Below are 143,046 nucleotides of genomic sequence, written 5' to 3'. Positions count from 1 at the left end.
GGTCTTGAGCCTTTATCCCCTTCTTCTATAACCTTTAGCCTAACCACATTACAACCCTTAAAAGACCTTTTTGAGGTATACACACTTGTGCGAGGTTCGGCTAGAGCTACGTTCGGCCTGATTCCTAACGGATACGTAGGCAACCCCACATCGAGGTGCGGCCGTAATAAACATGCATTCATATTCACATTCACACACTTGCACCATGATCATATTTAGGGATCTCCAATGTTCATCCCTACACTTAGAGCTAGACTTGGGGGCTTGGTCCCTACATCATTAGCTTACCTAGCCTAAGAGTCACCACCATTTGACTCTTTTAAATAATATTTTTTTCACACACTTAGCTCTTGTGGCCTAGCTTTAGTGTCACTATCACACACTGCACAGATACATGACCAAATATACTTCCCTTAGGAACCCTTTGTCATGAAATCTTAATACAACGCTGAAGCATGCCTTGTCATATCAACATCACTCATCATTGCATCACGAAGCATGAAGTACTTAGCCTCCGTGCCTAAATTACCCAAATGCTTTCATCATTGAGTCAACAGTTAAGATAGCCTAGGATGGGTTAATCCTTGCACTTTGAGAGATAGTATCAAATGAAATTTGACTAAGCTCAATCAACATGCACATTCACACTTTGATTCCTTTTTCGCGTCTTTCTTTTTCGGGAGAAAGTCGGTACCCTCCACAAAAATGACGGAAATTTTTGCTTTTTGCATTTTTGAGTCGCACGATCACATTACAATGTACACACGAGTCATGTACACATAAAGTCATGTCGTGTCATATCACTTTGATTTGAGTCTAACACATGCGTCATTACATTTCGAGTCGAGTCAACCTCGAGTCAGTCAAACATATCGAGTCAAGTTTATACCTTGAGTCGTGTCAAGTCGATGAGTCAAGCTACATTAAGCATTAGGTCAACCCTAAGATAATTAAAGAAATTGGCAAAGTTCTATAGTCAAAATAAATAGAGGTGCAGCAGAACAGGGAAGACCCTATCACAGCGTTCGGCGACAGAGTCAATCCTTGGCGCCAGAGATATTTCAGCAGCGATAGAGCTCGAAGCCTCTCCAAAAGGTGATTTCGACCTCATGCAGCAATTTCGGGTTCCTTGCTTGAAGCGCCTAAGAATTGGCTCATCACGGAAACACCGGCATACTGGTTTTAGCGAAAGCAAAGTTTAGGCGAGCTTTAGAGATCGATAAACGTTGGTCTTCGGAAATTTTTCTTCAGAACATTATCGCAACAAACATTCAAGCACAGAAGCTCTATTATTCAGAGACGCGTGAACATTTCCATCAAAAGCTCTTTTTCTCCAGAGACGCATGAGCATATCAACCAAAGCTCTTTTGTTCAGAGACGCGTGGACATTTCATTCGTCAAGCTCTTTTGCTCCAGAGACGCGTGGGCATATCATCAAAGCTCTTTTGTTCAGAGACGCTTGAACATTTCTTTCAAGCTCTATTGTTCAGAGACGCGTGGACATATCATCAAAGCTCTTTGCTTCAGAGACGCGTGGGCATATTTTTCAAGCTCTTTTGTTCAGAGACGCGTGGACAATCCTATTTTCAATATCTTTTGCTCAGAGACGCGTAGGGCATCCTATTATCAAGATCTTCGTTCATAGACGCGTGGACACATCATTCAGAAAATCATATAAAAAGAAGCTCTTTGTTCAGAGGCGCGTGAACATGTCAAAAAGAAGCTCTTTGTTCAGAGACGAGTGAACATCGAAACAGCCGTTCCCCAGATTGTGGAGAGTTGTCACAAATAACTGAGGATTGTTTCAAGAGAAGCAATCTTCGATAGTATTCCTTTGGACGTAGAATACTATCATTGCAGAAAGGATAGTTTCAGGCGAAGCAATCTTCCAAAATTGGAAGCAGTTACGGGCGTAGCGGTTTTCAAGCGGGATGGCATTCTCTAGCTTGCAGGAGGTCATCAAAACAAATCGGATACTTTAAGAGACGTGTGCTCGACGGTGCAAGATACGTGTTTCTTAACTCTTTTATCTGTTTAACTAACTCTAGTTTTACAGGTATCGACGTTACAAGATTGATTTAGGATCGCAGAACGTTCTGAATCATTCTCCATCCCTATCGATACTTTGACTTTTGTTTTCGAAACTTGCGTTTCTCCAAACTCAGTCAAAGTGGGGGCTTCTGTAGACACCCATTTGTGTCTCCCCAAAACCAAACCCAGTGATGAGTACCTTTCACGTCGAATCATAATCGAATGAAACGAAAGTGTGGAAAGGTTTAGTGTTGCGGAAAGTTTTTATTTCTTTTCTCTTCTTTCTGTTTTTGAAAACATAATTTTAAGAAAACAGTCAATCCAGTTTGGTTTGTTCATGATATGGGTCCAATAGTAGTGTAGTTGGATGGGGCTTGCAAAGACCTTTCCAACGATATATTATAAGCCCAATTCCGATGAATATTGAGGAAGTTATGGCCAATTTACTAAACTGGGCCCGGATTGAGCTTTATGTACGGCCCAATGATCTAGGGGAGGGCCTAATATGATTTATCATTCCTAATGCAATTAGGAATGGTTTTAGTCTTCTAGAATCTTCTAGAAAATTCTTTTCATTCCTAATTCAATTAGCATTGATAAGTTGACTTTGTTGACTTTTCGGAGGTTTAATCAAAATCAAATAGCATTTTCGAAGGAATTATATTATTTTATCCTCCAGTACGGTAAACTTATCGGATTTTCGAAAACGCGTTAGAATCAAGACTGGCGTCCAACCCCAGGCCTTGGCGACTAGAACCAGGCTTGGCGCCAGACGCTAGCCATTGGCGCCTGACGCTAGCCACTGGAGCCTGGCGCCAGCTAGCCAGGGTTGGCGCCAACCTTGTTTTGCGTGCGTCAGACTATGTTTTGTTAAATTATCTTTTTTGGCTGATTTTCTCTATAAATATCGTATCAAAAACTCTGTTTTCATTCACCAATTCTATTCATTTGCAAGTTATCATCAACAATCATTAATTCTTTAGCATTATTTCATTCAATTCTTTCTTACTTTGTTTTGCATACAAAATTCCGCATTCACAAGATCTAGAAACACCTAGCAGTATCCGAAGTTTCTTTCGCCTTACACGTGAAAGGTTTTAATTTCTGAGGGTTTGCCCCCAAATCTCTATTTCAATTATTTAATATAATTGTTGTTTATTATTTTCCTTGAAGTTACTAACGTGTGTATTTTTTTATTAGAAAGAGGCACGAGGCATCAAAGTAAGTACTTTATTGATTTATTAATGTTATGATGTAGAGGTCATGTTTATATTGTTATTATGATATTCCTAGTATCATGTCTAGGGTAATTTTAACATTTAATATGATTGTTGTGATGCTTCCTATTCTCTTCCTAATATTTATGATTGTTAGTATCATGTTAGGGTTAAGGATTTGATTTTTAATGCTTAGTGACATGCTAGGGTTTGTTATTAATCTTGTTAGTATCATGCCTAGGATCTTGCTATGTTTATTAAGCTTTAATATTAACATGAACGTGATTATGATTATAATTATTGTTATGGTTATTTATTATGTCGCTTGATTTATTCTTTATTGCTTGATCACACCTTTTATTGCATGTTTAAAGGGAATTTTGTACTTGTAATCCTGCTTAATAAGATATTTAATAATCTTGTTAGGGTTAATATGATTATAATTCAAGTGATCGCCAATAATAGATTTGTTTGCGCATTAATATTCAACCAACATAGATTAAACAGGTTTAGGGTTAATCCTATTGATTGCATGTTAGTCGGAAATCGCACATGAATACGATCAGAATAAAGTAGAGGCCTATTATTAGGTCAGATTCAATCTCTTTAGGTTGGATTTGTACCTTCATCCCCGAACCCTTATTTGGTTCATGACCTTATGGAGTTGACGATCTCTTGGATCGTTAAGGGGTGTAACCTTCATCCTATGAACGGTTTACAAGTTCCTTAAAAACTTGTTGGCGACTCTTTTGCTCTATCTTCTTCCCTTTTGGACGCCACCGTACTTTAGTGTATGATCATAGTGGGGTTCAAGCTAGTGGGATTTAAAGGCTTGAAATTATTCCCTACACCTACAACGAACATTTATAACAACATATAATGATCATATATGGTTCCAAACGACATTATATGATCCCGAGATGTATCTCCTAAAATCTCGGCCTTGAAACCTCCAAAATTTCTCAAAAAGCATGGATATTAGCCTTCAATTTTGGAATTTTTTGACTTTTTTTCGCCTGCAAAAAAAATCTGCCGAAATGTTTACCATGATCCCTAATACCCTCCACGAGTCCAATTGGGTGGGTGGAAGCATCCAATTTGCCGTTAAACGTCCAATTTACCGGTTTACAACTTGCACCGATTTCATTAACTCAAGTCCACCACGAACATTTATGACAACATATAATGATCATATATGGTTCCAAACGGTATTATATGACCCCGAGATGTATCTCCTAAACTCTCAAGTCTTTTCGACACCAGGCCCCGAAACCTCCAAAATTTCTCAAAATGTCTTCAATTTTGGAGTTTTTTTTACTTTTTTCGCCCATAAATAAAAAAAATTGCCGAAATTTTTACCATGGTCTCTAATACCCTCCGAGAGTCCATCTGGGTGGGTGGAACCATCCAATTTGCCTTTAAACGGTCAATTTACCGATTTACAACTTGCATCGATTTCATTAACTCAAGCCTACCACGAACATTTATGACAACATATAATGATCATTTATTATTCCAAACGGAATTACATGACCCCGAGATGTATCCCCTAAAATTTCATTTTTTTCGACACTCGGCCCCGAAACCTTCGAAATTTCTAAAAAAAGCATGGATAGCCTTCAATTTTGGAATTTTTTGACTTTTTTTCACTCGAAAATAAAAATTGCCGAAATTTTTACCGTACCATGGTCCCTAATACCCCCCGGGAGTCCAAATGGGTGAGTGGAACCATCCAATTTGCTTTTAAACGACCAATTTACCGTTTTACAACTTGCACCGATTTCATTAATTCAAGCCTACCACGAACATTTATGACAACAAAAAATGATCATATATGGTTCCAAACGACATTATATGACACCGAGACGTATTCCCTTGAATTTGAAGACTTTTAGACACCGGGCCCCAAAAAATCCGAATTTCTCAAAAAAGTGGATATTCGCCTTCAATTTTTGTATTTTTTTACTATTGTTCTCCAGGAAATAAAAATTGCCGAAATGTTTACCATGGTTCATAATACCCTCCCAGAGTCCAATTAGATAGGTGGAATTATCCATTTTGCCTTTAAACGACCAATTTACCGATTTACAACTTGCACCGATTTCATTAATTTAAGGCTACCACGAACATTTATGACAACATATAATGATCATATATGGTTTCTAACGGCATCATATGACCCCGATATGTATCTCCTAAAATATTAAGGCTTTTTAATTAACAACGGGCCCCGAAACTTCCAAAATTTCTCAAAAAGCGTGAATATTAGCCTTCAATTTTGGAAATTTTTTACTTTTTTCGTCCGGAAATAAAAATTGACGAAATATTTACCATGGTTCCAAATACCCTCTGGGAATCCTATTGGGTTGGGGGAAACATCCAATTTGCCTTTAAACGGCAAATTTACCGATTTAAAACTCGCACTGATTTCATTAACTCAAGCCTACCACGAACATTTCTGACAACATATAATAATCATATATGGTTCCATACGACATTATATGACTCCCCAGATGTATTCCCTAAATTCTCAAGACTTTGCGACATCGGGCCCCGAAACCTCCAAAAATTTTCAAAAAGCATGGACATTAACCTTTTTTGGAAATTTTTGACTTTTTTCGCCTGAAAATAAAAATTGCCGAAATGTTTACCATGTTCCTGAATACTCTCCATTAGTCCAATTGGGTGGGTTGAACCATCCAATTTGCCTTTAAAAGGCCAATTTATCAGTTTACAACTTGCACCGACTTCATTAACTTAAGCCTACAACAAACATTTATGACAACATATGATGATCATATTTGGTTCCAAATGGCATTACATGACCCTACGATGTATCTCTTAAAATCACAAGCCTTTTCGACACTTGGCCCCGAAACCTCAAAAATTTCTCAAAAAGCTTGGATATTAGCCTTCAATTTTGGAATTTTTTGAATTTTTTCGCCTGTGAATAAAAATTGCCGAAATGTTTACCATGGTCCCTAATACCCTCTGAGAGTCCAATTGCGGGGGTGAACCATCCTTTTAACTTTAAACAGCCAATTTACCGGTTTACAACTTGCACCGATTTTATTAATTCAAGCATATCACAAACATTTATGACATCATATAATGATCATATATGGTTCCAAACGGCATTATATGACCCCGAGATGTATTTTCTAAAATCTCAAGCCTTTTCGAGACCTGGCTTTGAAACCTCCTAAGTTTCTCAAAAGCTGTGGATATTAGCCTTCAATTTTGGAATTTTTTTACTTTATTTCGCCCGTAAATAAAAATTACTGAAATGTTTACAATGGTCCTTGATACCCTCTGAGAGTCCATTTTGGTGGGTAGAACCATCCAGTTTGCCTTTAAACGGCCAATTTAACGGTTTACATCTTGCACCGATTTTATTAAATCAAGTCTACCATGAACATTTATGACAACATATAATTAGGGATGGAAACAGGTCGAACTCGGAGCGGATTATGCTAAATCCGACTTTGACCTGACAGGAAGTCGGAGGTTAAACCCGACATCCGACTCCGACTCCGACTTCGATATCCGACCTCCGACTCCGACTCCGATCCGACCCGACTCCGAGTTTTTTTTTCATTATTCAATATACTTTGAGATGTTGGGCTATTTGGGATTTTACAACCCACACCCAATGCCACCATGACCCACTATCTATTTGAGTCGGAGTCGGATAATCCGTTAAAGTCGGACATTTGTCGGAGTCGGATTTTTTTCTCGGATTTTTTGTAGGATCCGACTCCGACCCTCCTTCGACTCGGAGTCGGATTATTTTAACGGAGTCGAACTCGGATTACTTTTTTCTCGGACTCGGAGCGGGTATTTTACCTCGTATCGGGGCGGAGTAGGGTCGGATCCGGACTAGATTGCCATCCCTACATATAATGATCATATGGTTCCAAATGGCACTATATAACCTCGAGATGTATCCCGTAAAATCTTATTTCTTTTCGACACCGGGCCAAAACCTTCGAAATTTCTATAAAAACATGGTTATTAGCCTTCAAATTTGGAATTTTTTAACTTTTTTCCGCACGGGAAAAAAAATTTCCGAATTTTTTTACCCCGGGAGTCCAATTGGGTGGGTGGAACCACCAATTTGCCTCTAAACGATCAATATACTGGTTTACAACTTGCACCGATTTCATTGATTGACTAGAGCCTACTACGAATATTTATGACAACAAATAATGATCATAAATGGTTCCAAAGGACATTATATGAACCCGAGATATATTCTCTAAAATCTCAAGTACTTTCGACACCGGGTCTCGAAACCTCCAATATTTCTCAAAAAAGTGGATATTAGCCTGCAATTTTGGAATTTTTTTGACCTTTTTTTGCCCGGAAATAAAAATTGTAAAATGTTTACCATGGTCCCTAATACTCTCTGGGAGTCCAATTGGTTGGGTGGAACCTTCCATTTTGCCTTTAAACGGCCTATTTATTGATTTACAACTTGCACCGATTTTATTTACTCAAGTCTACCACGAACATTTATGACAACATATAATGATCATATATGGTTCCAAACGGCATTATATGAACCCGAGATATATTCTCTAAAATCTCAAGCCTTTTCGACACCGGGCCCTAAAACCTCCAAATTTTCTCAAAAAGCATGGATATTAACCTTCAATTTTGGATTTTTTTGACTTTTTTCGCTTGAAAATAAAAATTTCCGAAATGTTTACCATGGTCCCTAACACCCTTTGGGAGTCAAATTGGGTGGGTGGAACCGTGGAACCATCCAATTTGCCTTTAAATGGTCAATTTACTGATTTACAACTTGCACCAATTTCATTAATTCAAGCCTACTACGAACATTTATGACAACATATAATGATCATATATGGTTCAAAACGACATTATATGACCCTGAGATGTATGTCCTAAAATTTCAATCATTTTCGATGCCTGACCCCGAAACCTCCAAAATTTCTCAAAAAGCGTGGATAATAGACTTCAATTTTGGATTTTTTTTGACTTTTTTTTTGCCCGTAAATAAAATTTGCTGAAATATTTACCATGGTCCCTAATACCCTATAAGATTCCAATTGTGTGAGTAGAACCATCCAATTTGCCTTTAAAAGGCCTATTTACCGGTTAACAACTCGCACCGATTTTATTAACTCAAGCTTACAACGAACATTTATGACAACATATAATGATCATATAATGTTCCAAATGACATTTATGTGACCCCGAGATGTATCCCCTAATTCTGAAAGCTTTTCGACATCGGGCCCCGAAACCTCCAAAATTACTAAAAAAGCGTGGATATTAGCCTTTAATTTTGGAATTTTTTGACTTATTTTTGCCCGAAAATAAAAAAAATGTCTGAAATGTTTACCATGGTCCCTAATACCTTCCATGCTTCCAATTGGGTGGGTGGAACTATCCAATTTGTCTTTAAACGGCTAATATATCGGTTAACAATTTGCACTGATTTAATTGATTCAAGCCTACCATGAACATTTATGACAACTTATATTGTTCATAAATGGTTCTTAATGGTATTATATAACCCCGAGATGTATTTCCTAGCATTTTAATACTTTTCGACATCGGGCCTCAAAACCTCTTAAATTTCTCAAAAAGCGTGGATATTAGCCTTCAATTTTGGAATTTTTTGACTTTTTTTCGCCCGCAAATAAAATTTGTCGAAATGTTTACCATGGACCCTAGTACCTTCCGAGATTCCAATTGGGTGTGTGGAACCATTCAATTTGCATATAAACGGCTAATTTACCGGTTTACAACTTGCACCGATTTCATTAACTCAAGCCTACCATGAACATTTATGACAACAAATAATGATCATATATGGTTCCAAACAACATTATATGATCCTGAGATGTATCTCCTAAAATATTAATACTTTTCTACTCCGGGCCTCGAAAGCTCCAATATTTCTCAAAAAGTGTGGATATTAGCCTTTAATTTTGGAATTTTTTGATTTATTTTTTCCCGGAAATAAAAATTGCCGAAATGTTTACCATGGTTCCTAATCTCCTTCGGGAGTCCAATTGGGTGGGTGAAACCATCCAATTTGCCTTTAAACGACCAATCTACCGGTTTACAACTTGCGTCGATTTCATGAATTCAAGCCTACCACGTATGACAACAAATAATGATCATATATGGTTTCAAACGACATTATATGACCCCGAGATGTATCACATAGAATTTCAAGACTTTTCGACACTGGGCCCCAAATATCCAAAATTTCTCAAAAGCGTGGATATTAGCCTTCAATTTTGGAATTTTTTTTACTTTTTTTTCGCCAGAAAATAAAAATTGCCGAAATTTTTACCGTGGTCCCTAATACCCTCCGAGAGTCCAATTGGGTGTGTGGAACCATTCAATTTGCTTATAAACGACCAATTTACCGGTTTACAACTTTCACCGATTTACCGGTTCACAGTGGCCAATTTAATTAACTTGCACTAAACCCGACTTGAACCGAAATTGACCCAAACCCGTTTTAACCTGTCAAAACCCGAATTTAACTCGACTTGTTACTAACCTGACCCTGAATTCAACCTAACCCGAATTTAATCCAACCTGTTACAAACTCGATCCGAAATCAACCCTTCTTGTTATTGACCTGACCCAAATTCAACCTGACTTGTTATTGACCCAACCCGAATTCTACCAGACCTATTACTAACCCGGCCCAAAAATTCAACCCGGTCTGTTATTAACCCGACTCGAAATCAACACGACTTGTTATTGACCCGACCTAAATTCAACCTAAATTGTTCCTGACCCGATTTCAAATCATCTTAAATGAAATTTAGACCACATTATTATTGTTAATCAAAGCATTTTGTCTTGGGAGACTAAGGCCAGCAAAAGAAAAGAGCATCATCCTCAAATTTAAGAGTTAAATATAATATATATTTGTTATATGGTCAAAGGATATAATTATCTTCCTAAATTATAGACTATAGTTCCCTAGTATATTGTCATATATATTATAGTCAAAGGAAATAATTAGCTTGATAAAAATGATAATTATCTATATTATAGTTAGTTGAACCTGAATATGACCTGATTTGGAAATGACCCGACCTGATTGTAACCTGCAAATTATTGGCTTGAACATAACCCGACTTGAATCCGATAATGACCCGACTTGGAAATGACCCAACCTGATTATAACCCGCAAATTATTGACTTGAACCGAACCCGACTTAAACCCGAGAACGACCCGACTTGATTATAATCCGCAAATTATTGAATTGAACCGAACCTGACTCAAACCCGAAAATGACCCTACCTGATTCCAACCCGCAAATTATTGTCTTGAACCGAGTCCGACTCGAAAAATTATCCTAACCCGTTTTAACCCATGAAAACCCAATTAAACCCGACCTATTGTTCACCCGACCCGAATGTAACCCGACCTGTTATTAACCCGACCTAAACCCGATAAGAAGTATGACCCGACTCAAGCATTACCCAACCCAAACCTGACCCGCATAGGTTATGGAATTCATCTGAATTGACCCAACCCGAGTTAACTCGACCCACTCTTACCCGACCCAAGCCCGACCGGTTTACACGAATTGACAGTTCTACTAAAAGCATAGTTAGTGTATGAGTATCTTTTATCTTGTTAATATCGTCTAGATACTTAGCTATTACGCTTAAGGCTCTCTAAATCTCGATGGAAATCATTAAGCTTCCTAATTCTACATGGTATCAAGAGGTAGTGTAACATAAAGATCATGAGTTCGAATCTCATCCACCCCTCCTTTCAAAGTGGAATATTAAACGCAAGTATTACGTCTATGGTATATATAGTGTTTGCAATACTACAAAAAAAAAATTCCTTTCAAAAATATTGTTACTACCTATGTTATGTTTCTACTTTCGTAAAAAAAAAAAAAAAAAAAAAAAGAAAAAACCTTATGTTTCTACTTTTATTTGTCGCCAATTCCTAGTCTAACCATGATACTTTCTACATTTGGTTGATCAATCACTCAAAGTTTAATTAAATTAATTTAATTTCCTACACTTTTGATAAATAAATTCTAAAGCAAGAATATAATAGAGAGGTAATTATGACAGAATGGGCTTAGCTAGATACTTTTACATTTTTTGAGACCTACTTTTTTTTTATTATTAAATTGTCCAAATGGGCTTATAATATAATAATGAAAGAAATGCAGTTTATATAAGTTAATAGTTTTAGTTATTGTTTTATAGGACAACTTATATTATATAAACAAATCCGATGTCGTCCAGCGGTTAGGATATCTGGCTTTCACCCAGGAGACCCGGGTTCGATTCCCGGCATCGGAACTTTTTTGCTTATCCCTTGACAAGTGCTTAAAAGTCTGTACTTTACACAAAATAACATTTGTTTTTGTGGGAACAATTGTAAGGTTTAGTGGCTAATTATGTAATTTCCCCTCATATAATTAACTTTTGATGATATATTTAGTCTCTATTTTTATGTGAGTTTGAGAATTTATTTTTATTTTTAATCAAATGATTGTAATCAAATGATTTTATTTTTATTTTTATTTTTATTTTTATTTTATTATTATTTTTTTTTTGTTTGTTTTGATGCAAAATGAAGTTATAATACTAATTACACTTATTTGCCTGTAATTTTGTTATAAGTTTTTACAAAAATATTAAATGCTTATAAGTAACCTAAAGACTACATATATCATTACCGGCTTTTAAAATCATTTGGATTATTGTAACTAAAGATGTTTATACCTACTCATCAAAATAAAAAATTGATGTTTATACCTTAATCAATTATTAAAATATAAGCTTTTAGTAAAGAGTATATTGGGGTTTTGTACGAAATAATAATTCAGATTTTCTTTTGTTTAGAGATGATTATTATTCATGTTATTGAAGAAGTATATTACGTTGTATGTTACATGTCTTATGGCTATGTTACAACAATAATTTTCTTAATCAAAAAATTAATGTGCAGTAATCATCCCAACTAATAACAAATCAAAGTGTTTAGTTGACTTGATCTTGAAGCTGCTAATTAGTAATTAAAACCAAATTAACACTAATAAACAATAGTTTAATTACGAGATTCGGTGGTTAGCCATCTAATTAATTAATAATGCTTGAGTTACAAGTTGCATGACATTGAGCACAACGTCTGCAGCTCATAAGCTGAGAAATACAGATATGATAACTAGGCCATGTGATGCTCCAGTTATGGCACACACGCATAATGTTTACTGTTTAACTTTATATTATATTATATTTATACTCCCTAATCTAGTTATAATTAAACTAGGAGAAAGGAAATATATAATATGATATTGATTAATATTATACTTTTATTATTATGAAAGATGTAAATATAAATAATTGTTGTAGTACATCCTGTGCAACACATGCTTTACAACTTTTAGCAGTGGACTGAATTTATGGTCAATAAGAATTAAGAAGAAAATTGTGTAAGGTCTTAGCTTTATCAAGCTAAGGAACTTTGCTTGGACTAGGGATGGTAATGGGGCCGCGGACCAGCACTTAGGAGTCCCATCCGTGATCCGTAGGCTAAATTCCGTGATAAAGTAGGAGTTTAGGGAATTTGCAAAGACTAACATGACACGACTTAATTAGGTACAATAGACACTTGTGACATGTTTTAAAACACAAAAGACGACTACTAGGTTGTGTTGTGCCTTAGATAGGCAGCACGACACCATGGGAGCCCATTGCCAGCAAACCATTATCTAATTAGAAATGTTGTAAACGTATCAATGTGATAACAAATTAATTAAAAAAAATCTTCGTTATCTGTTGATATAGAAAGAAATAGACGTTTATGGAAAAGATCATATCTATAGTGCACTTATTAGGAAAAGTTCTATCTTTACCAAAATATGTTAATTATCATGGTAATTAATTAAAAAAAAAAAAAAAAAAGGTAAAAATTATATAATATTTTTTCTTTTGTTGTTTGCTGAATATAAATAATCTGACACTGGTTAATGTTCATATAAGAAGTTAAGAAAATCAATATTAATTAAATCAACGGTCTTGTAATTGTTCGAACCATGTCACATGCATCAAAATATATTTTTGGAAGAATACATTAAGAAGATTCCAAGAATAAGGTTGGCGCTTATACATGAAAATTATTTAATTAAATTAGATTAAGACGTTATATCAGTTTAGTTAAGGTTTAAAAAATAACAGAGTAATTAACAATATAGATTCTTCTTGGAATAAATCATGAAAATTTTGTATTATCTGATCGAATATGTACAAAAACATTATACAACTAGTACGAAATCAAACAGTTTACAGATAGTATGAAGCTTCGAATAATCAAGACCGAAAAATGAAAGAGAAAATCGAAATTAGGATAATTCTCTGTATAATTATAAAGATGTGAATGTATATCATTAATCCTGAAACATCCAAGGGAAAAAAAGAATCTAAAAAAATGTGTAACAAATGGAATTATTACAACTAATTTGACTGTAAGATCGAAAAATGTCAAATTTGCGAGCATTGATCAAATCTCATGAACTATAAACTTGGTTACAAATGATGCAATAAGTTGAGATAATTTTCCCAATAGCACCATCTTTTTCGATCTTCAAATTTCGAGTCATTTTATTCCAAAGATGAACACCATAAGACTCCCTAATAATCTTGTTGTACGTGTTTGTAACCCATTCTGAATCACGTTTACCAGTGGAGTTTCGAAACAACTTGTAAATCTTGTACCAATCAACAGGATAAAATGCCATAGGAGACATCATATTGAACTGATACCGCGAATCATCTACTGTGCTTTTTATAACTCGTGTAGCCATGTATGGTCCATTATGGCCCCATAAACTCCCGTCAAAAGTCGAGTTGAACTCTTCCAAGAACCTTAGCAACAAAGGATGTTGCTTATCAAAGATCAATACCGCGTTGTTTACTGAAACCCACACCTTCTTTTTCTCATCTAATTCTTGTACTCCAATAGTATTCCTTAAGCCTGAAACATCCTTTAGTATTATCATATCGGTGTCAAGATACACCCCTCCGTACTTGTACAAGATTACGAGCCTTAAAAGATTTGACAAATTTTGAGCAATAGGGATCTTCCCTGGGTCCATCTTGCCATCCTTGAGCCTTCGGAGCCAATCATTAGCCGGTGTTCCACTAAACAGAAGGTTAAAATCCGGGGCTATTGGCAGGATTAAGTGCCCGCGCTCTATCAATGGTTGAATCATTTCTCTACCTGGTTTCGAGGCCATTATCCTGGAGACTATGAAGACACAACCTCCAGGGTGTGCCTTAACAACACTCTCTAAGGAAAACATTTCGCGCTTGCCAAAAAACTTGGCTGACGATATCCATGTCATAAAGATATTCACCCTGCATCTTTTTTCACTGATGTAATGCTGTAACTTTTCCTCAAACATTCGCGTCTTTGGTGTTGACTCGAGTACTTTAGAACCTGGAAGCCTTAACTTGATCCACTGCATCCTTTCCTCGGATGAATTACTGTAAGGAGGATTTGAAAGATGATCATATTGGTCAATTGACGCGACAATTGATTCGTCGTCCTCATCTTCTTCTGCCTCTTCCTGTTTTTTCTCTGTCTGAATGACGGCTTCAGGTGGAGATGCAGACTGCGTTTGATCATTTTTTTCGATTTTTGCTTCCTCGACGACTGATGCTTCTGGTGACACTGATGAATTGACAGGAGCATCATTCAAAGGTGAATCAACAACTGGAGTTTCTGAAATCTTTTCGATTTTTTTCTCTTCCTGCACTTCCTCTGCTGTCAAATTCTGAGACGGAATTTCGACTACAGGAGATGGTGAAATCTGTTCATCTTTCTTATCCTGCACTACTTCTGGTGTCGGATTTAGAGAGGACGGAATCTCAACAATAGTTGGTGGTTGAACCTGATCATCCTTCTCTTCCTGCCCAAATGTCGAATTTGGAGCCGGATTTTCGACAACAGAATCCGGTGGAAATTGGGAATCCGACAGCAACGGCGCAGTTGCTGGATTTGATTCTGGGTTGACAACAATCTCCTCCTTCAGTAAACTAACAGAAGGGGTTGTGAAATCGTTGACCGACAACGGAGTTGTTGCTTCTTTCGTCGTTGGAGTAAGGTTAACAATCCTAAGGTATTCAAAATGATTAATATATTGTTGAGGGTACTTTAGATAAAGCAGAGACAAAAAGGAGATTGTAAAGAAAGCAGTAATCATGTAAATTGATACAAATGATGAAGGTATGAAGGAGAAACATTTTCGATTCGAATTCGACATTTTTATGTTCAGAGAACAGGAAGATGAAGAAGAAGGAAAAAAAAACAGGGGAAATTTCTAAGGTTCAGTCAAGAAATCTGCATTATGTTTCTTGCAAGAAGATTATGAGCATTAATTTTTTGTTTTGTAATGCTAATTGATTTTTATAAGTAATATTGCTCATTGGTTGTGACAGAGTGTAGAGGAATATGGAAGAAAAAATAAATTGATTGAATGAAAAGAATAATATTAATTTTGTAAAATGTCCTTTGAAGATTATCCAAGCATGATATACATTTGACTTGTGAGATTTAAGCAAAGTTGTAAGCTTTTAATTAATTTTTCTACCTTATATTAAAAATTTAATTATAATAATTGGGATATAATATATGTTACATGAAAAGAGGTGGAGTGAATGTTTCTATCAAATTCGTTGACTTGATTTTTATAGAAGTTGTGGGTTAATTTTATATTATTATTACAAATGATTTCGACATCTCACAAAATTAATTAAAATTAATTTATAATAGATTAATTAATTTCATGGGTAATTTATTTAATTGGATATATTATTATGAGTTGGTAAGATCAAGAAAGTTGTGCATAGGATGTCATTGTACTTATAATTGTATAACAGCAGTGAAGACTATTAGTTTGTCATCATTCTCGAACAAAAGTGATTGAAAGTGTTACGGCGGCGATTAAGAATAATAGTTGTTAAAATGTAAGTTGTATAAAAAGTTTGGATGATAAAGAACATAATGATAGTAGTGAAATATGCCAAATAGCTAGTTTTTAGGTTGGATGGTGTTTATATAAGGTAGCAAAAGTTGTTTCCGTGATAGTGTTTTGAGTTTCGGATTATGTTTCTTTATATAATAATCTATTTGGTGCAATTTTCAACAATTAGTTTAGCTGATATTTGAACAAGATTATGACATACAATGTGATGCAACTACTCTTTGACATTGAATAGGTCATCATTAACGGTTTGTAAATCAAGTTGATTAGTAATAACATGTAAGAACAATTAAAATTTTCTAGTACAAAGTAGATGTAATTTAAATAACAAAAATATACCACAATGAATTTTATGGAGAATTTTTTTTTTTTATAGGAGCTAATCCTGATACCCTTTTTATTATCACTGTATCACGGATTCACGGTAAAATAGTTTTAAAATTGAAATATATGGGTGAAAAAAAAAAAAAAAAAAAAGTCAATCAAAAAGTCAATAACTCAACATGATTGTACTTTTTTTTTTTTTTTGAAGGACAATATGATTGTACTTATTAACTATTGTTATGAAGGCTTTTCCATTTTTAGGGGATTTGTTATTAATTGTGTAGATAGAAATAATGAATTTTGATTATAATTTCCATCTCTGAACGATTTTTCCTTTTTCAATTATCTTGATTGAACATTTATTGCAATTTTAGAAGGAATGATGAGATTTACTTAAGCAAAATGTGATCAAAATTGATATGGAGTTTTATTTTATTAATAATAATTGAATATTATTATGCAAACAATTTTAGTAGAAAATTAGATTTGATCGATTTGTTGTGAATTGTGATGTGATCAGTTTGATTTGGAGTCATGATTTTACAAATTTCTTTCCATTAATGATTACTATGATGACTATGAAACAATTGGCATAGCTTTTCGTGGCACTTCGTAAGCTATATAGTACAGTTTTATTGAACTGGATTGCATTTGGTTGACTAAGGACATGTTCACGTTTATTGAATTGAGCTGAACTAAATTGAACTGAATAATTTATGAGAGAAAGGAGTTGAACTGAACTGAACTGAACTGATTGGAGCTGAACTGAATGAAGTAAAGTGAACTGAATTGAAATTAATCTGATGTGAACAGGCCTTAAGACTGGTGAAACTAATCAAAATTGATTTTTGTGAATTTACAACAATTTTTTATTACTAAAACATATTGTTATTACCAAAAGGAAAATTTGTCAGAAACAACCTTTTAAAAGTGTCCACTTTATTTAAAACAACCTTTTAAATTTTTTTTTGCAATTTCAGACCACATTATAAATTTTTTTTATCAAAGACAACCAAATGCTACTTTCCGGCATTTGACTCTATTTGTCCCGATGTTAACTACTAGTGTGCAACGCACATGAACTCGTATATTGCTTAATACACCAATTTTCACTCTAATTCACTCGTACTAAAAGAGGGATGAAAGAGAAGTAGAGGTTTTAATAGGAGTTAATTGGAGGAAAAAGGGGTCTATTAAGCAATGTAGGAGGTCACGTGACTCGCACACTCGTGGTCAACACCCGGCAAAAATTGAGTCAACGGCGGAAAGTAACATTTGGTTGTCTTTGATAAAAAAAATTTATAATGTGGTCTTAAATTGCAAAAAAAAATAATTAAAAGGTTGTTTTAAATAAAGTGGACACTTTAAAAGGTTGTTTTTGACAAATTTTCCTTACCAAAATGAAGGTTCGACTTAAGTGAGATCGCATGAAAATCAAAGATTCACTTAATATCTAGCCAAAATTACTCTATAAATATTATTGAATTCTTATTTGATACCAAAAAAAAAAAGTATTAATAGTGATGTCATAAACTATACGAGCATTTTCTATTATTTATTCAGTCAATTTTAATAGACGTAGTAGTAGATTAGTAGTGGCTTGTTTGCGTGAGTAATGTTCCTTGTGGATATTCTAATTCATAAAATATTTTTAATAATTGTCCATTTGTCCTTGCATTAATGATGTTCTTGCTTGTACTTGTTCAAGGCTTACAATACTTGTTCTACAATTCACAAAGCGTTAGTAAAGCTGAAATTATTCGTTCTAAATTAGAATGTCAAGGATAATATCCTTGATTAACAATCAAAGGCAATTTAAGTACAATTTTAATTAATTTATGTTCACAAATTACGAAGCAAATATTGCAGACGAATCACAAACACAGCACCTTTAAAGGAATTAGTTGCAGTTCCTACTGGTAGAATAAACTACGCTAAGTTTTATTATATTTTAAATTTTTTTTGGTGAAACCATTTGACGTTATAGTACTATATAATGTTTACTGTCTATTTTTTGTTTTTTAATTGCCAATATTTCAGTTATTAGTAGTTTACAGGAAATTCCAAAAACTTCATTATTTTTATATTGAAAGTTTTACTCCTAAAATTAACATGTGAGGGCATGATGCGGATGCATTCAACGTTTCCTTTCTTGGTCCGTTTCTTTAATGTTTCTTAGATTAGATTTTGGCTTACAAGTTTTTACCTTTCACTTGAAAGGGTTTTTCTTGTTTTAAGCGTTAGGATTTTTATTTTGATTAGGAATTGTTTTGGTCTAGTGAGTTCCTATTTGAATTAGGACTTGTCTTTAGCAAAAGAGATTCCTAATTGGATTAGGACTTGTCTTTAGCAAAAGAGATTCCTAATTGGATTAGGACTTGTTTTTAGCAAAGTAAATTCCTAAGTGGATTAGGACTTGACTTTGGTTTTTAGGCGTGTCTAGGTGTTTTAGGAGGATTGAATAACCTAATCTAAGTTGAATTAAACTTAGTTAGTTTAGTCATATCCGAATTAGGAACTTGGGGATCAAGTTTCGGTTTTCTTAGGTTTTCTAGGTCAAATGGGATTCTAATTCAATTAGGATTAGTTTTCTAATTTGATTAGGTTTAGAATTAGTTTTGAGTCTATAAATAAAGGTTGTAAACTTTGAATTAAAGAAGAAGTTTTGTTTTGTTGATTAAAGCTTTATTGCTTGTTAATTTGGAACGTTTCTTTCCAAGTTTTCTTTGTGTTTGACGAGTGAAGTTAAACATAAAAACCCTTAGATTAGGCGAGTGAAACCTGATTTAAGAGAGGTTAGATTAATTAGTGAGTGAAGCTAATTCAAACTATCCTCAAAAAACCCCTAAATCACGAGATTAAGGTGAGTGAAGCCTTGAAATCAGATTTAGAACCCTTAGGCGAAAACAAACGAGTGAAGCTTGTTTAAACCTAAGACCAAACGAATCAAGAAACGCATCAAATGGTATCAGAGCTGTTGGTGTGATTATTGAGTCGTTATATCCTTGTTCTTGAGCAATCAAGAATCAATTCGTGCTAGTTTCTTGGTTCTTGTTCTTCTCGGCGCAGATCTGGACCAGTTGGAAGTTTTAGGTTACTGCAAACTATCTACTTGGTATTTTTTGGTGATTTATTTTGGGTTGGATTCCTATTGGACTAAAATTATAGACTGTAAAATTTCGTGGTCATTGGATAAGTGACGCAAAATCTACAGCAACAAACTTTCGAGGGAAAATTACTGATTGTGCGCAAACATGGAGAATAAATCAACGATCACTCACTTGCTTGAACAGATGACTGTTTTGATGGAACGACACATTACGTTCATGCATCATAGGAAGAGTCTTGAAGAGGAGATCAAGTGTTTCAAGTGTCAAGGTAGAGGTCACTACAAGTCCGAGTGTCCTAATAGAAGGGTCATGACATTAACAAGATACCAAGCCTTAGAAGAGGAGGATGCTAAACTTGCTTTACTTCTAAAAGAGCAACGTGAAGGAGAGGAGAATGAATATGACTTTGAAGAAGAGTGTGAAGAGCAACCATTGTGTGAGGCAGCCCCGGATCACAACACACTTGTTTTGAGAAAGCTTCTCCATGCTCAATCTACTCCTTTGACTGATATGGCACAAAGGGAAAACTTGTTTCACACTAGATGCTTAGTGAATGGGCGTAGTTGTTCAGTTATTGTGGATAATGGTTCTTGTACTAATGCATGCTCTAAGAAGATGACGGATACATTGCAGCTTGAGACTAGGAACCATCCTAATCCTTACAAACTTAATTGGCTCACAAATGTTGGAGGAGTACATGTTTCGAAACAAGCATTGGTTTCTTTTACAATTGGTGAGTTTGAAGACAAAGTATGGTGTGATGTTGTTCCTATGGATGCATGTGCTTTGTTGCTAGGCCGTCCTTGGCAATTTGATCGTGATGTGATCTACCTTGCAAAGAAGAATGTGGTTTCAGTTCTACATAAAGGGAAAAGGATTGGATTAAAACCTTTGCCTCCTAAATTCGAACCTATGCAACATGATGGCAGCAAGGTTATTTCTCTTTCTACATGTGATGAAGGTGGTTCAAGTAAAAGGAAGAAGAAAGACAAGCAGCAAGATAGAGTGCTTCAACTTGTTCGTAAGTCTCCATTTGAGATAGGTGACTATGTGTGGCTTTCTTTGAGTGCACAGAAGTTATACAACAACCGCAAAGACAAGCATGAATCCTTTGATGAAGGGCCTTTTAAAATCGTGCATAGGGAGAATTATGATACATTTCAAGTGCTACTTGGTGAAGGCGTTTGTGCTTCTCTTAGCGCAAATGATCTCGTTCCTTGTTATGATGTAACTTGAGGACAAGTTCGTTTTCAAGAGGAGGAGTATGATGCGGATGCATTCAACGTTTCCTTTCTTGGTCCGTTTCTTTAATGTTTCTTAGATTAGATTTTGGCTTACAAGTTTTTACCTTTCACTTGAAAGGGTTTTTCTTGTTTTAAGCGTTAGGATTTTTATTTTGATTAGGAATTGTTTTGGTCTAGTGAGTTCCTATTTGAATTAGGACTTGTCTTTAGCAAAAGAGATTCCTAATTGGATTAGGACTTGTCTTTAGCAAAAGAGATTCCTAATTGGATTAGGACTTGTTTTTAGCAAAGTAAATTCCTAAGTGGATTAGGACTTGACTTTGGTTTTTAGGCGTGTCTAGGTGTTTTAGGAGGATTGAATAACCTAATCTAAGTTGAATTAAACTTAGTTAGTTTAGTCATATCCGAATTAGGAACTTGGGGATCAAGTTTCGGTTTTCTTAGGTTTTCTAGGTCAAATGGGATTCTAATTCAATTAGGATTAGTTTTCTAATTTGATTAGGTTTAGAATTAGTTTTGAGTCTATAAATAAAGGTTGTAAACTTTGAATTAAAGAAGAAGTTTTGTTTTGTTGATTAAAGCTTTATTGCTTGTTAATTTGGAACGTTTCTTTCCAAGTTTTCTTTGTGTTTGACGAGTGAAGTTAAACATAAAAACCCTTAGATTAGGCGAGTGAAACCTGATTTAAGAGAGGTTAGATTAATTAGTGAGTGAAGCTAATTCAAACTATCCTCAAAAAACCCCTAAATCACGAGATTAAGGTGAGTGAAGCCTTGAAATCAGATTTAGAACCCTTAGGCGAAAACAAACGAGTGAAGCTTGTTTAAACCTAAGACCAAACGAATCAAGAAACGCATCAGGGCACATGAAAGACAAGCTGGTATTATACTACGTATCTATAGAACAAATTGAAAACATAAAAGTTCCAAATTATGCATGTCACATTGTCACCTAAATAATTACATATATATCCAAGAAAAATTAAATATAATGATTTTATCCATGCCAATTCACTTTTCATTAGATATAGTTAATTAACAATATTCATGCCGATTCAAGTCTACATTACACCGGAATTTACATATCTCTTGACGACACAATAACAAATATTATGTACAAACCGACTTGTTAATTACACATCAAAGACATAATTTGTTTTATACATAAGCACCCGCCTCCTTAAATTATCATCACCATGTATATTTACATTCTTTATACCATGATAGCATGATGTATAACAGAATTTACAAGCCAAAAGGTTCATAACATGATCCACTAAATAATTCTCAATCATCTTATTCTATACAAATTACAAAGTACATAATTTCTGGTATAAATCATATTCAAGATTTCAAACTAGTGTAAATTATGAGTAGAATTTGCTTGATTTCCTCTTTCTCATCTTTTCCGTTGCTAGCTTGCTCCTACATGCTCCTACCGCAAGATACTCACTGCCTCATATATATGCACTCCAATTTTCTTTCTTTTTTCCTTACTTTGTTAGACATTTTCCAATATTTTCTTTACTAGGCATGTTCTTAATTAAATATTTATTAACTTTAATGTGATAATTGATAAAACAAAGCACTTGATAGTCACGTTACAACGACTACCAAAGGTACGTATTAGTTTAGTAAACCGATTTCTCACCACGTGTGGATACCTTTTGTTCCTCCTTAAGTAATATAGATTCTACGCATATAAATTTCTAGTATGACTAATTGCACTAATAATATTTCTTATAATTATGTATAAATAAGTTTGTTGAGTAGTTAGCGATAGGAACCCGTACGAGGTCGCGACTATAATTTTCAATGCAAACGTGATCAAAATTAGTCCTAAGATGACTTGTTATATTCTTGAAAGATGAATTTATGTAAAGGTTATAACCGCTCCACAACGTTGATGACTTGATGTTACTGCATCGCATTTGTTAGTGACTTTTTATATTGTTCAATGTATAATGTCACAGAAAAATCTTATGTAAAGGTATCAATTCGAGTATTTGAGTTGAGTTCGATTAGGTCGAATCAGGTCAGGTCTATTTCAAATTCGAGTCATGTTAAACTATGCAAGTCAAACTTTAAATCGGATATTTTTCTAATCGGATTAGGTTTGGTCTCCTCTAATCAGATAAGATCATTTTAATTATTGTATTTGAACGTAAAAGATCACAACAACCTTGAATCTTGCATAAAATGGGTAAAAGGGTAATCACGTACTACTTATGTAATATCCCTTTATTTTCGGTATAAGAATTATGAAAAGCAATAAATTAGATAAAATCTGGTTTCTATATCCCTCGAGCCTTTAACCCCATATGCAATTATTCTCTTTCTTGCGTCTTACCATTCCAATTAAACCAGCTTTGTGTTAAAGGCTTGAAAGCCACCTTTATTACCTAATACAATTATTGACCTAGTCATCTGTATAATAAGACTTTATATTAAAAAGATATAAATACGAAATACTTAGTACGAGTATATAATAATACCATGTGATATGATAGTATTTGACTACGCCAAAATAAGCTGATAATGTTACATTATCAGAAATCATTTACCTATTCCAAACCTTTTCAACAAGTAACCTCACATAATTTTAATTCACACAAGAATTCAAGGGTATTACTGTATTAGTGACCCCAGTGATGTTGAATTGTTGAGATTGCACAAAAAGGGAAGTCGAGAAATTAGTCAAGCATTAACAATTATTTGTCCTAAAAACAGCTTACACGCTCTAATAGATTATCGTAATTTAATGGATTCACCTCAAACAAAGGGAGACCATCAGCAACTGTTAGCTTACATTTACAACACATTCACAAAACAAAGTACCTATATTGATGATGGCATGTATCATACATTCCAGCCTCTGAGCCTCAGACCACCTAAGACCTAACCTAGCTTCGGATTGACAAATTGTTTTGTCGGAAACTTAATCCTCCTCTTTTGGACTGATAATGGTTATATCATCTATAATTAAGATATTCACTTGTATAGCCAAGTGTCATGAATCATCAATAGGATGGTCTGTCTCGTCATAAATTTCCTCCTGCAAATACACCATTTTAACCAATTTCCGACAGTTTCATCCAGTAAGTCAAGCTAGTTTATGACAAATTTAGGGAGAAGACAAACATTATACAGTATTCAATTACCTGTAATAGCTCTTCAATGACATCTTCCAAAGTGATAATCCCGATCGCTTCTTCTTCATCAGGCTTTGGCAAAGGCTGCTCAACCTCTAAGATGTCTGAATATATATCCCTATTCCATTTCTTGGCCCTCACTCCCTTGTTCGATTTGTTACTGTTTGGGAAGCTCTTCCACTTGTAGAAGTTTCTTTTCTGTTTCAGACTCTTTGCCTTCTCTAGAATACCCTGTTGCTCATCATCATCGTCAATGACCACCTTTACCTCTTTCACTGAATCTACATAAAGGATAAAGGACAAATACGGAGTAATAATTATTACATGTTCATCTTCTCCAGACGTTTTGTTAAGCTTTTAGAAGCACCAAGGAAGTTCGGAGGCAATTGACAAAAAAACTATCTGGCTAGATAAAGGGTTTTAAGGTTGAATCCAGTCTTTTGGGATAAGGAAACTGAATCATGCAATGATAGGTGGATTATTTTATTTTATTTTTCCAAACAGGAATTCAGTATCCCTCAATAATGTTTTTAAGGACGTATCTAGTCTTTAATGATTAAAAGAAACTCATTAGTAATGAAGAAGGTCACAGACCAGGAATTACCTCCCACAGAATTACCATTGACTAGCGGCACCTCTGGTTTGTTCACATGCCGAATGACTACTGCCATGTGGCTGTGGCCTTTCTGAAACTCATTCAGTATGTCATATAGAGGCAATGTTTCAAGTACCCTACATAAGAGACACAAATATGAAAATCTACATGATAAAATGCAAAGTGCACATGTTAAATTATTCGACATGTATATTTGGGAATCTACCAGGAATTCAATATCATATAATCCCTATACCTTTCTATTTAACATGATAAGAGAAAGAAGTTACGAGACATTTGGATTACTCCATATAGAATAAATAGTGAACCATGCAATAGAATACGGGTAAAAAAGAGAATTTCCATTGCCATACAAGAAAGAGAGCAAAAATAGTGAGTTAAATAAAGAATAGGAGGGAATAATTTTAATTGCTTTGAACTTTTGAGTAACAAACATCATTTGAATGCAAGTCCCTACACATACCTTGGAATTTTGCGAATTGTTACACTCTTTAAAGGTATTTCATCTTCTGGATCAATAGTTAACAGATTTTTCACCTGAAATTGTTAAGCAATCATTGTTAGAAGACATACTGCAGTATATATTGACAAAATTAAATTACAAGGATTGCCCAAACAAAAAATACAGACTAAGGACAGCAGACCACCTTATTATCCACCATTGCTCAATCACACACTTTCTTTGAAGCAAGATATTTTGGATAAAAAATGATAACTAAATATGCCTGGGTTCTATTGTTACACTTGGCTAGAGAGATATATTGGTGAGTGTGATGAGAAAGCAAGTTCACATTTCTACCCATTTAGTGCATTTGATGGAAAAGAAAGTTCATATTTCATCTTTTTCAGCTACATTCTTACATAGGAGTGTATTGCTGAAGATGCAATATAATTGGGAGGATTTGCAGAAATTCATGTTCAGGAGGTTTTGTCCTCTGCTTGCATACTACAATCTCCAAAATTCATTCACTTTTATAAGGTGAAATCTATATTATTATGGTGAGAACTTTCCCTCTGTTTCCCTATTCTACACTGTTATCTCATCTATGCAATATTCATTTGTAATAAATTTAGTAATATACTGTCAAATATGGCTCATCTCGATTCTCATAAGCAAGGGATGAAGCAGCAAAGTTGAATGAAGAAAACAACACTCAATGTACCAGAACAAGTCCAATAATATTTGTTTGCTGCTCATAAAATACTGGAATTCGGCTATGGCCATTATCCAGAATTGCGTTCATTGTGACCCTGCAAAGGAGATACTATAAGCTTACATATAGCAATTTTATTTTCCTGAGCAGGGCTGATGGAAAAAATACACATATACTTCGTATATGTTTATTTATTACTATAAATTGTGATAGCATATTGCACCTATCCAATGTGGCATTGATGTCAACAGCAAATATCTCAGATATAGGAGTCATTGCGTCACCAGCTGTCTTCTCAGACATTTCAAGCGCTCCAGCAATAATAGTAGTTTCATCATGCGTTAATTCACCACCTTTTCCAGCCTGTTTTCAACAAATAAAGAATGGATATATGGTTACATGAAGGATCGATATATCAAGGCAATAGTCGCCATAACATTAGAGCTGCAATAGAACAAAATAGGCCTTGCTATGATGGCTAACACTGCATACAAAACATCCCATATTGTTTAAAATAAAAACCAACACCTGTTGTCACATCCTGTAGGAATAATTGGAGTTATAAGACACTCCACGGTGTTTACATGAAGGTTATCTGGTCAAAATGCCTGATCTGAAAGTGGAAGACCTCGCTCAGGCTAGGTCTAAGCTCTTTGACCATTGTGACCTCATTAAACATCCTCCCAACAGTGCTCACTTCAGTTGGTATTTTCAGGAAGGTGTTAGAATGCTTCCTTGCACAAACAGTTTTCTATTGATTGTAATGAGCATTTAGGAGTTCATCAACTTGTTCTTCTAAGAAATTTTCTTACCTTCTTCAATTAGCGGCCACAGGTGTTGTTAACCTTCTGAAGTTGAAAAGAAGTGTAGCTAGAGAAAGGTTGGGTTCTATAATCATAAGATGTCTTGTTAAAGGTAGGATTCCATATTTCAAATTTTCAATCAACATATTTCCCCAGAATCAATCATGTTTAAAGACTGGGATAGCAGTAGCTTGGGCCTCTACAAGTCTTCGGCTATAAGAAGGAAATACTGGTGGAGGCTCAAATTCACTAATAAAAAAATAACAGGTCCATTCTCTCACTGACACTGATAGAATTAACAAAGCACAACTTGATATACCTTGAAGGATAACTTAATTCCCCGGTCCAAGCCAATTGGAGGTCCAAGGTACTTCCAAGCCCCTTTGGTTTTAACAGGGTACGTTGCTTGTCACATGGAAGGGAAAATTCTCAGAGAGATCCACAAGAAAAATGAAAAGTCAGTAGTGCTAGACTGCTAGTAGCGCAAGTCTTTTCGAACATGGTGAAGAATCAGCCAATGACCTCCTAGTTCCTTTCCCTAGATGCTCTATTTGGCATGATTTGTTGTCCTAAAAGGTTTGCTGGGTTCAGGATCGACCAAATACATGTTATAACTTGGAACGGATGGAAAAAGGGATAGTTAAAGTGTGGAAGCTGATCCCTTTACAAAAATTGTGTTTTTTGAAGGTATAGGATTGAACTGATTTTGTGACATCAGATTTTGAAGGACTAGAAATGATGACTTTGTGACATCAGATATTTTGCATCGTTTCTCCATTCTTGATACTGTGGATAAGATCATTAACTTGGGGGCATTAGCAATTCTTTTTTTTTTTTTTTTTACTTGAATCAAACTCTTACTTTACAGGGAATCAGGGATGACTCTTTTCTCAACCCCTCCTCTACAAGGAAAACACCCTACTTTAGTGTTTTTAGACACTTTTAGCCTCTTCTCATTGGATTTCACGATCCTGGTTTATCTGAGAGAAAAAAGGGTATGGGTTCCTACAATAATAAATTTAAAGGAAACATCATAAGAAAAGATTATTTTATAATCAAACACAGACCTCATTTCCATGGAAATCGACAAGTGTCTTCAATTCAGCTCTTCGGAAAAGAGCCACATGTCCATGACCTAGAAGATAGTCTAGCAGCTGCAGACGAGAATATTAACAAGCAATCAACATAATGACATAAATGGCCATGAAATGATAGGAAACTTCAAAAGCGCCTCCAGAGTAATCAAGTAAAACAGAAAAAACATAAGAGGAAACATAAACCTTGCTTATCGGATAGGCAACAGGAAAGCAAATCCAAACAAGAACACGAACAAAAGGCGCTACTGTTGCACCAATCGCTAAACCATGACGAGAACAAACTGACTGTGGTATAATCTGCATTTGCAATGCAACACCGTTTAGATTAAAAATTTACGAAAACGTTAACATGATAGGAAATATACTTGTTGTACAAAAAACGTCAATTACACAGTACTACTCAGACAAAAATACCCTTGATCAGGAAATAGCTCTACTTCCAATCAGGTAGTAGTGGTACATTTAATCCCTAATGACTAAAAAGCTTTCTTTTCAGACAAGGTTTGATCATCTAAGCAGAATGGGTGGAATGCTACAGCCTCACATAAACGGAAGTACAAAATCCACTCACACTGACAATATCTCTTTAAGAGTTATGCTGTTATAGTGTTAAAGTACTCTCTCCAATCCAAAGCATAGGTCATCTAAGGTGAGTTTTCATAATCTAATATATAAATCATTATGCAATACCTATACAACATTGATATCATTCTTTATACTGTCAATAAAACATCATAGGCCCTTTTAGTTAAAAATTTATATTGATTACCAAGTGACAAACTGCCAATGTCGATGCAGTTTTAGATAAAGTTAGTTGGAATCTTTACGTAAATGTGGATACTACTAGCAACTTATATTCTGGATGGCATAGCAAAGTCTCAAAAACTAACCTCGCCAAACAGAAGTATCAAAGTAACTGAAATGAGGATGGCACCCCAGGCTGTAACCAAACTATCTAGAAAAATTGGAAGTGCCTGCAAAAGTAGGGTTTGGATTTTTTTAGCTTGTATTTTCTACAAAGTTAGTGCGTTAGACATACTATATGAGCATGAAAATACCTCCATAGAAGCAGCATTGCAGATAAGCAGGGTACAGAGTAGTAGATGCTGATTTTTAACAACAGGCAATATCTTCTCTATCATGTGAAGAGGGGGAAGTTTTCATTAGGAGCAATATACAATAATTTTGAAGCTTTACAATGATAGCACCAAAAAAAAATGTAAATATAAAATTAAAAAGCTTCAATATTTCTGAAAACTAATATCAACATACTATTACCAAAAAAGAAGTGATTTATAAACCACGTCTCAACATTTGGGTAACCTACAAACTGAGACATAAACCAACCTATTCTTCAAATATTCTTTAACAACATACTACCTCCGTTTCCAAATGCTCTTAAGTCTTAACCCTTTTTGTGTTGGTCCATATCCTCAACACTTTATGCTAAACACGTACACCAGCACCAAAGCCCTTAAATAAGAAGATAAGATATATCCAATCAACTACAAATTACAAGTGAATCCTAGATAACTGAAACAGTTCAGTTGAAAGTAAACTTCCAACAATTCCTTTTCTTGCATTTTACATGCTCTATATCTTCTCGGAGTAACTCTTTCCACGAAATTTAATTAGAATTAGGATGCTATTGCACAATGAAAAGACTGGAGCCTAGGATATTTCTAGTTCAATCTAGCCATCTTGAAGCTGGCTGACTACCACAAGTTCAACTATCTTTATCAAGGCGCTAAATTTGCAAGAATTCTAGTCATTTTTTTTCTAATATGAACACTTCTCCTCACGAAGAACAATAACCTACATCACATACACATTAGACATCACTCCCTTCCTCAATACATAAGCACATATAACAGCCCGATCTCGAAAAGAACACTGCCTTTGCAACCCAAACCAATCATAATCAAAGCCATTTCAGTAATCAATTTCAAACAATTGTAGCTTTTCTAGTAATTTAGACCAGTTCATGTTACTCTAACTAATAATAACATGAATTGAAAATTATTTAACATACAAAATTCTCCAAAATTTCTATAAACTAAACCAAAAACAATCAACACACAAAATCAAACATACCAAACATAATTTTCAAAAGCACACGAAATCAAAATGACAGCATTGGCATAATAATGCAACTAAAATCAAAATTAATCAAAAAAATTAGTAATAACAGAGTAGAATTGGAAATTATACCAGCATGTTTACGATCCTTAGGAGTACCAGACTTAGCAAGAACTTCGAGATCAACAAGACTCATTGACATGAGCCCTAAAGTAAGACCAGACATTAATCCAGCAAAAATCACCAGAAAAACGATGATTCCTATATTCACGAAGAAATGCGTCTCGCAACATGTATACTCAACAGTCATTTTCTCTCTCCTTCGAAATTTTAGTAATTTAGAGATAAAGCTCAGAAATTAAGAACCTCCATTGTTGCAGAATTTGAAGAAACCCTAGCTCTGAAAGAGGTAGTAATAATGGTAGAAGTTGCAGTAGCAGTAGCTTATACGGAAGCGGTTTGGAGAGAGAAAATGAGAGTTTTCGTTTCTGAAATTGCGACGTGTGATGCACAAGTGTGGATGACGATGACGAACCTGATTACGGGTGCGGTGTGGGCTCTTTATTCTAAAGTGTTCCACTCTTTACGGATCAATTACTTCTACTCTTTTCCTTTCTAAAAGTACTTTCTATTTTTTTTTTTTTTTTTCTTCTAAAGACGGATCAAGTACTTTATTTGAGTACATGGAGTAGCATAGTAAATGATTTTTTTTTTTTTTTGGTGTAGATGGTGTGATAGAGTCGAATCGAATTTGGTCTTAAGTTTTAGATACACTGGTACTTTGTATAAAAAAAAATAAAAATAAAAAAAAAAGATTTTTTTTATGATTTTATTCATGATTTTGGGTTTGAAATCTTATTCCTCCTCAATTTCAGGATATACTACCACCATAAGTGTAACAGATTTGAACCACATGAAAATAATATCTACGGAGTATTGTTTATTTTAAGTGGTCTATTGCTAAAAGTGAAAACCTCATTCACATTAACATTGTAGTATTTCTTTCTCTACCTTTTAACTTCATTATCATTTTATAATATTTTTCTCTTTTACACACAATTTCTAGACGGAGGGAGATTTTGAATACACTATTATTATTTATCCGTTTATCATTGCACTGTGTCATTAAAAAAATCTTATGTATAACTGTACAAGATGATTTACAATTGTTTTGATAGATTAATGATAGCAAGATCATTATTGGAATTTAGCACCCACTTGTGGCATAACTGCATAAGCATTCGGTTTATTCTGGAATTATTCTTAGGCAAACTCCAGCATCACATGTTCTCAAACTAATTTAATAAGATTGTTAATCTTAATTATACAAGCTTCTACATTTAAATTTCACAAATGAAGTATATAATAAATAAACTTTCTACCCACAAATTGTGACTATTTGAGATAGCATGGTTGTAAAAATTTGACTTATACCTTACATTACCTAAGCTTCAAATTCTTGATGTAAGAATGAGACTCTAACGGAGAAGCCCTAACCAAACTGAGCTCTCCTAAAGCCTTAAATGACCTCTCAATTAAGTAATAGCCAAATAATCAAAACACAAATTTCCAATGTCCCACCAAAAACAATACCCATACACTTCTTTGTTTTTTTGGGATCACTTCTTGCTTTTTTACGTGAAAATTACACCCTTTTAAAAAAAATAGAATAAAGTCATCAAATTTTATTATATTCTCATATCTTATCATCATAAAAGCATAGATAGTTGATGATAAATAATGTGATAATTGACTAAATTTGATAGAGACAAATTATATGGATGAAAGAAAATATAAATATCACAAATATTCAAGATTTAGAAGAAAATGTAATGTCATGAAAAAAAGTTACGATAATATGACAACTAATATTAAACGGATTGAAAAAAGTTGCAATAATATGACAAGGAAAATTTGAATTTTAGTACCTCAAATATGACTAAACTATAGATATCAGTACCTCCGTTAGCATTCTGTCAACTTTGCCGTTAGTGGGTCCCATTATCTAATTATTTTATAATTTAATTTATTAAAAAAGAAATCAGAAAACTGCCACCCTTCCCCTGTGCCGACAGTAGCAAATCAACCCACCACCGCCGCATAACTCCTCTCCTCTACCCAAAACCGTCGCCGAACTGCCGAAACCCCAACCCACACCCATACCAAAACCCACAAACAGCCGTACTCCTCTCACCCTTACCCTGAAACCAAATCGGGGCTGAAGAATTTAAGATCAACGGCTTCAATTGGAAGTGCGAAAGGTGGTGGTTTTTTCGGAGGAATTGGTGGTGGCTGGTGCGTGGGAACGGAGCAGGGGTTGCGGTGCTTTGCTAGTTGCGGGATGTTGGTGGTGAAGGCGTCAGAGGAATTGGTGTTGGCTGGTGCGTGGGAACGGAGCAGGGGTTGTGGTGCTCTGCTAGTTGCGGGATGTTGGTGGTGAAGGCAGTGGGCTGCCGAAATTTACTGTTGCGGACTGGAGCAGGGAGGTTATTTTGGGGTTTTAGGGTTTCGATGTGGTGGTTTTCACATCAGGTGGGCGGGGGTGGCGTCGTCGCGGGGAGGCAGGGCTGGTGGGGGGGTGGCGGCGTCGCGGGGAGGCAGGGGCTGGTGGGGGTTGAGGGGAGGTTGTTGGGCGCGGGGTTGGTCTATCGCCGGTGGAAGGTGGGTGGTTGGTGGTATTAGGGGTTTTTTCTGTTTTTTTTAATTATTTTTTAAGTTTTTTTTTATTAAATGTTTTTTTCTTTTTTTTTAATAAATTAAATTATTAGATAATTAGATAATGGGCCCCACTAACGGCAAAGTTGACAGAATGCTAACGGAGGTACTGATATCTATAGTTTAGTCATTTTTGAGGTACCAATTTAAAATAAAATTTTAGATGGGTATTAAAATTCAATTACCCCATTTTTAAAGTACCAAAATTCAAATTTACTAATATTAAACATATAGGATAATATTAAAACTTTTTGCTTACTCTATATTATCTTAAGTTATCAAAGTGAGTGTGAACTATTTATATAATCAACAAAAAGCATATAAGACCCTCTTACGCAAGCACTACACCGACGCTGCTTTGATATAGGCTGTGTTTTAATTGTGCTTGCATGTTCTCTCAATGCTATAAGCTGGGATGTCATGCAATATCACTCGAGATTTGGAACACTTGGATAATAAGATGCCCCTTTACTTAGTCGGCAAAGCACAAATAAGATACGTAGTGTGAAAGATCTAAAATCTAAACTACACCATGCCCTTAACCAATCAAGTTTGGATAAAGATAATATTGTTTCGAGCCTACACGCCTTGGCAAGGCACAACCCTTGGTCTAGCCGTTTGTGTGGCACACAGCCCAGGGTCTAGCCACTTGTGTTGCTAAACTAAATTTAACTTGTGTTAGCATACAGTTACATCAAATCATGTTGTGTCTTGTTGTGTTATTCTAAATAAAAAGTGTGGATGGGATGTGCCGTAACATGTGTCATACTTTATTTGTGTTGGGTTGTGCCACGGGCCAACACTTTGACGTTTTAGGTGTGGGAGTGTAGGACAAGGGACCTCAGTGACTCACATTACACAATTTGGCAGTTAAAGTATGAAAGAAAAACTTTCAGGAGATGCATTCTGGCATTGAGAAAATTGAGTGACAACATTCCCAGATTTACCTATGATAGAGTATAAAACATATTCCTATGCCTCAACCATCAGCTTAAACTTTTGGTTGAGTTGGTCCATTAACATGGTATCAGAGCAAATGGGCTATTAACATGTTGCATCCACACTTCTAGCCCAAATGGGCTCTCGTGTGCGGGGGCGTGATAGAGTATAAAACATATTTCTAAGCCTCAATCATCAGGTTAAGCTTTTTGTTGAGATGGTCCTTCAACAACCTAAGCTAAATTTCGATTACAAGGATTTGGTAATTTCTTCACCACCATGTAATATATTTATACTCTGAGCTATGCAGTAATGAAAAGGGTGAAGTATCACTCTCACACCAAGCCTTGTGCCCTTGTATAAGTACATGATTTTTGCGAACTCAAGTACATCTATGACAACATATAATGATAATATGTGGTTCCAAACGGCATTATATGACTCCGAGATGTATCCCCTAAAATCTCAAGTCTTTTTGACACCGGGCCCCAAAACCCCAAAAATTTCTCAAAAAGCTTGGAAATTAGCCTTCAATTTTGGAATTTTTTGTTTTTTTTCGCCCGTAAATAAAAGTTGCCGAAATGTTTACCATGATTCCTAATACGCTATTGGAGTCCAATTGGATGGATGGAACCATCTAATTTGCCTTTAAACGGTCAATTTGCCGATTTACAACTTGCAGCCGATTTTATTAATTGATTAATTATTCAAGCCTACCACGAACATTTATGACAATATATAATGATTATATATGGTTCCAAACGGCATTATATGACTCCGAGATGTTTACCCTAAAATTTCAAGCCTTTTCGACACCTGATCCTGAAACCCCCAAAATTTCTCTGAAAGCATGGATATTAGCCTTCAGTTTAGGAATTTTTAGACTAATTTTCGCCGTGAAATAAAAATTTCCGAAATTTTTACCACGCTCCTTAATACCCTCTTGGAGTCCAATTGGGTGGTTGGAACCATCCAATTTGCCTTTAAAAAACCAATTTACCGATTTACAACTTGCATCGATTTCATTAATTCTAGCCTAACACGAACATTTATGACAACATATAATGATCATATATGGTTCCAAACGGCATTATATGACTCCGAGATGTATCCCTTAAAATCTCAAGCCTTTTCGACACCAGGTCCCGAAACCTCCAAAAATTTTCAAAAAGCGTGGATATTAGCCTTTAATTTTAGAATTTTATGACTTTTTTCGACCGGAAATAAAAATTGTTGAAATGTTTACCATGGTCCCTAATACCCTCTGGGAGTCCAATTGGGTGGGTGGAACCATCCAATTTGCCTATAAACGGCCAATTACCAATTTACAACTTGCACCGATTTCATTAATTCAAGCCTACCACGAACATTTATGACAACATATAATGATCATATATGGTTCCAAACGGCATTATATGACCCTGAGATGTATGTGCTAAAATCTCAAGTCTTTTCGACACCGGGCCCGGAAACCTCCAAAACTTCTCAAAAAACGTGGATATTAGCCTTTAATTTTGGAATTTTTTTACTTTAGTTTCGCCCTTAAATAAAAATTGCCAAAATGTTTACTATGGTCCCTAATACCCTTCGAGAGTCCAATTGGGTTGGTGGAGTCCACCCATCCAATTTGCCTTTAAACGGCCAATTTACCGGTTGACAACTTGCACCGATTTCATTAACTCAAGGCTACCACGAACATATATGAAAACATATAATGATCATTTTTGGTTCCAAACGGCATCATATTAACCCCCGATATGTACCCCCAATAATCTCATTTCTTTCGACACAGGGCCCCTAAACCTTCAAAATTTCTAAAAAAAATGGATATTAGCCTTCAATTTTGAATTTTTTTTTTTGCCCGGAAACAAAAATTGCCGAAATGTTTACCATGGTCCCTAATAGCCTCTTGGAGTCCAATTGGGTGGGTGGAACCATCCAATTTGCCTTTAAACGACCAATTTACCAATTTACAACTTGCACCAATTTTATTATCAAGCCTACCACGAACATTTATAACAACAAACAATGATCATATATGGTTCTAAATGGCATTATATGACTCCGAGATATATCCCCTAGAATTTCAAGAATTTTCGATACCGAGCCTCGAAACCTCTAAAAGTTCTAAAAAAGTGTGGATATTAACCTTCAATTTTGGACTTTTTTTTTGCCCGAAAATAAAAATTGCCGAAATGTTTATCATGGTTCCTAATACCCTCTGGGAGTCCAATTGGTTGGGTTGAACCATCCAATTTGCCTTTAAACAACCAATTTACCGATTTACAACTTGCATCAATTTCATTAATTCTAGTCTGCCATGAACATTTAAGACAACATATAATGATCATATATGGTTCCAAACGGAATTATATGACTCCAAGATGTATCCCTTAAAATCTCAAACCTTTTCGACACCAAGTCCCGAAACCTAAAAAAATTCTCAAAAAGAGTGGATATTAGCTTTCAATTTTGGATTTTTTTGAATTTTTTTTGCCCAAAAATAAAAATTGCCGAATTGTTTATCATGGTCCCTAATACCCTCTGGGAGTCCAATTGGATAGGTTGAACCATCCAATTTGCTTTTAAACGGCCAATTTACCGATTTACAACTTGCACCGATTTAATTTAGTCAAGCCTACCACGAACATTTATGAAAACATATAATGATCACATATGGTTCCAAGCGGAATTATATGACTCCGAGATGAATCCCTTAAAATCCCAAGCCTTTTCAACACCAGGCCCCCAAAACTTCTAAAATTTCTCAAAAAACGTGGATATTAGCTTACAATTTTGGAATTTTTTGTCTTTTTTTCACCAGAAAATAAAAATTGCCGAAATGTTTACCATGGTCCCTAATACCCTCTTGGAGTCCAATTGGGTGGGTGAAACCATCCAATTAGCTTTTAAACAACCAATTTACCGATTTACAACTGCACCAATTTCATTAATTAACTCAAGCATACCACGAACATTTATAACAACAAATAATGATCATATATAGTTCCAAACGGCATTATATGAACCCGAGATATATCCCCTAGAATTTCAAGAATTTTCGACACCGAGCCCTGAAACCTCTAAAAGTTCTAAAAAAAGTGTGGATATTAGCCTTTAATTATTTTTGAATTTTTTGACTTTTTTTTGCCCAGAAATGAAAATTTCTGAAATGTTTACCATGGTCCCTAATACTCTATGGGAGTCCAATTGGTTGGGTGGAACCTACCATCCAATTTGCCTTTAAACGGCCAATTTACCGATTTACAACTTAAACCGATTTCATTAATTCAAGCCTACCACGAACCTTAATGACAACATATAATGATCATATATGGTTCCAAACGGAAATATATGACTCTGAGATGTATCCCGTAAAATTTCAAGCCTTTTCTACACCAGGCCCCGAAACCTCCAAAATTTCTAAAAAAGAGTGGATATTTAGTCTTCAATTTTGGAATTTTTTGACTTTTTTTTCGCCCGTAAATAAAAATTGCCAAAATGTTTACCATAATTCCAAATACCCTCTAGGAGTCCAATTATGTGTGTGGAACCATCCAATTTGCCTTTTAAACGGCCAATTACCGATTTACAACTTGCATCGATTTCATTAATTCAAACCTACCACGAACATTTATGACAACATATAATGATCATATATGGTTCCAAATGGCATTATATGATTACGAGATATACCACCTAAAATCTCAAGCCTTTTCGACACCGGGTCCCAAAACCTATAAACTTTCTCAAAATGCGTGGATATTAGCCTTCAAGTTTGGAATTTTTTAATTTTTTTTTGCCCGAAATAAAAATTGTCGAAATGTTCACCATGGTCCCTAATACCTTTCGGGAGGCCAATTAGATATGTGGAACCATCCAATTTGTCTTTAAACGTTCAATTTACCGGTTTACAACTTGTACTGATTTTATTAACTCAAGCCTACCACTAACATTTATGACAACATATAATGATCATATACGGTTCCAAACGGCATTATATGACCCCGAGATGTATCTCCTAATTCTTAAGGTTTTCAACACAGGGCCTCGAATACTCCAAAATTATTCAAAAAGCGATATTAGCCTTCAATTTTGGAATATTTTGACTTATTTTCGCCCGGAAATAAAATAATTCCGAAATATTTACCATGGTCCATAATACCCGCCGGGTGTCCAAATAGGTGGGTGGAGTTATCCAATTTGCCTTTAAACGGACAATTTATCGGTTTACAACTTGCATCGATTTCATTAATTCAAGCCTACCACGACCATTTATGACAATAAATAGTGATCATATATGGTTCCAAACGACATTATATGACCCCGAGATGTATTCCCTAGATACTCAAGGATTTTTGGTACCGGGTCATGAAACCTCCAAAATTTCTCAAAAAAAATTAGCCTTTAAATTTGGAATTTTTAGACTTTTTTTTTCGCCCGAAAATAAAAATTGTTGAAATGTTTAACATGGTCTCTAACATCCTCCGGGAGTCCAATTGGGTTGGTGGAACCATCCAATTTGCCTTTAAACGACCAATTTAATTACCGGTTTACGACTTGCACGGATTTCATTAACTCAAGCTTACTACGAGCATTTATGACAACATATAATGACCATATATGGTTCCAAAATGGCATTATATGACCCCGGGATGTATCTCCTAAAACATTTATACTTTTCTACACCGAGCCCCGAAACCTCCAAAATTTCTCAAAAAGCGTGGATATTAGCCTTCAATTTTGAAGTTTTTTTTTTATTTTTTTTCGCCCGAAAATAAAAATTGCAGAAATGTTTACCATGGTTCGTAATATCCTCCGGGAGTTCAATTGGGTGGGTGGAACCATCCAATTTGCATTTAAACGACCTATTTACCGGTTTACAACTTGTACCGATTTCATTAATTCAAGCCTATCACGAACATTTATGACAACAAATAATGATCATATATGGTTTTAAACGACATTATATGAACCCGGGATGTTCCCTTAGAATTTGAAGTATTTTCGACACCGGGCCTTGCAACCTTCAAAATTTCTCAAAAGCGTTAATATTAGCCATCAATTTTAGAATTTTTTGACTTTTTTTCGTCCGCAAATAAAAATTGCTGAAATGATTACCATGGTCCCTAATACTCTCGGGGATTCCAATTGGGTGTGTGGAACCATTCAATTTGCTTATAAACGGCCAATTTACCGGTTTACAACTTGCACCGATTTAACGAATTACAACGGCAAATTTAATTAACTTGCCTGACTTGAACCTGAATTGAACCGAAATTGACCCAAACCCGTTTTAATCCGTCAAAACCTGAATTTAACCGGACTTTTTACTAACCTGATCTGAATTCAACCCGATCCGTTCCTAACCCGATCCGAATTTAACCCAAAATGTTACAAACCCGACCCGAAATCAACCTGAGTTGTTATTAACCTGACCCAAATTCAACCCGACTTGTTATTGACCCGACCCGAATTTTACCATACCTATTACTTACCCAACTCAAAAATTCAACCTGATCTGTTACTAATCCTACTCCAAATTAACACGACTTGTTACTGATCGACCTAAATTCAACCCAAATTGTTCTTGACCCGATTTCAAATCACCTTAAATGCAATTCAAGCCACCTTATTATTGTTGATCAAAGCATTTTGTCTTGGGAGACCAAGTCGGTCCAGACCAGCAAAAGAAAGGAGCATCATCCTCAAATTTAAGAGTTAAATATAGTATATATTTGTTGTACTGTATGGTCAAAAGAGATAATTATCTTCCTAAATTATAGACTATATTTCCCTAGTATATTGCCATATATATTATAGTAAAAGGAAATAATTAGCTTGATAAAAATGATAATTATCTATTTATAGTTAGTTGAACCCTAATATGACCTGATTTGGAAATGACCCAACTTGATTATAACTTGCAAATTATTGACTTGAACATAATCCGACTTGAATCCGAGAATGACCCGACTTGGAAATGACCCAACCTGATTATAACCCGCAAATTATTGACTTGAACCGAACCCGACTTGAACCCGAGAATGACTCGACTTGAAAATGACTCGACCTGATTATAATCCGCAAATTATTGACATGAACCGAACCCGACTCAAACCCAAGAATGACCCGACCTGATTCTAACCCGCAAATTATTTACTTGAACCGAACCCGACTCGAACCCGAGAATTACCCTAACCCGTTTTAGCCCGTGAAAACTCGAATTAAACCCGACCTATTGTTTTCCCGACCCGAATGTAATCCGACCTGTTATTAACCCGACCAAAACCCGATAAGAAGTATGACCCGACGTGACCCGACTCAAGCATGACCCAACCCAAACCCGATCTGCATAGGTTATGGAATTAATCTGAATTGACCCAACCCGAGTTGACTCGACCTACTCTTACCCGATCCAAACCCGACCCGTTTACCCGAATTGACAGCTCTAGCGCCAGCCACCCTCCGTTTCCCCCTTGTGCATGCGTGTGTGTTGTATATAAAAAAAAATTCCTTTTTGATTTTTAATTAAATCCACCTTTAATCTAATTATTGTTTATAGGTTTTGTGATGATTTTTATGATGTTTGATTTTAAGTATGATGTATATAAATTTTCAGATTTTGTTTTGAATTAAAAAGCCCCAAAACACAAACCCTAGGTTTCTAAGTTTATGGATATTGATGGAAATTGTTTATGGGTGATTTAAATTATTAAAATAGGTGTTTTAAAACACAATTACAACAATTATAAATGCTTTAATACAGCTGGAATTTTTGTATATAAGCTAAAATTAAGTTTCTTAAAGGGTTTTTGATTACCCATTAATTAGAAATAAAAGTAAGGGGTTCTAAATTAAATTAAATTTCAGCGCCCGTAACATGTGTTATACATTAGACAATTTGGCATTGAGAAAAACTTTCAAGAGATGCATTCTAGCATTGAGAAAAATGAGTGACAACATTCCCAGATTTACCTAAGCTAAATTTCGATTACAAGGGTTCGGTAATTTCTTCACCACCATGTAATATATTTATACTCTAAGCTATGCAGTAATGAAAAGGGTTAAGTATCACTCTCACACCAAGCCTTGTGCCCTTGTATAAGTACATGATCTTTGCGAACTCAAGGATATGCTTTCAAGTGGAAAATTTGACAAGATGGCCTGTATGAACGCTTTACTGCAGCCTGTTCAAACTTCTTCGTTGCAGCTTCATTTTCCTCTAGACTTGTTTGAACAAAATATCTAATCCACCAATTAGCACTCCTCAATTTGGCCTTGACAAACAAAAGATCAGGACATTATTCTTGCTGTTGAAGGCAAATCATAAAAATTACTAATGTAACAGTAGAATTACGTATAATGACTAATCATTGGTGAATAAGAATTCCAAGATAAATGAACGATGTGGCCAATCACAGTAACAAGTTGAAGAGATTTTCTGAAAATGTTTACACAGATGTACATCACGGCAATTAATGAGCAATGGCATACCAATTACCAAACCCTGTGGCACATGGAATGGGCATTTTAAAAATGAACATGCACCATAAATAAACTATTACTCCATCTATCCCTAGATATTTAGCCACATAGGCCCCTTCTACCAAGTAAAAATGTGAACTTCCCCATATTCCTCTCTTTAAACTGTATGGATCCTTCCTCAGGTGTGCTTTAACGGTACTGAAGCACAAGATTCAATTGGAAATTATTTGGACAAGCTGAAAAGACTTTGGCCTGTGGTTCCTTCTACTCTCCTTTGCCTCTCCCTTAACCTTTTTTGGCCATTGGCCCCCTGCCTGTTCCCTTTGATGCCACCCCAAAATCGTATAAACAAAACATAAAGATGAGGAAATGAAACAAAACGGAGTATTCTGTGGCTCTGTGCAACCTCTAACTCTTCGGATTTAATACTTCGTATAAAATGATCCCCTTCTATGTGGCACAGAACTTTGAAGTTTGCACAAATTAATACACAATGCAACTAAGATGCCTTATAATGGGGTCATAAGGTATAGTGATTCCCATATAGCAGTCAAAGATGAATCTGTGCAGAAACATTCAATGCAAATGATGCAGTGAGGCACAAAACTTTAATCACTTCCTCTTTTGGCTATGTTCCTTCACAAATTTAATTTTAAATCTAACTTTTCAAATCTAATTTTAGCCCAAGTGAAGGGACAAGGGCTTGCAGACATGAGCAAAAGGTTAAAAGAAAATAAAGGTCCAATTTTCTCAGTAAGAAGCAGACTAGAAGCCACCATAGTTTGACAAGCTCTAAGCATTGAGTTAGAAACAATAAATCTTTATTCTTCAGTCTCCACTTCATTAGTACCCCACTGCAATTACTCAAGATAATTTACAAATTGGATATATTTGATCTATTCAGAATATGGAAAAACCGGTATCCTGAAAGCCAGTCATGAGATGGATCACACTTTAACTATAAAAAAAAGGAAAAATTTACCCAATTGAAAAAAAGTATAAGGAATTAAGGATAAAAAACGCGTCACTTACAGGGCGACCAAATTTGGATAGCTCAGCAACCTTGGCTCTCTGTTGTCGTCCAGGATAACCTATTATACAGGAAGACAAATCAGCAAATCTTCACAGATGAGGAAACATAATTAATATAAATGGGATATTTTTAACCACAAAAGATTTATCTGATTTCTCACTTGATAGGTTACCTATAATCTTTTATCTATAATTGACATTTGACAATAAGTCAATAACTGAAACGTACATTACTTGTTTTGATGACTGCAATGCCCATACTTAATCATGTGTTCACACTATGGTTTGCTACCTCTCCAATGTTCATACCAAGTGTGCAAATCAAACTACAAAGTTAAGAAAAAGATGGTAGGAGTATCCATTATCATTTACCTCCACATTGTTCGAAATGCTTTATGTCAATTATCCCTTAAGCATCATGAGTCTCTTAGCCTTTCATCATATATACAAGTTACAAAATCAAACTTTAAGTTCATGCGTTTTCTCTTAAACTTAGCTATTGGGGTCTACGAATAATAACTTAATTGCAAACCTATGTCTTATGCCCTATTACCTATGTCCTCCCTGCCATGCATATGTCTTATTGCATAAGTACTCACTGAAATATATAATATACTGATCAGATAGATGATTCTGTAGCTTTTAGACTTTTTCGCTCTAGAAAGGACATGCCAACTGCCAGTGACCATACTAAAAAGATAAGGATCCTGTAACACTACTCCTCATGGGAAATATAAGCTTAAAAATCATACTTCGTAACTTAAAGGTAAGCCAACTCATATTTCATCACACTTCAAGAGACAAAAGAGCAAACATAACCTTCATCATATATCAATTATCTAGTCATGCACTTGGTCTGGTATTGGACAAATGACGGCAGATTCAAAAGGTTAAATTGGGTTTTTAAGCAGAAAATAAATAAACTTGCTATGGTTTAGAATTTTAGATCATTACCAGTGAAAATAACAAGACCCTCAGAAGCAACCCTTGCCAATTCAGGAAGTGTTCTGTTAAGGTATCTAGGAGACAAATAATCCAGTGCATCTGATACCATAACAAGTGAAAATGATTTTGCACGGTATGGAAGAGGAAATTTGATATCAGCAACCCGTACAATAGCTTTACGCACAAGCTTCTGGCACTGATTATCAGCATCATCAATGTCATATGGTTCCACTCCCCATGCTTCAGTGCCGCCTTCTTTTAATAGCTTAGACACTACAGAACAAGTATCAGGGCCTACATGTAATACTTTATGCATGCTGTCTCCGTATGCTTTCTTTAGAATAGGTAACACCTGTTGCAGCTCTAACGTGCATGACACACCACCTACAGAAATGTAACAAGGTCATATACTTGAATAATTTACAGACCATCAGCTTGCTACTGTTCTATTCTCCTGGCTAACAAACAAAATTTTTTTGGCAAAACAAAGAATTTGTTGCATACAAGAAAGTTAAACATACAATTTAGGTTATCATGAAGTTACTTTCAGAGATTAGCTCAAGAAAAATATACATGTTGTTACCCCGCCTCCCACCTCACCCCACTCCAGTACCCCATCACACTCCAAAAAAAAAGAAAAAGAAAAGCATTGATAATAGAGTCCGTGCTACGTATTTCATTGGCCATTGGTGCTTGATAATTGGATACCTTAATACCTAGCTTGCGTACACAAATTACAACTATGTTTAAAAATACATCTTAGCAACTGAAAAATAAAAAATCGTACCCATCATACAGCCATTCTCATTAAGAAGTGTGCACACAAACAAAGGCAATACCACAAGTTAAATTTCTATCACTAAACCTACATAAAAGAAACCAAAAGGAGTGAGTTATAAAGCTACCTTCAAATCTACTCACAACATCAACCCCTCTTCTCCAACCTGCAAAGCATGAAAGGAAAAAATTCACACATTGATTTAAGGTGTAAATGAAATAATTAAAAATTATTCACAAGAGCATGAACTAATAAGTAATACATTACATTACAAACCTGAATTGCTGTATAAGTAGGCATAGAAAAGGATTGTACCCTGAAATTGATAAGAGAGTATAAGAAATTTTCTTTTTGCATAAGAAAAAGTTTACTGAAAACAACATTCTGATAAAAATGTACTTTTTTACAAGAAATATTGACATGAAGCATAAAAGGAAGTAAAGAAATAAAAAATGTTTTTTTTTTTTTTTTTTTTTTTTTTACAAACTAGTTATTAGTCAGGTCATTTCAACCTTAACTATCAACAAAAAAGTAACTAAAAATCAAAATAACAACATACAAAAAGGCCTAATATTGGAACACATACGGTGTCAGATGTTAGTACAAGAAAGTGTAAAACCTGCTTTCAAATGGCCATGCATAAGGAAAAGAGAAGTACCAAAAGCACAAGCCCTATAGTCAAAAGAGGTGATGAGCGTGACTTTAATTGCAATGACCCTCCCAAAGAAATGTTCCCACTATCAACTAAACGCCGAGTAGGATTTACAGGTCTACGTGACATTGCAAAAAAAAAAAAAAAAAACTGGCAAAGATTATGGTATGAAAACTTGCAGTCCCCTAGCCCCTGCAAGATAGCAGAACAAACAATTAGATTAATTTGCAGGATATAATCAGGGCATGTCAACAAAAAGTAAAAAATTTGTTGAATAAAGGGGATATCATGTTATTATATTGGCTAACTAGATGTTGCATCTCAGGTAGATATCGCATCTGATACCATTGCCCAAGGCTTATTTTGAGGCTTCCATCTGAGACAAGATACAGAGCCATAGTCTCTACCCTTAGAATTTAATTGAAAATGCTAATCCTGTATACTAACATGGTATCATGGATTACCTCCCTTCATATTTACTGCCACTATACTATTTCAATTACACTCAATTATTAAGGTACCAATTATTTCCGGATAGAGGATCATATGTTTTGTTGTGCTTTAAATACACAACAAAACACAAACAAAACATGGAGGCCTCTTCCCAAGTTGTCTACTGTTCTACAAAGCGGTCTATGGCCATAAGCAATATCAAAAACATGGTGCTCTAAGCTTCCCTAAAGACATATAGTATCAAACTATATGACAAGAAATACATTCCCTGCCAAAGATAGAGGAGATACATAGTGCATACACTCTCTAAGAGTCTAAAATGTACATTATCATTTTCTATCGAACCACTAGAGTTCCCAAAAAAGATGATTTATGAACATTTCACCAAATTCAAAAGCTTTAGTCATATTTCCCGTAAAGAAAGCAGCTACTTTAATTCTAATACCCACTTAACAGCAAACACCGTAGTCTTTTCACCATAAATTAACACTTCTCACCTTTTCTTGCCACTTCTATAACACATTTCAAACTCGTTCGCCAATGACTACCTTTCCTTATTTTATTTATTATATATTTTTTTTAATTTTAGAATGTTTATCATTCACATGATCACTTCACATTTCACAGCAATTAAAACCAGCCCAAGCTGAGACAATTCCAGCAAGAAAGTAACAGTTACATCGCAAACTACTCCCTCGTCCCTCCATCCCACTTTAATACGCCACATTTACGGTACAAGTTACGTGTAATTCGCTCAAAATCACATAACCATCCTTGGTAATCAATAAAACAGAGAAAAAGCAGGCATTTTTCAGTATTGCACAAAATTTCAACAGCAATCTAGGGTTTCAGGCGTAATCAAACCCCTCAAAATCAGAAACCAATATTCAAATTAATTCAGTTACAGGAATTCCACAAAATGTATACAATGCCATAAAAATACAAAATCATAGATAAAATTATTAACAAAAAGAAAAAGCAATCAAATTAATAGATAAAGAATAAACACAGGAAGAATGCGAACAATATATAATTCAAAAAATTGAAAAGATAACATAAAATAAAGCAACAAGCAACAATTATCAAAATTAAAGAATAAGGAAATGAGGAAATTAAATGAAATAAATTGGTATAATAAGAAATAAACCTGGAAATGAATGATTAAAATTAGGAAATTTTGGACATAAATGACGAGGATTCGTAATTAGATCTGAGGCTTTCTCTGTCTCTCGAGCTCAAAATGAGAGTGAGATACTTAAAACAATGGAACTGTGGCAACGCCTATGGCCCAAAGCCAAGGTTTTCAACTTATTATTTGATTTTTGTTGCTTTATTTTCTTTTTTTTCAATGGCTAAATTATAACCACCATGAATCATTTTTTTTTTTTATGAAATTAATCAAATTATATTACTCCTTCAGTCTTTTATTAAAGCTGGGACAAATTTTTGCCTTATATGGGTATATATGATACAAAATTAAAAACGTTAAAATAATATATGGGGCAATCTTTAAGGGACGAAAGGTTAAGAGAGTCCTGACTTTATTAATAAATGAATTGCGTGACCAGTCCTTCTATGGTGTCAAACACAAGGGTACAAAGTATTTATTTATTATGATAAATTATTGTTTAACGAATTTTATAACATTATTTATTAAATAAAGATTGAGAATCATTAGACAATGGGTTCAATTGTGCATATGTTAAACAACCTCAGAGCCCTACCCTTCCCTGTACTGGCTCACAAAATCACTACATACATGAACCACGAGTGCGTCACACTGCCAGTCTACCACACGCCAACATGCTAAGAAATTTGCTTAAACAATTTCTTCAATTTCACTATTAATGAAAGTAATGATTTAATTAAAAAAAGAAGTTTTTTTTTTAAACAAAAGGAAAAGGTACACCCATACCAAAGCATCTTTATAATAAGAAGTTAAAGAATCCACAATCTGAGCAGATGAAATTGAGCTACAAGTTCATATTTAATGACAATGAGAAACTGTATCTCCCACAAAATAAACATCATTTATCAGTAGAAATAATACAAAGTTCTTATTCATCAATTAACTTCGGTCCAAAGACAATGCTTCATTGATCAGCCTAAACAGCAAAGAATTGCAATATGGAAGGAAGAACAAAAGACCCATAATAACCCAAGTTTATAGCCTAAATAACAAAGAATCATGCTGAATTTTATTTGAAAAACAATTATTGCAAGCTCCTTTCGCGCAGTCGTGCGAATGAGAAGTTCTAGATGTTATCTCCAGCAAGAAAATGGATACTTCGCAATTATTCAGCAGTAGCTTCTTTCAAATACGCGATCAGGTCTGCACGATCTTGTGGTTTCTTCAAACCAGGGAAAACCATCTTTGTTCCAGGAATGTACTGCACGGCACCCACAATATGTGCAAGTTAATTCTAAGAAATAGCTTCAATACTATATCCAACATTCATACATCAAATTATTCAAATCAAAGGGAGCAGTTATATTGGCCTTAATAACATCACAGCATGTAGATCGCCTAAATATGTAGCTGCCTCTGCCCCTATTAAAAGCTAACATAGTACGGAGTATAAAGTTACAGGGATCAAGAGATCTAAAACCTATTTAAAGTGTGTTTACTTGTAATTGGGATGGACAAAATGGTATATAGGAAATAATGTTTGCATTCTGCTGCAGAGGAAGAAGTACATCAACAATTAAGGAGCAAGAATAAAAGATTTTGCCCAATTATATTGACTTTGAAACGAACTTGAAGAAAGCTAAAACAGGGTAACAATGTATAAACACTACACAACTTGTACAACATAAACACAAGAGTGAAGAAGTGGAGGTAATTCCATTAACTAATAATGCAGAGAAGTTTCATACACAAATAGATGTAACGGAAGACATCAACCTATGACTAAATACTCAAACTCCCCTAGTTCAAATCAACTATCCATGTCAAAATATTCTACACGACTACATGCATGACATGTCATTTTGGGCTAAAAACATGCAAGTACTTTTATACGACAGCCAATTTTTGACACTTAGACTTGTTAAACACTTGTGGCACACGAATTTGATAAAACATAGGCTTCCGGAATCAATTTGATGAAAAGAGTACAATTAAGTCATCAATATACCTTCTTTGGGTTCAGCAGGTAGTCGTACAATGTATCTTCTCCCCACAAAACGGCCTTATTCTTGTTAGCAGAAGAGTAAGAATATCCTGCAGCTGAGCCTGACTGCCTACCGAAAAGACCATTTAGATTCGGACCTGTAATGTCATAAAACTGAATCAGAATAGCTACACGACATTACCAAGAACATAACAAGGTCACTAATCACAGAAAAGTATTTAGTAAAAGATACATGACCAATACACATCTTACATGATCATCATTTACCACAACATTGACAGAAACTTGAAGACCATAATACAAAAAAACAAAAATTATATAATGTATAACTAAATATCACATATTCACATGTAAGTGCCCTGATGTTTGTAGAAGAAATTATAGGCAAAACTCGTAATGCAACAAATTTAAAGATAAAAGCACAATTAGACTCTCCAATGAAACAACTTACAAATACAAGTTCACTGAAGCATAATCATGCTTGAATATGGTAGAGCAACAAATCATTACCCAAGTCCATAGTAAAAATCGTCTAACTAAGAAAATTAAAAATACAAAACCCCTTCGAAAACAACATACATATAACTTAAGCCACATATACCCTTGGATAATAACAAAGTTATAATGTAGAGCTCCTTATTCAGCATTGAATCACAATCTCTAATAGGTGCACATAGTAGCGCACTAGGGCGCGATTACACCTTACATAACTAGCAATAAAGCTGCCTCGGAATCACAATCTCTAATAGGTGCACACAATAGCTCTTACATATCTAGCAACAACGCAAGTGTTCGAATCACTATCTCTAATAGGTGCACATAGTAGCGCGAGCTTACACCTTACAGAAGTAGCAACAAAGCTACCCTTCTAATCACAATCTCTAATAGGTGCACATAATAGCTCTTACATAACTAGCAACAACGCAAGTGTTCAAATCACAATCTCTAATAGGTGCACACAATTGCTCTTACATAAATAGCAACAACGAAAGTGTTCGAATCACAATCTCTAATATGTGCACAAAGACTTGATCACATATAACAAGTAGCAACAACGCAAGTGTTCGGAATCACAACCTCGAATAGCTGAGCGTTTACACAAGTAGCAACAAGGCGTTCAATTGTTCAAATCACAATCTCTAATAGGTGCACAAAAACACAAAATAACGCAAGCATATGAATCACAATCTCTAATTAGCATTTAGCAAGGCCAAATTCGATGTACCAACTCATTAACTAGAGCAATTCTAACCCAAAATCTGAAATTATTAATTCATCATCAATCTTGATTAACATTTAACACAAATTCCATAACTTGATTAAGCAACACCAACATATACTGATATCTAATATGTTCATACCTTGCTTATGACCAGCGCCTTTTTCGACGGTGTGGCACTGAGCACATTTAGTCCTGAAAATCTTGGCTCCTGAATCTTTGTTTCCTGCTGGTGCTTCGCTAAAACTAGCCATTTTTAGTAACAAAGATTGTTTAACTTGCTACAATTAGCCTGGAAATCAGAGGAAGAAAATGGAAAATAAAGTGGGAAATTTAGAAAATTGAAGAAACTTCTGGAAAGTAGAAGGATTTTTATCTTTTTTTTTATCAAGAAACCTGTCTTCAGTCTTCTGGTAGCCTAGTTATTAATGGACGAAATCAACCCACGTGTCTACTTAATACGTCCATCTTTTTTGATTAGTAGGACTACATTAGAACAAGTGTTCTGCTTAAATACATTTTTTTTGTTAACTTCAGCTAGTTAAAATGGCATTGCACGCTATGACACAACATGGAAAAAACATGATATGAGATTTGAACATGAGATGGACATGGCATGCCACATTGGTGTACCATAAAACTTGAGATATGAACATGACATTGATCATAGATACGAACATTAGTGTAGCATTGAAAAAGCCGACTCGACAAAGTATGCCGGAAGCACAAGGACTGTGCCTGTATGCTGCATCCATTTATAAGCATAAACACATCACATTTAGCTAGTAGAGTAGTAGGATTGATCATGGGGAAGGCAGAGCCAAGACAAGTTAAGGCGCACAACCAACTTCAAAATTCTGGTAGTTTTTTTTACAACTACAGGGATGACACTATGGTTTGACAGACCCGGAAAAAAAATCAGTTGTTAAATTAAAAAATTAATTTGTCAGCATAAACACATTCAAGACAAATGAATTGAAGCTCCTTGTTTCACTTCTGGAGAAGTATTAACGAAGCGAGAACCTACACTAGACTATATAACCTGTAGGATACTATGAGAACAAGAACAGGAGAACAAAAGAAGATAACAAGAATGCATCTGTAAGAAAGAAATGAATCGTTGAAAGTTTCACAAAATCTTAACGATTACAATTCAAACCATTTGTAAACCTTAACACGCTTCTGTGACAAAAGAGATGGAACATTTTCCAATTTCTTCCCTTCTTCAGAAGCAAATCAAGTCTGTGAGTCGTCTGTAAACAATTGTTAATAAACCAGGCTGTAGCAGCATGGTATAATATGAATCGAGGGTGACATTTCCCCATCATGGTAAAACTTATTTGCAAAAACGAATTCTAAGTTGGTCTCGCTAAGGAAAAAAACTCATTTTTTGATCAAAATCCTCCTTCGATCTCTCCTAGACAAAAGGAATTAAGTATACGTGGTGCGATCAGATCACTGGGTAGATTCCTTCAGGTATGCAATAAGGTCAGCACGATCTTGTGGCTTCTTCAAACCAGGGAACACCATCTTTGTGCCGGGGATGTACTGTATGATTAAAAATGGTGTAAGTAGATTGTGACAGAGACAAGTTACCACACAACACTGAACTACATACGATGACAACTAGTTTTTTACAACATTTAATTATACAAACACAGCCTCAGAATAAAACGAAATTCCTCAGGTCGAAAGAATCATATCATGCAAACTAAGAGAGTTAAAATTGCAAAAAGTTCAAATTTATTACATCAATGAAACAAGATCCAACTCATAAGGCTTCTTTTACATAATATTCGGCTTTCATAACTGTTTCAGGGAGGAAGATTCCAAAGATAATATAAGCTTCTAGGCCAAATCTTTCTCAAAAAGGACAGACATTTTTTGATGAAAGATAGGCAAGTTATCCATTTATCATGGTATCTCACATATTTTTCAATTAGAACAAGTTGCTTTGTTTTCAGAACACTGAGAGCATTTCAGTTCCAAACTTCTAAATCTCAGTTTTACGTTTTCAACTGAAGACAGGGAGAAAAAAAAAAAAAAAAACAGCCAGCTTTGTAGAAACCATATGACATAAAACATAGACAGGTAAACACATGACAGGAGAACATATCAAGTGCTTTCGAGTATTTTTGACAGCTGAACCAGTTTCCTTAGAAAACAAGAGAAAAATTAAAAGATTCCATATTTAACAAATTTATAGATAGATAACAAACCTTCTTGGGGTTGAGCAAGTAGTCATATAGTGTGTCTTCACTCCAAACGACAGCCTTGTTCTTGTTAGCAGCAGAGTAAGAGTACCCAGCAGCTGTACCAGACTGCCTACCAAAAAGACCATTTAGATTTGGACCTGATTCAACACAAAACAGAATCAGAGACGCTTGATATAATTCATCACGGTGACAACCAATTAATCTCAGACGCTATTCAAAAAATACAGCTAATGACAGCATATACGAGATAATTATTAGGTCAAGCAGCAAAAACTTATTAATAGACTGTATAAGCAAAATCATGTCATCACATCAAAGGGCAACAGGCACACAGAGATATCTACAGACTACTAATACAATTAAAATTGATCGACTAACTCTCTAGAAATTCAAGCAACTGGATACAACCCATTCCAATCGCATCAACAAGATATTATCAAATATCAAGCAGTTGGTTAAAATTGAGATACAGCCTAGACATGTTTGGTATCACAACAGGTGTTTCCTGAGCTTATGCAAAGCAAGCATCAACATGGTACATTGCATCAAAGGGTTCTAAAGTCCGGTCCTAAATAGCTCATTTTGGAACAAAGAGGCTGAGTAACAAAGAATGCAAGTCACTTATTACTTGGTCTGTATTCATTAAATGAATACAATATAACATTACCCTATTTCCCTTGAGGAAGAATAGAGCTCAAACCTTGAAAATTAATCATTCATAGGTAATCTAGAAAGGTAACTCCACGACTCCACGAGAAAATCTAAGACATATTTGCACAACCGTAACAACAAAAACACGATGAGATTGAAAAATAAGATACATTGGACAGAAAATTAATATGCACATCTCAAACTACAATTATTAGACAATGGAAACCCAAATTGCATATCAAATTACTCCAAATGAAGTCATTCGAATACAATTATAATTATGTAAACAAAGAATTGAATTAAGTAAATGTTTCTTGGTCCATCAAAATTTCTAAACAAGAATTCTACTGTCTTAATCTAATCATTATGCAAAAGAAAAGTAAACCCTATGCCATCTTAGTCAACATAAAGCAACTGCTAAACTTTCCACAAATGTCCTCCTCTACTTTACAATTTAATTCCACGAATGTCTCATTCAAACATCTTAAAAGCATAATTTACAATCACACCAAAGCAATTCACAGACTTAATCTATGCTTAAAATCAATCAATCAAACATAATCTTGAATTATCAATAACTCTCAACGATCTACCTCGAAAATTCATAGAAAGTTAAACCTAAATCAATTTCAGTAAATATGAATTAATTGCAGAACCTCGAAACTAGCAATTCAAAATCAAAACAGATCTAACTCACAATTCATAGATCCAAACAACAACACTCACCAAAATCCAAAATCCACATAATAATCCTAAAAACAACAAAATATGAACTAATCAAATTCCGATAAAAATTGAATAAAAAAAAAATCAGAAAAAGACCTTGTTTGTGACCAGCGCCTTGATCAACGGTGTGACATTGAGCGCACTTAGTCTTGAAGATCTTAGCTCCGGTATCCTTGTTACCAGCAGGTGCTTCGCTAAAAGTCGCCATTAATTTTCTCTCTCTAAAGTTTCTCTCTCTTCTGGTATTTTCTTTTGGTTCAAGAAAGAAGAAGGCAAATGCGAAAAATTTCTAGGGTAGGAGAAACCTTTGAAGGAAGGAAAGGGTTTGGGCCGAAGAAAGAAGGTCGGTGGGCCGCCCTTTTTGAAAGGTTAGCGTGTGCGTTTCTCACGCCTTTTACGAATGTGAAATGGCCCTCTTGCCCCTCTATTAGCCACAAAATGTATACAAAGTTGAACTTTTGATGTTTGACTTTTTTTTATTATTATGATTAGGAATTTTGACCATGGAGTGGTCACAACTCTCATAAAGGTATGTCAATATGTTGATTTATAAACTAGTTTTGATCCATTGTAATTCATCAATTTTAAGTAAGACTGAAAGGTGGGGGTGGTAAGAGACTAAGGGTCTGTTTACATCCCACAATTGCATTTTCTTACCTTTCTTCCAGTGAGATGCATGGTGCGCGAAAAAATTGCAGTAGCCTAAAATCGCAACAATAACACAATTAGGAAAGCAATTAATGACTCCAACTTGCCTTATCTGGTTCGATTTGAGAATAATTTCAATGTATAAGGGCCAATTTTGTGGATAAGTGAAAATTAGGGTTCTTGGAATTGAATTGCAAAGGAGAGAGAAAGAGTTTGGGGGAAATTGGAGGGAAAAGGAGGAAGATCGTGGAAAAAAAAAGAAAAGGGTCTTTTTTAAATGTCACGTAAGTGTCACGTGCTGATCAACGCCGGAGTTGACCAGTCAACGTTGACATTCCGACGTGTGGTCCCAAGTCACAAATTTTTGTCAAAAATTGTACCCTTTTCACAACTTTTGTTTTAAAAGGTCCTTTTTAACAAACAAATGGACTTAAAAGGTCCTTTCTAACAAAATTTCCTAATAATAATAATCCATATGGCAATAAAATTTATCGTCATTATAATTATTCAACAATTTGTATCATATCGCACATGGTTTAATCTAGTAGTCTATGTACGTGAGTAATGTGTCGAGGCAATCAGTTAGACAAACACCTCCAATTAATCATCACACGTTAAATCTCTATTTCATGCGCAATCAAGCTCAGACCAAGGCAAATAATGTTGAAAATGACTTTATAACAAACCAAAGAGATTAAATTCGCTTTGTTGCCGAAGATATGGTAAAAAACTTTAACATCTACGAGGCCAATTTAGGACCATGATACAACAGATGAATGACTGGCAGTTGAACAAACTATAGCTTTCATTTGTACTCTGTAAATAATGAGAGATTGAGTAAACATGTTTGTGTATGGGTATAGTAAAACATTGAAATAAAAGTGAATGAGTCAAAATTAGCAAATGGGGTGTACTAACTACATATTAAGTAGTTAAAGGGGTTCACTAAATTGATATCATGCAAAAGTGAGTTAATTTCCTGATAAAAAAAAATTGAGCCGAGCTTTATGAAACACTTTTTATATTTACATTGGAGGAATTTAAATTATTTACTTTACTACACATATATGTGAACATTGTATATAATATATATCCTTATAGAATCTTAAAACTCTTCATAAAAATCAACTGATATGAGCAGCGATTTTTTTTTTCTTTTTTTTTGTTGCTAAAAGATTGATTTTTTTTTCGTTGCTAGTAACAGTGATAGATAAAAATAATTCATTGCTAAAACTAGCGACGGAAATAAAAATCCGTTGCTAAAACCAGCGATGAAAATAAAAATCCGTTGCTAAGTTCAGCAACGGAAAACAAATACAAAGTCGCTAGTCTCATTTAGCGACAACAGTTATGCCAACAGAGTAATTCTGTTTCAAAATCTATTGCTACCTATCTTTAGCAATAGAAAAGTACAATCTAACAACGGATTTGATATGTTGCTAAATGTCTATTTTTTTGTAGTGTAAACGGTTGTGCCATGTAGATAAAGACAAGGCTGTGAGAGATGTAGCTAGACAGGTTGATGGCGTGGTTGTAACCGGATATATAGAGGTTCCCCATACTATTACATCTAGTTAGAATTCTCCCCGTTCGAAGATCCTTTACAGGAAAACCATTAGGATCAAACTCTATAGACACAAAATTTATCATCGGTAAATTTACGAACATAAATTAAATTTTTGATGATTTGGGGAGCTAAATAAACATCACGAAGGGCGAGGGATTTATTAGCAATGCTAGAATGACCATAACCCGTTATTGGAATGCGTTGACCTTATCCTACTTGAATATAATTATGAATGCTCAAATTAACACTACTAGAAAACAGGTAAATAGCGATGGACTGCTTCCAACGGACACATTTTTCCGTCGAAAATTCCGACAGATTTCTATTCCGTCGGAATATATGTACTTTCCGACGGAAAATTCCGCCGGAAAGTACTATTTCCGACGGAATAAAAATCCGTCGGAACTTTCCGACGGAAAATTCCGTCGGAATAATAATTTTAAAAAAAAAAGTCCCAAACCCTATCTTTTTCCGCCTCTTTCCCCCAACTCTTATTATTTCCGCCTCTTTCTTTTTCCACTTCTCCTTCTCTCTCATTTCTCTCTCCTCATTTCTGGTTTTCTCCTCCTCTCTTTCAATCTCTTTCGCCTCTCCTCTTCCATTTCCTCTTCTCTCCTCTTCCATTTCCTCTTCTCTCCTCTCTTTCAATCTCTTTCGCCTCTTTCCCCCAACAACATCAACCCGCAACAACAACGATGACCGCCACAACATCAACCCGCAACAACAACGACGACCACCATAACTTCAACCCGCAAAAACATCAACCCGCAACAACAACGACGCAACAATTACTAAGGCGACAACCACCATCTCGAGCCACCCATTCTCAAGGTTTTTTTTTTTTTTTTGTAGATCTAGTTTTAATTTAGGTTAGATTGTAGGTCTAGTTACTTTTTTGTAATTGTTATGTAAATTTATGAATTTTATTAGATAATTGTAATAAAATTAATGTTTTTTTTAAACGAATTGATTTATTTTGTGTGGAATTTTTCGATTTTGTTGTTAATTTTTCGATTTTGTTGTTAATTTTTAGATTTATGGGCTAATTTTTGTTTTTGGGTGTTAATTTTCGATTTTGGGGGATTTTGGTGGTGGTGTGTGGTGTTTAATTTACTGAGTTAGTGGTGGTGGTGTTTAATTTACTAGGTTGAGATTTAATTGTTTCTTTATTTTTATTTATTTTTTGTTATTTTCGGGTTGTGATTGTATGTTGTCGTTGGCGGTGGTGGTTTTTGGTGGGTGGTGGGGTGGTTAGGGGATGGATCTGGTGTGTAGGGGGTTCTGTTGGAGGTTTTGGTGGTTGGGTAGTGGGTGGTGGTGTACGTTAGGGGGGCTGGTGGTGCGGTGTTTGGGTAAGGGGGGCTGGTGGTGTGGGGTGGTGGATGGTGATGCGGTGTTTGGGTAAGGGGGGCTGGTGGTGTGGGGTGGTGGATGGTGGTGCGGTGGTGGGTAGGCTTTTTTTTTGTTATTTTTTTTTTCCAGATTTCCGACAGATTTTCCCAGCCCTAGAAATATCTTCCGGCGGACTGAATTCCGTCGGAATAGTGTTTCCGACGGAAATTTCGTCGGGAAAAGCTTTTTTTCCTACGAATTATATTGCGACAACCCGTTCCGACGGAATTCTGTCGGAAACACCGTTTCCGACGGAAAACAGGGTGTTTCCGACGGAATTTTTCCGTCGTTATTTGGTTGTTTTCTTGTAGTGTAAAAAGGGGCAAGAGATTACCAGCATAATTAGTCATGTGGTAAGTAGCACTGGAGTCCGTATACCACGATGAATCATAATTCTGAAAGCCCATTGTAGTAAAAGCGTTCCCGAGATCTGTGGGAGTCATCATTGCCGAGTTGTAATCTGGGCCCGAATTGTAGTATGACTATGGTTGTGCTTGCTGGTATTGGTAAGTAGATGGGCTCGCTTGGCCCAGCAATACATGCGGCAAGAGGCTGGCCTAATGCCTGGTGGAGCAGGATATGAGGGGCGTTGACTAGCTGACAGGGTAAAGTCGTATCCCCTAATCAAAAGTAAAAACCTAAGTCCTCTAACTAAAGTAGCTAGGGAAGTAGGGTCGAACTCCACAGGGAAACAAGTCTTTTCACTCCTAATTAATTATTATAGTCTAAATTATCTCAGTAACCAATATTTTAGGGAATAAATTCTATACTACGAAGAATAAGTTTATGGAGAAAAGAAACAATAATAAGGAAGCCTAGGGTCACAGGTTCACCAACAATTAATATTCCGGGATAGAACGAAGTAATTAATAATTAACAATGCACAAATAACATGATTAACAGGCTCTCGCAATTTACTAATCAACATAGATCTAACAGGCTCTCGCAATTTACTAGATCTAAGTTCTTATTGAAAATAGCCTTTGATATTAAATTAACATATGCTCGATTCATCAATTCAACATAGCTAAACATTCACAATCAAATTACATCTGCTCGATTCATAATCTAATTGCAAAGAATTAAAACAATTCAATAAGAAATTATCATGCAATATCAATAATCAATAATAACAAACTATCCCTTCATATTAATTATGGATCCCCATAAACCCTAGAATGAAATTACTCACGCATCATCATAACTAAACTAATCAAATAACCAAATAAAGGCATAATCAAAGAAGCAAGTAAAATAGCTGAAATTAAGAGAGAAGAAATTGTTACCAAAAAGAAATCTGGAATTAATAGAGTAATTAAGAGAGAGAGAGAAATACTAAGTAGAGAGAGAAAGTCTAAGAAAGAAGGTAATCTAATAATTCCGTACAAAATCGTATTTAAACATTTTCTAAAACAAGAATTAAAACTAACTTAATCAGGTCTTCTAAAAATGCGCGCCCGATCGGGCGCGCCTTTTTCTTCGCGTTCTTCCCAAGCAGCATCGCCTGATCGTGCTAGATGCTCGCACGATCGGGCGCGCCTTAGCATGCACAGCACTATGGTTTGCCGCGCCCGATCGGGCTAGAGGTTGCCCGATCGGGTCTTTGCTCCCCTTGAGGCTTGGACTTCGATTGGGCTAGATTTCTCGGCCCAATCCGGATTTCCTCTCGGGTCTCGAATACTTGGTCCAAATGCCTCGGGATCCCAATTACCGAGCCCTTAATCACCGGCTCTCACCGATCCTGAGCTCCAAAAGTGGTCGCCTCCTTCCAGCTTCCGTAGTTGATCCATAAAGCTCGGGAAAATGCTCCAAGAGTGCAATTTCCTGTAAAATACAACTAAAACTACGAAAACACTAGAACACACAAATTAGTAATAAAAGTGGCCCGAAAAAGCCAAAAACACTACTAATAACGACCAAGGGACGGGGGTAAAACATTATATAAAATGGACATATCACTAGCCCACTGATGTTGGGGATATGGACATGGTTGTTAGGCTTGAGGTTGTTGTGGCGGTGCTGCCTAGAGTGACCCCATTGTGGTACCCCTTGTTTGGGGTGAGCAAACCGGGTACCCAGTCAAAATTTTAGGACCCGGACTTGGAATTGGTTGGAACCGGGTCCTACAATTCGAATTCGAAATTGGAATTGGTTCAACCGGGTCCTAAATTTTAGGAATTGGTATTAGAACCATCGTGTACAGGTTCCGATTTCGGGTATCCACTTATGTATGTAATTGTTAAAATATAATACAAATTATAATTCTTATTTTAGTTAGGTTCATTTTTAGCGTTTAATACTTATATTTATATATGCATTAAGCTATTTGTATTTATGTTAGGTATGAATAATACTTTTTTAATTTACAAATTAGATACATTCAACATATTTTAATTATTTAAAATTTATTTAGTTTAGCATATATTAGGTAATCGGGTACCCAACCGGTTCCAGTTCAAAAAATTTGAGAATTGGAATTGGTTATAACCGGTCCTTAATTTATTACCAGGAATTGGAACCACCGGGTCCAATTTCGGTTTCGGACCCGCCAGATCCTAATCAGTTTAGGTTTCAATTCCGGGTACCCGGAATTTTTGCTCACCCCTACTCCTTGTTGTTGGAGCTGTTGTCCTCTACCATGCCCTTTGCTTCGCCCACGGCCACGCCCTCGGTCACAACCAACATAGCCACCACCACGACCGGCTGACTGGGTCTGCTAATGTTGAGTGGAAGGTGTGGTGGCAGGTTGAGCAAGGCTGTTGGTTTGTGCCACAAAAGATGAAGGTGTGACACTAGTGTCGTTGGCACGACAAGATTCCTCAAGTAAGAGCCGAGATGGGGCCGTTTCAAACGAAGGTAAGGGCTCTGTTTGTTGAATCATAGCAACCACGGTATCGAAGTCGGTGTTTGCAACGCCTGAAACCAAATGAATAACCAACTTTTGTTTCGATACGGGTTGATCAACATTGGCAAGTTGATCCTTTAAGTTTTTTTGTTGACGACAATACGAAGATATTTGTGTAAAATTATAGAGATGCAGGGCATTAAATTGATATTCAAGATAAACGGCTCTTGAAATATGGCCTTGAGTTTGTTCAAAATCTGCTGAGCCGTATCCCCTTTGCATAGAATTGTTTCAAGCAAATCCGTAGAAATTGTACCATAGATCCAGTTCTTGACAACGGAATCAAGACGTTTCCACATAGTATCTGATAAGTCCGACAACTTAGGCGTTTTAGGGTCAATATGATCAAGCACATTAAAGGAGTGCACATGACATTCAAAGTAATTCTACCCAATTTGAATATCGTACGTTTTTTCGATCAAGAATAAGAGGAATAACATTCTTGATATTATTAACACCTAGTAAGTAGTAACCTAGAGCAGGGGTGAAAGTCGGAAGAAAAAGGATCACCATCTTTACCCATGATGGCAGCAAGAAATTAGGTACACCAAATTAATTGTAAAAGGTGAATAAAGAACAGAGAACTAATTGGTAAACCAATTAATTTTAAAGAGTGGACAGAAAGTGGGTGGGCCGAATTAATTTGGTGCCATGGAAAGAAGAAATTGGTAAACTCAACGGGAAAAAAAAAATCCACTGGGTGAAAAACTTAAAAGATAAAATAAAATTGCGAAGCTAGATCCAAAAAACTAAAGTTGTGATATCATGTTACATTATGTAAAACTTTTCAAATTCGAGTGTATTCCATTAATACGTGTATAAAATGTTGCAAATATGAGGGCTAATAATGTTAGGAAATCTCAAAACATATTTACAAATATTTTAATTACTAGAATATCTATCACTAGTACAATAGTATGTACCCCAAACGATGCTCGGGTTCCTTTCGTAATATATATCCTTATATGTTTTAAAAATTCTTACATTATTGACTACTTATAAATTAATTACAAAGTATTAATTAATTCCTCAAAGGCATTATCGTGTAACTTAAATCCATCCACCCATGAAACATTTGCTGCTATAAATGTTCACAATCGGGTGAGTACTTTAATTTTATAGTTTCATTGTTATTTAATTACTCGTATTTGAGTACACATAGACATTATTCAAAACCCTTAGTTTGAAAGAAAGTCTTCGACTCCTAAACTTGTAGGATTTGATATACGATTGCCTATTTAACGTGGCACAATTAACGTTAATGAATAACCGAGTTAACGAAAAGGGCACGCATGTTGAGACATTTTTCATAAAACTGAAGGTTATACAGTGAATTTGAAAGTTTTTGATGGTATATGGTGAATTAATATTAACCTCAGTGGTATATTGACCCCGAACAACCACCTACACAAAACACCAATTAAAAGAAGAAAACAAAATAAAATAAAACTAACTAAAGCTACGAATTAAGAACTAAAAATAAGAAGAACTCGTAAAAACTAAACGAAAACCGAAAAAAGTTATTAAAACGGGAAACCAAATAAAACTAAGAAAATTATTTGAAAATATAGAAAATGAACCTAAATCTTATTCTTTTGAACGCCATAAATAACGCTCATCATAAATGATAAAAAAATCCTTTAAATTGTAAGACTTTACTACACGTATATGTGTACATTGAATCCTTATGTCCTATATAGAATCTAAATTCTTCATAAAAATACATACAAGAGCAAAATTAATTTTCAATATTCAATTGGTGCAAAGCCTTAAAGCAATATTACTGAACGAGAGTCGAACCTCAAAAATTAGAAGTAAAAAATAATAATAAAAAAAAGAAGTCTTACCATTCATGTGAGACATCCGGCCTCTAATATATTTTGTTTGGTACTTGTCTACTTGATGCTACGTACTCCATCCTTCCGCACAACTTCATATTACTGTAGTACACTAATACATGATACTGTTGCTTGTTTTGATTTACTAAACTGAATTTATTGCAGCTGAATCGAATTGAATATTTTATGAGAGAATGAAATTAAGAACTGAATTGAACTGAACTTATTTGAGTTGAATTGAAAGGAACTAAACTGAAAATAAGCTGAAGAGAACAGACCCTAAGTCCCACATGGAGGAAATAAGGAAGAGAGGACTTCCTTATAAGTGAGTGAATACTCCAAATAGTATAAGGCCTATTGAAAAGGTGACCCAAAATAAATCCGTGCGGGCTAGTCCCAACGCGGACAATATCATACTAATGTAGAGTGTGCGTGCCACCTGTCAAGGTGGGTGACCAACTAACACCTTTTCTTTTTTGTTAAGTTTTATAATTTGCATTTAGTCTATGCCACATGTTTTATCATTCTTTCTCCTCTCTTTAAAATACGTACCTAAATTAAACGCGTAAACTTAATAAAAACGGAAGAAGTATCATAGTGTTTACATAGGTTTCCCTGTATAAACAAGAAGCACCAATTTCAACCACCCATCCCTTATTAGCAAAAAAAACAAACAAACAATTGGTGTGGCTGTGACTTGAGTAATCCCGTTAATTGAATGGCACCACACAAATGTCGATAGGAATAGCTCGAGTCATTTCAAGTTCTATACTTGTAACCCAATCATTATATATAGTATCACCTAAATAAAAAATTACTTCGCAATTATAATATTATATCAAACTGTTAAATATTAAGCACGTGCTGAAACTCTTAACACTTGACGCACTTTAATTTAATCTTTGTTCCATGATGAGTAGTAAGTATAAATAAGAAACACATCTTGAAGAAGAACCCCAACTTTCCAAGCTACCAATGTGCTCTATCTTATCCTCAAAGCTTGGTTGGCTAAACAAAGTTCAACCAAAAACCACAATTTTAGACATGCCAAGTTTCGAATACCAGGTATATACTACATACATTCTCTCGCTCTTCATTTTATATTATCTGACTTCTTTTATATTCATATTATGCATGTAGCGAGCAAATATCTATTGTCAATTTAAAATAATCTCTCGCAATAGACTTGTTAGTTATTCATAAGAATGTATTAATTAATAGCTAACAAATACTTCAAAGTACAGGTGTTATATTAGTTGATTTAGTGGTAAGGAAATGACTTTTAATCTTGAATTTAAGAGTTCTATTTTCAGTAGGAGCACTTTGAGAGTAAAGATTATGTTACTCTCTCCCCCCCACCTCCCCCCCCCCACCCACTACTCCATTCAAAATTTCTAACTTGCTAACTCATATCTTGTTAACTTATATGAGAGGTTTTAGAGTAGTTATTCTAAACTTAGGTAATTCATTTGTATTTTCATTTTTTTTAAAAAGGGTAATTTTTATACTATATATTTAGTAAACCTGACAAACGGGTCACTCAGACCAATAATATATTATAGTTATCTGGAAAATAAGTATAAAGTATAACAATTGAGAATGCGCACGTTAGCCTAGTGTTAATAAATTAAAGTATTCATTAGATGACAATTCTAACAGTGCTATATAGACCTGGCAATCCTAACCCGACCTGATTGACCCGACCCGAATGAGTTGACCCGTAATCCGAAAGTTGACCCGAAAATGACTCAATCCCGAACTAACCCGACCCGAAATAGAGTTGACCCGAACATGACCTGATGACCCAAAGTGACCTGACCCGAAATTGACCCAAATGACCTGACCCGAAATTGACCCAAATGACCTGACCCGAAATTGACCCGAAACCCGAATTTGACCCGACCCAATTTTAACCCAAATTGATTGACCCGTAGTGACTAGTGACCCGACCCGAAATGACCCGAATCCTAAGTGAATAGGGTGAAATAGTGAATTACTTAATTTAGTGCTTCTTTATTTCCTACGTAATAGTACTCATGATTTTTATATTTTTTTAGCGGTTTTACTTTATTTTTCCAACTATTATTTTAAAATGAATTTATTTTGATGACCCGACACAAACTTGACTCGAATAGACCCTACCCGAATTGACTCGATCCGAATTTGACCCGACCCAAAATTGACCTGAAAATTGATCTTAAAAATTGACCCGACCCGAACAGACCCGACCTGAATTGACACTACCCGAACTTGACCTGACCCAACCCGAACTTGACCCGAGGTGCTGACTTGATTTTAACTCGAAACCCGAATCGACCCAACTCAACCCGAACCCGACCCGAGCATTTGCTGACCCGAACTTGACCGGACTCGAACCCGACCTGAATGACCTGTTTTCTAGGTCTAGTGCTATACACACAAGATAACAAGATTATATTGTTTCATATGTACAATAACTATAATTGACTAATTGGTCAAAAAATCAAATTAACTTTTTTTCGAATTGAAAAAAAAAACAAAAAAAAAAAAACTAATGTGAATTTTGAATAGTTGAAAATTTGCAATGTAACACTTAGAAAAAAAAAAAGAGTAATAGTAATAATAACAATAACAAGTGTTCCTAATCAAGTGGAACTGTTTATGAATCACGAGTACAAAATTATTTCACGCACTTTTCAACAGTACTATACACACAACTGCACAAACCTGTATTGCTTAGGTTAGTTTTGATAAGCATTTAATCGATCGGGTGAAGTAATTAAGCTCTAAATCAGTTAGGTCATTTTGAGTATCAGTTAATTTTGGGCCAAGTCATTTTGGGTATAGTTTGGATCGCTTCGGGTCAATCAATTCGAGTTAAGATCGGGTCGGGTCACTTTGGGTCGAGTCGATTCGGATATCGGGTCAACTTCGGGTAAGGTCAATTCGGGTACTGGGTCAAGTTCAGGTCAACGAACTCCACTTTAGATCGGGTATTGGTCAAGTCAGGTCAGTTTGTATTCGGGTCTATTTCGCGTTGACGTTTTTGGGTCGGGTCGGGTTGGGTCGGGCCAATTGGGTTGAGTCAAGATTGCCAAGTCTATGAATCTACTAGCTTAATTAGTGCGACTATTTGGATGAGAAGATGGATATGCATTCATATTAGACGTGCAATTCAAATTTTAAAGATGATCAGGACATGCATTTTCGATTTGATAATATAAAGTGTGGATGGAGAATGTAAGTGACTAAGTAGCGCATAACGAAATTCTCTCTTACACAGCCATTATTGGAGTTGGAGGACAACAACAAAGAATCTTCACTTAAAGAATCCAACACTTCTTTCTTGAAGACTGTTTTTAATGGCATCAACGTCATATTAGGTTTGTTCTTAAATTTCTCTTTCCTTTCTAATCAACATTTTCTATTTTTAATGATTTTATTGCTTTTTTTTCTATATAAAAAGGGCAGCTTAAGTTTGTGTATATATTACAAGATGAGACTGATGAATATACTTTCATATCATGAACAGGCAATGGAATTTTGATAGTCCCTTATGCATTAGCTCACGGAGGTTGGTTAAGCTTAATCTTGTTTATTGCCATAGCCGCGGTAGCTACCTACACGAGCTTGCTACTTAAATGGTGTATGGACGTAGATCCAAGGATCAGGACTTATTCTCACATAGGCGAGTATGCTTTTGGTAATGCTGGTAAAGTGATCGTATCAATCGTTCTTTATGTTGAACTTTATATGGTTACTACAAGTTACTTAATCTCGGAAGGAGATAATCTAAACAAGCTATTCCCTGGATTTTCAGTTGGAGTATTTGGAATCCCAATCGATGGCAAATCATGCTTCATAGTAATCGTTGCTCTAATTCTTCTCCCAACTGTTTTGTTGGATAGTCTAAGCATTTTGGCTTACATTTCTGCGGTTGGTGTTTTAGCTAGTCTTTTAATCCTTGGATCTGTTTTATGGGTTGGAGTTTTCGAAGGAATAATTGGATTTCACCAAGTAAAAGATCATGTTCCCCTCTTCAATTGGAAAGGAATTCCAACGGCGATCAGCTTATACATGTTTTGTTTTAGTGGTCAGACAGTTATTCCTACTGTTTATATCTCTATGCAAAAGAAACATCATTTCTCTACGGCTTTACTCTTGAGCTTCACATTCTCTGCCTTTGTCTATGTTTCAATGGCTGTGTTAGGGTGCTTGATGTTTGGGTCAAGTGTCGAATCACAAATAACTTTGAACCTTCCAACGAGAAAACTGAGCTCTGAAGTTGCAATCTACACTACATTGATCACTCCTTTAGTGAAGTATGCACTAATATTGAAGCCTGTCGTAGTTTCAACAGAAGGTTGGTTTCCTAGCAAATACCATAATGGTAGGTGGTTCAAATATATTGTTAGATTGACCTTGGTTGCTACGCAAGTAGTCATAGCTTTGGCGCTGCCTTTTTTCGGATATCTCATGTCACTTATGGGAGCATTGCTTTGCTCCGTTGCTGCACTTACAATTCCATGCTTGTGCTACTTGAAGATTTCAAGCACCACTTCTAAATCGAGACCAGCTGAGCGCTTCTTCATATGGTGCATTGTATGCCTAAGTTTAGTTTTATTGATATCCGGCACATACACATCAATATTAGATATATTGGTGGAAATCACACAATAACGTTGTATGCAATTTTGTGTCACACGGCTTTTTTCTTTTTTCTTTTTTAAAGTATTGGTACTCCTTGCTTGTTAGATGCTTAAATGTATACTACTATATGCTTCTTTAAGCGTACTTGAGTGCATATACTAATCCATATGACAATGAAACTGAATGAGCTCTCTTGTGACTCTTAATTAGTCCCCTAAGTGGTTGAAGATGGTGAGTGAAAAGGTGTTAATAAAAAGATCGAGTATTACTAATATTTTTTGTCCTGGTGTAAAGAGAACTACAAGGGTTGTAGTGATGCAGAAGAAAGATCTACCTACCACCACCTTGTTACCATCCATGCTGAGTATTAAATTAAGATACAAAAGTGATGATAAATTATGAAGATTATTCTAATAAAAATAAGGTAAAAACAACAAAGTTTAAGTTGATAACTAGAAATTAAATATTATCTCATGATAAATGTTTTACTTTAGCCCTTATATATAAGTGGGATTGTAACATACTAACATTGTATCAAAAGTTAAATAAAAAATTATCTAAATATTTATGTAATTATTGTGCATTAGCACATTAATTAGTGACTATTTTTAATGGACGTACCTTTTCCTGTTTTAGATTAAAAATAAGTGGTGCATAACACAGTTACGTGATCCTCAAATTAAACTTGTTATTTGAAAATATTTGTCAACGTCACAATAGGGTATTAATGTCTTTAGAAATAGCGACAACACTCTTTTAATTTATGAATCAAGCAAGAAAGAAAAAAAATCCACTCGACAACATTTTTTTTCTTTTTTTGTTTCCATAATACTAAGAGAGGATGGAGAGTAAGAGCAAAATGAAATCCTCTCTTACACAACCATTACTAGAGTTAGAGGCCAACAATAATGAATCTTCACTTGAAGAATCCAACACTTCTTTCTTGAAGACTGTTTTTAATGGCATCAACGTCATACTAGGTTGGTTTTTTTTTTTTTAAAAAAATTTTCCCTTTTATTTCATTTTCGGTTCACACTTTTCGGTTCGATCCTTATTGTTATTTATGTTTGAGGTTTTTTTTTTTTGTAAAGGTACTTTAAGTCACTTTAAAAAGAAGAAAAATGAACAGATTAAGTATCATTACTATTTATTATTGCTTTTTTTTTTTTGGCTATATAAATCTTAAAATCGATTAAAACTATTGAATATTGATGCAATTCTAGTTAATGTAAAATCTCTAATAACGTAATAAGGGAGAAAATATTTAAAATTATAACTCAAAATTTGGGATTAAATTTTAGTTCATCGCATCCTCGTGCCTCCTTGAAAAAATAAGCTTAGATCTCGTTTTAAAACTCATCCAAGAGTTATTACTCTTTCTCCGTATATATTATACTCAATAAGAGTTAATGAGTGTTATCCACACTCTATGTAGACAATTATAATGAGTTTTATTTAGTTCAAAGTTAATTTAGTTAAGTGGAGATTAGGTGATTAATATGTAATAATAACTATCTAGCTAGCTTAGCTATCTTGTAGCTCTATCTACTACTACTTCCGGTGTATGTTATTTTATTTTAATTTTGGTTGCATGTCATGCCTGATAGATATATGCCCACTTACACAACTCTAGCTTGTTTTAGTGAATATTAAATGGATTGATTCAACTAAAAAGGAGGTGGATAATTAAAATGAGTTAGGTGAATAAAATGTGGTTTAGAAAAAAAGTGTTATATATATAGATAAAGGGCCGGTTCACTTCAGTTTAATTTCAGTTTATTTCAGTCCAGTTCTGTTTAGCTCTAATCAGTTCAGTTCACTTCACTTAAATTCAGTTCACTCCTATCAGTTTAGTTTAGTTCAGCTCCGAATTTCCTTCTCTCATAAAATATTCATTTCATCTCTATTCAATTCAGCTTTAATCAGTTCAGTTCAACTCCAATCAATTCAGTCCAGTAAATGTGAACAGACTTAAAGTAAGGAAAAAAAGTGTGGATGTAAAAGAGGTTGAGATAGTAAATTATCTTTGTCGGAGAATTATTATTAGTATTATTCATAATAAGATACACAAGGGGAAAAAAAAAGCATTTGGTACGATTAATCATGCTCACAATCATATCGGATAACAAATGATGTAACCATGCTCACAACATTTTAAGCTTTTTAAGGTATTTAACCATAACCGTTTTAAGTTATTTTGTTCCTTTTTATTAGGCAATGGAGTTTTGATAGTCGCCTATGCATTAGCTCATGGAGGTTGGTTAAGCTTAATCGTGCTTTTCGCCATAGCCGGGGTAGCTACCTACACGAGCTTGCTACTAAAACGATGCATGGAAGTAGATCCAAGTATCAAAACTTATTCACAGGTAGGTGAGTACGCTTTTGGAAATGTTGGTAACATAATTGTATCGATTGTTCTTTACGGAGATCTATATATGGCTACAACAAGTTACTTAATCTCGGAAGGAGATAATCTACACAAATTATTCCCGGAATTTTCAATTGGTGCATTTGGAATAACAATCGAAGGCAATTCATGCTTCATTATAATCATCGCGCTCGTTCTTCTCCCAACAGTTTTATTGGATAGCCTAAGCATTTTGGCTTACATTTCTGCTGCCGGTGTTTTAGCTAGTCTTATAATACTCGGATCAATTTTATGTGTTGGAGTTTTTGATGGCATTGAATTCCCTCAAGTAGAAAATCAAGTTCCCCTCTTCGATTGGAAAGGAATAACAACGGCGGCTAGCTTATACATGTTATGTTATAGTGGTCAAACAGTTTTTCCTGCAGTTTATACCTCAATGCAGAAAAAACATCATTTCTCCAAGGCTTTATTCATGAGCTTCGCATTCTCAACCTTTATCTATGTCTCAATGGCCGTGTTAGGATGCTTGATGTTTGGTTCAAGTGTCGAATCACAAATAACTTTGAACCTTCCAACGAGAAAACTGAGCTCTAATGTTGCAATTTACACTACATTGATCACTCCTTTGGTGAAATATGCACTATTATTGAAGCCTGTCGTAATTTCGACTGAAGGTTGGTTTCCTAGGCGTTACCAAACTAGATGGTTCAACTATATTGTTAGATTGACCTTGGTTGCTACACAAGTAGTTATAGCATTGGCTTTTCCGTTCTTCGGCTACCTATTGTCTCTCATGGGAGCATTGCTTTGCACCTCTGCAGCGCTTACAATCCCATGCTTATGTTACTTGAAGATTTCAAGCACCAATTCTAAGCCGAGACCAGTTGAACGTATCTTCATATGGGGCATTGTGTGTATAAGTTTAGTGTTATTGATATCTGGTACATACATATCACTGTTTGATATATATGTGGAAATCACACATTAATCTTTTTATTCTTTGCAATTAGGATTAAATATTTCAATCAAATAGAATTTGATATATAACATATATCATATATTATTTGAATGTTTCTATATATCTATGATATGAAACTTGACACGTGAGAAACATGAATATTTTAGCTAGACTAGAAGTAGAGCTGATAAATGTTTTGTGTCTTTGTGTTCAGAGTTAAATAGGTTAGAGGACCTTAATTCAAGTCCTTAACACTAACCTAGCCCGTTTAATAAAGCCCAAAGGAGACCATGACCCAATACAACAATAATAATTCTAGATGGGCCATTAACATACCACTTAGTCCATATGCAAATCGCATCAACTGCTGCCTTATAGGCCCGGAATCCAGATGGTATGGTTTAGTCATCAATTCAAGAATAATTTCCAAAAGTTAAACTAAATCAATACGAAAACAAATGTTCGTAGTTAATTAATTATCCTTGCATATATTAAAAAAGTGATCAATTATGCATTCTGGTTATATATGCAGAGTATCTGAGTGTGAATGTATGATTTCTTCCTGCCAATGTAAGTATGCAATTAACTAATCATCAGTTTTGAGAGTGAAAGATAACTAGGTGATTAGAACTTCTCTCTCGGTTTTAGAGGATCTAAGAATCGATTTTCATCACCTACTCGTGTGGCTCTCTAAACACCAAAAAACCAATCATCAATCTTACATCTTTTATTTGAAGACGAAATTTCTTATCGAATTAAATTTTGGCAAACATAGAAATTACATGTGCGGATGTAAACGTGCATGTGCATCGATGCCTAAACCGAGTAAGCATATACGTAGTACAACTATACAACAATATAATACAAGTATAAATGTATATCATACTAATAAATCTTGTTTTAAACGAAGGATTGATAAAAATAGGGCCGATTTTAAGTCAAACAGATAGTAGGTTGACTGTTTTAAGATTATTTTTTGTTTAAATTTTCTTTTAGCTACCGAGTATTTGGGTTTTAATACAAGTTATTTATCAGAATTAATTACTTTTAGTTTGGTTTGGTTTTAAAAAGATTTAGTTTGGTGTTGTATGAATTTTTCATGTCAGGTTTAATATAAATTAACTACACATTAACGGTAAAAAAAAATAAAAATAAAAATAAAAAAACTATATCGAATCTTGTTAGATTTGTCTAATTGTACACTTTAAATTTTTTTTTTGTAATTTTCATAAATTCTCTTAATACGCAATAAAAGGTACAAGGTTTCTATATGTAGCAATGAGTAAAAGTTTTGATCTAGTCTGATTTCAAAATTTCTGAACAGAACTGATTATCTGATCTAATTTTGATAAGAATAAGTATTAAGCCAAGTATTAGAAAGAAGCTGAAAAGAACGAGTCTGTAATGTACAACATGGCCATAAAAAACTTGAAAAGTCAATACTAAGTTGTCATATAAAACCACATATATTCTCATCCACACTAAGATATTCTTATGACTAATTGTGTTTTTTTTAGGGAAGATATTCTTATGATTTTAAAGTTTTGTTTTTTTTTTGTTTTTTGTTTTTTTTTTCACTCAATAAATTTGATAATGACATAAATGGATAGACAAAAATGGTAAGTTTAATACAAAGAGCCAAAGAGGAATGTCACTTATTTTACTCCCTCTGCTTCTAAATAATGTAAGAGACTGTATGTATGCCTAGATAAGTTGTCTAACATTTGTTTTAAACGTGTTTTTATTTCCTTTATCTCTATAATTTATTTTGTTTTGAATTTTTCGGAATTAAATTAAATACTAAGGGAGACTAGGGAGTCTAAAAACATACAAATTGGAAGTTTTAAATATTATTCACTCTTATAGTCTTATTAAACTCAAAGTGGAAGCTAAGTATACAACTTGACCTCTTCTGTACAAGATCATATTCTAGTCATTTTGAGGCTCTTATATTTGACCGAATAACATTGACGAAGAGTGGGATTATTGGATTATTATTTGATTAACTGAACTTTAATTAAGACATTATTATTAATACCTTAATGGAGATACAAGGCTACAAATTTACAATGGTTATTAGATAAGATAGACTTTCACATTTGTTGTCAACAGGTAACCTTATTCTAATATGGACATGCACTAATTGGATTAATATTAGGAAAATACTTTACTTTCATTTATATGAAGGTGATAAAATATAAACTATAAAGGCCAGGCTAGTTAAGCTACTTTAGGCATTGGTTTTTTTGGAGGTTTGTGTTGTCACATAAGTTGTACATATACTTAAAGAACCAATTTTGATGACAAAAAGAGACTACTATCACAGTAAAGAATATTTTATTAAAATTATGATGACTATTGACTAATACTGCATTACTTTTAGTGTACAGATAGCCACATAAGGTAATGGGGTAGATGTAATATGAATATGTGATACACCCGTCAGAATAACTGAGATATAGCAAATGTGGTTTTGGATACCGCCTACAAGAATTTTGTTGACTATTACCTAAATATTTAATTGACATCTACATATATGATGACTATTCAGTTACACCACATTAGGTATATATGCAACCCTAAGCTAAAAGTAAGTATATATATTAAACATTACTTACAAAATCAACTTGTAATTTTATCATATTATGTACATAATTTCAAAATTAAAGCCTAAATATAAGAACTTATGCTTGACGACAATATAACAAATATGACAACTTATTTCGAAGTGAACCAAGATATAGAGTATAACACTGCACATTAATACTATGATGACAATTACTACTCCGTATAAGACAATGTACTCTATATAATTTTGTTTCCATCATCAAGTCAATTAATGGTGCATGTGTGAGGTCAGCTAATACGTTGACGTTCTTTGGTTATTTCCTAGCTTTCACACAACAACTTTTAAATCATGTGATATAATAGATCGAGCATCATGGTTAATTATATAAGCTAGAACACCTTTAACGTCTTTACATTATTTAATACTAAGTACGGTATACAATTAACTGTTTTTTTTCTTTTTTATAAAGTATACAATAAGTAGTGATATACGATTACTTAATTAGTAGCTTTTATGGAATTGACCTAACTTGGTCCACTTAATGTGTTGAACGAGAATTTATATCTAACTATATACTTGTATATATTTAATTTAATTTGGTACATACCTCTCATAATATCTTATGATTCCAGGTGTTATGCGAATATTTATTAATATTTCATTTTTTTTTAATTAACCACCAATTTTTCTCAATTGGGCTGTATATATATAGTAGGTTTTAAGCATGGAATCATAACAACTCATCAAAGCATAATTTTTACATACATAAACACACACCTTAAACCATCTAGCCTTAGCTTGCCTATTTCATTTTTTGTTCCATTCTTAAACCATGGAACATACAATACTTGCATTGATACTTTCAATTTTGTTTATTTGCTTTCATTTGGTTCGATCATTTGTTAGCCACTCTACAAAGTCCAATAAACTCCCACCCGGGCCTAAAAGAATGCCAATCTTTGGCAATATTTTCGATCTTGGGGAGAAGCCTCATCGATCATTTGCAAATCTTGCTAAGATTCACGGGCCTTTGGTGAGCTTACAGTTAGGAAGTATCACAACTATTGTAGTGTCTTCAGCTGATGTAGCCAAAGAAATGTTTCTTAAAAATGACCAGGCACTTGCTAATCGAACCATTCCTGATTCTGTTAGGGCAGGAGACCATGACAAGCTCTCTATGTCGTGGTTGCCCATATCAGCTAAATGGAGGAATCTTAGAAAGATCTCCGCCGTGCAACTTCTCTCTAATCAACGACTTGATGCTAGCCAAGCCCATAGACAAGCCAAGGTCGAACAACTTCTTGCATACGTGCAAGATTGTTCTAAGAAAGGCCAACCCGTTGATATAGGGAGGGCCGCGTTTACAACTTCTCTAAACTTGTTATCAAACACATTTTTTTCAACGGAATTGGCAAGCCATGAGTCTAATAATTCACAAGAGTTTAAGCAACTCATGTGGAACATAATGGAGGAAATTGGTAAACCAAATTACGCCGATTTTTTTCCCATTCTTGGCTACGTTGATCCATTCGGAATAAGGCGTCGTTTGGCTGGTTACTTTGATAAACTCATTGCTGTTTTTCAAGACATAATTTGTGAAAGACAAAAAATTCGATCAACCAAAGTTTCAAGTGAAAAACAAACGGGTGATATTTTAGACACACTTCTCAACCTCTACGATGAAAATGAGTTGAGTATGGGTGAGATTAATCATCTTCTTGTGGTAAGTAATTCTATTTCACTAATTACTAATTATAGTTTTTAATATATTTACAAAGTATAAATAGTGAAATAATTGAAAATATACGGCTATACTATATTTTAATTAGTCAACTTGAATGACAGTTATTTTCGGTTTGCAATGGTAGGTGAATATTAATTTAAGATTTAATCTAGTTTAAGGTATGATATTTTATTACGTACTCAAGGTTTTGAAATTAATGATCATGTACTCCGTACAATACTATGGAGTACTCCGTTACAGAATTAAGTCGGCAATAAAAAGACACAGGACACATATGAAACCAACTTTAGGCAACTAGATAAATCAGTACTTATTGCTATTATTTCCCTACAATAATAAATCACTACTAATTAATTTGCTTGTTAAAGGTGTTTTTCAACATTAATTGGGTAGTGACCTGTTCTCTAAAGCTATTATGGAGTCTAAAGTTTATAAGTTTCTTTAACTACTAATTATATCGATTAATCAATTACGTATGGAAATTGAAATTTTGAAAAATATTACGTGTATCGAGATAAATCTAGCAAGAATTCACATAATTGTATATTTACTTTGTATTTAAATCATAAACTATATTAAAAGTGAATATGTGATATATATAGTACTAGCTCAAAAGTTACAATACTAGCTCAATTCCTTATTATTTGCAATAAAGAAATTTTTTATGTCTCATAAATAATACTTCTATATTGCAAACTAATAAGAAATAGAAGTAGTGTATAAAAAAAAAAAAAAAAAAAACGAAATAAAGTATGCACTAATTATATTCGTTAATTATGAGCTTTAATTTTTGTAAAGATAATTTGCTACCTACCTAGCTATAAGCTAACAATTGCTAAATGATTATGTCATGTAGGACATCTTTGATGCCGGAACAGATACTACAGCTAGCACATTAGAGTGGGCAATGGCTGAGCTTGTTAAAAATCCTGGGATGATGATTAGAGTTCAAAATGAAATCGAACTAGCCATTGGCAAAGGTTGCTCCATGGTCCAAGAATCTGATATCTCAAAACTACCTTACTTGCAAGCCATCATTAAAGAAACATTGCGATTGCACCCTCCAACCGTATTTCTCTTACCTCGAAAAGCAGACGTTGATGTAGAGTTATATGGTTACGTCGTACCCAAAAATGCACAAGTTCTAGTAAATCTTTGGGCCATTGGTCGCGATCCAAAGGTATGGAAAAATCCAGAAATATTTTCACCTGAAAGGTTTATAGGGTGTGACATTGATTTTAAGGGACGAGATTTTGAACTCTTGCCCTTTGGTGCCGGAAGAAGGATATGCCCTGGATTAACTTTGGCTTATAGAATGTTGAACTTAATGATGGCTTATTTTGTTCATTCCTTTGATTGGAAACTTGAAGATGGAATGAATCCAAAAGACTTGGACATGGATGAGAAATTTGGTATCACTTTGCAAAAGGTTAAACCTCTACAAGTTATTCCAGTACAAAGGAAACAATATTGCATGTCATAATTTCACATTACAATTAGTATCTTAGAGTTAATCTTTTTCATGATTATTGGTTCTGTATTTCCTTTAAGCCTTTAAGGAGGGTGACGAGTTCATGAAAACGTAAGCGACTACGTACTCCCTTATTTTGTACATCAATCTGAAACATTTGTTGTTCTTGTACGTACCAAATTGTTAGTACAATTATAGCTACACTGTACTACCTTTCAAGATAATTCATATTAAAAAAAAATAAAAAAAAAAGCTCGATCAAGTTCATTTATGTATTGTGTCATAGCTAATTATATAATTATTCATTGTTGCTCTATTGTACTCAATATGATATTCATATAATCACTTCAAATCCCTAATTTAAACCAACTTCTACGATCTCATTCTATTAGAAAACTTTTATATACACCTGGGTGTAAGCCTCTAAGGTGTACCCAAGTGTATATTACTAATTTGATATATATTTTTTCTTATTTTAAAATCTAAAATGAGCAAAATTATATCAAATGAGCAAAAAAACACATTTTGGTGCACCTACCTCTATATGCACCCGAGTGTATATTAATACTATTATTTGTTAATTTATAGAATATGTAGTGTATATCATCATGGATTTTTTATTTTTATTTTTTTAATACAGTAATATTAAGTACCAAAATAAATATTATTAACTACTCGCAACATCTTTAAAACTTTTGTACATAAGACATAACCTTATATGGACATATGGTATATGGAGTTCAATAATATCGTGGACTGGTGGTACCTTGGAATTGAATTATAATCGAATTTCATCTATTTAATTGGTAAAATGACTAATATATATAAAATAAGAGGGACTATTCAATAATTCGCTTGTAATGTGGATCTTATACATAAAATAAATTAAGCTGTTCAATTAGTATTTTAGTTTTAATTTCTTAAATTATCAAATGCTAAGAATGCCAATCCTCTTCAATCATTCACAGTAAGTTCTAATAATCACTAATAGATATAATAATGCCTTAATCGCACAATTATAGGCTAATTATTAGATGTTTAGCTTTAAGCGACATATTTAATCGATAAAGAACCAGCTCATTAGTTGCTCAGGCCATGTGCTTTATGCAAATACGAAAACGGTTTAAGGAGGCGGCTACTTACAAGTTTGTCCATCTCTAAAGTCTAAATCAATTAATCATGTTAATTAATTAGTAAATCATGTTTAATACGGATATGTTTCAGCAGTAAATCTGTAATACTTCTCATTTCACATGCTTTGAACTACTAATTTAATGTATAAAGTTGAACTATATAACTAACTTGGTTTCTATATAACATAGTTATAATTACTTACTAGAGCATATTTAAAAGGCACTACATATTTAGGATGATGTTTCACGAAGAACAGTTTGGACCATTATCATAACTTTAGTATGACAAGTTGTCAACAAAATACCCATCCACTAGGTTTGGCCTAATCCTTCTTGATCATTTTCTATAAATATCACTCATCCACTAAATACGATGAAAATAACGTCATTTGCTCCATCATATCTTCTGTACTCCGTAATACTAATCTTCAACCCGTGGAAAAGTCTTGTTCAGGGCCTGTTCACTTCATCTTCAATTTAGTTCAGTTCAGTTTTTTTCAGCTCCAATCAGTTCAATTCAGCTCCTAATTTCCTTCTCTCATAAAATATTTATTTTAGTTTAGTTCGTTAAGCTCCAATCAGTTTGGTTCAGTTCAGTTCAACAAATGTGAACAGACCCTTAGTACTCAATTAATCTGATCTTATTAATTTCACATTTATTAAATAAAATAATGTCTACTAATGATTTGTGTATGTATGTATAACCTTCAATAGATTATGACAAAGCTGAATTGATCACTTTGCTAATGATTTGTAAGGAACATTAATCTCTTTTCAATCAATTCATTAAATTCACATTGTCCACCATTACGCATAATTTCTAACCATCAACCAAACCATATTAAATCATGGATCGAGTGGTTGGGCAGTCATATAGGGTCACGTCGAAGAAAAATACGTTTACATGTATCATGCATGTCCATACAACGTTTGATTTGAGGTTTTTTTTCAAGAATATTTTGCCAAGTACATTAAATAATTTACTTTTTTTGGATGTTTATTCAACTAATTATTTTTCTTTTGTGTTCTTTCGTACATGCAAGAAGCGGCTAGATTCTGATATAACAATATTAAATCACTAATTAAGATAAAGTAAACGTGGCATACTCGATTCTCGTCTTAGGAATGAAGTAGAAAGATTTCCCATTCCATTTATTAGGTCAATTTTTCATGCGAGCTCGACATGATGAGACAATTGAAGACTCGCAATTTTTAACACCTACCAAATTTCCGTAAAAAAAATAGGAAGTAGTCAATGGTTGGAAATATGACTTCTTTTGGCTATAAATTGACAATAAGAAATGGTCATATAAGGTGTTCCATGAAAAAGGGAAAATGATATATACTTGTATATACATGAATGAACCCTTAGTTTCACGGTTGAATATAAGAAATTTAAAGAAAAAAATATTCAAAATTATTAAGCATTAATAAAATTGCTCAACATGTGATTTTAATTTTCCATGTATTCTTAAATTTATACAAGTACATTTTTTTTGAAAATCAATTTAATAGTTATGTGTGACCCTAAAGACGGTATATATCATTTTTTTTAAGGTGTAGTTCTATTTCACAAAAAAACGACTTAATTTTTCATAGTTGAGTAACGAAATTGAATCGGGATATTTGGGTAATTACATTATATCATATGGCTTGCTCAAAAAGTTATATTGCCTGATTTTTTAAAGAAAACTTTATCTACTTATATCATGACATATGTATGATAAAAACTATTTTATTTAATTATTTATATTTTTCCAAGCAACAATGTTCTATTGCTCACCATTAGAGCACAAAATAGCTAGGAAGATATTTATTTGGGCCTGGGTCAAGTTACGAAATTTGATAAGTCAGTTACGGAATATCACAAAATAGCTACAAAGATATTTATTTGGGCCTGGGCTAAGTTACGAAATTCTATAGGTCAGTTAAGCACTTAAGCAGTGTATGCCCAAATTTTAAAGATATGATAAGATCATAAGAGGATAGTTTAGGATTATATTTGGTGATATGTATGCTTATTTCCTAAAATACAAATTAATATTGTTTCGTAGATCTTATAAAATATGATATGATAGTTTAGGATAATTTTTGGTAATTTCCTAATAATGTTAGCTTATTAGCTCCTGAAATACGAAGTAAGATTGTTTCCTAAAATAAGATTATACTCCTATTTCTTTGCTTGCTTCTCAAGGAAACATTAGGTTATCAACATATATATCTAGTTTAACCGACTTGGGCATTGTTATAAATAACAGGAATCAGATACACGCAAACTAAAATTTTCATAATTGTATTCCAAACAAAAAAAACAAAAAAGCTCCTTTGAGAAAAACACAACAAAGTAATGGCAGTCCAAAACCTAAAGGCTACTGTCAATTCTTCTTCTTTAATTCATCCTGATTCGATTGAGCGTGATGCAAATTTGAAGACATTAATATCGAAGAAGAAGCTCCACCTCGTACTCGATTTAGACAATACCATTCTTGAATCGGCTATTTTAGAAACTTTAACCAAATATGATCAAGATTATTTAAAACGCCCCGTTGCTGTCAAATTGATGGAAGATAAAAAACTATATATATGGGATTATGAAGCAGAGGGGTTCAAGGTACGTACGTCTATTTGAGTTTCCTGTCTTTATTTTTTTATACTAAATAAGTTGTACGTATTATGATTTATATTTTTTTTTTCAATAATCATGTTTAACAAATTTCAATTAAGAAGTGTTATTTTATTTTACTTTTTTTTTGTTTTGACGTACAGATAGTATATTATAGTTGTTAAATTGAGTCAAATTTATTTTTACAAGTTAAATTAACATAAACTTGAAATTACAGGATGTTTATGTAACCAAATTAAGGCCTTATGTCAAAACGTTCCTCAAGGAAGCAAGTACACTATTCGATATATCAATTTTTACGCTAGGAAACGAGACATATACAAGGAAGATGCTAGAGCTACTTGATCCCGAGCGTTTGTATATTAACTCACAAGTGATCACGAGGGAGAAGGTGCTATTAACGAGATCATGGAGGAAGGGGCATCATTTTTTGAAGTCGCATGAAAGGGTCGTGTTAGTAGTCGATGATGCAAAAGACGTGTGGGAAGCTAATGCTAAAAATTTGATCGATATAGCACCATACGGGTTCTTTAAAGATGAGTCCTCAAATAAGAAATCTTGGACGCAAAAGTTGGCGGATGAAAGTGAGAAGTATGGAGAACTTGCTCGAGTTTTGAGAGAGTTAAAGAAGATTCACAAAGAGTTTTACAATTTGGAGGAAGGTGAAGATTATGAAAGCCGTGATGTAAGAGATGCAATTGAAGAAGTGAAGAGAAAATTCAGCTTGCAAGGTACTAAGGATGCGATGAGTCAACATGCAAAGGAAACAACTAATGAGATTGATGAATGCTTCAAATCGATGGATCTAAATTGCCGCAGAAATAAACTAAATCGAATTCAGACTAGTCATGAAGTTATGTAATGTTAGTTCTAGCTAACATGAATTCTATGATTTTCTTTACGTACTTTTGATTTTCTTTTTTAGGAAATTATTTTGAACGTCACTTTACTATTATTTTTATCAATTGAGAAAATTTAATTAATGTCACTTGTTATGGTCCATTTGATCTATTATGGATGTTAATATTGCGTGTGTTTTTCTTCGTGTATTTGCTACCCATATCGGCCATATGTACCATGTTTGTTTAGGACCTAGAACGCATTTGACTATGTAAGGAGATTAAGATATGGATTAAAACCGTCGTAGATGCCACCGTAAGGTCCCCTAGATGACATCGTGCTATACTGCTATTACATGTTTGCTTCACTTTGTTGGCAAAATTTGGGGCCTATAATGCTTGGGCCGGGTGTGGTTCTATTTAAGGGGTGGTACTCCGACTTGAGCACAGGCCGTGTTGTGCACATTTAGAATCTCGGTTTGGTTATCTTGGGCATGGACTATCGATGTCTTGTGCACATTAATGCGGTGCATCATGGAAGAAATTGGACGTTCTAGTTATGTTGATTACTTCCCCATTCTAGGCTACATTTAGCACATACGAAGTACTTTGTACGATTATTTGTAAGCAGTATTTGTTTTCATATATTTGTAAGCACATAGTTTGTATGATTATAATAAGATAAAGTGAATATAATGTTAAACGTCATTACTGTGTATAACAAAATCTGAAATTGAGACAAGCATAGTTGACGTTAAGATGTTGACTTAAGGTCAAATACGAACCAACATAGATAAATATTCATTTAAGATTTAAACTAGTTATTTTCGGTTTGCAATTGTAGATAAAGATTCATTTAAGATTTAAAATAGATAAATCTTAAACTAGTTTATATCTTATATGATCGACATGATCTAGGGGTTATTTTTTCCACCTTACGTACAAAACCTTATAGTTAATAGCTATACGCCTATACATAACATGTTAAGTAAATTTTTTAAACAATGTTTAATAAGAAACAAATTCCAGACATTCATGCATATATATTAAATCACAGCCGCCAAACCTCAATTCGAATTCAAAATTATATGAAATTTGAAAGTCAATTTTATTATTCTCATCTCATTAATTCATCAAATTGGATGGAAATCCATACCATATTAATGAAATTATATTGAGGTGAGCAACAGTCCAACATTACATATATATCTAGTACGTGTACGTAATTAATTAAAAATACATTAATAATTAATAAAATTTAATTACTACAAAATTAATAAGGCTTAACACCATTAACATTACCAGGAGGATAATATTCACAAACAACAAAAGGCCAACCAGCACCACAAGTAATACTAGCACACCCAAGATGTAAGCTATCCTTCCAAACCACTTGTTTATAATGCTTACATTCTTTTCCATTCAAACAAACATTCATGTTATGATCATAATTTGTTTCCTCCCCAACCCATTGATTGACCGCATCAGTAGTCGTAAACACGTATCCGGAAGCCGTGTTCTCGCCGTAAGGTCCATTTGATGACATCGTGTTATCGCATGTATGCTTGACTTTGTTGGCGAAATCTTGGGCGTATGATGCTAGTGTTTGGTTCCATTTTAAGGGTGGCACCCCGACTTCAGCACGGGCCGCGTTGTGCACGTCTAGGAACTCTTTTTGGTCGTCTTGGGCATGGGATTTCACAAGAGTTGTTGCTAAAATAGCACAAAAGAAGAGATGAAGGGATAGCTTCATTTTTTTGGTGGTGGTTTTATGTAAGGGGGTTGGAGAATTTAAGGTGTATGGGTTGATTATTTATAGGGATATAGTGCAACTTTTCGTGTCTTATATTTATAGTTCTTTTATTTGTTCATACATCATGAATATTTATTACTATAGTTAGTCAACTATATAAGAAAAGTCCACATAAAATGCTTTTTAACCAACCTTAAAGGAAAAAAAGAAACCACCTATTCATTATTCCTCTTGATTTCACATTTTAAAGCAAAATGGATACTTTTTTTATTATTATTATTTTTATACAGTCACAAAAAGTAATATTTCACTTTCTACCAAAAAAAAAAAAAAAAAGAAAAAGAAAAAGAAAAAGTAATTTCACAAACAAAGATATTTGGTTTTAATTTTTGGGCCTGGGCCTGGGCCCATTTGAGAAAAAAATTCCAATAATTTGAAGATGAACTTTAATGATAGGATTACTACTCGTATTCGTAGTATGGTGTCGTTGTTGCTCAAGGATATATTCCTTGTTTCTCAAGGATTTAATAATTCCTTGTTATAAATAATTACTACATATTAACCAAATTTTTGTAATGTAAAACTTATTCGTTATTATCTTCCATCAAAAAAAAAAATAAAAAATTGTACGCTCCTCTTTTACAAGGCAGATAATGGCAGTCCAAAACTTAAAGCCTAATGTTATTTCTTCTTCTTCAATTCATTATGCTGATTTGATTAAGAGTGTTCGTGATAAAAATTTAAAGAGTTTATTGGCGCGGAAGAAGCTCCATCTTGTTCTTGATTTAGACAATACTCTTCTCCACTCGAGTACTATGCTAAAGTTAACAAAATATGATCGTGATTATTTACAACGCTCTGTTGGTGTCAAATTGATCGAGGAAAAGAAGCTATTCCAATGGAATTTTCAGAGAAACGATAGCGTGACATGTCTACCTGCTAGAGTATATTTCTAAATTTTAAAATTATCTTTAATTTGTATGTTGAATAACATTTACTTACATATTAATAGGTCTATATTTTGTTTAGTTCGTTCAAGTATTATATGGTTCTAGTATGCGGTAAATTAACATAATTTTATTTCAATTATTTTCAGGGACGTAATGATCATTGGGTAACAAAATTGAGGCCTAATGTTGAAACGTTTCTTAAAGAAGCTAGCGCAGTATTCGAGTTTTCAATTTTCACGTTAGGAACTTGCAAATACGCAAGGAAAATGCTTGACCTACTTGATCCCGAAGGGTTGTATTTTGCTCATTCACAAGTGATCACAAGAGAAGATATCCGTTCAAAGCCATTGAAGAAGGGTCTCGATCTTGTATGGGCACATGAAAGAGTTGTTTTAGTGGTCGATGATTTAAAAGAAGTATGGAAAGACGACAATGCTAAGAGTGTGATCAAAATAGCTCCATATGAGTTCTTTGATGATGAATCCTCGAATAAGAAATCTTGGTCACGAAATTGGGCAGATGAAAGTGAGAAGTATGGAGAGCTCGCTAGGGTTTTAAGGGAGTTAAAGAAGATACACAAAGAATTCTACAATGTAGAGGAAGGACAAGATGATTATGAAAGTCGTGATGTAAGAGATGCAATTGAAGAGGTAAAGAGAAAGTTCTTTTTGCAAGGGACTAAAGAAGGGATGAGTAAACATGCACAAGAAACGATTAATGAGATTGATGAATGCTTCAAATCAATGGGGTTGAATTGTCGTACAAATGGACCAAATGTTATACTTCAGACTAATCATATGGTTATGTAATTCGAATATGGAGTTTATGATTGATTATGTTGTGCGACAGCGGAAGCAAAGGTCGAAATCAAACAAGAAAACAATAAAGAAATTCAATGCAAACAATAAGAACAACACCAAGAATTTACGTGGTTCACTATCGATGTGATAGCTACGTCCACGGGCACCGAGATCGAATGATTTCACTATAAACTGCAAAGATTACAAAGATGATTCTTGTATTTCTCAAGAACGGCTTTCACTCTGTCTCTCTTAACCCTAATACTGATATTAGGGAGGTTTTATATTAATCCCTAATTAAAAGATACTTGGGCAAAAAGATAATAAAATAAGATAACCTAAAACCGCAAAATCCGCGTTCCGTATTTTTCCTTCTCCGCCCGGTCAGACCGGGCAAGGTCTGCCCGATCGGGCGCGAGAAGAAGACTCCATACGAATGCTTCAACGTATCCAACCCCCACCGCCCGGTCAGACCGGGCAAGGTCTGCCCGATCGGGCGAAGGCTCGCCCGGTCGGGCGCGAGAGCAGCTTCTTCAACGAATTTGCCAGGCACCTCTTCTTCTTCCGCCCGGTCAGACCGGGCAATGTCCGCCCGATCGGGCGGACAAAGCTACGAAGTACGAGTCACCTAATATACTTATCAACAATCTCCACCTTGACGAGAACTCGTAGTCAGCAAACGACCCCATCAAGACATAGTGAAAAAACATCTCAAGCCAAACCCGATGCAGGACTCATGCATAAGCCATACATCCCGATAAGTCTTCAACCAAGACCCATCACATACTCGTCTCCAAGTATAACAACTCATAATGCTCCACCTGCATCACAAGCCCCGGGCAAGCTCCACCTTAATGCCAACACACCTACACCAGGAGCTCCCCAACTTCGCCCCTCAGGGCCTACTACATCACGTAGTAATCAATATTTAGCAAGTCTAAGCAATGTTTAAACTTGCTAAACGGAACAGGCTTAGTGAAGAAATCAGCCGGGTTGTCAGCAGTCCCAATCTTCTTCACCTTAATCCTCTTGTCAGTACGTAAGAAATGATACCTGACATCAATGTGCTTCGTCCGATCATGGTGTACTTGATCTTTAGCTAAGCAAATCGCACTTAGACTATCACAATACACTGTAGCAAAATCCTGTGCAATACCCAGTTCACCTACTAGGCCTTTGAGCCGAATAGACTCCTTAGCTGCAGAAGTTAGAGCCATATACTCAGCTTCAGTAGTTGACAACGTAACTGATGACTGCAATGTAGACTTCCAACTAACCACAGAACCACCCAAAGTGAACACATAACCAGTCACAGACCTCCTGGTATCCACATCAGCTGCATAATCAGAATCACTGTACCCAGTGACCAAGCATTCCCTACCATTCCCGTACACAAGACCAATATCAGTTGTCCCTCTCAGGTAGCGAAAAATCCTTTTCACCCCTTGCCAGTGTTCCCTCCCAGGTCGAGCCATAAACCTGCTTACAACACTAACAGCATGCGCAATATCCGGCCTAGTACAGACCATAGCATACATCAAACAACCAACCGCGTTTGCATATGGAACTCTAGACATATAAGACAACTCCTCCTCTGATTGAGGTGACATAGACAAAGACAACTTACAACTAACAGTAGTTGGCGTACTTATAGGCTTCGATTTTTCCATCCCAAAACGAGACAGAATCTTTTCAATGTAGCTTTTCTGAGTCAAGAAAAGCTTACCTCTAGCCCGATCCCTGTAGATCTCCATACCCAAAATCTTCCTAGCTGCACCCAAGTCTTTCATGTCAAACTCCGAGTTAAGCATCTCCTTTAATCTAGCAATATCAGATTTATTCTTTGTGGCAACCAACATGTCATCAACATATAACAAAAGATAAATCATGGAACCATTATCCAGCTTACTATGATACACACAGCAATCATATGAATTCCTGTCAAAACCTTGTGAAACCATAAAAGAATCAAACCTTTTGTACCACTGTCGGGGGGATTGCTTAAGTCCATACAATGACTTTAGCAATCTGCAGGCATAGTGTTCCCTTCCAGGAACTTCGAATCCTTCGGGCTGCTTCATCAGAATCTCCTCCTCCAAATCGCCATGAAGGAAAGCCGTTTTAACATCCAACTGCTCCAGCTCAAGATCAAAATGTGCTACAATTGACAATAACACACGGATAGAAGTATGTCGAACCACAGGTGAGAATATCTCAACAAAGTCAACCCCTTCTACCTGACTGAACCCCTTAGCAACTAGCCTAGCCTTAAAACGTATTTGCTCAGTTTCCGACAACCCTTCTTTCTTCTTGTAAATCCATTTACAACCCACAAGCTTCCTCCCTTCCGGTACCTTTACCAGTTCCCACACTCTGTTCTTGTAAAGAGACTGCATCTCTTCACCCATTGCGGCAAGCCATTGCGCAGACTCACTACAACTAATTGCTTGTTTATATGTGGCAGGTTCAAATGACTCTACATCATCAGCTACACTCAATGCATAACCTGTCATCGCATCAACACAGCAATTTCTTCCCTCCATCTCTTCAATCAATCTAACAGGCTTCTTGATAACTCGTTTAGGCATCTCAAGAATGGTGTCAGGTTGACTAGATGACCCCTGATTAGATTGCTCCACCTCATCCCCAGAGTTAGAATGAGTAGGAGTAATCTCAGGTTCAGGAGTACCCGGCACTGAAACATCAGCATCATCATCAATATATTGTACCCGAGGTAAATCAGCAATGGTAGACTGATGTACCTCAAGTACCCCATCTGTCTGTAATAAATTGTCTCCTTCCCTTCTCAAATCTGAAATCTCTGCATTTTTAATTGAATACATGGTGTTTTCATCGAAAGTAACATCCCTACTAAGAATGACCCGACCCTCCGAAGGTGAAAAAATTCTAAACCCCTTCACACCATCCCCGTACCCAACAAAACACCCCTTCTTGGCTCGTGGATCCAGCTTACCCTCAATAACATGATAATAAGCAACACAACCAAAAATCTTCAAATTCGAAAAATTAGGCAACTTACCACTCCAGATCTCAAACGGAATTTTGGAATCAATTCCAGAATGAGGACCCCTATTAATGACATAACAAGCTGTTAACACAGCTTCACTCCAGTACCTCCTCCCAAGCCCTGCATTAGAGAGCATGCATCGAACTCTCTCTAGCAGTGTCTGATTAACCCGTTCTGCTACACCGTTCTGCTGTGGTGTCTTCCTGACAGTATGATGCCGACCTATGCCCTCATCTGCACAGAACTGATTAAACTCGTCTTTGCAAAACTCTAGCCCATTGTCCGTTCGTAGCTTCTTGATCTTCCTTCCTTGTCGATTTTCCACCAAAGCTTTCCATTGCTTGAAAACTTTGAAGGCCTCATCCTTTGACTTAAGCAACCTAAGCCATGTGTATCGGGACTTGTCATCAACAAATGACACAAAATAGTGGTAACCTCCCATACCTTCAACTCTAGATGGACCCCAGCAATCTGAATGGATGTAATCGAGCACTGCATCAGTAATGTGAGCACCCTTGCTGAACTTTGACCTGTGTTTCTTACCAAACACACAATGCTCACAAAATTCAAGGTTGGCAACCTTGACCCCGGATAGAAGACCCCTCTTGGACAATAGCTGCATCCCCTTCTCCCCCATATGACCAAGCCTCATGTGCCAAATCTTAGTCATCTCCTGGTGAGATACAGATGCGCAAACCGCAGAACTAGGCAGTGTAACACCCTCAAAAACATAGAGGGTGTTCCTTTTGATACCCTTAAGTACCAACTCAGAACCTCTGAAAATACACAACTCCCCATCTGAAAACACACCATTGTACCCCAAGTCATCCAGGGTACCCAATGAAATCAGATTCTTTCCTAAAGCAGGAACATGCCGTACATTAGTCAAAGTTAACCTCCGCCCATCAACAGTCCTCAACCTCATGGAACCAATACCTGTGACCTTACATGGAGCATTGTTACCGACTATAACCATACCCCCATTGCGAGGTTCATATGTATCAAACCAATCTCGACGTGGACACATATGGAACGAACACCCCGAATCTAGAACCCAGTTATCAGATAAATCATCAGACCTAGCAGAACTGACTAATGCTAAATCTTCCTCTGAATTATAGCTCTCATTCGGTTTCTCTTCAACTACAGCAGCCTGGGACTTGTTTTTCCTCACCGGACAATTATTCCTAAAGTGACCCGGTTCTTTACAGTAATAACATGTTTTAGTAGTAGTTTTACTAGATCCATCCTTGCCGTTTCCAGCACCCGACCCAGCATTGTTCCCCTTGTTAAACCCCTTATTCTTTTTAGACTTTCCGGACTTAACAAACAACCCACTACCATTATCCCCATTATCACTCGTAGCTTTCATTCTGAGTTCCCTAGTATGAAGTGCTGCCTTCACTTCTTCTAAGGTTATAGAATCCTTACCAACAACAAAAGACTCTACAAAATTCTCAAAGCTAGACGGTAGAGATACAAGTAAAATCAACGCAGCATCCTCATCATCAATTTTAACATCTAAATTACGTAAATCAAGCAAAATAGAGTTAAGTTTTTCTAGATGTTCCCGTAAGGAAGTACCTGACTGCATCCGGAGGCTAAACAACCGCTGTTTCAGTAATAATTTGTTGGTCAACGACTTAGTCATATACAATGACTCCAGCTTCAGCCACAATCCAGCCGCCGTTTCCTGATCAGCCACCTCCGTGATGATTTGATCATCAAGACTAAGTAATATGGTAGAGTGTGCCTTCTCTTCCATAACTTCTAACTGCGAGTCAGTCGGTCCGTCTCCTGACTCCGAAGTAGTACTCTTTGGAGCCAACGGACGCCATATCTGCTGTTGTTTTAACAGAGCCTTCATCTTAATTTGCCATAGCCCGAAACTATTTTTCCCGGTAAACTTCTCAATTCTTATTGTTGAATCTCCTGCCATTGTTATCTTCAAGAAACTATCCAAGGATTGAACCTGAGCTCTTGATACCAATTGTTGTGCGACAGCGGAAGCAAAGGTCGAAATCAAACAAGAAAACAATAAAGAAATTCAATGCAAACAATAAGAACAACACCAAGAATTTACGTGGTTCACTATCGATGTGATAGCTACGTCCACGGGCACCGAGATCGAATGATTTCACTATAAACTGCAAAGATTACAAAGATGATTCTTGTATTTCTCAAGAACGGCTTTCACTCTGTCTCTCTTAACCCTAATACTGATATTAGGGAGGTTTTATATTAATCCCTAATTAAAAGATACTTGGGCAAAAAGATAATAAAATAAGATAACCTAAAACCGCAAAATCCGCGTTCCGTATTTTTCCTTCTCCGCCCGGTCAGACCGGGCAAGGTCTGCCCGATCGGGCGCGAGAAGAAGACTCCATACGAATGCTTCAACGTATCCAACCCCCACCGCCCGGTCAGACCGGGCAAGGTCTGCCCGATCGGGCGAAGGCTCGCCCGGTCGGGCGAAGGCTCGCCCGGTCGGGCGCGAGAGCAGCTTCTTCAACGAATTTGCCAGGCACCTCTTCTTCTTCCGCCCGGTCAGACCGGGCAATGTCCGCCCGATCGGGCGGACAAAGCTACGAAGTACGAGTCACCTAATATACTTATCAACAGATTATGTATATGAATTCTTTTATTGTCCAACTTTTGTTTTTCTTATATAAGAAATTGAATGTCACTTTTATTTTTTTTGTATTTTATTTATTTAAACAACTGAATCTCAAGTTGATTTTCAAATAAAAGCTTAATGGGTAAATAACTATTATCTTGAATGCATGAAAACATTTTTCCATCCAGAATGCTTTTCCTACTGCTCTTGACAAATGTAAACAAACACAAAAATTATCACCAATTAGCTTATTGAAGAAAATTAATAGAGCTAACTAAATATTGAAGAAGTTGGGAGAGTTGTTCCTGAAACAGATTGCCTATTATGCTTCTCCAACTTACAGTGGAGGATTTAGAGCAGCCAATGCGGCTGTCAATACATATGGTTTACGTCTTACCTTAGATCATACACATCTCACTAGAAATTTTCGAATATAAAGAACCAAGCTTCCTCATTCATCCCTCTCCCTTCCTATTACATTCAGTCTGACAGATACATCCATACAGGATAGTTCCTCTGTTCTTCAATCTCAAATCTTGAGTTTTCTACATCAGCTGACATGGAAATCTCAAATTAAGTGTCCACCCTTGGGTTTTTTTTTTTGGGGTCATTTACATATCACATTATTATATTTTTACACGATTACATAATAGACTGTCCAATGTACTGTTATTGTTATCAATTGAATTACCATGATTGATACGATTAAGGCATTCTGAACTCGGATTATTCTTTTGGAAGGAAGTTAATTCTGTGGTTCATTCTGGCTTTACTTATTTTCTTGTTCTTTCAGACTTAACATTAAAGCCAATTGTATAAATGTCCGTGGTAGGCTTGAGTTCACAAAATCGGTGCAAGTTGCGAATTGGTAAATTGATCGTTTTAAAGCAAATTGGATGGTTCCACCCACTCAATTGGACTCCCGGAGAATATTAGAGACCATGGTAAATATCTCGGAAATTTTTATTTACGGGCGAAAAAAGGTCAAAAAATTTCAAAATTGAAGGCTATTATCCACTTTTTTGAGGAATTTTTTAGGTTACGGGGCCTGGTGGCGGAAAGTGTTTGGAAACTTCAATCTTGATTAGTTTTTGTTTATTGTTTCCAAGGATTGAATTTTTACGTTATAGAGTGCTAATTATTTTTCAAGGATTGAACATCAATCTACTGCCTCCGTTACAGGTTATGTGCAACAATTAGACATTTTTCCTCTCTGCTTTATGTCAAATCATTGCACATAACTTGTAACGGAGGTAGTATAAATTTTCAATGTATAATAAGTTGGGGTTATCTTTCAAAAAAAATAAAACATAAAAAATTAATAATAAAATTTGGGGTTAAAAGAATACAGAGTGTAGAATTATGAATTGAATGGATCTTTCCTCAAAAAAAAAAAAAAAAAAAAAAAAAAAAAAAAAAATTAATGGATCAATAAGTTGATTTTTTCATAATTCTTATAGGCATAGTTGTTTGGTCGCTCGATTAAAGTTCCGCATTTTAATTTGTGATTTACTAATCGTCTTGATCAGCAACAAATCAAGTAGCAAAATGATAGGCATGTTTACAGTCATACATAGTATATAAAATCAATATTTTGATAATTTCTTTGAAGCATATATAATGATATTATGATCAATTCTTCTTCTTTTTTTCCTTCTTTTTTAATCCTTAATTTTTAATTTTCATTTACTGAGAACCATTTGATCAATTCTTGCTCATGAGCTTTTAGATGGTGACATTGCAAATAAATTTTAATTACTTATCCACTATAAATTGTACAACATCTTTAGCATTATTTGATATATTTTCCAAGAGCCTTAATATATCTTTTTATTTGTCTTAATTTCTAAAAACAAAAGATGTGTACAAGTTTGTTTAAAAGTAATACACTTGCAACATTTTCATGCCTCATCATAGCAACCCTAGCATTAGTCCAAATATGCCTTGCACAAAATTCTCCCCAAGACTACCTAGATGCCCATAACGCCGCAAGGGCGGAAGTGGGCGTTGTAAACATAGAGTGGGACAGCACATTGGCATCCTATGCCAGACGATATGCCCTGAGCCGGGTTGACGATTGTGCCCTCATACGTTCCAACGGGCCCTATGGAGAAAACCTCGCCGTAAGTAGCAACCCGTTGTTCTCTGGCACAGACGCCGTAGAACTATGGTTGCAACAGAAGGTTGAGTATGATTATAGTTTGAATACTTGTGCAGTTGGTACAGATTGTTTGACCTATACTCAACTGGTTTGGCATGATTCGGTTAATGTTGGGTGTGCTAGGGTTCAATGTGTTAATGGATGGATTTTTGTTATGTGCAGCTATAATCCACCAGGCAACATAATTGGCCAAAGGCCTTTCTAAGCCTTATTATATATCAATTAAATATAAGTTGTGAATTTATAAATAAATAAAGCCGCGGCAGTGGTGGTGGTGGTGTGGTTGTTTGTTCATTGGGATTATTGTAAAAATCCTTTACAATTTGCATGAAAATGTATATCATGTATAATTTAATTTCCTGTTTTCTTATATCAAATGACTCAAATCTAACCATTATGGTTAGAATGACAATATTGCTATATGCTCCAATCCATTATTGTTGTCCTGTTGAACTAATTAAGTGTTGACTCATTTGGTAAGACTCTTACATTAAATTTTAGAGATTCCTTTATTTTCCCCTTCACTCTCAAGTGCCTAGCTCACAAATACTAGACAAAAAAAAAAAAAAAAAAAAAAAAAAAAAAAAAAAAAAAAAAATCTTGAGGGTTGAGGTCTAGTCAAAGTCCTCTATACCATAAAAAAAATGTTTTGTTGACAAAGACAAACAATATGTGGCCGAACTAAAATTTCAAAATTTAATAGTATTACTTATTAATAATTAGAAAAATTTACGGTTAACTATACAAATTAACAAACGTGATAAAAGAATTATGTCATTTAATTAATAATGGAGGAAGTTTGTTTAAAAGTAAGCTTAGAAATGTAGACAAGAGTTAGAAATAAGAAAATAATACAAGTGAGTAAAATTAGATGATAAAGATATAATGAAATAGTATTGAATATTTTGTTAAAAAAAATAGTGTTAAATATTTCCATTTTAAAAGTGTTGCTTTTAAAAAAATTAGAGGGATAAGCAGTAGAATGACATACTTAGAACCGTCAATAACCATAATAACGAAATCACAAAAAAAAAAAAAAAATCTTAAAAATAATCACACAAATCTTGAACGCAAAAACTAGTTGGATGATTTCATTTTTTCCTGGTGCTATCCTATCTAACTTAGGCTTTGAATTTTCTTCATCTAACTTTCAACACTTAGCTAAGAATATTCAAGAACTCCCTCCTATATAATCTCCCATCTCATGGACATAAAATCCATCCCGAATATTTATTACACATCTCTTTGTAACATTAGTAACAATCCAAAAAAAAAAAATGCATTCACTCAAAAACCATGCAACCTTTTCATGCTTTGTCATAGCAATCCTAGCCTTTGCACAATTATGTTACGCGCAAAATTCACCACAAGACTATGTCGATGCCCACAATGCAGCTAGGGCTGCCGTGGGTGTTGGTAACATACAATGGGATGACCAAGTCGCGGCCTACGCCCAACAATATGCCAACCAACGAATTAATGATTGTGCTTTGCAGCATTCTGGAGGACCTTACGGAGAGAATATCGTAGCTGGTCCGGGTGATGCTAGTGGCACCGATGCAGTAAAAATTTGGGTTGATGAGAAGGCTAACTACGATTATAATTCAAATACTTGTGCTCCTAATAAGGTGTGTGGACATTATACTCAAGTGGTTTGGCGTGACTCCGTTCGTCTTGGATGTGCTAGGGTTCCATGTAACGGTGGTGGGATTTTCATCACTTGCAACTATGATCCTCGAGGAAATATTATTGGCCAAAAACCTTACTAGACTTTATGATCGTTCTTGTTAAACCACGTAATAATACTTCATCTATGTTACTTTGCTTACTACGACATTTACTAGTATTTAATTTTGTATGAGATATCAATAATCTTGTATACTAGTATTTAACACTTGCAAGTTGGGGGGAAATAAGGGATCCAACTTGCTTGGGATGAGAATCGAACCCCTCTCACAGGGTTGGAAGGAGGACCTTCAACCACTAGGTCAACCTTGATTCTCAACGTATTTTATATATTTAGAAGTGGAAAGAATTATTAGATGACCATATCTATACCAGTATACCTCTATCATTAAAATAAGGAGTTTTTTTTTTTTTTTTTTTTTTTTTTTTTTTTTTTTTTTTTTTTAAGTATAGTTCAAATAATTTAAACTCGCTAAAGCTGGAGTAATATTCTCTACTCCATACTTAATAATGTATGTGGAATAAATCTTATAAACACCTATGTTGGCCATGTAAGGTTTGTTCTTTGGGATGAACAAATAAATAAATTGTAATTTATTTACAATTACAGTTTATAAATTCATGCATCACTTTGTATGAGAGTAACGTTTATATAGAGCCTTGCTTAAATTCAAAATATTTGAGAATAATAAATAAAAAATAATAAAAAACCTACATACATTATTTGACAGTATTTGTGAGTATTATTTTCTCAAAAAAAAATATATAAAAAAAAATTAATTAAAAAATTGTGAGTATTATGGTTATTGCGAGTAGAAATGAAACCCCTAACTTCAGTTAAGCTCATGAGAGGTCAGGGATGGAGAGTGCGTGATATACTATAGATGTAAAATACGATCGAGCTTAAGTTAGATATTTAAATCGAAATACCACACCTCACCAAATTAGAAGAACTCAAACTACTATACTATACACTAGATTAAATCATGAGTGAGTATAATCAAATTAGAATACCTTATCCTAGGAGAAGAGAACAATATATAAATTCTTTATTAAAATTATTATGGAATTAATTTCACAATATTCTATTATTTTAATTTCAGACGAAAGGAGTAATTGGAAGTAAAAAAATGCACGTCTATTTGAGTAGCATATATATGCTCATGCATAACTATCATATAAGGGTTATATTACACGAGACATTGTTATATACTCCCAGGTGTACCGTACACCCAACTAATTCAAGATTAGTTTTTGCTATAAAAACGAGAACAAATTACTTATGGGTGAACGATGCACCCGAATGTATATAACAATATCCAATACAAGATCATAGCCTCTTTTTGAGAAAAGTAGTGTTCTTATAGCAGCAGCCCTATCTATATCAATCCCGCTGATAATTTCATTTTGGCACAAATTTTACATTAATTGTGTACTATTCAACGGAAATAAGCATCAATTATATCGTTTTTCTATCATAATGTGAACGGGGATAAACATTAATTGTGTACTATTCAACGGGGATAAACATCATCTAAAGATGTGGCCATAATATGTATTAGGATCACTTCAATTCCCCCCCCCCCCCTTTTTGTAATTTTTAATTTTTTTTAATTTTAAAAATGAACATTTTCCTTTGTATATCTAAATTACTACTGTAATAATTCATTTTTTGACGTATCCTAAAAACGATCATGGTGGCGAAAAGTATCGCCTAAGGTCTTAATACTTTTCGCCACCAGACCCCGTAACCTAAAAACGATCATGGTGGCGAAAAGTATTAAGACCTTAGGCGATACATCTTAGGATCATATAATGTCGTTTGGAACCATATATGACGATTATATAATGTCATAAATGTCCGTGGTAGGCTTGAGTTCACAAAATCGGTGCAAGTTGCGAATCGGTAAATTGATCGTTTTTAGGTTACGGGGTCTGGTGGCGAAAAGTATTAAGACCTTAGGCGATACTTTTCGCCACCATGATCGTTTTTAGGATACGTCAAAAAATGAATTATTACAGTAGTAATTTAGATATACAAAGGAAAATGTTCATTTTTAAAATTAAAAAAAATTAAAAATTACAAAAAGGGGGGGGGGGGAATTGAAGTGATCCTAATACATATTATGGCCACATCTTTAGATGATGTTTATCCCCGTTGAATAGTACACAATTAATGTTTATCCCCGTTCACATTATGATAGAAAAACGATATAATTGATGCTTATTTCCGTTGAATAGTACACAATTAATGTAAAATTTGTGCCAAAATGAAATTATCAGCGGGATTGATATAGATAGACCCCGTAACCTAAAAACGATCATGGTGGCGAAAAGTATTAAGACCTTAGGCGATACATCTTAGGATCATATAATGTCGTTTGGAACCATATATGACGATTATATAATGTCATAAATGTCCGTGGTAGGCTTGAGTTCACAAAATCGGTGCAAGTTGCGAATCGGTAAATTGATCGTTTTAAGGCAAATTGGATGGTTCCACCCACTCAATTGGACTCCCGGAGAATATTAGAGACCATGGTAAACATCACGACAATTTTTATTTTTCGGCGAAAAAAGGTCAAAAAATTCCAAAATTGAAGGCTATTACCCATGCTTTTTGAGGAATTTTTGAGGTTACGGGGCCCGGTGGCGAAAAGTATTGAGACCTTAGGGGATACATCTTAGGGTCATATAATGTCGTTTGGAACCATAAGGTATTGCATGGATGCTTCAATTATAAGGTATGCACTATATATGGAGTCTAGGGAATGATCAATGCAAATTAAAGGAAAATCACGATGATGAGTGATAATGAACGATGAACGATGATGAGTGATGAGTGATGAGTGATGATGAACGATGAACGATAATGATGCTCGATGATGAACGATATGATAAACGATGATGAAAAATTTTGACGTAGATGATGAATGAATTTAATTTTATGATTTATAATTATAATTATAAATTCGAAAATTAATTTTTATTATAAAAAAGTTTTTCATAATTTATAAATAAGTATTTCTAAAAAAAATACATGTATTAAAAAAATACAATTTTAATACATTATGGACATTAAAAATAATCCAAATTAATAATAAAAATACAAAATATGGTCCTATCAGATTTTGCCATATCAGCAGATTGTGGTGTCATTTTTAAAGAATGACATTGTAGAATTTTTACGGAAATAATTAAACAAATACACTTCAATTATTCTGCCTCGTAGATTAAATTAATTAACTATATATCTTTCTTTGTTATACCGTATGTAATTAGTAGAAATCATACATTAATAAGGATTTAAGGATAGTACTCCATATTTGAAATTATACACACACATATATACATTTACAAATGCTAATTATAAAAACCTTCAGTTTATTAGAGAAAGGAGGAATAGGTATAGTTGATTTTTATGACCTTTGACTTTGAATAGGGAATGTCGTGAATAAGTGGTATAGAGTAGTAATTAAAATTTATTTATCTTGGATGAAATTTAATGAACAAGCATTACATAGAAAAATGGGAAACCTTCGTCAATTTTTAAGGGAAGGTATTGAAACCTAAGGGCTACATATAGGCATTAACTATATATTTTTTTATGGAGTATAATGAAATAAAGATGAAAATTCATGATAATATCACGTGCAATCAATCTGTATCTAATTTATATTAATCTATCTTTAATATTTTCTTTTTTACTCCGTAGTTTCTTATATTGTAGTACATAGTCCGCCCCAAGAGCTAAGGGCTGTGTTTATTTTTCATTAAAGTGAGTGTCAAATTTGTGTTTTCTAAGTAGAAACAGTAAAAGAAGTCATATGTTATAATTATGACCCAAAACTGTTGATTTGCAAGACTTTCCTTTGAGACGTATGATATTGAAAACTTGCTGATGAGTGTGTTGACCACATATCTTTGGGAAAATATGGACTATAGACGTTTAAGAACCATTAGATTGGATAAAAAATAGTACGAGTAAGAATACGTTTTCTACTTGAAGGTGTTTGACTGTTTGAAAACTTCATCCCATAGTCATTTAATCCACGTTTACCCCCACCTCTATTTAGTCTCATTAATTAAGATAGATTTGTCAAATTTTAATTCAACTAGCCTAAAATTATTTGATCAATAAAATAATTTATAAACATTTACTTTGAGTTAATTGAAAACTACCAAGTATGATAACTACAAAATGGAATTCAAACCTTTGAATAAATTGTTTACTTGTTACATCAATTCTTTTTAATTTAATTTTTATTTTTATTCATTTGTCGTGGTAAAATAACTAAATGAGGCGGCTAGCTACTTAATTACAATATTTGCCCCCTTACAATATAAGATAGTTACAAATAGAAAAAGGGTTACGATAACGAATATATATTCTTTCCCCAAGTTACACGTTTTCTAGATGCATGCATGACTTCTTGAGGCCCTTTCAATAGCTCAACAGGCTAGTCAAGAAGGCATCATTATCATATTTTTATTTTTACCTATGCTTAATAAACTGAATCAAACTATTACAATAAAAAAAAATAAAAAAATAAAAATAAAAATAAAAAATTTATCACCCAAGAAAGAAGCTAGGAAATGGATGGCCTTTTCAATTTTGTTACTATGCGAAATTACATTGTTCCCTTCTAGTGTTTAAAATATACTACGTATAATCGTTACTCACATCTACAGGAGTCCATGCTTGTCAATGCATTCATATATAAGACCACTAATTATCAATATCTTTAATCATTTATTAACAAAATCTTAATAACAAGTTGATATTGTAAGAGTAGTATATCAAGAAAATTTAAACAAGACTTCCCTTAATATATGTAAGATTTGCAAAATATGATTAAAAGAGATACTAATATATGGTTTAAAAGTCTAAATATAACAATTACTTTAGAATGGGGGAAGTACCTTTCGACAATGTTCGTACAACTAACAGGAGCTAAGTAGCCACGAATTATAATTAATGGTTGAGCTAGCTAGACTAATTTTATATGGTTGAGAATATATATATATATATACATGGGTTGCATTTTTCCAACTGCATTACAAAACAAAAAGGGCTTTTGCTATACAGTACATTTAGAAAAAATCACGGCACGCATGGATTGGTGTTATTAACGACATAATTAATTCACATTAGCTATCCTTTTAATTAATCTTCACATAAAATAAATCCCAAAAATCAAATTAGCTTTAAGACATAGATTAATTCGCATGGCTTTTTATTTTGAGTATCATCATCAGTATTCTAGTGAGCTGAAATACATACATACATTAATTAATCTATTGAGTATTAGATCGAAAAAGAGACGAATTATGGAGTTATGGTCGATCAATTCATATTTCTTGGATTTATAAGTATTTCTTGCTACTTTGGTGCAAACTTTTAGAGGATTTTTGTTTTTGTTTTTTTGTTTATAAAAAGCCACAAGGGAGGGTGATGAAAATCGATCCCAAAATCTTTTGAAACCGGGAGGATCTTAAGGGTATTATATATGTAAAAATATACGATTACCATACATACGTAAATGATTGCAAGGCGTATACAACATATATGCAATGTAATTAAAATAATAAAGTATACATTCATTTATTCATTTGTATCTCTCTTAACAACTTACATACATAATAATATGGAGTACCACATATATAAAATTAAGTGAATTTCACTAAAAAAAAAGATCTAGTGAGCTTATTCCAATTCACTCTTTATTATAACAACATGAAGTTAAAGGAAAGGTTTAAAAGAGATACATATATATCATATTGATCATATATTATTATTATTATTATTCCAAGGTTGTTCTCAGTTTATTGAGAATTAGTCGTTAATTTTATCAAAACATTTAGTAAGGTTTCTGGCCAACCCAATTGCCTGGAGGATCATAGTTACATGTAACGAAATAACCTCCATTGTTACATTGAACCCTAGCACATCCTAGACGAACCGAGTTACGCCAAACCACTTGAGTATAATGTCCACACACCTTATTAGGAGCACAAGTATTTGAATTATAGTTATAATCGGCTTTCTCATCTACCCACAGCTTTACCGCGGCTGTGCCAGTCAGAAAAGCACCACTACCGGTGGCAATATTCTCCCCATACTGTTTACTGCCGGAGTGTCGCAAAGCACAGTCACCTTTTCTTTGGTTGGCATATTGTTGGGCGTATTGCGCCACTCGATTATCCCATTGTATGTTTCCAACGCCCACTGCGGCCCTGGCCGCATTGTGGGCGTTAACATAGTCTTGTGGTGAATTTTGTGCATGGCACATATGGGTAAGGGCTAGGGTTGCAAAAATGAAGCAAGCAAAAATTAGGCTTTTGGACAACATTTTTTTAGGGTTGTTACTAAACTTATAATAAAGAGTTGATGTATATAAGTTATATTTGATGAGTAGTGCATGGTTTTATGGGGTTTTTATAGGGGGGAGATGCATAAATTTCTTTGTAAGGGTGGTGGCATTATTTTCCAAGGTAGAATATTCAAAGTTTAAGAATGACAAGCATCAACAAAATGTACAAACAATTAATTAATAAAATTCCAAGTATTCCAAACTTATAATCTTATCCACGCCATTTAGCCACTTAAGTCGTCAAGAGTAGTATTTTTTGTGGATGATCAACTTGCTTAGTTAGTCAAAGTCTTGAGAAATTCAATATCTAAGATCAAATATCATCTATATTATCATTCACCCTTGTAACTCTCTTAAAGGCATACATTATGATCATCCCCCTACAAACCCTTTCAAATTCACCGTTATAAATGTAATTTGTTACATCGTATATATATTTGGAGTAGAGAGTACTACTATGCCATCTTATTGGAGTAAAAGTGATGGTAGATAATTTTATTGTTGCTAGTAATAACGTGCAACACGTACGATTGCAAACGTAGGCTAATTAATTAGTTAAAGAGATACTAATTTGTGTAGAGTTTTCTACGAGTTACGTAGTAAATATTAGTACAGTTAATAAAAGCTTCGTCCCAAAAATAAATTGTGAGATAATGAAAAGGATATGGCAAATGCTATAAGAATAACAAGTACTTCTCAAATTAATTTATACAAGTCACAAAAACAAATAAAAGTTGTGTGGTGAGGCTATGCATATACTATTTCAAGGGACGTGCAATGCCTTCTTTTCACTAATTGGTTCATGAATTATTAAATGGGTGAAATTTTGAATGCTATCGTATACATTCCTTATTTTCTGATATTAGTACTCCTTTAGCCCGAAGTTAATAGATTTATATATTGTTGAGTTTCTATTTGATTCAGTAATATACTATAATGTATATTTGAAATCTTTGATCGATTCAATTAGTAAAAATTCTTATTGAAACTATGGATTCTATTAGAAGTAACTGTAAACATTGCATTTGGTTACATTTTATGGTTAATGCTGACAAAAGTTGAGATGATACATCAACCTGGGTCATCAGCACGTACAAATCCAAAAACATATACTTCCTTCGTTTTTTTAATACTTTGAGTCTTAATCAAGAATGTTACTACTATTTTATTTAATTGTTTCTATTTAATCAACAAACCTTACGTAAAAAACGTTACATATATTGATTAATTCAGCATGTATAGCTTCTTATTGAGTATCATCAATGCTCTAGTGAGCTGAAATACATACATTATTCTATATTTGATACACATCAAGCTTTAGTAAAAACTCTAGTAAGGTTTCTGGCCTGCAAAATTGCCCGGTGGATCATAGTTGCAAGTAACAAAAAACCATCCATTATTTTGACATTGAACCCTAGCACAACCAAGACGAACCGAGTTACGCCAAACCACTTGAGTATAATGTCCACACACCTTACCAGAAGCACAAGTATTGGTGTTATAGTCGTAATCGGCCTTCTCATTCACCCACAGTTTTACTGCATCTGTGCCGGTGAAGTCACCGCCACCTTCGGCAAAGCACAATCAGCCATTCTTTGGTTGGCGTATTGTTGGGCGTACGCCGTGACTTGGTCATCCCATTGTATGTTTCCAACACCCACTGCAGCCCTAGCTGCATTGTGGGCATTAACATAATCTTGTGGTGAATTTTGTGCATGGCATATTTGGCCAATTGCTAGGGTTACTATGATAAAGCATAAAAATATTGCTAGGTTTTTGGGCATATTCATTTTTTATTTTTATTTTTTGTAATTTTTTAATGTAACAAATGAAAGTGGTGATTATTATTATTATTATTACTTGGATGAATTTTAAGTGAAAGAATTAGGGGATTTTATAGTGGGATGCTTTTGAAATTTCTATTGAGTATAGAGCCAAAGTTAGGCTGGTATCTAGAAAATATGCAAACTTCCTAGACTTCTAACTTATTATGGATGATAATTCAAACCGTTTAGTCTAGAAAACTATTTCTTTTATTTTTATTTTTTTTGAAGGATATATAGAAAAAGTATTTCTTGTGGCTAAGTTTTGTGTGATTATTCTTAGAATTTAGGTACTTTACCAATCAAAAAGACAGAATTATTGTGCATATATAATTTATTATCTACATACATTTTACGTCAAAAAATGAATTATTACAGTAGTAATTTAGATATACAAAGGAAAATGTTCATTTTTAAAATTAAAAAAAATTAAAAATTACAAAAAGGGGGGGGGGGGAATTGAAGTGATCCTAATACATATTATGGCCACATCTTTAGATGATGTTTATCCCCGTTGAATAGTACACAATTAATGTTTATCCCCGTTCACATTATGATAGAAAAACGATATAATTGATGCTTATTTCCGTTGAATAGTACACAATTAATGTAAAATTTGTGCCAAAATGAAATTATCAGCGGGATTGATATAGATAGGGCTGCTGCTATAAGAACACTACTTTTCTCAAAAAGAGGCTATGATCTTGTATTGGATATTGTTATATACATTCGGGTGCATCGTTCACCCATAAGTAATTTGTTCTCGTTTTTATAGCAAAAACTAATCTTGAATTAGTTGGGTGTACGGTACACCTGGGAGTATATAACAATGTCTCGTGTAATATAACCCTTATATGATAGTTATGCATGAGCATATATATGCTACTCAAATAGACGTGCATTTTTTTACTTCCAATTACTCCTTTCGTCTGAAATTAAAATAATAGAATATTGTGAAATTAATTCCATAATAATTTTAATAAAGAATTTATATATTGTTCTCTTCTCCTAGGATAAGGTATTCTAATTTGATTATACTCACTCATGATTTAATCTAGTGTATAGTATAGTAGTTTGAGTTCTTCTAATTTGGTGAGGTGTGGTATTTCGATTTAAATATCTAACTTAAGCTCGATCGTATTTTACATCTATAGTATATCACGCACTCTCCATCCCTGACCTCTCATGAGCTTAACTGAAGTTAGGGGTTTCATTTCTACTCGCAATAACCATAATACTCACAATTTTTTAATTAATTTTTTTTTATATATTTTTTTTTGAGAAAATAATACTCACAAATACTGTCAAATAATGTATGTAGGTTTTTTATTATTTTTTATTTATTATTCTCAAATATTTTGAATTTAAGCAAGGCTCTATATAAACGTTACTCTCATACAAAGTGATGCATGAATTTATAAACTGTAATTGTAAATAAATTACAATTTATTTATTTGTTCATCCCAAAGAACAAACCTTACATGGCCAACATAGGTGTTTATAAGATTTATTCCACATACATTATTAAGTATGGAGTAGAGAATATTACTCCAGCTTTAGCGAGTTTAAATTATTTGAACTATACTTAAAAAAAAAAAAAAAAAAAAAAAAAAAAAAAAAAAAAAACTCCTTATTTTAATGATAGAGGTATACTGGTATAGATATGGTCATCTAATAATTCTTTCCACTTCTAAATATATAAAATACGTTGAGAATCAAGGTTGACCTAGTGGTTGAAGGTCCTCCTTCCAACCCTGTGAGAGGGGTTCGATTCTCATCCCAAGCAAGTTGGATCCCTTATTTCCCACCACCGTTACATGGAACCCTAGCACATCCAAGACGAACGGAGTCACGCCAAACCACTTGAGTATAATGTCCACACACCTTATTAGGAGCGCAAGTATTTGAATTATAATCGTAGTTAGCCTTCTCATCAACCCAAATTTTTACTGCATCGGTGCCACTAGCATCACCCGGACCAGCTACGATATTCTCTCCGTAAGGTCCTCCAGAATGCTGCAAAGCACAATCATTAATTCGTTGGTTGGCATATTGTTGGGCGTAGGCCGCGACTTGGTCATCCCATTGTATGTTACCAACACCCACGGCAGCCCTAGCTGCATTGTGGGCATCGACATAGTCTTGTGGTGAATTTTGCGCGTAACATAATTGTGCAAAGGCTAGGATTGCTATGACAAAGCATGAAAAGGTTGCATGGTTTTTGAGTGAATGCATTTTTTTTTTTTGGATTGTTACTAATGTTACAAAGAGATGTGTAATAAATATTCGGGATGGATTTTATGTCCATGAGATGGGAGATTATATAGGAGGGAGTTCTTGAATATTCTTAGCTAAGTGTTGAAAGTTAGATGAAGAAAATTCAAAGCCTAAGTTAGATAGGATAGCACCAGGAAAAAATGAAATCATCCAACTAGTTTTTGCGTTCAAGATTTGTGTGATTATTTTTAAGATTTTTTTTTTTTTTTGTGATTTCGTTATTATGGTTATTGACGGTTCTAAGTATGTCATTCTACTGCTTATCCCTCTAATTTTTTTAAAAGCAACACTTTTAAAATGGAAATATTTAACACTATTTTTTTTAACAAAATATTCAATACTATTTCATTATATCTTTATCATCTAATTTTACTCACTTGTATTATTTTCTTATTTCTAACTCTTGTCTACATTTCTAAGCTTACTTTTAAACAAACTTCCTCCATTATTAATTAAATGACATAATTCTTTTATCACGTTTGTTAATTTGTATAGTTAACCGTAAATTTTTCTAATTATTAATAAGTAATACTATTAAATTTTGAAATTTTAGTTCGGCCACATATTGTTTGTCTTTGTCAACAAAACATTTTTTTTATGGTATAGAGGACTTTGACTAGACCTCAACCCTCAAGATTTTTTTTTTTTTTTTTTTTTTTTTTTTTTTTTTTTTTTTTGTCTAGTATTTGTGAGCTAGGCACTTGAGAGTGAAGGGGAAAATAAAGGAATCTCTAAAATTTAATGTAAGAGTCTTACCAAATGAGTCAACACTTAATTAGTTCAACAGGACAACAATAATGGATTGGAGCATATAGCAATATTGTCATTCTAACCATAATGGTTAGATTTGAGTCATTTGATATAAGAAAACAGGAAATTAAATTATACATGATATACATTTTCATGCAAATTGTAAAGGATTTTTACAATAATCCCAATGAACAAACAACCACACCACCACCACCACCACTGCCGCGGCTTTATTTATTTATAAATTCACAACTTATATTTAATTGATATATAATAAGGCTTAGAAAGGCCTTTGGCCAATTATGTTGCCTGGTGGATTATAGCTGCACATAACAAAAATCCATCCATTAACACATTGAACCCTAGCACACCCAACATTAACCGAATCATGCCAAACCAGTTGAGTATAGGTCAAACAATCTGTACCAACTGCACAAGTATTCAAACTATAATCATACTCAACCTTCTGTTGCAACCATAGTTCTACGGCGTCTGTGCCAGAGAACAACGGGTTGCTACTTACGGCGAGGTTTTCTCCATAGGGCCCGTTGGAACGTATGAGGGCACAATCGTCAACCCGGCTCAGGGCATATCGTCTGGCATAGGATGCCAATGTGCTGTCCCACTCTATGTTTACAACGCCCACTTCCGCCCTTGCGGCGTTATGGGCATCTAGGTAGTCTTGGGGAGAATTTTGTGCAAGGCATATTTGGACTAATGCTAGGGTTGCTATGATGAGGCATGAAAATGTTGCAAGTGTATTACTTTTAAACAAACTTGTACACATCTTTTGTTTTTAGAAATTAAGACAAATAAAAAGATATATTAAGGCTCTTGGAAAATATATCAAATAATGCTAAAGATGTTGTACAATTTATAGTGGATAAGTAATTAAAATTTATTTGCAATGTCACCATCTAAAAGCTCATGAGCAAGAATTGATCAAATGGTTCTCAGTAAATGAAAATTAAAAATTAAGGATTAAAAAAGAAGGAAAAAAAGAAGAAGAATTGATCATAATATCATTATATATGCTTCAAAGAAATTATCAAAATATTGATTTTATATACTATGTATGACTGTAAACATGCCTATCATTTTGCTACTTGATTTGTTGCTGATCAAGACGATTAGTAAATCACAAATTAAAATGCGGAACTTTAATCGAGCGACCAAACAACTATGCCTATAAGAATTATGAAAAAATCAACTTATTGATCCATTAATTTTTTTTTTTTTTTTTTTTTTTTTTTTTTTTTGAGGAAAGATCCATTCAATTCATAATTCTACACTCTGTATTCTTTTAACCCCAAATTTTATTATTAATTTTTTATGTTTTATTTTTTTTGAAAGATAACCCCAACTTATTATACATTGAAAATTTATACTACCTCCGTTACAAGTTATGTGCAATGATTTGACATAAAGCAGAGAGGAAAAATGTCTAATTGTTGCACATAACCTGTAACGGAGGCAGTAGATTGATGTTCAATCCTTGAAAAATAATTAGCACTCTATAACGTAAAAATTCAATCCTTGGAAACAATAAACAAAAACTAATCAAGATTGAAGTTTCCAAACACTTTCCGCCACCAGGCCCTGTAACCTAAAAAATTCCTCAAAAAAGTGGATAATAGCCTTCAATTTTGAAATTTTTTGACCTTTTTTCGCCCGTAAATAAAAATTTCCGAGATATTTACCATGGTCTCTAATATTCTCCGGGAGTCCAATTGAGTGGGTGGAACCATCCAATTTGCTTTAAAACGATCAATTTACCAATTCGCAACTTGCACCGATTTTGTGAACTCAAGCCTACCACGGACATTTATGACATCATTCAATGGTCATATATGGTTCCAAACGGCATTATATGACCCTAAGATGTATCCCTAAGGGTCTCAAAACTTTTCGCCATCGGGCCCGTAACGTCAAAAATTCCACAAAAAACGTGGATAATAGCCTTTAATTTTGGAATTTTTTGACTTTTTCGCCCGAAATCAAAAATTGTCGAGATGTTTACCATGGTCCCTAATATCCTCTGGGAGTCCAATTAGGTGGGTGGAACCATCCAATTTGCCTTAAAACAGTCAATTTACCAATTCGCTACTTGCACTGATTTTGTGAACTCAAGCCTACCGCGGACATTTATGACATCAATTAATGGTCATATGGTTCCAAACGGCATTATATGACCCAATGATGTATCCCCTAGGGTCTCAAAACTTTTCGCCACCAGGCCTGTAACGTCAAAATTTCCAAAAAAAAAAAGTGGATACTGGCCTCTAATACCCGAAATAAAAAATTGCCGAGATGTTTACCGTGGTCCCTAATACCCTCCGGGAGTCCAATTAGGTGGGTGGAACCACCCTATTGGCCTTAAAACGATCAATTTACTAATTCGCAACTTGCACCGATTTTGTGAACTCAAGCCTACCATGGACATTTAAGACATCAAATAATGGTCATATATGGTTTCAAAAGGGATTATATGACCCTAAGATGTATACCCTAGGGTCTCAACACTTTTCGCCACCGGCCCTGTAACCTCAAAAATCGTGGATAATAGCCTTCAATTTTAAAAATTTTTGACTTTATTTCGCCTGGAAATAAAAATTGCTAAGATGTTTACCATGGTCCCTAATACCCACCGGGAGTCCAATTGGGTGGGTGGAACCATCCAATTTTCCTTAAAACAGTCAATTTACCAATTCGCAACCTACACCGGATTTGCGAATTCAAGCCTACCACGGACATTTATGACATTATTTAATGGTCATATGTGGTTCCAAACGGCAGTATATGACCCTAAGATATATCTGCTAGGGTCTCAACACTTTTTGCCACCGGGCCCCATAACCTCAAAAATTCCTCAAAAAGTTTGGATAATAGCCTTCAATTTTGGAATTTTTCGACTTTTTTCGCCCGGAAATAAAATATCCCGAGATGTTTACCATGGTCCCTATTATCCACCGGGAGTCCAATTGGGTGGATGGAACCATCCAATTTGCCTTAAAATGGTCAATTTACCAATTAGCAACTTGCACCGATTTTGTGAACTCAAGCCTACCACAGATATTTATGACTTCATTTGATGGTCATATATGGTTCCAAACGGCATTATATGACCCTAAGATGTATCCCCTAGGGTCTCAACACTTTCTCCACCGGGCCCCGTAACTTCAAAAATTCCTCAAAAAGCATGGATAATAGCCTTCAATTTTGGAATTTTTTTTGACTTTTTTCTTTCTGAAATAAAAATTGCCGAGATGTTTACCATGGTCTCTAATACCCTCAGGGAGTCCAATTGGATGGGTGGAATCATCCAATTTGCCTTGAAACGGTCAATTTACCAATTCGCAACTTGCACCGAATTTGTGAACTCAAGCCTACCACGGACATTTATGAGATCATTTAATGGTCATATATGGTTTCAAACATCATTATATGACCCTAAAATGTATCCCTTAGGGTCTCAACACTTTTCGCCACCGGGCCCCATAACCTAAAAAACCTTTAAAAAAAGGTAATAGCCTTCAATTTTGGAATTTTTTGACTTTTTTTTTTGCTCGAAAAATAAAAATTGCCGAGATGTTTAACATGGTCCCTAATACCCTCTGGGAGTCCAATTGGGTGGGTGGAACCATCCAATTTCCCTTAAAACGATCATTTTACCCATTCGCAACTTGCACCGATTTTGTGAACTCAAGCATACCACGGACATTATTTATGACATCAACTAATGGTCATATATGGTTCCGAATGGCATTACATGACCCAATTATGTATCCTTATAGGGTCTTAAAACTTTTTGCCACCGGGCCCGCCGTAACGTAAAAAATTTCCAAAAAAAAGTGGATAATAGCCTTCAATTTTGAATTTTTTTTTTACTTTTTTCGTCCGGAATCAAAAATTGCTGAGATGTTTACTATGGTCCCTAATACCCTCAGGGAGTCCAATTAGGTGGGTGGAACCATCTAATTTGCCTTAAAACCGTCAATTTACCAATTCGCAACTTGCACCGATTTTGTGAACTCAAGCCTACCTTGGACATTTATGACATCATTTAATGGTCATATATGGTTCCAAACGACATTATATGACCTTAAGATGTATTCCCTAGAATCTCAACACTTTTCGCCACCGGGCCTCGTAACCTCAAAAATTCCTCACAAAGCGTGGATAATAATAGCCTTTAATTTTGGAATTTTTTGACCTTTTTTCGCCCGAAAATAAAAATTGCCGAGATGTTTACCATGGTCCCTAATATCCTCCGGGAGTTTAATTAGGTGAGTGAAACCATCCAATTTGCCTTAAAACGGTCAATTTACCAATTCGCAACTTGCACCAATTTTGTGACTTCAAGCCTACCACGGACATTTATGACATCATTTAATGGTCATGTATGGTTCCAAATGGCATTATATGACACTAAGATGTATCCTTTAGGGTCTCAAAACTTTTCGCCACCGGCCCCAATAACCTCAAAAAAATTTTAAAAAGCGTGGGTAATAGCCTTTAATTTTGGAATTTTTTGACCTTTTTTTGCCAGGAAATAAAAATTGCCGAGAAGTTTACTATAGTCCCTAATATCCTCCGGGAGTCCAATTGAGTGGGTGGAACCATCCAATTTGCCTTAAAACGATCAATTTACTAATTCGCAACTCTCACCGATTTTGTGAACTCAAGCCTACCACGGACATTTAAGACATCATATAATGGTCATATATGGTTCCAAACGGCATTATATGACCCTAAGATGTATCCCCTAGGGTCTTAAAATTTTTCGTCACCGGGCTCCTTAACCTAAAAAATTCCTCAAAAAGCGTGGATAATATATAGCCTTCAATTTTGGAATTTTTGACTTTTTTTCGCCCGGAAATAAAAATTGATGAGATGTTTACCATGGTCCCTAATACCCTCCGGGAGTCCAATTAGGTGGGTGGAACCATTTAATTTGCCTTTAAACGATCAATTTACCAATCCACAACTTGCACCGATTACTAATGTTAGTTATGTTACATACAAAGAGGTATGTATTTAATTTGATTACTTGGGATGGATTTTATGTCCATGAGATAGGGGTTTATATAGGAAAAAAGTTCTTGGAAATTCTTAGCAAAGTGTTGAAAATTAGATGTAGAAGATGCAGAGCCTAATTTAAATTAGGTGGGATGGCATTTGGAAAATATGGAAATTAATCTTCCAAAACATTCATCAACATATTATTGTTGGAATAATAATAGTTTTTTTTTTTTTTTTTTTGAAGCAGGAATAATAATAGTTTGTAACAAATAATATTAGACTTCTAGTATCAAGGATGACATCTTGCAATGCTAAATTGCATGCTTATGCTAATTAAGTAAATAGGAGATAGATTGACTTCTCTTGACTTTGGTACGCCGGGAATTGAGGGCTAGAAAAGTAGGAATTGGTGTTGTGTTGAAAAGTCTTTGCATTGAACGATAATGTGTTTATATATTGCTGAATTTTTTTTCTCTCTTTAAACAAAATAATAATCATGGACTTCTTGATTTGAGACCTATATAAATGGAAGCCCAAGCCACCAATAAAGTATTGGTTCACTTGATAGGCTTAGTTTTTTACCTCATCAAAACGTGCGAGGTTTGAATCCTAACAATGAGATAAAGGTACTTGATTGGGACTTGGATCGGCATCTTCTTTACTCTTTTTTTTTCTGTATTCTCAAGTGTTTGCATATCCCGCAAATACTGGATCAAAACAAGCGTGAGAGTTAACTCGGTTGAGGTATGATCAAGTAATTATAACTACTTATGCCCTTCATTATAGTTATTTTTTTTAATTTTTATTTAAATTAATCTTTTATAAAATATAAAAATTAAAAATTAAAAAAGAGAGAGTTAAAGTAAGAACAACAAATTACTCGTATAAGAGAGAACTAGAGTGAACGATGATTGAGCTACTATTGCTATGCGTTACTCGTATGTCCTCTTTGACATACTCCAAAAGTCCATATGCAATTTCTACTTGTTGATGTAATGTTTGGTTTTCCACAATTCATGTCTAGACCCTACCGCATCAGATCAACACTTCTTATTGAGTCTAGTACTCTACAAAAAGATAAGACCTACCTTGATCACCAATGCATTACTGACTACTGTGATATCTTGTCCAAAGGCTAGGTCGTCAAAATATCTTGACTTATCCAAAGGCTAGGTTGTCTCAATAACCATGTGTATTATATACTCTCCGCCTCCGTTACTAAATAGTGAAGAATTAACACGTTTGACTTTGTGTATTAATATTTAATTATATATATTTAAAGTCAAATTAGTACATTAACTTGTGTCATGTGTCAAGTTTAAGCGTCTGTTTACATTTACTGAACTGATCTAAACTGATTGGAGCTGAAATAAACTGATCTGAAGTGAATAGAGTTGAAATGAATATTTTATGAGAGAAGGAAATTAGAAGTTGAACTGAACTGAATTGAACTGAACTGATTGGAGATGAACTGAATTGAATAGAACTGAACTGATTGGAGCTGAACTGAACTAAACTAAAACTAAGTTGAAGTGAACAGACTCTAACCGTGTAAATTATTTATGGGCGGAAGGATATCATTAATTTTTGCATAAATGTGTGTATATTGTAGTAGTACTCATATATTGACATCTCAAAAATGCCGAAATTATTCCTAAATGTATGAACATGCTAGAAATTATACAATAGTAACATCATTTACCAGAATAGATAATATAGAAACATAACTTTATTTAATCTTCAGCAAGCACATTACATAATATTAATTAGGCTATTTTGTAAATCACGACTGCTCATGAATCATGATATATATAGCTAGATCACACGTACATTAGGTACACATATAGTTCAATTTTTTTAATAGAAAAGCTTAATTAATTATAAAGGCTTATCGCCAATTACGTACATTGCCGGATAATACATGTCACATACTTATACCGGCTTCATTATATTACTTATTGATCATATTATTCATAGTCGCAAATGACTAAAGACACTCTATTCGCACATTGAACACTAGCACATCCAACACGATTGGAGCTAATCCAACTGCCCTGATCATTGTTACTTACCCATGAATGTATTGCTTGTGTGACCGTCATACCAGTACCACTAGAAGCGTCTTCATTATACGGGCCACTCCGAACATTGGCGTTGCAATTACCCGCTCTTTCGCTAGCAACTTGCTGCTGAGCATAGGCTGCCAATTGATTATCCCATTGTATGTTACGGACACCCTTGGCATTCCTAGCAACATTAAAGGCGCTAAGAAAGGCTTGGGGTGAGTTTTGTGCATGGCATACATGCATAAAGGTAGCTAGGGTTAGTGCTATGAGGGGTAATGAAATTGTTGGAAAACTTTTCATCAACTTCATTTTCTTTCTTTTTTGAATGAAATATATTTTTTTTTCTCACACAAAACAAATAAAAGAGAGATAGATCGATGATTGTGGAATTTCTCGATGAATGAATTGGATTTTATAGAGGGAAAAGCAGTTCAATTTTACCACCATACCCTTCAAAAAAACATACCCTTATAATTAAATGCTAATATAATTTGGGACATTTACACTCGAAAACTCCATCCTTACAATTCATTCTAGCCTGTCTATAATTTTATTTTATTTTTTTCATTTTTGAAAATTACCAATAACTACCCATTTTACTCAATAACTATTGATTTGACTTGATATATTAAAAAGATCTAACTACTCTATTACATTATCCAATACGTTTTTTTAAAAACCCCAATATTATAAGGAACATACCCCATGATAAATCTTAAGCACGGTAGTTATTGTTAATTTACAGACGAAGTATTGTAGGAATAATAATAGTTAGTGAATTTATTGTTAAGGATGATGACACAATAATGCAATGATAATAAATTGCTGATGCTAAATATATCAAAATAGTGCGACATAGTTGTTTCAAAAAAATAGTGAGACATGTTGACTTCTCTTGACTTCGGTACGTCGGGAATAAAGGGCTAGAAATTAGTGGTGTGTGTTGAAAAAGTCTTTGCAATGAATTAATTACCCCTCCAAAAAGAACAGTTAAATTCACTCTTCTATTTCTATAAAACTCCGTAAATAATATTTACTCATTCTCAAGGCTATAAAGGACGACTAGAATCTACAACCACAATTTGGCATGTGAGTCGTACTATTTTTGAACTTGCGATGTAAATTTACAATGGCCTGAAATATACAAACAAAATTATGATTTTCGTTTACGTCGTGACTTGCAATTGCCATTAATTTTGGAGTTGGTACAATTTTAACGTAGTCTACTCTACGGTTGATGCAAATAACCTTGATAAATATAAAGATCCTAAGCTAGTGGCCATGGATGGGCAAAGGATGAAGTTGATTTTTTATTTTTATTTTTTGGAAAATCCGTTTTACAAGAACAAGTTACAACAGAGGGGGACCTTCCACCGAGGCCATTCAGGGTCAGACCCCCGTAAGTTATTGTAAATAATTAGTAAATAAAGTTAATTAACCTATATATATTTACTTATAAAATATTGGGGTATAGGATTAGTTTTGAGCAAGTGGTAAAATATTTAAAATCCGGCCCCTCTAATATTTTCAGCCAAGATCCGCCACTAAGTTACAAGTCATAAAACTTACAAGCTATGGTCTTGCACGCTTGATAATTTTTAAATTTATTGACCAATAGGCAATAAGAATAAAATATCTAGTAGTATCTTTGAATAGTACATACGTAATTTAAATAATTTAATAGTACGAGCTTAACAAAAAAAAATGAATTCATATAAAAGAGAGTAATATCTGATAACACGTAAATGACTTCTTAAACATAAAAATTCTTACATGCATCATACTTTCTCTGTTCTTTTTTACTTGACTTGTTTCTTTTATCATGCTTGTCAATGCAAAACTTTTACAATCAATAACTAAATTCTCCATAAGTAAAAATTGTAAAAGCTATATATTATGATAGTACTTATTGAGATGAATCCAAAAAGATCATACATGAATATATTTTTCCTTACATATTTTTCACAAAAGACAGTCAGGTGAATAGTGTAAAAGTCAAAGTGGGTCAAGTAATAAAGAACGGAGGAAGTATATATTAGTGAACCCAAACAATTCAAATCCAAGAGTATTATGATAGAGTATAAAACATATTCTTGGGCCTCAACCATCAACTTAAATTTTTGGTTGAGTTGGTCCTTTAACATGGTATCAGAGCCAACGTGACACAAAGGTCACGGGTTCGAATCTCATCCGCCCATCCTTTAAAGTGGAATTAATTCGCACCAGGTATGGGTGGGCCTGTTAACTTAAGCTTTTGGTTGAGTTGGTCCTTTAACATAATATTCTTCTTATTTAATTTAAATACGGAGTATATTCAAAAGAGCAAAATATATATCCCTATGGTGCTAAACAGTTGCATGAATAGGGATCCCATATATATTACTTTATTTGATATTTTATATAGTATACACGCTTATTGAATTCTCATATATAATTTATTAAGTATAAGTGAATGCCCTATTGAGCATAACACTAGCGAAGTATTATATATGGTGTAACAAGCTAAATGGCTGATCAGACCAAAAACTCTAGCTAGTAGGGTTTTTCTCCATTAAAATTGCCTCGAGGATCATAGTTACAAGTGATGAAAATCCCACCACCGTTACATAGAACCCTAGCACATCCAACACGAACGGAATTACGCCAAACCACTTGAGTATAATGTCCACACATCTCATTTGGAGCACAAGTATTGGAATCATAGTCATAATTAGCCTTCTCATCAACCCACATTTTAACTGCATCTACGCCACTAGCATCACCGGGACCTGCAACGATATTCTCTCCATAAGGCCCCTCGGAATGCTCCAGAGCACAATCGTCCATACGTTGGTTGGCGTATTGTTGGGCGTAGGCCGCCAATTCGTCGTCCCACTCTATGTTTTCGACACCCACCTCGGCCCTAGCCGCATTGTGGGCATCAACATAGTCTTGTGGTGAATTTTGTGCATGACAAAATCCAGCAAAGGCTAGCATTGCTATGATGAAAAATGAAAAGGTTGCAATGGACTTGAGAAAATTCATTTTCTTTTCTTTTCTTTTCTTTTCTTTTCTTTCTTTTTTGTTTGTTTGTTGTTGTTGAATTACACAAATGAAAATAGATAGGCTGTGAAATTTTTGCATAAGATTGAGTGAAATATATAGAGGAAAATTAATTTAAAAAATATTAGCAAGTCGGAGATTAAATATTTACACAATATGGTTTAGCCGGCTTTAGGAAAATCACTAGTGTTTTACATTTTCTAAGGGAAATGGTTGTGCAAATAATTGTATAAAATTAAACATAAAATGAGTCTATCTACCACGTGGTCAATAATCAAAAGCTAATGATATAAAAAAAAAAAAAAAAAAAGAAATTGTATATACGTAACATTTGGTATGTCTACGTAAAAATGTGTTGAAATTTTAGATAGGGACAAACTAGATTGTGCGATTTTTATCCTCCCTTTATCAAGCTAGTGGAACTAAAGTTTAATTTCAAACAACTATACCTAAACTATAAAATTACTATATGTATATATGCATGCATAATAATTCAAAGTTACATTTCTTAATTACAAATGAAAATAATTGTTTCTAGAATCTTGCTAACAAGCGTCCCTGATCTCGAATATTGTTATTGTATGTATATATATATTTTTCTTTGATAATTTCATGTTAGTTCTCTTATCTATCACCTTGAGAATGCTCATTAGTTTTTTGCTTACTTTTAAGCATCAAACCCATCTCTAAAATTAAAGAAACAACTAATCCAATATTGATTTATTGTTTATATTCAATGTAATGCGTGATTCAAATAAGGTGTACACAACCGTGATCAAGCTAGACGCATGGCATAGGGTAGGTAACCATGCCTCAAAGAAACAATAGTATAATTTAATTTATTACATTAGGATCTACAAGTTATGTACGTCAAATTATAAAGAGGATATATAGTTAATTAGTTATGCATAAAACTACACCTAAAATGGCTAAAAGTAATAACAAACATGCATAAAATATATTATATATATTTCATTCGTATTATTATAAATCATGTGTTGAATAATTCAGCCAGCGTACCGGAACAAATTGAATAATACTACTGGTTTCTATTATATCAGCTAACGGCTGCTTGAATATCAATTAATTTAGTACAACTTTACCAAATTTTTGCTAACTCAATCTAGAAGGTGTACGGGAGTTCAAGGTTGGCACATACATAATCAATTCGGAAAACTAAAAAACATGATTGGGATGAAATTGAATAATGTATATTGAAATAAAATTTTCATATTGATACAGTTCCTACTATAACTTCATGAATAAAAACCACTACATACAAACTATCGAAAATATACTCCATATAAATTAAATAAATGTTTCCATTCGCGCTTCTAAAAGATAAAATAAAGATACGTACTAATTTGAGTTTATGACCACAATTGCTCTTATTTGGCTTACTAGCTAGTACGAAGTATTTGTTACATAACAATTAATGGCAAGAAAATTCATAATTTGCACAACATTATTCCATGAAATTTTAATATTTAGGAAGGGAGCACTCCTTAGGAAGATTGCCTTGGAACCTCTTATTATCTTGGCAATAATCATAAAGAAGGTGATATTTCCTCACCCATTTATAAAACCTTCTTTGATTCCAATTTAATGTGTTGAATCTTTCTTTGTTCCACCAATTAGTAGAGCTAACTGCCTTACAAAACCTTGGATTTCCTCCCCAAACACATGCATCAATCTTGTAGTTTATGAAGGAAGCAACAAAGGGTGCCTTCGACCAATCGGTTTTATCCTTCCCTCCTCTTGTTGCCCAATCTTCGCCGTTCCATAAGCTTGTTTTTAGGCTCATTGGTTGTGATCTTGGAAACCCTACTCCTTTATCTGCATGGTTTCTGTAAACCCTAATAGGGACCCAATCCACCATGATCCTGTATGCATTAATTCAACATATATTATTGGTTATATCATAAATTATAAGCTTGGAAAATTGAATAAACAATATTGTATGTATGTATTATTGATATTAGGGCAAATGTAATTATATTATTGAAAGATTATTACTAATATGATGTATGTATTATTGATGTTAATTAGGACGAATAATGTAATTATATTATTGAAAGATTATTACTGAATACTGATATGATGACTTATTAATTTATTAAGACAATGCGAATTGATTGGTAATGATTTTGATTGTTATATGATTGAACGGTGACTTGTTGTGTGTCTTGGTACATAAATTTAGTGCAACGAATTGTGGTTAGGTAATATAGTTAGTTATGCACAATGAATCAAACCAATGCAATTTTTTATGGAAAAAAAAAAAAGGTTGATTAGTGCTTTAACTTTTTAAGTTGATAGATGCACTTTGGTTGTGCAAGTAAATGCATATATGAAGTTTTAATTTTTAAACAACGCTATATCTCATAAACTTCGCTAATTAAGCTAATTGGGATCCACATTTTCTAAAAGAAAAACATGAATTGAAGAGTGGCTTACACAATTTGGTAAACGTTCCAGAGAATAGAATACGTATGGAAGTCTGCTGATGGATCAAACCACAAAGAAATCCTCTCTTCCCTATCGCCGAAGCCATCAGAGTATATGTTTGTTTGAAGCATATAAGGTTGCCCTGTAACATTTCCTAGGAACTCCAAGTCTATCTCGTCTCGATTTGGTGAATTAGACGCAAGCTGTATTGTTGTTGTTTATAACAAAATTTTAGTAAATCTCAAAAATAAACAAGAAGGGAAAAGTACTAAAATTATGAGAAAATTATTGAAAGGAACAAGAAAATTATAATTATAATTCTTACATAATAGGCTACAACAGTGCCTGCTGAATAACCTTGTATTAGCTTAATTTGCATGTCTATTTGCCCGAACAAGAACATATTGTTCGAATCAAAAGAAGCACCTATGAAAAATAATTGCTAGATACAATTATTGGCTACTTCAAATTGAAAATTGGGTTTTGCATGCACAAATAAATAGCATATAATATACGTAGTAGTACAAGTCGTACTTTGTATATGTGATAATAATAAAAATGGACCGTACGTACGTACCTGATTCATGATCAAGTTTTAGGGTTCTTGTCGTGCCGTCAGCTGATGTGTTTACATGATTTGGAGCCCATGAGATGAAGAAATCCTTGTTGAAGTTCCCTGTAGAAACAACAGAAGCAAGAGAAAATGGAAACAAAATCGCGCTAGTAACGAAAACTATTGCAAAGAGTCCATAGTGATAGTTTGTCATGGTGACTCTGAGAATAATATTAGCTTATGAAGGAATAATAAAAAGATTGGTGTGATTATATATAGGTAATGCATGAGGAAAAGAAAGGAATAAAATAGCAGAGGTTTATGGTTTAAGCAAGACATATCTTTTGAAGGAAGTAAAGAAAAGTCTTAAATTAATTCGTTGTCAACTTCTCAATGGATGTACAAGTTTCTTTCGAAAGTTTCTTATGATTTAAACTTGTTACAATGTTGATATGATACTTTAATTTAGCAAAATCACATGACATAATATCAATCATTTTGTTCACTTTAACTACTAGAATCCATTTGATAATAGGTAATCAGATGGGATAGACGGATAGTCTATCAAAGATATATACGTAGTACATAATTGTACTTTATATTCTTTAACTTATATAACAATTAATCTCAATACACATTTAGAGTTTATTCTCGATTTGAAATTTCGAATAACATGATCCTAGACTCCTAGTGAGGGGCTAAGGGTTAGAGGATGGTAGCAATTGACCATTTTTTTCCTTTAAATTCTAAACGAAACAATACACTTTAAGTGTGTAAAGCACAAAATTCATTCACTATGAATAAAAAACAAGTGTGATCAACAATGATAAAATTAAAGAGGTTTTCTCAATAACTTGGTACATGTGCTGACAAAAGCTTGTAGTTTACAGGCTTAATTATGGAATGAAATTGCTTTATGATTCAAACTTTTGTATGCCTATTTTTATTGTCAAATGTATATATAAATATATTATGCCAATCTTTGGCCATACACAAAACCCTTTTTTTTTTTTTTTTTTTTTTTTTAAAATGACATATCACATATTTGTCACATATTTCCTTTCTTTTTTGGAGGGATAATTGAACAACTAACTTAGCTTAAGTCTGTTAACTTGGGCTTCATGTTTCTTTTCAGAGTTTTATGTCGATTCTTTTCTTTTACAATGTCCAGTTTACATAGTTGTAACAAAACCAATGTTACAACTTCCCTAACAAAATTAAAGATCTCGCTCTACTTTACAAAAACAAAATACATACACGTGGGAAAGTGTCACGTGACACGTACTAATCACGCTAAGCTTGATTTGATTGGACGGAAATTTTATTTTATTTTTAAAGAAAACGCAATTAAAGAAAAAAAAAATTAAAGATATTAAGTCATTTTTCCTTGTGAAAAATCGAAAGGAACATTAAAAATGTGAATATGTGGGTTGGGTCGTTGGATTATTGTTTAAATTACAAAATTACTGCTTTGGGCCAAAAGCCCGATAGTTGAAGCCCAGCCTGAAAAAGGCTAAGTATTCTAATGACTTTTATCCATTTGGGCATTATAGGTTTTTTTTTTTTATTCAGAAATTTGTAATATAATCTAGTACTCCGTACTAGAACCAATTCCATTTTCAATAACTAAACTTTTATATCCACTTGTAGTGTAAAATATTTTGGGAGGTTTAAAAAAATATATAATGATCATGTGAACTATAATTAATGGATATAAAGAAAAAATGTTCAAAGGATAATTTTTATTAGGAGATAAAAACTCAAAAGATACCTCTACATTTTTGTAGGGCGAACAACATCAATGATATCAGTTTATCACAAAGGTGAATATTAGGGCTTGTTCTCATTGACTGAACTGAACTGAACTGAAATGAGCTGAACTGAATTGAACTGAACTGAATTGAGCTGAACTGAACTGAAATGAATATTTTATAAGGGAAGGAAATTAGGAGCTGAACTAAATTGAACTGAACTGAACTGAACTGAACTGAGCTGAACTGAACTGAACTGAATTTCAACGTAAGAGAACAGACCCTTAATGACATTTTTCATAATTTATAGAAAACAACTTTCCAAAAGACTCCCTTTAGCCATTTTATCCCCTAAAAATCCAGTTACTTAACCTTACTTTGCCCAAAAATAAGAAAAATGTGATTGGTATATGTATTATGTACGGTTAATTTTATACAACCCTCCAATAATGTTGATGTGATTTAATGGTTGAACCAAAAAAATAAAAAAAAAAATAAAAAAATAAAAATAAATGATGTGACTCTTTGAGTTCATCTAACCATTTGTTCTAGACACAGGACAGCCATTTTGTTGGGACACAAAAATTATTGGTAGTTTTTGCTCTGGACTAGAGTGAAACATAATGCTAGCCAACATTTCACTTTTGAGTCACACTTTCTCAAAATTTACCTACTCGTACTAAAATAATTACGGAGTAACGTTTAGTTTCTATCATAAGTACCACTTTACAACGTATGAATCTATGAATACATATTTTAATCATGTGGGTATGCTTGATTAGTGTGTCTCATTGTGTTGGTCTAAGTCTTTATTCTCTCCAATATTGGCAATATACTTTACAAAACATTATGTTACAAAACATTATGTTCCTACAAGTTAAGCTCAAAAACGATAAGTGTAATTTAGGAAAATAATTCAATCCAAGTGCTAATTCTAATTCACAAACAAAATAAATGTAGTTTAAGTAAAAATAATAAAGGTGAATTTCTAATTCACCTTATTTTACTTATTATGGGATAAATACTTTCAATATAACTAGATGTAAACGATAAGTCCAAATAAACACGAAGTATATAAAAGATAAATTCACTTTGTAAATATAAAATCTCTATCAATAAAAGTCTATCAAGTTCGAGTCTTAGGTTACAAAATATTAATCAATACATATGCTCTCTCGATAAGATTAAGTCGAGTCTATTTTGACACATTTGTTTATTCACGTATATCATATTGATGATCAGTTGATCTGTGTACATTGAAGTAATATAATATCTAATATTCAAAAAACCAAAAAATGTAATACAATAAGATTAAGTCGAGTCTATTTTGACAAATCTGTATATTCACGTATACTATATCGATGATCAATCTACGTACACTAAAGTGGAACCGTGGGATGGATTGTGGGCCGAGTTATTAATCGAATTGAACGAGTCCAACATAAAACTTGAAGGAAAAATAAAAAAGTGTGGAGCCTCCATTAACACTCTTCAACAACAACTCACCTGTGAATGAACGAGTATGAGTGTGTCATCTCTCATCAATAATTAATCTTTCTAACCATTAACTAGAAGAATCCACGTTTTCCCAAATTCAATCTCAAGACTTGTGTCGCCAATTTCAGATCCTTCCTTAATTATTTCTAAATTTCTTTGGGTTTTTCAAAACCCCATCACATCAACTCTACTCTTCACTTCACTCTCTTTTCTTTCTTCTGCTTCTAATTGCATTGCCCAAGCTCTGCTCTTTGCTTCTTTATTAGGTATAATCTCTCTCTTTCTCAGTTTTATTCGTTGATTCAATTCTTAATGTACTTAATTTGCCCTTGTTCTTATTTATTTTGATTTTTTGAATTGGGATTTGGTTTGTTCTTGGTGATTCTTTTCTGGGTTTTAATTGATTGCATGAATTGAGCTGAATTTATGTTTTTTGGCTGATGTTTTGTGTTTTGGTGTTATTTTAGAATAGGGTTTTTCATTTTTTTATGGGTTTGTTAGTGTTCAGTGTAATTTTATTGTTAATCTTTGTGGGTTACTTTAATTGTGAATCTAATGATGGGATTTATCTTTTTTATAAGAAAAGAGATGATGTTATCAGTGTCATTCTGAATTATTTTCTGATATGGGTTAATCTACTTCGTACATACTGATAAATGAATTAATTATGATGTATTATGTATATGCTGATTAATGAGTTAATCATTGTGTACCTGTGGTTGTACTTCTCTTGAGAGCTATTGGACCTTGATACATTAGTGCATACAACCTGTCAAGAATGGAATGTCCTTATCAATCCGCTTTAATTGGCCTATTTGATTTATCGGTGCCAAGTGCTTGATCGTTTTCCTGGCGAACAGTCGCTATTCATCATCATTTCAACTTTGAATTATTATGGATTAATGGACTTGACCGGATGTTTGAGTAATTCCCTCTTTACTGTTATTTGTGGAGTTTGGATTAGTGAATGGGGTTACTAGTCAAAAACGAATGTCTTTGCAACAGCTCCACCCAGCCCTAGCTATTCCTCTTCGGAGGCTTAAGGAATGGTCTTATATGGACGTTGTTGCATGTTTTGTTTGTTTAAGAGACTGGCTTGGCAAAATGCTCTTCTGTTAGTACCCTTAGACCATAAGTGAAAACAGGTGACTTGGCAGAAGGGGGTATTCTGTTGGCGGTATCCTAGAAGGCATGGATGATTACTGTTCTGCTATCTTCACCCAGTATATGCTAGATGCTTTGTGTTTATGTCAGCTGTTGCTGTTCGTTGATGCTGTTAAAGTTGTTGAATGCTAGGATGGCACTAAATATTTTCTTTTCCCAAGCAACTTTAAACTTCTGTGGTTAATAGCTAGTTTTAAAAAAATTCACAATCACATGTATGTTTTTGTGACTGGCAGGACAGTAACTTCTCCAATCTTCTATTGCCCTGCATTCTTCGTTACTTTGTATAATTGTTACTTTGTATAATTAAGGTCATATATTTAGGCCAGACCACCAAAGCTTTTACTCTATGGGTACCCCGTTACTGAGATATGTGAAGTTGGGAGATAATTGTGCACTATGTAATTTCCATTAAGACCTATGTTTCCCAAAAGACTTGTGTTTGTCCTTGTTATAAAAGATATATTTATGCTAACAAGTTCGACATCATCTTAGGTGCATTCCTGGACAAGGTATTATCTGTATGTTTTGTACTCTAATAGAATGCGTAAAAAAAGGTTTCATCTGTACACGTTTAATTCCACTGTAATACTTGAAGAGGCATTCCGGACTGATTTAGCTGCAACCTGTAATATTGGCACTCCATCCAATCCATACTTGTCTTCTGGAAAATTTAAGGAACCAACCATCTTTGCTACTTCTCACATGTAATCGATCTAATCATCTGAATGCCAGAAGCCATGCAGCTAGCAGTTCTTACTTCAGTCTAGTTGATGTTTTTGCATGATTTTACAGCATGATGAACTTGAGAAACCTATTGTTTGAATGGTTACAGTAATTGGTCTTTGCTGCCATACTTAAACCTTTGTGAATAAATGTCTTGCCTATTTTTATAGGTGGTTTCTTACTGCAGCTGATTATCTAGGACGTCACAATGTTCAAGCAATCTCCTAGTAGGAATAACAGATCGAAAGGAATTAAAGTGAAGCACATCTTGCAAATCTGTGTCTTGCTGGCTGTTTGCATTTGGTTAATTTACCAAGTCAAGCATTCTCATGAGAAAAGGCAGGAATATGAAGTTAAGGATGATAAGGATGTGGTAAAGGTTCAAAGTGATGGTGTGATCCCAAGAATTGGGAGAAGAGATATTCCTAGAATCACGGAGGTAGATACAAATGGTGAAAAACATGAAGAAGATGAAGATGAAAAAGATGGAGAAGAGGAAGATAACAAACATGAAGAGGATGAGTCAGAAATAGAGGATGTCAAAATTGTAGAGAGAGAAGAGGAAAGAGGAGGTGGAGATGATGAAATAGATGAACACGAACCAGAAAAGACGGAGACTGAGTCTGAACATGAAGAGGAAGCTGAAGAAGAAGATAAAGAGAGGGAAGAAAAAGAGGATGTCACCGAAGAAAACCATACTGAAGATGAAGAAAATGATGATGCTCATGAAGTGCAACCTGAAAAGGAAGATAATGAGGAGAACTCTGAAAAGGAGGTTCATATTGAATCTGAAGAACATGGCGATGTTGGTAAAGAAGATCACAGTGAACAAGAGGTCACATCAGATGAGCAGGACCATGATGTAGGGAGAACAAATACTCGTGAAGCCCAAGAAATGCTTTATAGGGCTGATGATGCTTCCAGTGAAGTTGCTCACAATGTTCAATTTGTTAATTCAGAAACTGAGAATGTGACATCGGGTCACGGAAATGAAATGTGGGGAAAGATCAACTTTGGGCAGGAGCATGATAACAAAACCTCTGATAATGCTGAAGAGTTGATCAAACCCGAGGTGCAACCTAGAGATTTTGACACTGGGACTTCTAATGTAACAGTTACTGAACCAAAGAACTATAAAGTCAACTTGACGAAGCCTGATGCTAGCTCACTACAGAACTCAACATTGCCTGAAATCACTAGTAATTCAACTGTTGCTGGTGGTCAACATTCTGCCGCTTTGCTTTCTAATGAAACACAGACAACACTTGATTTTAATGTGTCCCAAAATGGTACCGTGGAATTGCCTGGTGATAAAGAACCAAAATTGCCAGGCAATGTATTGGAACAGGATGTTAAGATCAAACTAGCTACAGATGACAAGAGCCAACAGGAAACGTCAGCAGATGGCAATAAAGCTGAGGATGTAAATACTAATAATGGAGAATCCTTAAGCTTACACAATTCTACATTTTCTACATCCCATGACACTACAAATGATAAGGATACCAAGGAAGCTGCAAAAAATAGCTCTGTAGATAATGAAAATCAGGGTGATAAATCAGATAACAGTGGAGAAGCTGCGTCAGATGAAATTGCTGAGTCTCACTCTGACGAGGTTACAGGCCATATTCAGCATGACCCTATTGATGCTTCTGATACTACTGCCCTTGTGCAGGAAGAGAGAGAATCTAGGACGGATTTGAACACACTGCCTAAAATCAGAAATGAGATTCAGAACACAGAAGAAGTTGTGTCTGAATAATTTGTGCAGATTTTGCAATGTGAGTAATATTTTCCAGTCCCCATATTAAGCTGTAATTTTAGTTTAGTTATGTTCTTTTTTCGCCTACATAAACATGTTAGGTTGTGGTGTTAGTTCTATAATACTTCATATATCGTTTGATCATGTAGAAAACAGTAATCTCAAGTTTGCAGTAATTGTAGGTTAATTTAAATTAATTCAGCTACATCTCTGAATTTATACCCCCATTCCCTGGTTGAAGAAACAAAATCTTGCTTAAATATGCTGTTACAGATTTCAATTCCTGCAACCTGCTGGAAAGAACTAAGCAGTAAGCTCTACTGGGATCTTACATTGTTTGGTTCGTAACCCATTTCAGGTTCATCAGCAGTAAGTAATCCCTCATAATGATATAGATTTAAGATTATACAAATAGGTTATCTTATACTATCGATTGTCAATTTACATGACACATACACCTTCACTAGTACCGCAGCATATATGAACAGGTTGAGGTGATGGACTGAAAGGTGCTCTCTGAATTCTTATTATGCACTTGAGGATTTCTTTTACCTGCATGTAGTAGCATTTAGATATGAGTATAACTACATTGCAAGCCATATAAATATACTTGTATAATGCATACTATACACCTATAGTACCTTGTTTCGTGTTGAATGATGCTGTCTACAAAGTTATCTTTTAATCCATTTGGTTCTTAAACAATTGGGTCTTTCAATTTTCTAACCCCTGTTTTCTGAGTCTTGTCTAAAGATTATGTTTCTACTGATTCTACGCTTTTCGGTCTCGACATTTTGAGATTCAATGTCTTCAATTAGTCTTATAACCCGTTTGGTAGATGATAATAAGTGACTGATGGGATGAGCTTCTATATAATTTTCGTTTTTTTGAATAATTTTTATGTCGGGTTTCATGATTTTACGTGAGTTGTGTATGCAATTCTGCTCTCAAATTTGTGTTATTTTAAAATCCCATTTCCATTCATTATCAATTTATCACACTTTGACACGAAATTTTCCTTACAACATTATTCGCAAACTAAATACTATTACCGCCATTAATTGTTGCCTACCAAACGAGTTGTTAAAGTGTTCGTGTCGATGGTCAAATCCTTAATATTATTTAAACCCTTCTTAACAGGCGTTGAGTCGTGCAATTAGGTTTGTGTACTCGACAAAGGTTTGACCTACCACTTTTTTTTCCTTTAAATGAAAACAGATAAGTAACTTATATCATCTTCAAAAACTTTGACTTGAAAATCAAAGCAACAAAACAAGTGATGAACTACATAATTAACATATCTATAACGATTAAATTAACAGAATTAAATAGTTAAAAATTGACACATTATTGTATAGTTTGCCTTGAGATTCCATTTCATTGCTTTGTTAGTAAAAGAAGAAAGTGAAGAGTGAAGACTTAAGTGTTAATGTTAGGCAACCAAACCCAACTTGACAGAATATTACGGAATAGTTTGATCTACTTACTTTCGTGGCTTGTTGTGGCTACTATTTAGTCAATACATATCATCTTAATAACATATGGTTTAAAAAAAATTACAAAAAAAAAAAAACTTAAAATTAAACTGAAAATGATTGGTCAAAATCATAACTTTTTTTGGATTCTTTTGCTTGACTTTCTTAGCCCATTGAAGCTTCAAACTTACATTCACCATTGGATATTTGGATCAACCAACTACAGAAAATAATTGGCAAATCAAAAGTGAAAATTATTCACAAATTATTGTTGCATAGTTGGGAATTTGGGATGTACAACTTGAATTTTCAATATTGAAATGAGCACTTTTCTGACTTTCACGGAAATTTAATAATGTCAATTTTGTACTTGTAGAATGATAATACGTTGTAGTAATTTTTTTTATATGTGTTCTATTAGCCAACTAGTTTAGTTCAAGTAATTGAAAGTACTTAAAAATGCCTTCACATACTCCGCGAGTTGGTTAATGCTTGAGATTTGAAGGCTTGAAGAGCAAATCATTTCTTATGCTTCCGTTGTACATCATGATAACATTATATATCATCTAGTGAAATGCACACGAAGCTTGCAACAAATAAGAACAATATATAAATAAAAGATTTAGCCTCTAGTAATCTACTAATCTATGTTATCTAACTATGAGAAACTCTTAGGAAGCCGAGTACCTATAAATTGTAGCCTTACTTTTAGCAAACATTTGTATTATAAGAGGCCATAGTTTGTTCTCTATATTAGCACCATACCTATGTGACTTTGTTTAAAATTGCTCAATACTTGTCTCTTTTTGGACCCTCAATTTCTGTACTAATAATACTAATTGTCATAATAAAACCCTTAATTTGGTCACAAAAGAGATGTAGAACGAATTAATTAACCAACATTAGCGAATAACGATGCTTCTCTTCTATTTCCATCTACCAGTTCTTGGTCCAAGAAAGTAGGATGAATCTAACTTCTCCCTATCTATAAAGTCAATAAAGAGCTAATCACGCATCAAACACACTCATTAAACAATAATTTTAGTGACTCATCTACTCTAACATGCTTGTAGATAAGCACGTATTGCGTGTACCCTAATGAATACTTAAGCGTACTTGCTCTAAGCGTTTTATTATGTGGCAGGTCAAGAGGGTGTAATTTTACATTCTAGTGTCGATGAAAGTGGTTATTAAGTACTTAATCAACTATGTTAAGTAGCTAAAATCTTGTATGAGACATATCTTATGTTATGCAACAACAAGTTGACTAGCTTATTGGTTTTATCACTTTTGTTACAAGACAACAATATAACACTAGGCTTATTAGATTGAGTATGAGCCCGTGAGGCATGAGGTAGACACGACACGACACGACATGTTATTTACTGTGTTGTCGTCACAACAAGACACGTTATAGATTACAATTTAGGCATGCAAACATGACACAGTGACACATGGACTTATAAACTTAGACCGGCTAATTGAAAATTCATAATGACATGACAAGTATTAAGTAGGATGGGTCACGGGAGTCTAGCCAGGCCAAAGCACGCGCCTACAATTTAGGCATACAAACATGACACATAGACTTATATACTTAGGTGTCGTTTGGTTGCTATGGGAAATTACTTCCCATAGGAATTTGTATTTCATGGGAATTAAATTCCTACATTTAAATCATGGAATTTTATAAAGTTGTTTGATTGGCATGAGGAAAGTTGCAAATCATGGGAAGTTTGACTTACCTAAGGGGGGGTTAGGTAATTAACTTCCCATATTTTGTGAGAAGTCACAATTCCCATGAATTTGCAATTCCCTCATTTACACTTTTTATTGTCAACCAAACAACTCATGCATTTTCAAATTCCCATGATTTTCCATTTTCCCATTTTATTTGTTTAACCAAACAACCCCTTAGACAGTTAGACGGGCTAATTGAAAATTCATTATGACATAGTTGGATGAGTCACGGTTCGGGCCTATCTAGCCCCAAATCACACGATTAGGCCGTGCCGACATCCTTCTCTACAAGAAAGCAGTTAATGAAATCAATAAAATAAACCTCTCTCCAATTCTGATTCATGCATAGCTTGTGGCAACTTCAGGAGTCAGGGAAGGCTCAAAAAACAATAGGCCAAGTCATATGAACTGTGAAACTTGAGTATTAAGGGCACTAAAATTAAAAGTATACACGTACAATTATACTCTTTTAATAATACATCCATACTCTAAACTGATAACACCACCCTGTACACGTGGTCCTCTTTTGTTGCACTGTATTTTTATACCTGTATAAATCCAATAATTCAAAAAAATAAAATTAAAATAATTCACATGGTTGGACTATCTCTGAGTTAACTTTGGATGCCATTCTTGGAATTCATTGCTCTGCCAAACTACCTGGACCTCAGTCCTCAGCTGGGACTTTTTTTCAAAAAAAATAAAAAATAAAGTTTTTGCTGGTTTAAGAAAAACTATGTTCTATGATATAATATATTTCTGATATCTTTCCATTTTTTTCTTTGAAACAATCTTCCATGATTTTTTTTAACCATGTTGAGAGGAATAACAGAAGATCTAGCTCATTTTGACCTAGACTAGATAGCATGAAAGTATAAGATTTCAATCAAGGTCAAATTGTTCTGGCCAACAAGTCATAGTTAAACAATGAGATATTTAGTTTGATTTGAGATCAATTTGAGACTTATTTGAATATATTCCCACATTATTTTATTACGGAGTATATAATGAATAAACAATAGTTAAATTTGTTTTAAAGTTTTGTCATATCAAATCTTATAAATTCGAATACACTTTAATTGTGAATCAAATGATTGTAATGACTAATTGTTTCATGTTTAATTGTTTATGTATCAATGATACGTGGACAAATTTCTCAAGTTCCTACTATTAATGAAACTTAACACTATGTTGATTATGATATTCGTTACTATTAAATTCTATAGGACAATTCCACAATTCTAATTGCTCAAGTAATTGTTTTGGATTTTCTCACAACTTGTAATTGATACTTTTCTACTTTTTTTGACACATAGAAATAATTCAAATAAAAACACAACAATATAGCCAAGAAAAGAAAGAATGGACCAAAAAAATTTCCTACTTTTAATTTTTTGCAATTTTGCACTCATCAAATAAGATGCTAAAAAAATTGGGTAACACTTCCACTGTACATCCAAAAGAAAAATAAAAAAAGCCGTTACCAATAAAAAAATCAAACCATCTCATTTGCAATGAAAACGACAAAGCTAATTGAATCAAATGACAAAATCTCCACTCTGTTGTTGCCTTAGCTCTTTCCTTAGCTTCTGAGAGAAGGGCCTACATGCGTCCATGCTTAGATCCATTGCAGCGGCTAAGGCCACAAATGCGGCTGCATCCTCCCTGCATGTCACATGCTGGGCCCCAACTTCCACTACTGGCTTATTCCCTTTTCCTTCCCCTCTTACTGTTGATGACATCACAAACCCCTTGTACATTAGCCCGGGCCACCAGCCCGACCCGGGTATTTCTGACCCGGATGACGATGCTGAGCCCGACCCGGTCCATGATCCGAAGTCGATGCTGCTGTTTGGGCTGCTAGCGAGGGACGGTCCGGTGGTTACATCGATGTTGAACTTACCCCCGGGCCGGACCGGGATTGATGATTGGGCCATGGTGACCCCGGCGGGTCCCATGGCATCGGGGAGGAGCTCAAAACGATGCCCGAGCCCTTCCGACCCGAGGCCTGTGCGTTCTCGCCAGGCCTCGAGTCGGCCCCAGGGCTTCCATGTTTGGTCCCCCGGGCGCAGGATGAGCCATGCGCCCGGATTAGACTTGCTAACCTTGTCCGACCCGTGTGATGGGACGAAAGGGGTTACCATCGAGGCTGCTGCAACTGGGGACCCTGAAAGATCATGTACTGTTATGGACCATCCTTTGCGCTCTTTCACATGGTTTTGGTGCTGATGATCCCTGTCAGCTTTGAGTGTGCTTAGCCAACTTCTTGACGTGCTTGGTTCTGATATTGCTGAGCTGTTTTAAGAATGGACCAAATTCATAATCAGCACCAAATTTCAACCGACTGAAAATTCTGATATAATGATAATAATATAAAATTTTTGAAAGACTCGATTCAAAAAATATTCATCATATCAAAATCAAGAATTTATGAGGTGGTCCAACGCAATATTAGCTGTAAGCCTGTAAGTGATTACGATGTGTGCAATTGGTAATTACACCATATAATCGTATATGCCGTGAAATTTTTTCCTAAAACACGCCTTAAGACTTGGACTTTGTTCTTGTACTACGTATTATACACAATTCAACCAAACAACCTCAATTTTGGTTTTCAATTCCTTTCAAAATTTATCAATTAAATACTTATTTTTCGCTACTTAATCATACTAATACTCTTAGATCATTAAACAATAAATAAATTAGTAAGCGTCGATCTCAAAACATACATAAATTGTTTTTAGCAATGCTCGTACATAAAGATTATAGAACATCTTTGAATTTAATTACATTTTTATAGCAAAGTGACATTTAAGGGAAGATGTAACAAAATTGACCAAAATCACATAATTGACCAAAATCATAAAAATTACCATAATCATGATTAAAACACAATTAAAGCAGAAAAGTTGAATAAAAATAAAGAAGGAAAGAAATAACAACTGACCTTGATCTCATATTATGATCACCATGCCTAAAACTGAACTTGCAAGTAAAAACAGGCTGTCTAATATTCCCTTGGACTTGAAATACTTGTGGACTACAACCGGGTTCGCTATCGAATTCGAATACAAATCTCGGGTCGGGTTGAGCTTTAACACTCAAATAAAGTTGCGGGTTCAAACCCTTCTTCTTTTTCTCCCCTATTAAAACCCACCCGTTTTGCATCATTGTACTCGTTTTTCCTTCCATGATATGTTGACTTAACTCCAACGGTATCGAAGCAGACCCGAGTAATTTTCCGGATGATCCAAACCCGCACCCATTAGCCGATGAGTTGGTAGTATACACTTTCATCTTAAGAGTAAGTCTGCTACTACTGCTGCTGCTGCTACTGCCACTTTTCCTCGAAGTCGAGGTCGTAGAAGTCGAACTCGACTTAGCGAGGGTTTCCAAATCTGATTTAGTCAGATTGAAGCAGGCCGACACGGTCTGGAGTTGTCCCTCGGGATGAATAGCATCCCGAGGAATCAAAGGGACCGTGGCGGCCTGCTCGGGGAAACCCTTGAGCTTTATCTTACAATAACAGGAGGAGGACTCGTCGGAGTCGGGTTGAATACCCGACGATGACTTGATCGCTAAGTTCCCGATGACTATTCGAAGGAACTGGCAAGGATCCATTTTCTTTTTCTTCCCAAATTTTCTGTCGAATTGCATTAGGTGTGAAGAGAGAAGAGGAAGATGAAAAAGGAGGTTTATATTTGTAGTGGGGATGGATAGAGAGGTAGGAAGAAAGAAAGGATTATTATTATTATGATGATGGAAGAAAACAGGCTGTAATTAAGTGGAGATTGGATTACAAAGAGGACGAATAATAATTAAGGAAATATAAAATGTTATTTTTTTTTTTTAAAAAAAAAAAAAGGAAAGAAAGCGTGGGTGAGGAGAGAGAAATATGAGCTGTGGATGGAGAGGGTGGGAGTGGTGGCCAGTGCGCACGTACGCTAAAAAATAAGGGATGCCAGCAAATTTACAATTTTTTGTATTTTGCCACCAATCAATTAAACACCTCTGTCATCTTCTAACTAATTATTATCTAGTTTTTGATTTTTGGACCCACTTAACCTTGTAATTATAATAATGCGAACAAGTACTTCCAAATACAACATAAAATGAAGTGTGTACTTTTTCTCAAAAATGGAGGAAAATTGTTGTTTTTTTTTAAATACAAAAAGAAAATGAAAGGAACTTGTAGATGAAAGCAAGAAAGAAAGAAGGAAGAAAAACTTTTTTTAAAAAAAAAGGAGGAAGAAAAACTTAAAACTATTGATGGGAGATGTGAATTTCATTCTGTTTGATGTGTTTTTATAGGAGTCATTAGTCTGGTAATAATAATTATGAAAAGTTAGAATTGGTAAGATATAGGTTAAAGAAGATTTTAGCAGATACGACATTGTAATTTTTGGAAATAAATTAAATGTTTCATATATCATGACGATCTCATTCACATTTGACATCATTCACAATTCAGCAAAATTAATTTCAGTTCAGTAAAAATATTTTTAAGTTCAGCTAAAATAATTTAAATTCAGTAAAAATAATTTAAGTTTGTAAAAATAAGGTGAAGTGAACGCGACCTAAATCCTATTCATCATTTAATTTCTATCTTATTATGTTGGAGTAAAAACAAATTATGTTTTGTTGTAGACTTGTAGAAAACATAGCCTTTGAATAAATAGTCCCTTACTGAAATTGAAAACACTTTGATAAACAATTTGGTATCTTGTGCATTCATGTGATCATTAGATTCATTATTACTGATGTTTTATAACAATTACATGCAATCGAAATATTTGAGTACGGCGGGTCTGTTATATTCAGCTTATTTTCAATTCTTTTTAGTTCAGTTCAGCTCCAATAAGTTCAGTTCTTATCTTAAAACTACAAATGAGAGATGTGAATCTCATTCTATTTGATGGGTTTTTATAGGAGTCATCGATATGGTAATAATAATTATGAAAAGTTAAAATTGGTAAGAAATAGGTTAAAGAAGATTTTAGCAGATACGACATTATAATATTTGGAAATAAATCAAATGTTTCACATATCATAACGATCTCATTCACATTTGACCATTTTACTTTTTTCGAAAATTCTAGAAATTCATCTATTATTTTTATACTTCACACTAATTTAATTAAGTACATATTGGTAGTCATTATATCGTGGGCTCGTTAATATGGGCTTCATATTAGGTTTCTCATTATCTGCACTATTTGCGCTTTATTGGGCAAAAATATTCTAGTAAGCCTTGGTTGTGTTCACTTCACCTTTTTTTTTACAAGACTTATTCACTTCACTTTAAAAAACAATATTAAGTAAAAATGATTTCAATTTAGTAAAAATGAATTCAATTCAGTAAAAATAAGTTCAGTTCAGGAAAAATAAGTTCAATTAAACAAAAATCATGCAGTAACTCTAAAGAAGAATCATAAAAGAGAATCAGTAAAATAATTTTAGTTCAGCAAAATTAATTTCAATTTAGCTAAAATAATTTAAGTTCAGTAAAATTAAATTCAGTTCAGCAAAAATAAGGTGGAGTGAACGCGGCCTAAATCCTATTCATTCCTATCTTATTATGTTGGAATAAAAACAAATTATGTTTTGTTGTAGAAAACCTAGACTTTGAATAAATAGTCCCTTAATGAAATAAAAAACACTTTGATAAACAATTTGGTATCTTGTGCATTCATGTGACCATTAGATTCACAATTACTGATGTTTTATATCACTTGCATGCAATCGAAATATTTAAGTACGTACGTGATATGTTATATGGTTTGACAAACTTACATTATGTGTTATGCATAACACGTGTTGGTATATTAAGATGGATCGGAAGCAAGCTGAGCTTCTTTCTTGTTTACTTTCTCCACAATGCTTTCCTATTTGTGATTTGTTTCAATTGTTGATCTTGATTCTGTTATTTTTATTTTTAATAAAAATCACCTCCTATGTACCTAAATCCTTGATAATAAATATACTATTTGAGGCAAGACTTAAAAGTGAGGAATCTTTAAGCTATAGATCAATCTCATTCCATTTTTAGGGGATTGTCGTCAGTGGGGCTAAACACAGGTATGAAGTTGGTGTGACAACGAGGAATTTGTCGAATTGCAACTGGTCAGAGCATTGCCAACAAAATATAAATTGTGATCATGGACTATTAATTTAATTTTGTTATTCTTATTTTAAATTTTTAATGTTTGATACAGCTTTGGCCTAATAATCTACTATTAAAGATTTTAATATTCTATTAAACAGACAATAGCCCAGTAAATAAGGGTGTGGTTAAGCTATGTTATGTTCATGTTATTAGGAACTTACTACATCACTTGTCTTTATTTGAATCAGAACAAAAAGTTTGGATAGATTAGATGTAAATCATGTAATGATATTTTTAATTTTTTATTTCTTTCCTTTATTATTATAACTTAAAAGTGATCTAAAATTTTGTTTTAGGATTTGTTCACATTTATTGAACTGAACTGGACTGAATTAAATTGAATTGAATTGAGCTGAAATGAATATTTTATTAGAGACGGAAATTAGGAGCTGAACTGAACTGATTGTAGCTAAACTGAAATGATTGGAGCTGAACTGAACTGAAATTTAGTAAACGTGAACAGACCCTTAATAAATACTTCGTATTGATAGTAAACTCCATATTGTAAATACTAGCACACGCATGAAACATGATCAATGTTAAGTCAATCTGGCTAAGGGGTAAAATAACATCAAACTAAAGCAGATTACCAAGCTTGAGTGAAGAGAAAATAGAGTTTCATAATAAAATTAAGGGTAATGCTAGATTGCTAGGGCTGTAAACTAATAATCCCACCTTTAGTCGGTCTTCCACTAACAATCCCACTTTTTGAAATTCCAGAAATAATCCCACCTTTTGCCCCTATCTTCCATTAACAATCCCTGACCGGTTGGATTGATCTGGTAACCGATTTTCTTAAGTTAAAAGACACGTGTAGGTTTTTAATAGGTTTAGTCCGATTTTTAATAATTAAAAAAAACAAATCTAATTAAAAAAAATTAAAGAAGAAAACCCCCAGCCCCGCCACTAGCCCAGCCTGCCACTGCACTCCTCTCCCCATCCCCGCCCTTGCATTCTCCGGCAACCACCACCCTGAAAACACCACCAGTCGCACACCCCTTCCACAACCATCAATTTCGCACAATCCCGGAGTTCAACGATGATGTAATTCGAACACACGGAGTTTTGAGATTTTTCGTGGGGGTGGGATTTCGTCGGGGTGGTACTTGGGTTTTGTGGGGCTGTAGGCGTGGGTTTTGTGGGGGTGGTGGGTTTTGTATAGGTGGGTTTCATGGGGTGGTTTTTATGGAGTTTTTCAGGCTAAGGGTTGAGTTTTTAGGGCCAAGAGGAGTTATTTGGGGATGTGGGTGGTGTTTTCGAGGTTATCATTGGTGTTTTTGGGGCTGTGGGCGGTGTTTTCGGGGGTGTTAGTGGTTTTGGGGGCTGTGGATGGTGTTTATTTTGGAGCTGTCAGTGGTGTTTTCGAGGTTGTGGGTGTTTTCGGGGCTGTGGATGGTGTTTTTGGGGTTGTGGGTGGTGTTTTCGGGGTTGTGGGTGGTGTTTTCGGGGGCTTTCGATGGTGTTTTTGGGGCTGTGGATGGTGTTTTCGGGGGCAGTCAGTGGTGTTTTCGAGGTTGTGGGTGGTGTAATTTGAGTGAGGCTCGGGTTTTGGGGGTGGTGATGGTATTTCGGCGTGGTTGGGGGTTTCGTAGTGGCCTAATGGATGGAGGTGGCGGTAGTGGGTGAGGGTTGGGGTGACCACGGTGGTGGCTGGTGGTCGTAGAAGAGATTAAGTTTTAAAAATAAAGGGAATTTTTTTTAACCTGTTTAACAGGTTGTAGGTCAAAGGGACTGTTAGTGGAAGATCCCTATCAAAGGTGGGATTATTTCTGGAATTTCAAAAGGTGGGATTGTTTGTGGAAGACCGACTAAAGGTGGGATTATTAGTTTACATTATTCCTATAAGCATGCATTTAGTATCCTTCCTTTTTAAGTATTAAGTTGGGAATTTATCGACAATGCACGAGTAAATCGGTTTAATAAATGGTTATTTATTGTTAATTCTTTCCACTTTTAGCTTCTTATATGTGGCCCTAAGGGCTGCATATATCTTTTTCCTAAAATTAATTATATAAGTTGCTACTGTATAATTAAGATTATATTAACTCTGCCCTATCCAAAGTTGGCTACAATTAGTTAAACTATTTAATAAACCTTAATGTCATCGTTATTAATGCCATAAAACCCATGTTAATTAGTGATCAAACAAAATAAAGGGTTACCATTGAGAAACTACAATTTTTTTTACTAGCTTGCTAACAAATGTGAGATGCAAAATTAGAGGGTTATTGAAAATTCTCTTTATTAAATTTCCTATGTGAAATTTATTCCTTCTAAATTACATTTCCAACCTGTTTTCACATAATTAACATTGTGAATAATGAAATCATTGCTTTCTAATTTATTTATTTATTTATCAAGCTAGTGTTTTTATTTATTTATTTTTTATTTTGTGCCTTTCTAATATATTAAGTGTAACATGCATTATCTAGATTCTAGCTTTATGTTTTATAAGATTGTTATGTTTGATATAGTAGATTTACATATCAACAACATATTTCGTGAATCAAAGTAAGTATACTATCTACTTATTGTTGGACATTTTTATCCTATATATTCAAAATTCGATGGTGATTGTTGAAATACTAAATTTTATAAAGTACTCCGTATATGTTAAGTATATCTTATTCCCTATCATAGAAAATTGGTTATGGAAAAGTCTTATAATTTAATTGATGAAGATCACCATAAGATAACATATACAATGTATATCAATACATTTTCTTTTATTGAAGTACATCGTATATCAATACATTTTGACATATTCCACAAAAGATAAGGTATATAACTTACTAATATGATTTATCAAAATAAATTCTAAATAAAGTTTGACAAAATTTTCATTTTAGACTAAGCTTACAGTGGACAAGTTGACCCTTGACAAATGTCAGTCTAATTGGAATTACCTGTATTTTGGCTGCCAAAAATTCTATCAAAAAAGATAGAATATTCTACAAAAACAAACAAGTTTTATTGGTTTAAAATCAACCTATCTAGGGAGGATTTGAAATTATTTGTAAATCAAATTTCTAAATAGAATATGGTATAAACATGTGATTAATTAATTAGTTATAATTGTGGTTGAAGTTTTCTTTTTTTTTTTTTTTTTTTAATGTAAGCTTTTGAGATAGTTAAATTAAGCAAGATTATGATTATACATTTATACCCACCATAATCATGTCTAAATCATGACAGCTAAAACCCACTTAGCTTTATCTTCCACTAGTTTACAATGATAAGAATACTTCTCCGTCTCTTAGCTGACGTTTTCTGTTTATTATCATTCTCAGAATATTTCTAAATTTTGTTTAAACACTTAAACATTGACATTCATGCATCTTCTTCTAAAAAGACCTAAAAAACAAAGGGTTTGACTATATTAATTTTGCTAATTAGGTTTCAAGGACAATCATATAATATTTTAAAATTTAATTCAATTTGTTTGAAACTACCTAATACAAATTTGAAGGTTTTTAATAAATATGTAGATGTGTGTTACTAGCTCGCTTTGAGAATCATTTTTGATTTTTAGCTACTCTCTCCATCTTTTTTTTTTGGTGTTTAGAGAGCCACAAGGGCGGGGGTGAGAATCGATCCCAGAATCTCCTGGAGTCGGGAGGGAAGCTCTAACCACTTGAGCTATTCCTCACTCTCTTGCTACTCTCTCCATCTTTAAATCATTAATCTGTAGCATGTCTAATTTTTGTTTTTAATATAAATTTGACCATCGGTTATCAAAAATGTATAAAAACAAATGTTATCATAAAATACTTTCTATACTGTTATTAAGGGGGTATAAATATAAAGTTTCATAATGTCAAATTATTTTTCTTTTACTAATATTTAATTAAATATATGTAGGTTAAATTAGTATATTGGTAATTTGATATGTGTGTCAAGGTTAAGTTTAACGATATCGATTATTTAAAAACACAAGAGTATTAGATTAAAAGATTCAACAAAATAGAGAGTGGATTGGATCATCGGATATCCGATTTGAAGGCTAGAGTAACGCTGAAAGGAACACACTGGACTTGATGGACAGCGAAAGGCCCACATTTCCAAAATTTGATGGATCCAACTTACTAAGCTAAAGGCCCAACTTCCAAATTTTTTTTATTTTTTAGGGGGGATTTCTATACAGTAAGGGTCTATTCTATTAGCTTATTTTTAGTTTAGTTTAATTCATAATATCCTTCTCTCATAAAATATTCAGCTCAATTCAATTCAATTAAGCTCCAATCAGTTCAGTTCAGTACAGTAAATCAGAACATACCCTAATCCTCTTAAATTCACACTTCTACTACGTGCCCCAACATATATTACTTTCTACACTGTAACCTATAATACAATTTTTCTTCCACACGGTACCTTGCCGTTATCCCACCATTAATAAATTCCGTTAGTTGGGTTCACTCTCTATTTATTATTACTTTTTATCGATTTACGCGTTGGAATATGTTTTAAAAAGATTTTGAGGGCTATTTTGGTCCTTAAGATTTCAAATTGAGCTCAGATTTGTCAAAAAAATAATGTAAATGTATCGTTTTGCTATTAGGAAATGGCTCGATTTATGTGTTCACAATTAAAAAATTATACGTAACTTTGTATTTTCTGACTCCATTATTTTTTATGCATGTTTGTGAGACATTAAAAAATTATTTGTTGCAATTTTAAAGAAATGGAGATACTTAAAAATACGGAGTACTCTGTATGTGTCCATATTTTTTTGGATGGCCAGGGCTAGTGCTGGTAGTGGTGGTACTCTCATTGCTTTCACTGCCTTGCTGTATGTCTATGTTCTAAAATCTTGTCTCTTTAACTATTCGCTTCGTAGTTTCACTAAACACCTCTAAGTCTCTAACTTTGTATTGAGTATTGGCGTATATATTGCTACGTATGTATGTATTTTGTTGATTGATTATGTTGATGTTCTTAGGAGAAGCAATCTCTCATATCTGACCAACCTTGAACTCGGATCAAACTTGTGTGATTATGGCCTTCAAAGAGGTTTTTTTTTTTTTTACTTTTCAAAATGATACATACATTGCTATAGTGTATGATGCAACATACATTTACACAACCAGTGTGTCCAGTAGTTTATTGTTTGTATGCTAGAAAAGTTCTTTGCTCTTTGTAAACGTCAATTTTTAGGACAAAATTGATCTCATGGATAGCTCTAACCAAATGAGATATTCCTTACTCTAGTCTATGACATATTCATCATAATATGCTTTAATTTATACATTAATTTATTACTCATGTACTCTGTAAGTTAGTTACCACACTCCTCAAATAAAATTACAACATTCTCAAAAGGTTGTTGAAAAGATATGTGATCCACGTCAACTCTATGCTTTTAATTTACTAAGTATATTCATTATAAATTGAGGAAAAATATTCTTCTAGTAACAATATTATTAATATAATTGGCAACAATCATAATGCGTGACTTGGAAAAATTATTGCCCTAATTTAATTAACCTTTCCCTTTATGCAATGAATTATAATTCCTCCCTCTCCAAAATAAAAAGATATAATACGTATTTTATTAACTTTTGAAATGATAAGCTAGACGAATAGAATTATATACGTACGGGTTTCTATGTTAGCTCTCTTCTCGAGGGATATACGTACCTAAGGTAATATTTATAATTTTGTATCAACCATGCTATAAATTGTCGTTAACATATACAAACTACACGAGAAATAATATTTAATACACAATACAAACTTGCAAGTCGCAACTAATAATTATCCTATGTTGCAACTTATAACAATGAACGTGTTTTAATCAATCTTTTTTTTCTTTTTTTTTTTTTTTTTTTTTTGACAACAGCAATCTTATTATGTTATTCATATGAATCGGATATGACCAGAAAGATATGCCAGCTAACAGGCAATCCACGTCAGCACTACTGAGTATTCAGTATAAATTGAGAAAGATTATTGTTCTATTAACAGTATTATTAATATAATTGGCAACAATAATATTGCGTGACTTGGAAAAACCATTGCCCTAATTTAATTAAACTTTCCTTTATGAAATATATTTACGAGTATTCTATTACATACTTGTACCAAATCTTATATTTCCTAATTTATTTACCGCGTTAAACGGGAGTCTTAGCTTGTCCTCTAAGCACACAAATCTTATAAATACAAGCTTATGCTACGTTTTTAATTTTATTCAACACTTGTATTAATTGTTTGTTATTGATTTTATTAGCAAAACTATGTCAATGGTGGAAGAAAATCAAGTGAGATCAAAGCCACAAGGCAAAAGAAAAATCGCAATTGCGAAAATAGAAAACAAAGCAAGGAAACAAGTTGCGTTCTCGAAACGAAGGAAGGGTGTTTTTAAGAAGGCTAGTGAATTATGCACCTTATGTAACGCAGAAATCGCGGTCCTTACGTTCTCTGAAGCGGGTAAAGTCTTTACCTTTGGCCATCCAAGTGCGGATGAAGTGATCAATAGGTACATTAATAGTTCAACGTCGTCGCCTTTGTCGTTGTCGTTGGACTCGTCAAGTGTTACAAACGAGCATGTAGGCAAAGAGAAGTTGTCGCACGCTGCAACGTGTAGTGACGAGAAAGACTTGAGTTGGTGGCAAAAGCCTGTTGAAGGGTTAGGGTTGGAAGAACTTGAGAAATTTATGAATTCTTTGATTGAATTAAGGATTAATGTTGCATCTAAAATTGGTAATTGTTGGAGTAACAATAATAATGTTGGTTCTTCGGCAAATACTCCAAAGTCTGGCTTAGATCTTAACGAGGCATACAATCCAAAGACCAATGGAGCTGATGAGTAGTTTGGAAAGAAATTTAAGATTCAATTTCGTTACATAAGCGTATTTTTAGTTTGATTTTATTTTCTTTTCGTTTTCATATTTGATTGATTAATAGCATGTTCAAAGTTGTGATTTTACAGACCTTCCAAAATTTGGGGTTTTCATATATGTGACTTATTGATTGATTTTTCTTTTTTTTAGTTTTTGTGTTTAGAATCTCATATATAAAAACGAGTTATGAGAATCGATTTCAATATTTCTTAGAATCAGGGAAGCTCTAACCACTCAGGCTATTCCTCCCATCATTGATTAATTTATTTGAGATAGGAAATTCTAACTATAATTTAGAAGTTTTTGTTTATTGTTATTAATGCTTCGTATTTGACTATCTACTAAGTAAAATCAAGGTAAGAAGTTAATTTTATACTTTGGACTTTTATAATCTAAGCCCAAATCCAGTAAGTCAATTCCCTAATTATGGCCCACAAGATCCATGGCTTTATAAAGATTTTAAAAAGTGAAAATATGTCCTTTGATTTGCATGATAAGGCACTTCACCATCAAATACAGTAGTACTTCACCTTGGAATCAAACCCACGACGTACTTGTATGCTATTCATGGCTTTACGTGTAGAGTTCATTGACAATTTGTACGAATTACAATGAATTAATTGCTCAAGTAATTTGAAAAAATATCATGAAAATTTTGTTTTAAAATAATTATTCATACGACGTGTATAATACTACGGAGTATCATATAGTGTATAAAAGGCGATATAATTAAAAGTTAAAATAGAAAAAGCACGTTTTTCTCTCGGTATATTAGAGTTGAATTAAATTTTCTTTGCTAATATTGAATTTAGAATGCATGACTTATTTAGAAAGTAACACTATTATAATCTACTTTTTAACACTTCCGACTAATTTTTACCCCGACTAATTTCGCAACTGCCTTAATAGCTCACAATATAATTAAGGAAATTAAATAAAGCCGAATTGACATGATAACTCCCCAATTCACAACACTATGAGTAAATGAATTTGTCCTTGAAAGAGTCTGCAACAGGGTAAAGTGGTAAACTAATAATCTACATATATAAATACAGCTACTTTTTGTCCAATTGAATCACATTTAGCATGATAATATGTTAAACTCTTAAATCCCAAAAAAAGAAAAAAAAATGCATAAATAAAAGGGTAGAAGAATTTATTAAAAGGCAATAAATGATAGTTTGGTGTATACAGTAAAAGATGTTGATTGATCACTTCTACTACTTCAATAGTACATTATTCATCCGAGGAGACATATATAAAATTGATCATCTTCCTATATTTTCATATTTGTATACAATTATTTTTATCAAAATAAAAAATCTTTAAAAGTCTCAAATTTGCACTCAAGAGCATTCCCTTTGTCCCTCTTTCATTTTCTCTAAGGTCACCTTTCAAACTATTTATTTATAAATAAAATGGTCCCGCCCTTTTAAACTCAACCCTATGACCTAAACCCATATATACGGCCTTTAACCTCTTATGGCTTGACTAAATCATTTTTCTCTTGCTTATCTTTCGTTTTCGCGATTATTACATATTCCCAACAACAAAACATATAATCAATAACGAGTACGAGTTGAGCAAGGAAGATGAGGGTAGGTTTGTTATTGCTTCTTGTTCTACTCTTGCTTCTTACTCATGATACGGGTGTTCTTGTGTCGGCGGCTGGTTCCATTATTTTTTCTAGTGAAATTAGTGTTGATCATCGTTCCGAAAACAAGTTCAAGTCCAATTCCGAGTCTAAGGAAGATGATGTTGTAATAGATGGTGATTTTGTTGGAAATGTTACGGGTTTGGATGATAAACGGCTTGTTCCAACTGGCTCAAATCCATTGCATAATAGGTAATTTAAGATATGATTTTAGGGCATGTAACAAGGCATATTATATTGTTTAATATGAGTGTTGTTCATTTTTATTTCATTGTTGTAGAAATGTTTTGAGGTTTTTAACTTAATTAGTTGTATTTTTTTTTTTTTTTTTTGAATTGTTAGTTGTATTTAGCTCAATTAGTGAAGTATTTTTTTTTTTGTTTTTTTTTTTTGTTTTTTTTTTTTGTGGGTGTTGCTAATTTGCTATATATGAAGCTGAAAGTTTTATGTATGATGATCATCATTCTTTAAAGTTTTATATATGATTATCATCATTCATTAGATCTCTATTCTTTCTTCAATTCCTTTATTTTGCTAATTTCTTTCTTCAATTCCTTTATTTGAGGGATCTTGTCATTTATATGATCATATTGAGTTTTCCATGCCACATGATTGGATTTTTCGGAATATTATTGAAATATGGGATTGAATAATTTTGCTCATCTCTGAGATGGGGTTATCATGACTATATCGGTTTTTGTGTGTAAGAATCAAATAGTTTTATTTTCCTTTGCTAATAACTTGTTAAATTCATACATTAGCATACCAGCCTTAGATTAATTGTTCCTGAAATGTATATTATTGGTTGTTCAAGCTGAATTCGATCTAAGAATTAAAGATAGTAAGGAAGTAAGAAATCTTCTAGCTAATAAGTTCCCTATTATGCTACTATCATAAGCACTTGAATATGCTACTATTGAATTTAAAGGTGGAGAGCCCTATTTAATTTACAGGACCACTCAACGGATTTTAATTCCAATATTTATTTTAGAAGTACAATGTAACTTGTTGTTTGGAGAATTTTAATTAACCTTCCGTTTTTCATCTACTTTGATTGTTTTATCCTCGTATTTCCATATAGTCAAACTTACCATTGAACAATGTATATTTAATTTGCTCATGCAAAAACCTTCAATCTTGAATCGTAAAATGAGTTGTTAGGAGATACTCTGTACTTGGTATGTTATTACTTGGTATCAGATTACAATTATACCAACATGAACAACCCAATATTAATCCTATTTACATTTTTGAAAATTGAATGAACTGATCGAAATCCAAGACATTTTTGGCATTATGCAAGTTGGAAGAAAGTTTATGTTGTCAACAGTATGAGGCAATTGCATTGATTGTATTATGATGCAAAAGAGGGAAAATAGAGCATTTAATATGAAGGTCAGGGATTCTTGAACAGGGATTTGCTGGTTACTTTATACATGTAA

The 143,046-nt window shown here is 34.2% G+C and overlaps 21 protein-coding genes, 1 non-coding gene and 1 pseudogene across 25 annotated transcripts; 10 read left to right on the top strand and 13 right to left on the bottom strand.

Moving 5' to 3' along the window:
• Window positions 1-11,507: 11,507 nt before the first annotated feature.
• On the top strand, window positions 11,508-11,579 carry TRNAE-UUC. The gene has a single exon. It is a non-coding gene; the product is annotated as a tRNA-Glu (tRNA).
• Window positions 11,580-13,592: 2,013 nt separating this feature from the next.
• On the bottom strand, window positions 13,593-15,817 carry LOC110685033 (uncharacterized protein At4g19900-like). Its single transcript, XM_021861493.1, has one exon. It carries the CDS (start codon window positions 15,545-15,547, stop codon window positions 13,790-13,792), a length of 1,758 nt encoding a protein of 585 aa, XP_021717185.1. The 5' UTR covers window positions 15,548-15,817; the 3' UTR covers window positions 13,593-13,789.
• A 7,779-nt stretch (window positions 15,818-23,596) lies between these two features.
• On the bottom strand, window positions 23,597-30,781 carry LOC110685032 (DUF21 domain-containing protein At2g14520-like). Of its 2 annotated transcripts, none has more exons than XM_021861490.1 (11): window positions 29,978-30,781; window positions 28,825-28,901; window positions 28,657-28,740; window positions 27,950-28,063; window positions 27,737-27,823; window positions 26,090-26,229; window positions 25,876-25,963; window positions 25,176-25,249; window positions 24,701-24,828; window positions 24,106-24,377; window positions 23,597-23,999 (listed from the first exon to the last, which is right to left on the bottom strand). In XM_021861490.1, exons 1-11 carry the CDS (start codon window positions 30,153-30,155, stop codon window positions 23,955-23,957), a joined length of 1,287 nt encoding a protein of 428 aa, XP_021717182.1. In that variant the 5' UTR covers window positions 30,156-30,781; the 3' UTR covers window positions 23,597-23,954. The 2 variants fall into 2 exon arrangements, with proteins under 2 accessions (XP_021717182.1, XP_021717184.1); XM_021861492.1 differs by having other exon boundaries at window positions 28,825-28,896; window positions 29,978-30,078.
• Window positions 30,782-40,342: 9,561 nt separating this feature from the next.
• Window positions 40,343-46,284, bottom strand: LOC110685031 (uncharacterized protein At3g49720-like). The gene is made up of 7 exons (XM_021861489.1): window positions 45,995-46,284; window positions 44,401-44,586; window positions 44,019-44,058; window positions 43,870-43,908; window positions 42,974-43,348; window positions 42,020-42,078; window positions 40,343-40,779 (listed from the first exon to the last, which is right to left on the bottom strand). The coding sequence occupies exons 2-7, from the start codon at window positions 44,521-44,523 to the stop codon at window positions 40,627-40,629; spliced, it is 789 nt and encodes a 262-aa protein (XP_021717181.1). The 5' UTR covers window positions 44,524-44,586; window positions 45,995-46,284; the 3' UTR covers window positions 40,343-40,626.
• Window positions 46,285-46,802: 518 nt separating this feature from the next.
• Window positions 46,803-49,636, bottom strand: LOC110685028 (cytochrome c-like). Its single transcript, XM_021861487.1, has 3 exons — window positions 49,343-49,636; window positions 47,985-48,118; window positions 46,803-47,237 (listed from the first exon to the last, which is right to left on the bottom strand). The coding sequence occupies exons 1-3, from the start codon at window positions 49,452-49,454 to the stop codon at window positions 47,142-47,144; spliced, it is 342 nt and encodes a 113-aa protein (XP_021717179.1). The 5' UTR covers window positions 49,455-49,636; the 3' UTR covers window positions 46,803-47,141.
• A 649-nt stretch (window positions 49,637-50,285) lies between these two features.
• LOC110685030 (cytochrome c) lies at window positions 50,286-53,121 on the bottom strand. Its single transcript, XM_021861488.1, has 3 exons — window positions 52,890-53,121; window positions 51,420-51,553; window positions 50,286-50,748 (listed from the first exon to the last, which is right to left on the bottom strand). The coding sequence occupies exons 1-3, from the start codon at window positions 52,999-53,001 to the stop codon at window positions 50,656-50,658; spliced, it is 339 nt and encodes a 112-aa protein (XP_021717180.1). The 5' UTR covers window positions 53,002-53,121; the 3' UTR covers window positions 50,286-50,655.
• Window positions 53,122-61,957: 8,836 nt separating this feature from the next.
• On the top strand, window positions 61,958-65,956 carry LOC110685027 (amino acid transporter AVT1I-like). Of its 2 annotated transcripts, XM_021861486.1 has the most exons (4): window positions 61,958-62,208; window positions 64,406-64,505; window positions 64,655-64,834; window positions 64,943-65,956. In XM_021861486.1, exons 1-4 carry the CDS (start codon window positions 62,119-62,121, stop codon window positions 65,800-65,802), a joined length of 1,230 nt encoding a protein of 409 aa, XP_021717178.1. In that variant the 5' UTR covers window positions 61,958-62,118; the 3' UTR covers window positions 65,803-65,956. The 2 variants fall into 2 exon arrangements, with proteins under 2 accessions (XP_021717178.1, XP_021717177.1); XM_021861485.1 differs by having other exon boundaries at window positions 64,655-65,956.
• Window positions 65,957-66,551: 595 nt separating this feature from the next.
• LOC110685026 (amino acid transporter AVT1I-like) lies at window positions 66,552-69,244 on the top strand. The gene is made up of 2 exons (XM_021861484.1): window positions 66,552-66,752; window positions 67,987-69,244. The coding sequence occupies exons 1-2, from the start codon at window positions 66,614-66,616 to the stop codon at window positions 69,126-69,128; spliced, it is 1,281 nt and encodes a 426-aa protein (XP_021717176.1). The 5' UTR covers window positions 66,552-66,613; the 3' UTR covers window positions 69,129-69,244.
• Window positions 69,245-72,379: 3,135 nt separating this feature from the next.
• LOC110685025 (cytochrome P450 76AD1-like) lies at window positions 72,380-75,250 on the top strand. Its single transcript, XM_021861483.1, has 2 exons — window positions 72,380-73,390; window positions 74,268-75,250. The coding sequence occupies exons 1-2, from the start codon at window positions 72,500-72,502 to the stop codon at window positions 74,892-74,894; spliced, it is 1,518 nt and encodes a 505-aa protein (XP_021717175.1). The 5' UTR covers window positions 72,380-72,499; the 3' UTR covers window positions 74,895-75,250.
• A 2,942-nt stretch (window positions 75,251-78,192) lies between these two features.
• LOC110684957 (RNA polymerase II C-terminal domain phosphatase-like 4) lies at window positions 78,193-79,577 on the top strand. The gene is made up of 2 exons (XM_021861402.1): window positions 78,193-78,626; window positions 78,856-79,577. The coding sequence occupies exons 1-2, from the start codon at window positions 78,363-78,365 to the stop codon at window positions 79,498-79,500; spliced, it is 909 nt and encodes a 302-aa protein (XP_021717094.1). The 5' UTR covers window positions 78,193-78,362; the 3' UTR covers window positions 79,501-79,577.
• A 976-nt stretch (window positions 79,578-80,553) lies between these two features.
• LOC110684956 (pathogenesis-related protein 1B-like) lies at window positions 80,554-82,141 on the bottom strand. The gene has a single exon (XM_021861401.1). The coding sequence runs from the start codon at window positions 81,228-81,230 to the stop codon at window positions 80,751-80,753; it is 480 nt and encodes a 159-aa protein (XP_021717093.1). The 5' UTR covers window positions 81,231-82,141; the 3' UTR covers window positions 80,554-80,750.
• Window positions 81,884-82,989, top strand: LOC110685096 (RNA polymerase II C-terminal domain phosphatase-like 4). The gene is made up of 2 exons (XM_021861561.1): window positions 81,884-82,174; window positions 82,327-82,989. The coding sequence occupies exons 1-2, from the start codon at window positions 81,884-81,886 to the stop codon at window positions 82,987-82,989; spliced, it is 954 nt and encodes a 317-aa protein (XP_021717253.1).
• A 6,684-nt stretch (window positions 82,990-89,673) lies between these two features.
• On the top strand, window positions 89,674-91,384 carry LOC110685023 (basic form of pathogenesis-related protein 1-like). The gene has a single exon (XM_021861481.1). It carries the CDS (start codon window positions 90,485-90,487, stop codon window positions 90,989-90,991), a length of 507 nt encoding a protein of 168 aa, XP_021717173.1. The 5' UTR covers window positions 89,674-90,484; the 3' UTR covers window positions 90,992-91,384.
• Window positions 91,385-91,830: 446 nt separating this feature from the next.
• LOC110685024 (pathogenesis-related protein PRB1-3-like) lies at window positions 91,831-92,869 on the top strand. Its single transcript, XM_021861482.1, has one exon. The coding sequence runs from the start codon at window positions 92,064-92,066 to the stop codon at window positions 92,553-92,555; it is 492 nt and encodes a 163-aa protein (XP_021717174.1). The 5' UTR covers window positions 91,831-92,063; the 3' UTR covers window positions 92,556-92,869.
• A 5,180-nt stretch (window positions 92,870-98,049) lies between these two features.
• Window positions 98,050-98,895, bottom strand: LOC110685022 (pathogenesis-related protein PR-1 type-like). Its single transcript, XM_021861479.1, has one exon. It carries the CDS (start codon window positions 98,823-98,825, stop codon window positions 98,334-98,336), a length of 492 nt encoding a protein of 163 aa, XP_021717171.1. The 5' UTR covers window positions 98,826-98,895; the 3' UTR covers window positions 98,050-98,333.
• A 1,074-nt stretch (window positions 98,896-99,969) lies between these two features.
• LOC110685021 lies at window positions 99,970-101,282 on the bottom strand (annotated as a pseudogene).
• An 864-nt stretch (window positions 101,283-102,146) lies between these two features.
• Window positions 102,147-102,995, bottom strand: LOC110685020 (pathogenesis-related protein PRB1-3-like). The gene has a single exon (XM_021861478.1). The coding sequence runs from the start codon at window positions 102,902-102,904 to the stop codon at window positions 102,467-102,469; it is 438 nt and encodes a 145-aa protein (XP_021717170.1). The 5' UTR covers window positions 102,905-102,995; the 3' UTR covers window positions 102,147-102,466.
• Window positions 102,996-103,582: 587 nt separating this feature from the next.
• On the bottom strand, window positions 103,583-105,289 carry LOC110685018 (basic form of pathogenesis-related protein 1-like). The gene has a single exon (XM_021861477.1). It carries the CDS (start codon window positions 104,481-104,483, stop codon window positions 103,977-103,979), a length of 507 nt encoding a protein of 168 aa, XP_021717169.1. The 5' UTR covers window positions 104,484-105,289; the 3' UTR covers window positions 103,583-103,976.
• A 7,770-nt stretch (window positions 105,290-113,059) lies between these two features.
• LOC110685017 (pathogenesis-related protein 1A-like) lies at window positions 113,060-113,909 on the bottom strand. The gene has a single exon (XM_021861476.1). It carries the CDS (start codon window positions 113,905-113,907, stop codon window positions 113,317-113,319), a length of 591 nt encoding a protein of 196 aa, XP_021717168.1. The 5' UTR covers window positions 113,908-113,909; the 3' UTR covers window positions 113,060-113,316.
• A 1,058-nt stretch (window positions 113,910-114,967) lies between these two features.
• On the bottom strand, window positions 114,968-117,063 carry LOC110684954 (probable xyloglucan endotransglucosylase/hydrolase protein 10). Its single transcript, XM_021861400.1, has 4 exons — window positions 116,852-117,063; window positions 116,600-116,700; window positions 116,284-116,477; window positions 114,968-115,709 (listed from the first exon to the last, which is right to left on the bottom strand). Exons 1-4 carry the CDS (start codon window positions 117,039-117,041, stop codon window positions 115,307-115,309), a joined length of 888 nt encoding a protein of 295 aa, XP_021717092.1. The 5' UTR covers window positions 117,042-117,063; the 3' UTR covers window positions 114,968-115,306.
• A 2,951-nt stretch (window positions 117,064-120,014) lies between these two features.
• LOC110685016 (cilia- and flagella-associated protein 251-like) lies at window positions 120,015-123,932 on the top strand. 2 transcript variants are annotated; one of them, XM_021861475.1, is made up of 2 exons: window positions 120,015-120,341; window positions 122,153-123,932. In XM_021861475.1, the coding sequence occupies exon 2, from the start codon at window positions 122,174-122,176 to the stop codon at window positions 123,725-123,727; it is 1,554 nt and encodes a 517-aa protein (XP_021717167.1). In that variant the 5' UTR covers window positions 120,015-120,341; window positions 122,153-122,173; the 3' UTR covers window positions 123,728-123,932. The 2 variants fall into 2 exon arrangements, with proteins under 2 accessions (XP_021717167.1, XP_021717166.1); XM_021861474.1 differs by having other exon boundaries at window positions 120,016-120,341; window positions 122,136-123,932.
• Window positions 123,933-128,303: 4,371 nt separating this feature from the next.
• LOC110685015 lies at window positions 128,304-130,909 on the bottom strand. Its single transcript, XM_021861473.1, has 2 exons — window positions 129,890-130,909; window positions 128,304-129,237 (listed from the first exon to the last, which is right to left on the bottom strand). The coding sequence occupies exons 1-2, from the start codon at window positions 130,597-130,599 to the stop codon at window positions 128,481-128,483; spliced, it is 1,467 nt and encodes a 488-aa protein (XP_021717165.1). The 5' UTR covers window positions 130,600-130,909; the 3' UTR covers window positions 128,304-128,480.
• Window positions 130,910-139,350: 8,441 nt separating this feature from the next.
• On the top strand, window positions 139,351-139,920 carry LOC110685095 (agamous-like MADS-box protein AGL62). The gene has a single exon (XM_021861560.1). It carries the CDS (start codon window positions 139,351-139,353, stop codon window positions 139,918-139,920), a length of 570 nt encoding a protein of 189 aa, XP_021717252.1.
• The last annotated feature ends 3,126 nt before the right edge of the window (window positions 139,921-143,046 follow it).

This window comes from Chenopodium quinoa, unplaced genomic scaffold, assembly GCF_001683475.1.
Source record: "Chenopodium quinoa cultivar QQ74 unplaced genomic scaffold, ASM168347v1, whole genome shotgun sequence".
In the NCBI taxonomy this organism is placed as follows: Eukaryota; Viridiplantae; Streptophyta; class Magnoliopsida; order Caryophyllales; family Amaranthaceae; genus Chenopodium; species Chenopodium quinoa.
Note: the sequence above shows the minus strand (reverse complement) of the source record. Positions and strands in the feature narration are given on the sequence as shown.

Coding starts and splice junctions, on each gene's coding strand:
- LOC110685018 (XM_021861477.1), bottom strand. CDS start 104,483: ATGTGTACAAGTTTGTTTAAAAGTAATACACTTGCAACATTTTCATGC.
- LOC110685025 (XM_021861483.1), top strand. CDS start 72,500: ATGGAACATACAATACTTGCATTGATACTTTCAATTTTGTTTATTTGC. Junction 73,391..74,267: donor AGATTAATCATCTTCTTGTG/GTAAGTAATTCT, acceptor TATGTCATGTAG/GACATCTTTGATGCCGGAAC.
- LOC110685024 (XM_021861482.1), top strand. CDS start 92,064: ATGCATTCACTCAAAAACCATGCAACCTTTTCATGCTTTGTCATAGCA.
- LOC110685027 (XM_021861485.1), top strand. CDS start 62,119: ATGTGCTCTATCTTATCCTCAAAGCTTGGTTGGCTAAACAAAGTTCAA. Junction 62,209..64,405: donor TGCCAAGTTTCGAATACCAG/GTATATACTACA, acceptor TCTCTTACACAG/CCATTATTGGAGTTGGAGGA. Junction 64,506..64,654: donor TGGCATCAACGTCATATTAG/GTTTGTTCTTAA, acceptor TATCATGAACAG/GCAATGGAATTTTGATAGTC.
- LOC110685026 (XM_021861484.1), top strand. CDS start 66,614: ATGGAGAGTAAGAGCAAAATGAAATCCTCTCTTACACAACCATTACTA. Junction 66,753..67,986: donor TGGCATCAACGTCATACTAG/GTTGGTTTTTTT, acceptor CCTTTTTATTAG/GCAATGGAGTTTTGATAGTC.
- LOC110685032 (XM_021861490.1), bottom strand. CDS start 30,155: ATGACTGTTGAGTATACATGTTGCGAGACGCATTTCTTCGTGAATATA. Junction 28,064..28,656: donor TGATACTTCTGTTTGGCGAG/GTTAGTTTTTGA, acceptor TTGCAAATGCAG/ATTATACCACAGTCAGTTTG. Junction 26,230..27,736: donor TCGATTTCCATGGAAATGAG/GTCTGTGTTTGA, acceptor TGTTGAAAACAG/GCTGGAAAAGGTGGTGAATT.
- LOC110685015 (XM_021861473.1), bottom strand. CDS start 130,599: ATGCAATTCGACAGAAAATTTGGGAAGAAAAAGAAAATGGATCCTTGC. Junction 129,238..129,889: donor GATCATAATATGAGATCAAG/GTCAGTTGTTAT, acceptor TTCTTAAAACAG/CTCAGCAATATCAGAACCAA.
- LOC110685028 (XM_021861487.1), bottom strand. CDS start 49,454: ATGGCTAGTTTTAGCGAAGCACCAGCAGGAAACAAAGATTCAGGAGCC. Junction 48,119..49,342: donor AGGCGCTGGTCATAAGCAAG/GTATGAACATAT, acceptor ATGACATTACAG/GTCCGAATCTAAATGGTCTT. Junction 47,238..47,984: donor ACCTGCTGAACCCAAAGAAG/GTATATTGATGA, acceptor GGTGCCGTGCAG/TACATTCCTGGAACAAAGAT.
- LOC110685023 (XM_021861481.1), top strand. CDS start 90,485: ATGTGTACAAGTTTGTTTAAAAGTAATACACTTGCAACATTTTCATGC.
- LOC110684957 (XM_021861402.1), top strand. CDS start 78,363: ATGGCAGTCCAAAACCTAAAGGCTACTGTCAATTCTTCTTCTTTAATT. Junction 78,627..78,855: donor ATGAAGCAGAGGGGTTCAAG/GTACGTACGTCT, acceptor TTGAAATTACAG/GATGTTTATGTAACCAAATT.
- LOC110685030 (XM_021861488.1), bottom strand. CDS start 53,001: ATGGCGACTTTTAGCGAAGCACCTGCTGGTAACAAGGATACCGGAGCT. Junction 51,554..52,889: donor AGGCGCTGGTCACAAACAAG/GTCTTTTTCTGA, acceptor GTGTTGAATCAG/GTCCAAATCTAAATGGTCTT. Junction 50,749..51,419: donor ACTTGCTCAACCCCAAGAAG/GTTTGTTATCTA, acceptor TTAATCATACAG/TACATCCCCGGCACAAAGAT.
- LOC110684956 (XM_021861401.1), bottom strand. CDS start 81,230: ATGAAGCTATCCCTTCATCTCTTCTTTTGTGCTATTTTAGCAACAACT.
- LOC110685033 (XM_021861493.1), bottom strand. CDS start 15,547: ATGTCGAATTCGAATCGAAAATGTTTCTCCTTCATACCTTCATCATTT.
- LOC110685095 (XM_021861560.1), top strand. CDS start 139,351: ATGGTGGAAGAAAATCAAGTGAGATCAAAGCCACAAGGCAAAAGAAAA.
- LOC110685017 (XM_021861476.1), bottom strand. CDS start 113,907: ATGCAAAAATTTCACAGCCTATCTATTTTCATTTGTGTAATTCAACAA.
- LOC110685022 (XM_021861479.1), bottom strand. CDS start 98,825: ATGTTGTCCAAAAGCCTAATTTTTGCTTGCTTCATTTTTGCAACCCTA.
- LOC110685016 (XM_021861475.1), top strand. CDS start 122,174: ATGTTCAAGCAATCTCCTAGTAGGAATAACAGATCGAAAGGAATTAAA.
- LOC110684954 (XM_021861400.1), bottom strand. CDS start 117,041: ATGACAAACTATCACTATGGACTCTTTGCAATAGTTTTCGTTACTAGC. Junction 116,701..116,851: donor AAAACTTGATCATGAATCAG/GTACGTACGTAC, acceptor TATTTTTCATAG/GTGCTTCTTTTGATTCGAAC. Junction 116,478..116,599: donor GCACTGTTGTAGCCTATTAT/GTAAGAATTATA, acceptor ACAACAATACAG/CTTGCGTCTAATTCACCAAA.
- LOC110685020 (XM_021861478.1), bottom strand. CDS start 102,904: ATGCATTCACTCAAAAACCATGCAACCTTTTCATGCTTTGTCATAGCA.
- LOC110685031 (XM_021861489.1), bottom strand. CDS start 44,523: ATGTCACGTAGACCTGTAAATCCTACTCGGCGTTTAGTTGATAGTGGG. Junction 42,079..42,973: donor GGGTCTTGTTATTTTCACTG/GTAATGATCTAA, acceptor CCTGTATAATAG/GTTATCCTGGACGACAACAG. Junction 40,780..42,019: donor TATCCAAATTTGGTCGCCCT/GTAAGTGACGCG, acceptor TTGTTTGTCAAG/GCCAAATTGAGGAGTGCTAA.
- LOC110685096 (XM_021861561.1), top strand. CDS start 81,884: ATGGCAGTCCAAAACTTAAAGCCTAATGTTATTTCTTCTTCTTCAATT. Junction 82,175..82,326: donor TGACATGTCTACCTGCTAGA/GTATATTTCTAA, acceptor AATTATTTTCAG/GGACGTAATGATCATTGGGT.